Source organism: Barbus barbus (genome assembly GCF_936440315.1).
Source record: "Barbus barbus genome assembly, chromosome: 43".
In the NCBI taxonomy this organism is placed as follows: domain Eukaryota; kingdom Metazoa; phylum Chordata; class Actinopteri; order Cypriniformes; family Cyprinidae; genus Barbus; species Barbus barbus.
In genome coordinates, this window is record NC_136721.1 from 21,005,083 (window position 1) to 21,149,261 (window position 144,179).

Here is a 144,179-nt window from a genome sequence, read left to right on the forward strand (position 1 = left end):
GTCTGTCTTCACTTCCTCCCCTTTTCCTTTCCGGCATCCCCACAGAGGTTTTAATGGCCTGGTCTGGAGCCAGGAGCACTCTGTGCTGCTATGCCCTGTAGGTACAAACCTCCAAAACCCTGGATAGAGAAAGCCTGCTGTCACTCACTGTTAAGTCATGGTGGAACATTTGCAGACATCATAAACAAATAAAATCCAAACAGACAAGGAATCTCCTATTCTCTAAATGCTGAAGGCCTACAAAGAGATAACAAGGGAAGCTGTTAATTTGTATAAAAAAGAACCTTTCTTAGTGGCCTTGATTCTGAAAAGGGCTTTTCACACCGTGTTTAACCACAGGTTATCGTCGTTCTAAACCCCTCTTTTAAAGGTATACGTTTCACACTTATAAATTAAAATCGGGGTTGGCGCTGCTTTTTAGCTGGGGTTATGCTTTTGCACTAACCCCGCATTGTGCTGTCAAACTTGTACAGTGTGAAGCAATGCAATGTTAGTATGTTACGTTTAGATGCAACCAATCGTGTGCCTCACACCGTTGTTTTGGCGTTTGAGAGGAAAATGTCAAATAGTGACGAAAAACATTGAATTGAAGATTAATGACATTTTAACACACTGTTGCATTGTTGTATTGCAATTCCATGCACATCCTGTCCCATATTCCTCATCTAATTCTTTATAATCCTGCTCCTCAGGGCCCTCTTGTTCAGTCTAACCGCCACCTCCTTTTGCCCCACTTTTTGGAGGTGGGCACATCAGGCCTGAAAACAAAAATCTAGTGGTCTGTTTTAAAATAGCACTCATTCTGCTTCTCTCCGGATTCTGTTTTGGAGGAAGAAAATGTCAGTGTTGTAGCACGGTACCTCGGAGTGACATTTGGTTCATCTGTACCCTGCTATTTGTGGCCTGAAATGCCATTTTTCCCCTGTTAGTCATATGAGCGGTGCTAACTCACTGTTTCTCTTGCACACACCCTTTCTTTCCTACAAAAACGAACCATCAGCCATGTTATTCCATTATGTTTGAAAATACTTTTTCATAACTCCGGATTTGTTTTAATGGAATTATTAAAGTAAAATAAATCTAAGCAATATGTTTGCAACAACCTATAACCTATTGCAGGGGTCACATGCAGGCATGTATGGTGATCCCTGCTGCCCCAGGTGAAGTAGGAAGCTCTGCTCAAGTTTAAAGAAAGACTCTTCAGGGTCAATTGCGGTACAAGGTGAGGGAGAGGAGCATGAAGGGAAGGGGATGGGAGGAGGAGGGGTGGAAGTGGAATTCTGTGGTTGGAGTACTAAACTCTCATTCCTCTGTAGCTCTCAGGCAACACATGGCAGACATGACTGACCCAAGAACAGAATTTCAAGCAGAACAAAACACTGTAAGGTGTAACAGCATGAACTCTCAAACAAAACCTGCTCTCTCTTAATGGGTGGTCAGACAGGCATAAAGTATTTAATGATATAATTAATTAGATTTTTCACAATATTATATATAAATATATATATAAAAAAAAAATCCAAAATGACAGCTAAACAAATTAATAATAAACTTTACATTTTTTTATATTTAGATGACCTTTATGCATTAAGATTTCAAAGGCCAAACATCATCATGCTCAGACTGAATACAAGATTTAGTTTCAAAATTAATATAATTAAATAATCCTGTAATTTTAGATTTCATTATCATTAGATTTTTATTTTTAGATTTAAAAAAAAAATGTTTTAGACATTTTGTTGTTTTTGTCATTTTTATTGTATTATTATGTATATGTTATGTTATATGTTATGTATAACATCTATATAGTTTTTATAAAGTTACAGTTTTTAGCTATATTTTTTTTAGTTTGAATAATTTTAGTATTGCCTTGGCAACTAGCTAATATAAAATAAGTTTATACACACCCCCCCACACACACACACACACATATAGTATTAATTTTTGTTATATACATTTTAAGTTACAGTTTTTCAGTTTTTTGTTTAGTTTTAATGATTTTAGTACTGCAACTTGAAACAAAAATGTGAAATATCACTTAGTTGATATAAAATAAGTTTATATATGATAACACACACACATGCACATTTTTTTATGTTTTTATATGCTAAAAGTTAGGAAAAAATGTTTGTTTACATATACAAAAGTGCTTTATTTAAATATTCAGCCTTTTCTGATTTTACAATTAAATAAACCTTTTGACAAACGCGTTTAGATAATAGCTAACTAAACTGATAATCACATAAAAAAAGTAGTGGACATTTTTTTGAAGGGTTTGTATCATATGCACATTTTAAGCTGAAATGATTCATTTTTCCTAATTTATATTGAATGAAATCACTTTTTTTAATTTTTTTATTATGCAAACAAACATGCTATTTACAGGTGACAAATCAGATACAGAGTAACCAGAGTCAACAAAACATACATGACAGCCAACATGGTTTGTGTGAGTATGAGTGTGTGTGTGTGTGTGTGTGTGTGTGTGTGTGTGAGAGAGAGTGACTGGGTGTTGGGTTTGGAAGTATAACTAAACAAAATAATAAATCACATTTTCAACAGATTTGTTGGTATCTGGGTGCGTGGTAATATTAGGCCTGGCCTTATCGCTTAATATGCAAATATGTGGGTATTTAATGAGATTGCATCATATTTCAAAGTTTAAAGGGGTAAGTTTAATGGAAACCTGCACGCAAACACGCAAGTTTCTTCTTCAGAGGTCTGGATGCGTGGTCACCGTGGACTGAGCCTCACTGTAACAACTTTTCGAGTTATTCTCCTCCCAGTTGAGGAGAGTTTCTATAGGGACGCTTCGTGTTGTTGGTGTGACGGTTCCTGCTCCGGTGGAAAGTAACCAATGAGCGGCAGGAGTGTGGGTGTCTGGTTACTCCCTCTCTCCAGCGAGCAGGAGGGCTCACAGACGCAGAGAGAGATCTGAACCTCTCGGGCTGGAAGGGTGACTCGGCTTCCCAAAGGAACCAAAGACGCGCTGTCCGTTTTCAGCCGCGTTAAGATCATCAGTTTACGTGCAGGGTGCACGTTTTTACGCATTATTCTTTAAAGAGAAACCAAGGAGTGCGGGTTACTTTTTTTTTTTTTTTTAAATGGAGATCATGGACCTTACGGTCGAAGTAGTTCTTATGAAGTAAAACCTGTTGCCAGTTCGACTCGAGCTGGTTTTCCATTTCAGGTTTGCTGGTGGATGTGATGCTGGACACTTGTTTGCGCACTGGCTGGTAGTTGGAGCGAAATTTGAAGTTGTAGGCCACTTATTTGAGAGGTAAGTTTATGTTTTAACATCAATGCTTTCTTGAGTTTGATGCTGCTGCTTGCAAAGTTTACCAGCGTTTATATTGGTCTATAAACCGCGCAAGTAGCTTTGCGCTGGCCATGAGGCACCAGGCTTTGGATTAGGAGAGCTTTGTGTATATTCGAGCAAAAATGCGACTTTTATTCGAGATTTATCATCACAGACTACAGAAAATTCCACGAAGGCGTAATGTATGTAAAATATAAGCCCTGCAATTACAAAATTTGTAAAATGTTGCAGTGTTTGGATGGTGGAGCAATTGGAAGAAACCGCAGGTGTTTAACTTGTATCTGATGAAGTACACTTGAGCCATAGATTTGTGCCTTTAACATATAGTTTTAGTCAGTAATATTGAAATGAACGACTTTTGTTTGTTTATTTGGTAGAATTATTGAGGATATGTCACTGTTTTGGCTCCTTTTTGTAGCATGACCATCAAACCATCACATTACAGGTCTAGTGAACCCTTTAATGGGGAATTTTTAGTTATAAAAGTTAAAAAGAACGTGGTCTTAACACAAAAGATTCAAACTAACACTAAAGCGCAATGCATTTGCTGACTTCCCTATACATGTAAACACCATAGTACATGAATGTGGTAATGAAAGAGAGTTTTAAAATATTAATATTGTGATGTCCAGGCCTAGTTTTGTGCTGCTGCTTGTCAGCATTTCAATGGATTATTACCTGACATAAAAATCCCAATCTCAATAAAATCACTTTTATCAAATCCGGTAATCACAAATGACCTGAAAGTAACGTAAAAAGTGCCATTTCAGGACCAAAATACCATTACCAAGCTATGTTACCACCACAGTACCTTTTAGAAGATTGTACTTTGTTTTTTATATCCTAATGACTACATCATCAGTTTGAGAAACCTCTCATCCTCAGATCCACTTCGGCTCGCCAAAGCTGTCATTTGAGAGCTGAAACTTGTCATTTTTAGTCTGTTTATATCTCACGATGCCACTCCTGATCTAATGGCAGGAGAAACGGTCTCTTTCCAGCATAAACATGAGCAGTTCTTATGAAATTGCACCGTGTGGTTTGCAGTTCACAGCATTAGCAGTAAAAGAGAAGCTTCTTGCACAGAGGAATGTGCCTGACAGTGAGGGTGTCTGATTCATCCAGTTATAGGGGCCAATACGAGTTCTTGTTTTCTTTTGTGCGGTGGTCCGAAGGTTTGTTTTATCCTCCACGCCGAGCTCAATGGATCTTTTGTTTCAGGTCTCCATCGCAGTTCATGCATTTTGGGCGCTGCTTACATCTGGGTTGTGCGAATCTTGCTCTGTAATCTTGCCTACAGAAAGGTCTCAAAGTTCATTCGTGCAGGACAGGAGATGGTTCATACTTTGACAGTTCAAGTTTCAGTTTTAGCCTGTGTTTTGAGCACTTTGTTTTAGAGCGAAATTGGATGGATGTGAAAGTAGGCCGACGGTGAAAGTGGTTTACCTAGGTCCAGTGGATGAGGTCACCTTTGGCTGTCTGAATCCAGCTGCTATGTATTTTGGTGAGCTATGAGTCTGTCAGATGGATTATGGTGCTTATTATGTGATGTAACAGCCATTTGGATGGTGCATCTGACAGGTGACTTCAGGGTAAGAAAGGACGCAAGTGCTGGTTTGCCTGCTTATAATACGTTTGTGTGAATGTTTATTCCGTTTCCTAACATTTGGCTGAACGGGAAGCTTCTGTAGGCGACTTTGAGAAAGTGTCACAACAATCTCGTTTGTCATCTGGTTTCACAAAAAGAATAACATAAGTTTCAAGTTATTTTAAGCAGCTTTGTGTCCACTGGTTTTTCCACTTGTGCTCTAAGTAGATCTTTCTCGCTAGATTGCGAAACGAGTTGAACGGAAGTCTCAGTTTTGATGGCTGCCTGGATCAAACCCCACCCTCACACCTTTGATGCTAATTCTGCTCCTTCAGCGTGTTATTTTGTTCTGGCCTGTCTCCACTGAGGAAATTCCATCTCTGCTGAACCGCAGTTCAGTGCACTTTTACACGCCAGGCGCACAGAGCTCAGGTTTTTAGTTTGGCTAAATTCAGTCATCTGTGTGAGGTGTTTTTCTGAACACCACTTTGGAAAGTGCATTTGCACTCTGTTTTGTGCTTATTCTGAGAAAATGCTTTTAAAAGCATTTTCTTCGTTATGTTCTTCCGACAGATTTAGGTTCTGAGTCAGCGCTGATGCATATTTTTAATGATGTCTTGGGATAAATGGATTCTTGAGCACAGAAATAAAGGTTTAAATGTTTTATAGAATGATACACTACTGTTCAAAAGTTTGGGGTCGGTAGTTTAAAAAAAAAAATTCAACAAGGATGCATTAAATTGATCAAAATTTAGATTTTTCTTACAAAATATTTCAATTTCAAATATATGCTGTTCTTTTGAATGTCATATTCATCAAAGAATCCTGAAAAAAGTCAGTTTCCACACAAATATTAAGCAGTACAACTGTTTTCAATATTAGAATGATTTCTGAAGGATCATGTGACACTGAAGACTGGTGTAATGATGCTGAAAATTCAGCTTGCATCACAAGAATAAATTGTTTTAAAATATATTCACATAGAAAATGGTTATTCTAAATTGTAATAATATTTCACAATATTACTGATTTTACTGTATTTTTTAATCAAGTAAATGCAGCCTTGGTGAGCATAGTAGACTTCTTTAAAAAAAAAAAAAATAATAAAAAAAATCTTACAGACTCCAACTTTTTTCAAATGTTTGATTTGACACAAATAGCTAGACTTTTACTTTTGTGTTAACATAATACAAAGGTGATGTGGGTGGTTGCCAGGATGTTCCTCTGTTGTCGCTAGAGTTAATTTTCTTTTCTTGTGTTGCGGTAAACAAGGCGTGCAAAGTAAGCTTTAAAATAAAAACATTCATCCTGTTTTGGGATTGTAGCTTTTTTTCCTCCTGGATGCTTCACATATTTTGGGTTTTTAAAGGATGGAAACTTATTGAAAGCTGGTATAATGTGCATTCTACCAGTATATTCAAGTCAAACCGGGCTGTTGTCCCGGGCACAGTGTGTAGTATCTTTGGCCTAGGCTCAACACATGGCGGACATCAGTGCATCTGACCCAGAGAAACAGCCGCAAGTGGGCAGTTTTATTCCGGAGGCCTCTGGTTTTTCTCTAGAACTCTACTTTAGAGTCTTAATTACTGATCACACCATTGGGAGAAGAAAAAAAGGCTGTAGAAGCCACCCACCCACACTGATCTGGGATCAGAGCCGCCCTATGTGAATTGCAAACCGTACCATTATAAAATGGATTGCAAAACCGACATTAAATCAGAATTATGGGGAGGATCTAGCAAACACTGAACGTAGAAATGGTTTTGGCATTGAAATAGATTGGGAAGGGTGGAAGTATTTTTTTCTTTTTCTTTTTTTGCAATGATTTTGCTAGTGATGGTGAAATTCTCAATGATTTTAAAGTGCTTTAGTCATTGAGTTTCCTGAAAATGGTCATTAGAATTGTTTCCTAATTTAACAGCATCGGATTTAACTTTAAGTGGGTTTTAGAGCTGGATTTAACAGCATCATGTGACACTGAAGACTGGTGTAATGATGCTGAAAATTCAGCTTGCATCACAAGAATAAATTATGTTTTAAAATATATTCAAATAGAAAATGGTTATTCTAAATTGTAATAATATTTCACAATATTACTGATTTTACTGTATTTTTTAATCAAGTAAATGCAGCCTTGGTGAGCATAGTAGACTTCTTAAAAAAAAAAAAAAAAAATAATAAAAAAAATCTTACAGACTCCAACTTTTTTCAAATGTTTGATTTGACACAAATAGCTAGACTTTTACTTTTGTGTTAACATAATACAAAGGTGATGTGGGTGGTTGCCAGGATGTTCCTCTGTTGTCGCTAGAGTTAATTTTCTTTTCTTGTGTTGCGGTAAACAAGGCATGCAAAGTAAGCTTTAAAATGATGTGGGTGGGAACAGGAATGCAAAAATGGAAAAAGTATAAAACAAACATGAATTAAACAACATTTATTATAAACACCAAACTTTAACAAATTTTATGTTGGAAAATAAATAAACTTAGGTTTGCATACTTCACTCATTCGGTACAAATCCAAATGTGTGCGCTTTGCACGTTTCATTTGCTTGCATTATAAGTCGATGCAAATTATGTAAAATGATGCATGTTTCAGATGATAAAAACGTGACATTGCGGTAGATTATTATTTTTACACTGTTATTTTTAACTAATTTTTTACTATTTTACTTCATTTAAAATACTGGTGATGCTCATGAAGGAAAGAAAAAGAGAAAAGGAAGAGTTGTTTGGTGTAATTCTGGTCCCCATAGAAACCTTGTTATTAGTAAAAATGGAAGGAAGTTAAGTAGTAAGGGCCAGGGACGAGGGTAGAAAACTCACTGAGCAACAAACAATTATGATGAACTTGCACAAGCAAAGTGGTGGAATAGGAAGAGAGAAAAGAAGATCAGGGACTGGGTTAATCTTTCAGCCAAGCAGTGACTCATCCAGGGTAAAACGGAGTTCTACCTTGTAAAAGTGTTTTGTTTTTGCTGCTGAAAATATGCACTGATTCATCATGGTGCAGTAATCTGGTCCTTCCAGTCACATGTGCAACTGCTGACAGAAGTCTACTGTTCTCATCTGGCTTTAGAGTAGCATGTTGTCAAAGATTATGGTACAATACAATGGTAAAGTTGACTTTTTAAAGTGGTTCTCGGTTTTGCTCAGATTCCATAGTTTAGTTTTGAAATCAAGTAGCGGCCCAATACATAAAGCATTGGTCTCAAACTCAATTCCTGGAGGGCCACAGGTCTGCACAGCTTTGCTACAACCCTAATCAAACACACCTGATCCAGCTAATCAAGGTCTTCAGGATCACTAGAAACTTCCAAGCAGGTATGAGTTGGAGCTAAACTATTTTGGAGCTGGATTGAGCTGTGGCCCTCTAGGAATTGAGTTTGAGACCACTGACATAAAGGGTTAATTGTTTGGAACTAAAGAACTGTTCCTTAAAGTCAAATGTTATGTAGCTGCATATATATACATATATATATATATATATATATATATATATATATATATATATATATATATATATATATATATATATATATATATATATACACATATATATATATATATATATATATATATATATATATATATATATATATATATATATATATATATATATATATATATATATATATATACACACATATATATATATATATATATATATATATAACATTTTAGTTATTACAGTATATAAATACATATTTTGATAATTATATAATATTTATGTAATATTTTATATAATATATATTAACTAGGGATGTAGCTATTCACTCAACTCAGGATTCGATTTGATTCATGATTTTGATTTCAAGATTCGATTCGATTTTTCTTTTTTTTTAACAAAATGAGATTTTAAGACAAATTCTGAATTAAATGTGTCCTTTTATTATTGCTTGGACAAAATGCTGCACGTTTCTTTGTGAAATTGAAATATAACACTAAGTATTAATTATTTGTTTTATATTTATCATTTATACGTTTATAAGGTCTTATCAGTGATGCATGAATTTATGCTGAAGTATTAGTTTGACTGGATTCACAGTGTTGATGTCAACAAAATGTGCATATTTTAGTCTAATAATTATTAATGGGATTTAATTTATGTGAGATTATTTTTTGGTTGGGTGCATTTTATTGTTTGTTTTTTGACATCGTTTGAGACCTGTGTGCCATTTTTGGGTCGTGACCCACCAGTTGAGAACTACTGTTTTAAAGCTGAAATGTGAAGAATTTAATTGAAGGAAGCATTGTTGCATCCTGTGTTATGTCATATAAGTTTTTAGGTCTCAGTGATCTGCTTTTGGAAACTCTGCATATGAGGCTTGGCTCTAAAGTTTTCCTTATTTTAAAAGAGATTGAGTAAGAGGGAAAGAGAGATGTAACGGGATCCAGCAAAGGATTCTGGGAGTTTGGGTGTTTTTTGCTGGCAAAAGCCTCTCCGAGAATGATTTTCAGCTCAGTTTACTGGCATCTGGCTGTTTTTAGAATCACAGATGATTTAACTGGGTCCAACCACAGTTTAATGTTATGAGAAAATTAAACATCCGTTGAAAACTGTTAGCCCATGCTTCTGTTTTAATTTGACTGCTTCTAGAGTTTTATTCTTGAATCTGCATTCTGCCAAGTTCTGCAACAAAATGGAAAATACTGAGATGATGACTCCCATCTCAGACATTTATGGGAAAAACAGAGTCTCATCTGGAAGATGACTTAAAACAAGTGCCCTTCTTCTATCTCATTAACCCCCTGTCTCTCTGCGCTCTGATCTGTAGGTGGGTGTGCAAGACCAGGAAAGTCTCCTCTGGGTGAAGGGTTTCGCCCTCGTGAAATATCACGTTTCAAAGATTAATCCTGGTTACTCTGACCAGGAAAACCCTGACCACGCTTATTGTTTGTGTTTCCTCAGCTCCCTCGGCACTCTGGGAATAACTTGGCCCGAGTCTACTATCCATTGCAGCTCTTCTTTCAGTACTGTCTAGTTTAAGGTCTTTACGCTTCATGTCTCACCTCATTTCTGCTGCATTGCTTCATATTTTAAAAGATCTATTGACCATTTATGGAAACTAATGAGCAGCTTAGTATATAAACAGAAGCATGTACATAGCAATCATAATACATATTCAATATGGTGGGATGCAGTATTAGTTAAATGAAACCAACATTTATTATTATTATTATAATTGTTATTGTTATTAACTTGACCAAAGTTAATAATGGACATCAGGGAAACATGTTTAAAATGAGGCTTAGTATTACAGAAGTAAGTTGAGGTATTTGGTTGTGTGTCAAACACTGTAAAAACAGGCTTTTCTTCCTTCTCTAGAAACATTTTCCCCAGACATGCAAGATTTCTTCTTAAAGTGATTACATACCGATATAACCCAAATGCAGTCTGAAGCGGTTCAGTGCTGCTTGATGCTTTTTAGCATGTTTAGAAATAAATGTCATCATGCATAATGACTGGGAAAAGAAACATCCAAAATTTGCATAGTGAAATAAACAAACATTCGGATGCGAGAGCTCCCAGGATTGTTGGGAATAGATTTCTAGTGTACTGCATGCTGTGTGGTATATACTGGATGCTGCATGCAGTATGTAAGACATTGTTCACACATGACTAAGTTGCGTGCATAATTTAACACGCACAATACATAGTTAATTCTAATTTTGTGTAAAAATGTATTAATTGTTTGGTCATTAGAGTCAAACTGCACTGTTAAAGGTCGCACGTTAAAGGAATATTCTGCATTCAGTATAAAATAAGTTCAATTGACAGCATTAGTGACAATGTTGAGTAACACAAGAAAATCATTTGAAATCAAAGCTATGGCGAGGCGTTTCGATTGAGAACAATTTTGTGTAGCATTGTGTTATTCATCTGGATTTTTATAGTTAACTAAAACTAAAAACTAATCATAAAAAAACCCTTTTGAAATAAAACATTTTACCTGAAAAATATTCAAAATACATTTAAAAATATATAAAAATGTTCAGGTTGTCGTTAAGGCTACATTTCACATTTTCTTTTCAATTTGATGTACTAAAATAACTAAAACTGAAATAAAACTTCAAACTATATAGACATTACAAACTAATAATAAATGACAAACACACAGGTAAATTACTAAAACTCAAATTAAAATGAAAACAAAATATTAAAACATTATTTCAAACTATAATTGTATGTTAGTGATTTAAAAATAACATTGGTTCACATGAATATTATTTTCATCTTGTGACTATATATTTTGAAACACTGTGTACTTTAATGTTTCTCTTCCATTGTAAGTGCGTCACTGTAGATTTGTATTTTTTGTATTTTTTTTTAAATAAGGGACAAGTGGAAGTTCTTTTTTGTGGTAATCCACATTATGCCACAAGTGTTGTCAATTGAGCTGAACCTGTTCTAAACACGAAGTATTCCTTTAAAGGGAAATCAAATTCAAGTATTCCTTGTCATGGGAGTATTCAATGCAAACTGAAAATTTGCATGCTGTGCAAAGTACTACTTAGGTAGTTTCCTATTCTGAATTTTATGCATTTGGATGAAACCTTTTATCCAGAGTGACTATTGTTGTATTTGATCAGTTCATGCATTCCCTGGGAATCAAACCCATGACCTTGGCTTTGCTCTACTGGATTGAATATAGCCCATATTCTCACACTTGTTCTGTCCTTTTCCCCTGTGTCTGAGCGTACCGGTGGGAATGACCCAGTGCTCCGCAGCACCCTGAGAGACGGGACAAACATTCCACTCGCTGGCTGCGCTGGAATAACAAAAGCTGAGAAAAACAATCTGCATATGACAGCCCCCATAGTAAGGGCTAATGAGGCATACGGGAGGGAGCTCACTTTCCTCCCCTCGTATCCCTCTTTCAGAGAGTCTCTCATCCCTAGTGAGCATTCCTGCATAAATATGTGCTTATCTGTGGCGCTTTCTCTCGTATGTGGAATGACCTGCTCTCGCTGCTGGGGCCTTGAGTATTTTAGATGGACGCTGATTGCCATGTATTTATTTTAGTGCATTCTTGATGGGTTTTGGTTTGCAGAAAAACAAGATTTTTACAGGTTTGGTGGTGGGGGTTAAAATATATAATATTTAATATATAATATTTATGTGAAATTATAATTTTATAATGAAATAAAAACATAATTTATATAAGTATTATAATATAAACTATATGTGTGTGTGTGTGTGTGTATGTATGTATGTATGTGTGTATATATATATATATATATATATATATATATATATATATATATATATATATATATATATATATATATATATATATATATATATATATATATATAACCAATTTATACAATATGTATATACAGTTTATATATTTGTTTAATTTTTAGAATTCAATTATATGCATTTATAATAAAAAAATAATAATATTTTTATTTTCTTATAAAAATATAAATTGTTGTTATTATTTTTATTATTATAAGTAAATAAAAAAAAAAATGGACAAATGTTTATGATCCCCAAACTTGACAGAAGTCACAAATGTGCTCTGATGACAGTCCCCTCTGATGTGCCATACGCTAACTGAAAAGTCTGACTCCACAGTTCAATTGAAATGTGACACATAAGTATTTAGGTAGCCCCACGTAAAAGGTAATCCCTTAAACCCTGAGTTTCCCCTGTCTCTCTTGCCTCACAGTATGCTGGGATTTCCAGGGGTTTACGGCTCTTTGTAACTACAGCTGTGGCAGCAGTGCAGAGGTTTGGACATAATAACGAATAATTTCACTGCAAGGAGTGTAACTGACCCCACCCTGACAATTAGACCTGACGGGACATGAACGGCTTCGCTTGTTTTGTAATGACGTTATGGCAAATGTTGGACAGTTTGAATCAGCTGGACAATTTCAGGAGGAGTTTTTATTTTCAAAATTGTATTTAAAATGAAATGAATCACAGGTTTCTCCTCATCTAAGTTGTGTGGTATTCTGTGGAGATCTCGCAGTGACAAACATATGATTCAGCTTCCTGAGGTTAACAGTATGACATTATGCAAGCTTCAGGAGAGAGGATGAATGAACGGCTCTTCCTGGAAGATCACATGCACACAAGCACGAATCGCAGTACTTTGTTGATTCTTTTTCTACATCAATTTCTGTACTTATGTTTGAAGTATATAATTTCTGCGGCACCAAATGTATATTCATATACCAGTATTTATAGCTTACTTTCATTCAAACAAACCATTAAAATCTTGATGTATAAAATCATGCCTTACCCAAAGCGAGGCATTGCAATTTTTGGAGGATTTAAAAACAGAAATGTTAAGCTTATAATTTTATAAAACCTGTTTAAATCATTTTTACATTCGTTGTGGAGTTTTGTTTTTTGTTTTTTATAATAATGTTGTCTCATTCATTCGTGTTATTATAGTGAAGTAAAACTAAATGCTAAATAAAACAAATTTACCTGAAATGTATTAAAATATAAATAAAAAAAATATATAATAAATATTAAATATATTTCAGCTAGTCACTCAGGTTACATTTATCATCTTCATTTAGTTTAACTTGATGTACTAAAATAACTAAAACTGAAATGAAAATTAATTGACTGTAAGAATAATATCGTTGTGTTTTGTGACCCCACAGGCAGCATGCATGTGTCTCTGGCTGAGGCGCTGCAGGTGAGGGGAGGGCCACTGCAGGAGGAGGAGGTCTGGGCCGTCCTGAACCAGAGCGCAGAGAGTCTGCATGAACTCCTTCGCAGAGGTAAACCGCCGTCCTGACTCGCAGTGCAGTGATAACTCCCACATCTCTCAAGAGTACCCAGCCACGCTGGCTCAGAACATGAGGCCTTGGGATGGCCGAGGCAATCAGAGACCTTGGATAGCAGTCTGATATCTTTGGAGTGCAGAAGAAGATTTGTTGATGAAGCATTTCCAAAGTATTTAGCGATCTGCTCCAAATGAAAGTTTTTGCAACTGAAACCGACTATCTGGCTTCCTTTGGTTACAATGTAAGCCATAAAGTTACATAAATGCGGTGTAAATGCCAGTCGTCCAAAACTGAAGGAGTAAAAGGCTGAAATAAATACAAATAGCTGAAATAAATATTTGTAATAATAATTATAATATTTATTTCTACTTATTTAATAAAAAATCATAAAAGATTGTATATTTGCCATTGAAATCAATGAGTTGTAATTGTGAGTGGAGTCTCCTATAGAGCATGCAGTGTGAATTCTGCAGGTTTGAAGACTTTTTGTGTGTGTGTGTGTGTTTGTAATAAAACAATCATCTATGACCTCTCCAGAACCTGGTAGTTTCAGTTGCCAAGTAACATGCAGCGAATGCTGATTTATTGTGAATATGCTGAAAAATCTGACCTTGTGTGTTCCAAACCACCAGTGCGGTGCCATTCAGATTGGTTTTGTAGTCTTGCAGAGTATTTTTCTTAATAGATTGTGGAATTTTGGAGATTTACATTCCTTTTTTGTCTCTCTAATACATTCCGCTCTCTTTCTGTCTGAATTTTTCCTCGTTCACCTGGTTTCTCTGGTTTGGTCAGCCTGTAGCAGTTTTGGTTTTCTTCAACTTGAATTTTTGTAGTTATTTCCTAATTGTATTCCTTCTTGTCATTAAAACTTGCTAAATGTACAAAATGTCCCAGTTTGACATTTCAGAAGGTAACCAGTATTGTTTTCGTTTGCGCTCTACAGTTAGCCTGTTGACTTCCAATAGAGGAATTTAATGAACTAACCTTGTGCTTGTGTGTGACGAATATAAAAATTTACCACGGTGGCCACATTTTCCACCAAAATGCCTATTATATATTACATGCTTCTACAATAGCTAAAATATGCTATCTGCTTTGATAAGCATTATAGAAGTGCACCAAGAACACCTTAGCATCCACAAATGTGCTAAAACACTCAAGACATTATTAATGTGCTAAAACACAGAAACTGCATAGCAATGGGTTAAAACACTTGGGACATTTTTTTAAGATACATAGCAATGCTCTAAAACCCTCAGGACACATTAGTAACTAAGGACCTTAGCATAACAAGGGGCTAAACACTAAGAATACCACATAGCAATTTGCTAAAAACAATCAACACCCTTTTGCAGCATAGTACTGCATTAAACACAAAAAACACAATAGCAACCTTGCTAGCAACTTGCTAAAAACAGTTGAGACACTTTAGCAACTGCATAGCAATGCGCTAAACACTAAGAACACCTTAACAATCACATAGTAATTTTCTAAACACAATCAACAGACTATAGCAACTGCATAGCACTGTGTTAACACAAAGAACACTTTAGCAACATTGTTAGCAACTTGCTAAAAACAGTTGAGACACTTTAGCAACTGTATAGTGATGTGCTAAACTTTAGGAGAACCTTATCAACCAAATACAAATTCCTTAAACACAACTTCAACCGCATAGACAACAATCACTCATTTTCCCCCCCAAAATGTAAAAATCTAGCCATTTGTAGTTAAATCCTGTCGTAGACCTAATTGTATATCTGTCATTTGTTTTGGGTGACTGTGGCTGATAGGGTTAGCATAGTGTTTTGTAGCAATAACCAGAATACATTTGGCATTTTGGTTGAAACTTTAGTTATCGTGACGATTTTTGAAAAGGAAGCTAAACTGGCAGGGATTGTTTGAAATGAAAAACAAGAAACTGAAGTTATATCTGTCTTTATGTGAATTCCTTGTGACAAAAAAAACAAAAAAAACTTTTCCCTCAGACCACAGCTATGTCACACTTCCCATGCAGTTACCTCACAAAATATTGTTTTTGTTTTGTCCCTTTCTTACAAACAATTCAAAGCCATTACACATTTCCGCTGTGACATTATCAGTACATTCAGAAGGATTCCTTTGTAAGGTGGTTATTCAGTCAGCATGTGCGCGCTTAGCATTGTCTTCCACCAATTCACTCCTGTTTAAGAGTGATTAGAATAAATCTCCGGCCTCCTCAAAAGCTGTCAGTGGACCAAAAATGGCACCTATCAGTCTGATTCAAAGAAGTGAGCTTGTGCGGCTAACACTTTGGTGAAATTTATGAGAAGGCTTACTCAGCCTTATGTCCGTCTGATGTCTCTCTGAATGACTGTGTGGGCTAGTGTTGTGTGTCACCGCTGTGAACAAAAGCTTCTTTATTGTCCCACAGTCCGGTTACCCCAAGAGCAGTTTGGTGGGCAGTTTGCGGCGTTTGAGATGATGCCAGCTCCTCTCGACTGATATCTGCTGCCGTTCACGCACAGATCTTGGGACTCTTGACAAGTCTTTCTCTCAGTCAGGGGACAATTCTGGTTCTGTCAGCATCGCAGACAGTCGTTGCCCCTCTGTATTCTGCAGACCTGGCTAATAGCCAGTAGGGTTTGAAGCGCAATTAGGCCCCTTGTCTTCAGGGTCGAGGAGGACGATGATGATAAAGATGTAGCCACTTCGGCATGCACTCTCAGGGGGAACGAGGACTCTCCTCGTCTCACAGTAGCTTGTTATCTGACCTTGAGTTGCTCTGGGTGAAAACTTGCTGGCAAAGATCCCTCTTGACAAAGTTTGCAGAAATTCTGGGCCCTGGACGGGAGTCATGGGACGTGACTTGAGCAAGTCAGCAAAATTACTTCATTTATTTGGAAACTCTGAGCACTTAGTTGTGAAGTTCTGAGCTTGCTTTTTATAGCATGCGATTTTAATTTAAAGGTGATGCTTGCGTTTTCTTAATTTTCCTATTCCAGTCCAGTGTGCAGAAGGCTGATGCTTGATTTATTAGTAAAGAGATGAGATTTCCAACTTCTGAAATAAAATATACATGCAGTAATGTAGTTAATTAAAACAGATTACTGGATTACCTCTGTTTCAGTTTCATATAATTGTTTATTAATTTGTCAATATTTATATGTTCATAAATTTGATTTTTTTTTTAATATAGAAAAGTATGAGTTTAAAAAAAAAATTCTTGCCACATTTTCAATTTCCTAAATACCAAGATCAAAGATGGGTTTTTTTTTTTTTTTCATCTGTATTGCCCCAGGTGATACAAATCAAAACCATTTATAATTTTTTTTTTTTTTCTTTTTTCTTTTAATACGTAGCCATATTTTTGAAGGTTGTTTAGCATGATATAAATAATGCAAACGTTTCCACTGCTTCTTGCACTTTAAAAATAGGTATTTAGGTCATTGGTTATGCAGTAATCTTAAACATTTAAAATAAAAAGATAGTGACTAAATAAACAGGCGCCCAAGTCAGTAGACACATGTTTGATGCTGTGTTTTCACTTGATCTTATGTAATAAGAAGTTTGCTTATTATTCATGGCATGTGTTCCTATATCTAATTTCATGTTGTTTTCTCCTCCTTAGTAGAATTTGTGATGCTATTTTTGGCTGTGACCTCATTGGGCTCATGAACGGCAGTAGATGACCGGGCTAGTCTCTGATGGGACAGATAAAACCTTATCAGATATGCCCGTTCTGAGATATTTCCAACTGTGTGTCAGCTTCCCTCCATTAACAACTACTGTAGATGATAGTAGAAAAATGGGTATGCTACCTGTATAGGTTAACAGGGAAAGTATTTTAATAAAGATGCTGGAGTAGCTACTGTGCTGGAGGCAAAACATGAGTGTGCACTGCTAGATGTTCACAAAGAGGTCCAACCATGGTCAGACAGTTTCCACAGGAAACGTGTGTTTACTTTGGGAATTCCAGTACTTTATAGCATCGCTGCTTGAACTTTTTTCATTAGTTTTAGTTTAAACACTTTCTGACTTTTAATAACGTTTCTGCTAATTTGTTAATGTGTTTATTTGTATTAGAGGCTTTACTCGTCCTGGCTACTGACGTGAATGTTACCAATGCCAAAAAAGGCATTGAACAGACTTTCATTACTGTTCAAAAGTGTTGGGTTTATTTTATTTATTCATTTTTTTTTCAATGCATTGAAACTTACTTATGCTCACCTAGGCTGCATTTATTTGATCAAAAATACAGTAAAACAGTAATATTGTGAAATATTATTGCGATTTTAAAAGAACTCTTGTTAACACTTTACAATAAGGGTACATGAATAATCATGTACTAATGCCTAAATTAATACTTAATTCATCACATGCTAATGATTATTAAAGGAGTTAATTAATTATGTTTATGACAAAGCTGAAGATGTCAAATGCTCAAATTATGATGGTATTAAATTATTTAAATTAAATTACTTTCAAAGTCAGAGTATTTCTTATTCCTTCTTAAAGAGGCTGTTTGATTTAGTTTACCAATAAATGTTAATTAATACATTAATTATCAAACATGTACTAACATGTAGTGTTGTCACGATACTGGAATTTCTAACTTCGATACGATACCTTGAAAAATATCGATACTCGATACCATTTTCGATACCACGGAGAAAAAAACTGCCACAATATTAAGGGGGTAATTTTTTAAATTTAAAGATAAATGTAACAAGTCGAGAACATGCGGTATATTTTATATGAACAAAAAAATGTCTTGAGGTACTGCATTTGTTGATTTATTTATTAATCTTTTATTAATCTTAGTTAAATGTTAATTGAAACTAACGTTTACTAATACATGTACTAATTAAAATCCAAAGTTCTATTTGTTGATATTCTCATTTGCTTCATAACTAAAATATTTCCAGATATAGGGCCCTATGAAATCCGTTTTATTTTTCCCCAAATTCCATTAAAATGTTTTCTACATTCAATTTTTTCCATTTTAATTTTTCTGGATTCCGTTTTTTTCCGTTTGAATTTTTCTGGACTCTTTTTTTTTTAATGGTCAAATTATATGCTATTAATCTAAAAGCATGTCTAATTGATTAAAATCATGAAAATGATACAATTTAACATTTAATTTATTAAAAGTGTAACAAAAATTACACGTTTAGGGCCGTATGAAATGTTTTATTTTTTTCTCACCTTATGTTTTATTGTTACCAAATTCTGTGTTTTAGCATGTCTATTATTTGAATGCATACAAACCATTTTTATTTATTCTTACAGTAGCCTTATGAAATGTGTTTTCCCCCTCAGAAATTCTGTGTTGTGTATTTAAATTTTACTGGATATCAGATGAAGGCATAAAATTTTAATTCATTTATATTTGAATTAATGAAAATTAAACATTTACATTTTTGGCAAATGAAGGGGATTCACTATTAAAATTTAAATATTTTGTGATTATTTATTTAAAAAAAATTAACAGTAGTAGTAAGTAGTAGTATTATGTACATTCTACTAAATAATAGTAATATAGCCCATTTCTGGCACACGGTCTTTAATAGGCTGTTAAACCAAACTTTTATTTTGACGGGTTGCCGTGAATACTTCTAAAGTTCTGTCTGTGTATGATATGATGCTAGTTTTACTCAAATTAAATGGTAAAATGCTCGTAAAGTGCCTTTCAGATCAGTTCTGGAGATATTGTTGATGTATTTATGTCCTCATTGAGACGGCAGACGCTGAAATCACCGCGAGCGCCACATTAAACAAAACCGCAGGTGCAGCACATTCACACAGAGACGCGCAGAACATGCAGGATTCATATTTAAATCGACTTTTGCAGCTTAATATTTACAGATACTAGTCCATATCGCGATTTGATTTAAGTGTATGACCTACTTTTGATTAATTCATCCAAACGTTGACAAATTCCGTGACATTCCGCGTTAAACTGCAAATTATGTTTTTATGACTGGATTCTGTGGCGTTCTCTGCAGCGCGGAGATCATAGATCCCTACAGATAGCGCTCCTGCTGTGTTCTTTAACAACCAGAGCAGTCATCTTTCTATTCACTTCACTTTTGCTATTTAACCAGAGCGAAGGAGACGAGTGCGGTCACGTGTGGTGCTTGTCCACGCGCCTTTGGAGAGAAGTGAAAGTGACAGCTCGGCTAGTATCGGTGTATCGATACTTCGGGAAATTAATATTGGTACCGTTCAGATATTTCAGTATCGATATTTATCGAAATATCGATATTTTTGACAACACTACTAACATGTAGTTAAGGCTGCCGTTATTCATGCATGAGTCCATATGACTCCAGTCGTAGTTAAGGATAGCTCTTCGTTAGTTCATAATTAGTTAACTCCTTTAATAATCATTAGTATGTAATGAATTAAGCATTAATTTAGGCATTAGTTCATGATTATTCATGTAACCTTATTGTAAATTGTTACCTAACTCTTTTCTATTTGAATATATTTTAAAATGTAATTTGCTGCTCAAGGAACATTTAATGCTATTATCAATTTTGCAAACAGTTGTGCTGCTTAATATTTCTGTGAAAAAAAAATTAATAATACAAAATAATAATTTTTTCCAGGATTTTTTGAGATTGTTCTTGTTTTTGGGTTTACATGACATGAAACAATGAAAAGAAGTTTCTCAAAAGCAATTCCACTTTTCCACTGAATCTTCATTCGGAATAGATTAATTATTTCTGTACAGCTGTTCCATCCATAACCGCAGGGCCATGTTCTGAATGGCAAAGGATCCATTGTTTTCCATCTGCAGCACAAAAGAAGGGAAAAAAACATCAAAAGGAACAATGTCCTGTCATACAGAATCATCTTTTTGAGAGAGATCCCAGGGGCCTCGTATTTCAAGGAAATTGTGCTCATTCACAGAATAATGTAGCTCTTTATTACACATCTTTGTCCGGATGAAAAGAATTTGATTTCCACCACTAAATCTCCATAGATCCTGAAATGTGTGTGCAGTCAGATCGTGCTGTACTCGTGTCGAGGAAATGTTCTTTGGCCAAGGCCTTTAACTTGTCTAGTAACTTGTGTAGTAACTTTCCCACGCTTTAGCATCAGGACTTGCAGTGTCTTAGAATTTCCTCTCTTCACTTTACAAAACAGAGCCTAGCCAATGTTGGAAACTTGGCTGTTTTCATTGCTATGTACTTAAATGCCAAAGGAACATTTTATTTCTGAACTTCATAAGACATTAAACTTAAATTACAAGTATCTTTTTTTTAATTAAATTTTTTATTTTTATTTAATAAATTTTTTCAGAATTTGATTAAGATTCAGGCCATGTTCTAAGAATTGCACTTTGTGGTAATAGTGCATTTTTATAATGTTTTTTTTTACCTAGGTTCGACAGATCCAGCTGCGTTGGGTTTTATCATCTCTCCATGGTCGCTGCTGCTCATGCCTTCTGGAAACATCTCTTTCACGGATGAAAATGTCACACAGAAGGATCTGCGGGCTTTCACTCCTCCAGAGATGCTGGAGGGTCTCAACCTCTCCTCGCTTTCTGATATGGAAAAGGTACCTTTTGGATCGTGAAATGCATGTGTTGGGCTTGTTGTTGTTTTTTTTCCCATGGCTTCTGGTACCAATTTTCATGACAAATAGTGAATGCTTTTATTAAAGCAGGACTTATTTTTGTTTTTTAAAGAACCCTTTTATTAGTGAGTTTCAGAACTGTCTTCCAGATGTTTTTTTTATTTCATTTCTGCAGTCATGTGAATATTAGAGAAAAGTGAAAATTAAAATCACTTTTTCATTGTCGACCAAAAAAGGAAAACGACTATTTCATTTACACTTTACACATGCGTTTAAGTCATTTTGACAGTACGCTTCTGTGTACATATGGCATTCTTATAAAGAAATAGATACACCACCACCGCAGTCTCAAGATATGATTATTTGCAGAGAAGTCAAAGGATCTTGTGCGTTCTTTGGCAGACTCTTGGATATTTTGTTCCCAAAGCTATTCTTTAGCAGGGGGAACAGACAGAAGAACTAGACAGGGAAGAAAAACAAAACTATGCCGATGTACTATATGTGAAGTTTGATACTGATTAACGCCTAAAACATACTCTGGGTAGCAAATGCCTCTGAAGACAAGTTTGTGTGCAGCAATGTGGTTGTCAGTTTTATTATGTGGGCTAAAATGTTCCATTGTTACATGTCGTCTCTGTTTGCTTTTCAACTTTTAGATGCACATGTATTCACTTGGCATGACGTTGTTTTGGGGTGCAGACTATGAGATTCCACAGAGCCAGGTGGTACTTTGATATTTAATTCCTATTAATGTACTTCATTTAATGTAAATAAAAATGATTTAGAATAGTTCAAATTGAATTGAAGATTTTAACCCACTATTGGTATGTACTGTGTATTTTCTACTTCTTGTTAGCAACATACTAACCTCAATCTAAGAGTCTCTAATGTTTCATTCTTCTATCCCATTGCAACATAATTTGAAATTGAGTAAATATTTGTATCCCCTTGTAGCAAATATAGATTCTAGATAATTCATCAACTTCTTGTGTCTTTTTACTGAGCTCTATTTGTGTTTTTTAGCCAATGAAACTAGGAAAACATCTGAACAGCGTACTGCTCAACATGTGTGATGACTCCACGCTCACCCGACTCTCCGTACGATCGGCTCTGGACACCTGCAGCGCTCACATCCGTAACTCCAACTGTGACCCTTCATTTTCATACATCAGGAAGCTGGTGAGGCTCGTTCTTGGCAGTCTCTCTCAGGTACATATCTATGTATTTCTTTCAACATTTTGTTAGCTATTTCAACAATTTTTGGTTCATTTTTATTTATGAGTATAAGAAGAAATGACTTAAGGTTCAGCAACTAAATAAAGAACCACTTTGATTCATTCAGTGAATTAGTGAGTCGTTAGAATGATTTAAACCTGAAAAATAGTACAGTAGTCATGTTATTGTTTTCTGTTGCTAACACAATTTTATATTAGTGACAGTATTTTACTTTTTTTTTAAAGCTCATTATAAGCTTTACAATTTTATATATAATATATATTTTATATTATAAGCATTATATATTTTAAAAAATATATTTAATTTTTTAAATTTATTTATTTTGTTTATTTTATTTTATTTTTTTATTTTGTGTTTTGTTTTTGGTTTGTTTGGTTTTGGAATCAGCTTTAATTCATAACCAGTCCTCGATTCCCACCTCTAACTTTGTTAGTTGATCACTAATGTTTCAAGCACTAATGATTCGGCACTAACAATATGTGTGAACATACTGTTCCTATTAACTGACTTGCCTGCACAGTCCAGCCCTATAAAACAGCTTTCAATTAACAGTCTTTCCTGTGCTTGTTTTCTCGTGTTTGATGTCACATCCTGTTCCTCAGCTGCACACTCCCCAGTAGTTTAATTGCACAGCGATACAGAAAAAGCATATTGCTCGGAACAGACGTGTTTCTGGTCTTATTTTCTGCTCTGTGTGTCTTTTTCCGCACTGGGGAGGTGAATGTGAAGTGGTCCAGTAGGGATGCTGTCTTCTAATTACTGTTGATTTATCCTGTGAGTGGCTGCTTGGGTTTGTTCTCCTGTGAGCAGCCCTCCTGAGATTGTTTTTCTCAGTCTACATGTTTTCCATTATGTTTGTTTTTCTTCCTCTGGCAAACACAATTTAGTTAAAAACTTTATTCAAAATATGTTTTGACTTGGTTTAACAAGCATAGATCAAGCTTTCTTTAAGTCCTTTAATGGTATGTGAAATCCATTTCCCCAACACACCATTTTTATTTTTTCCCAAAGTCTGTTTTAATTTTTCAGCATCTTTCCAGTGTATGATGATGATGATGATAATAATAATAATAATATTAATTAGTAATTAACATTTTATCTTTTTTTTTTTTTTTAGCTTATACCATTTCATAAGTAAACTACCGCCTTAATGGGGGTGAGGATACGTGATGATGATAATAATAATAAAAAAATATTATGATTTAATAATAATAATAATAATAATAGTATTATTATTCAACATTTCTTATTTTTTTGTAGCTTATACGGTTTGGGTGGCTTGTAGAGAGAATTTCATAAAGTAAACTACCGCTCATTAAGGTTGCATTTATCAAAAATACAGTAAAAACTGTAATAATGTGAAATATTATTACAATTTAGAATAACTGTTTTCTATTTGAATATATTTTAAAATGTAATTTATTCCTGTGATGCAAAGCTGAATTTTCAGCATCATTACTCCAGCCTTTAGTGTCACATGATCCTTCAGAAATCAGTCTAATATGCTGATCTGCTGCTCAAGAAATAGATAAAAAAAATTATCAGTTTGGAAACCAGCTGTACGCTTAATGTTTTTGTGGAAATTGATAACTTATTATTATTATTAATATTTATATTGTATTAAATCAAATATAAATATTATAATGAGTAAAAAGTATTACATTCTTTTGGAAAAAAATAAAAATCTCACTGACCCACACTTTTGAGTAGTTACTGCACAAGAGAAAAGAAATTCAGTATAATTTGCTTTCTCTTAATGTCATATTTTGATAAAAGTGAATGGCTGATTTTTTTCTTTCTCATCTTTGTTCATGTGTTTGTTTAGCTGGATGGTCTGTTATCTCAAAGTGAAAGGGAGTCACTTCCAGAGAGAAGCAAAGAGATTCGTGAACGTCTGCGAGGAAAAGGCCTTCCAGCAGGTAATACACACCAAATCCCTTATGAATATAAATGCATCTATTGCTTATTATATAAGAAAATGAAGATGGGGTTCCATCCCCAGGTTATTAAACATGTACACATTTGCTTTCTACTTCTCTATTGCTTTCACCCACACACACATGCACACCCAAACACACAGACATGTCAATACACGCACACGCTCCTGATCTTCCAGTCGTCTTTTGCGTCAACCACACAGTTGGAGTTGCTGTTAATAAATTATGATATTTTTAATCACAGCTCATGCTTTCTCCACTTTCTAATAATCTCTGACTGATTGTTTTAATACCGTGAAGGCCTGTGCTTCACGCTGACTCATCTCACAGCATTTATTATCCAGTTAAGAGGAAGTGATTCAGAAAGTAAACAAAGCAGGGCTTGGTTCTGACATGACGTGGCTTTGGCCCTTCAGGAGCTGCTGCTTATCAGAACAGAAGGATAAAAGATCCTCCCTGCCACAAGAGACAAGCCAGAACAGCACCAGCACTAGAAGTGCCAATCTGAAAGTAAAGATTGGTGGAGAAATGTCCAGATAATCTTGATAGCAGATAGAAAGTTCTGAAGAATTTTGTGGAATTGATATATTTATTTTTAGATAAATAGTGGTTCTGGGGAAATTTGTTTTCCAAAATGATTTTATGATATTGTCACAATGTGCAGATTGTGTGTTATGTTTTAAAAAATACTAGCATACAGCAAAGTGTATGTATATAATATGAGCTTTCTAATTCAAAGAATTATATAGAAATAGATTTAATGAAAGATTAAGAAAGATTTAATAAAAAATGTATTATGGTGATAAGAAATGTTTCTTGAGCATCAAATCATCATATTAGAATGATTTCTGAAGGATCATGTGACACTAAAGGCTGGAGTAATGATGCTGAAAATTCAGCTTTGCATCACAATGAATAAAATGGTAAAATATATTATTAAATAAGAAAATAATAATAAGTAATAATATTTTAAAAATAATATAAATGAATAATAATGTATTAAATAATATTGCACATTTTTGTTATTTTAGTAATATTTTGTAAAATATATAAAAAATTATTAAAGTACTGCCATTTAAAAAATAAATAAATAAAATTTTACCAATTTTGAATGAAACACAGGGAAAAAACAAGGTTTTTCAAAAATAAAATATATATATATTTTTTTTTACAATTGGTTGCTTGTAAATTTCACAGTTTATTACAAAGACAGCATGCAAGTCCTTGACTTAAACTTAAAATTTCATTTCAAAATGGTATGTAGTACATAAGTATGCAGTAAGGCAGTATGTTCTAATTTTGAACATAGTTTCATTGTAGCCTTCACTAACATCTCTTGGCCTTCTCTTTCACTCTCTGTCTGTTTTTCTCGTCTCTCCTTCTGACTTTTTATGCTTTATAGTTTAATGATGTGCCAAATAACTTTTTTCTCCTTTTCTTGTCATCTTTTCTCTCCCCTTCTTCTGTTCCTCTCCCAACTTTCCAAATCCCTCATTGCTTTCACTCTCCATCTATCTTCTGTCTGTCTCTCACTCCTTCTCGTCCTCTCTTTGTGCATAGACAAGAGTTTGAAACTAATCTAGACAAGCACATCACCACAAACCAAAACCAGAGCATTTCATTTTGGAAAATATGACCAAATCTTCCCAGTGGTTTCAGCGGTGCTGCAGCACAAACACGACCGGACGGTTATGTAACTGAGGGTTTTTTTTTACTGTGTGTTCTGTAGGGTGTTGTTTTCATGCTGTTGTCTCTGGCCACACATCAGGGTCATGATGTGAGAAAACAAGCCAGTCTGGATGGTGACTCACTTCACGCTGGTTTATTTTTGGCTTTACAGATGTCATGAAACCTCAGCAGTAAAGTAATAACTGTGGTCTTGGACTGTGTCATTGTTCTCATTTTGCAAATGGAATGTTTGTTGACGTTATCGGAGTATACGTGCTCACACTAGCAGTATCTTCAGGAGAAAAGAACATGCAGCAATGCTAATCTTGCTTAGCTAATACATAACAGCACTGTAGCACAACTGCATTGTATCTGTTTAAGGTTGGTCAAAGAGTATACTAGTTTGAATTTCAGTGTGTGTTTCCTTATATAGCTTTTGAGAGTACTATGCACTGTTTTTGCAAGTAAAAGCACTACTAGCCTGAGGCAGTTAACATTGTGCTATTACTAGCCACAACTGGTTTGGTGGCAATTTTCTGGTTTAGTTTTAGGTAATGTTTAGCCTGTTTGCACCTTAACAGATTAGCGTAATTTCTTTGGCGTATAATGTGCTACAACAGCACTATTTGCAAATAAACGAATATCATTCTTAATTAGCATAACTACTGCCGCATCACATTGAACCATAATGTTTATGCAGGGGATGGTCATTTTATGATCGTTTATCTATCCTGTTAAAGAAAAAAGTGGCAAAAGACAAATAAATAAATAAATAAATAAATAATATTAAATAATATATTTATATATATATATATTATATTATATTTAATATCATGTGTATATATACATTTATTATTATTATTATTATTATTATTATCATTATCATTTATATATTTTATTTTAAGTAGGCATGAAATGAATTCCCCATATTTATCTGTTTTCTAAATACATTTTATAGACCATTTCAAATCCATGCATGTTTCTTTTTGTTTCTCTATTATTATTATTGATGTTGTTGTTTATTTATTTCCTCCCTATTGTTTAATTTACATTTTCAAAACTGGATTTTCTGGTGAAAACGACTGACTTCTTTCTGATGACGTATACAGGACTTCTCCAGCCATTTAGTTTAAATCCTGTCCCTGAAATCTCGCATTCATCTTCTCTTTTGAATGCAACTCCCACGTCTCGACATCCAATCAACAATCGATGGATAGAACAAAGTCCATGTCCTACATTTTTTATTTTTTTGATAATGTGCTATGCTAGAAATACGGAAGTAACAAGACCCACGAGATGTTGAACTAAATAAGACTCTTGTATCTAATTTTCAGACAGTTTTATATTCTGTTTGGTGACTGTTGTCCTTCAGCGGCACGGGTTTTGAAGTGTCTAGGTCAGTGTGTAATGACTTTAGCATGCCTTTCTTCGTTAACCACTTGAAATCACCCCAGCTCCGTCTTTGCTCCTACGATATACTAAGCTTTTTATGAAACATGAGAAAACTCTCGTTGAGTCATTCAAAGCTCAAACAGTTCTTTAAGAGAGAACCATCTGGAACATCCATGTCTTCCTGATTGACAGGGCTGGAATTGGCTAACGAGCGTGTCGCTGGAAGCTCGGGGTGAAATCAGAGAGGAGCTCATAACCACTAGAAGACCACCATTGTTCCTTCTGTTCTTTCAGCCAATTTGGACCCATTTTAATCTTTCATTGACAAATGTGATCCAATAAAAATCCTCAGCAAGACAGCAAGGGTTCCACATTTAATTATGCTCTTCAATAGATTCTTATTTGTCTTTGTAAGTTTATGTATAGTTAACCTTTACAACCAATTAGGTTGTAGTCCTATATAGCCAGACTTTTCATTGTCACAAGTCTGGACATTGTTGATTACTATGGCCAAGAACCACCCAGACATGTAAAATACCAATAACCCCAATAATAAATGTAGGGTGACTCTTACAAAACGGGTCAAATAAAAAATGTTCCAGTCATGTTTCACAAAAATATGTAATTTGCATAAAATAAAGCCAGTTGACTATCAATTGAGCACATTTTTATTTGTCATTACCGTAATGGTAAGAACAATGTATACAGTTTTTATTTATTTATTTATTTTTTTTTATTTTTTTTAAATGTTTAAATTTTTTAAAATATATTTTTGTACTACTTTGATGCTGATTTTAGGTATAGAAGTAAGTGTATAAAATCATTACTGTTTTACATAATGAGAATCATAAAGGTAATTAAAATAGATGTAAAATTCCTGAACACCTAAGGGTAAATTAAAAAAAAAAAAAAATGATTAAATTGATCAAAAGTGACAGTAAAGACATTCATAATGTTACAAAAGATACAATTTTTCAAAACATTTTTCTGAATCCTAAAAATGGTTTCACAAAAATATTTAGCAGCTTCAAGATTGGTCAACATTGATATTAGTAAGAAATGTTTCCTGATCAGCAAATTAACATATTAAAATATTTTCTGAAGGATAATGCATCTTTATTCTTTTGCAAGTTCTTGATATTTAACACTTTTTTTTCTCTCTTCCAATTAGGCCGTAGTGCCGCCCATCGTGTGCTGGAGCGTTACAGAGCCCGAACCCAGGAGCAGGACAACCTGAACCGTGGACTCAGTCGCTCTATGGGCTCTCTTCCCATCCAGGACCTTGTCAGAGCAGACCAGGGTCTCAGTCCATACCCCCCTTCAGAGTACCACGCTGGGTCTGAATCCTCTGCCGAACTCTACCACCAACGCCAACAACAACAGCTGCAACAGCGCAGCCGACCCTTGGAGGTGAACCAGCATTCACACCCCCATCAGAGAAACAAAAATTGGGCCTCCTCAGCAGACCTGGCCTGCCTCGACCCGGATATGCTCCGCTTCGGGGCCCTGGAAGACGCCCGCAGGGGCAGCAGCGCCCTGAGCACGGCCGGTCGACACAAGTCATCTTCCAAGTCCAGGGACTCCCGGTATGCAGACTTTGGCAGCCTAGATGTCAGAAAGGCCCATCACCATTCGAGCCAGTCCGTCAGTTCGGCATTCAACAGTGCTTACGACCGCATCAGAGAGAAGCACAAGAAACTGCAAGCGCTCAAACAGGCCATGGATGGTGAGTACTACTGATACTGAGTTACTTGTATGTTCTCTTAGTGAAGCTGAGGTGATGTAGTCTTATATAACCTTATTTTCTTACAATCGCTGAAGTCTGCACATTGTAGATTAGTATGGAACTGTCCGTTTTCAGGAATGTAATATGACCAGTCACTGTTTGGGGTGAGATTATTTGAAATAGTTGATTCCACAATAATAAACAGTGTGTGAATCTCAAGAAACCTGTCAGTAAAATGTTCCAGTCACACTGTAAAACCGAACAGTGAAATGAGTTAAAGCCGCAGTCCATAACTTTTTTTTGGTTCAAAATGATTTAAAATCAATATTTGAGCAAGTACATAACCTTACCTTATAATAATGTTTTCTAATTTGAGTGGTACGGTTGGTTTTCGCAGGAAATTCGAGCATGGCACTGCGTCATTACGTCACGTCTGTAAACATAAAGAAGTTGTCCCGGTTAGTAGGCTCTCGCATGTGAGGATCTTGCAGGTGGTGGATCCTTTAGTCTTTTCTCACAGCAGCTAGAATAATTAAATGTATCATTTTGATGGCGGATTGTAATCCAGAAGGATTGTGTTTATGAACCACATGTGAATGAAATTAAATTATATTCCAGTTTTTAAATGTGCTTCTGATTACAGATAGCCTGGGATTACACAAGATTTGTATTTTAAAGAAAACCAGTTCAAAGGGAGTATAATTAGCTTTTTGGGTTAAAATAATCTTGTAATATGATTACAAATTAGATTAGACTGTACAAAAATTAAAATCTACACGTTAATACACACTATACTCATAGTCACGCAATGCTGATGCTCTCTGGTACTTCGGCTTGCTCCCTTTATCAGGGGTCACCACAGACGAGTGAGCTGCACAACTGATTTGGCACATGTTTTACGCCGGATGCCCTTCCGGTCACAACCCAGCCCTGAGAGTGCACTAACTCGTGCAACCCCAGTGCTGGGACACACTCACACTCACACACACACTCACACACACACACACACACACAGACACACACACAACAGCCGATTTTTACTTTTTGTCCAATTCACCTATACTGCATGTCTTTGGATTGTGGGAGGAAACGCACGCGGAGACGGGGAGAACATGCAAACTCCACACAGAAAGGCATCCTGGCTCAGCTGGGACTCAGGGACCTTCTTGCTGTGAGGCAACAGTGCTACCCACAACCTTACATAGGTTTCGGTTATGTTGGTTTTGTAGTGTTTCTATTGTGGTGAAGAGTAGAGCTTGTGGTTAGGTTGAGGATGGACAGCAAAACTTAAATGCTATATATACTGCATGTGGTATGACTATGTACATGCAAGTATATAGTGAGAGTCTTTTTTGATAACTACATTAGCATGTGCTAGTGTGATTTTGCTAACTAGCACTTAACTATAAAGATCAGAATGAAGTATTTTTATACTAAACTGCTGATTTTAGGCATTAAAATAATTGTATGACATAAAAATGGAATTTTCACATAATTGGAACAGTAAAAGTAAAGTTTTTGTACACATAACAATAGAGAGAATTAGGACATAAAATATGTCTGAAAATATAAATAAAACATAGATTTTTTTTCTTCTTTCCTCATAAACTACTGTTCAAAATTCCCAAGTCAGTATGTTGTTTTTGTTGTTAAATGTAGGGTTTAAAAAAGAAGAAGAAATTAATACTTTTTGACAAATATATTACGGTTTCCACAAAAATATTAAGCAGAACAGTGGTTTCCAACATTGATTATAAGATTAATATATATTAATATATTATATATTAATGTATATTAGTATATAACTATAAACTTGAGGTTAAATATGACCCAGTCATTTCTTGTCAGGCTTTGTGAGAATCACCTCAATTTGTAAAAAACGCATTGAGGAAAATACAAACAATGTCTGTGGTTCTGTAGATGAGCAGAAACATTTTAGAGATTTTGTGATCATAAAAACCAAATCCAGGATTAGCTGTTCCTCACTCTTTGTTTGTTGTGAGTTGTGGAAAGCTAGTCAGAATGGAACCAAATCAGATGCTCAGTGTGCTGATGTAATTGTGATTGGTGTTTGTAATCAAAAGGTTGCAGCAAAACATTTAACCCTGTGCTGCTCAACACATGGGCATAGTGGTGACGTCACGAGAAGTTACAGAAACCGATTGTACCAGTTTCGGTCATGTGGCAGGCAGTGAGTGTTTAATTCTACAGGCTTCAAGCCTAATGCTATATCTAAGTTGATGAGACAGATTTAAGCAGGCTGGTTAACAGTGGTTCAAACCACTGTAAAAGCTACTGATTGTGACTCAACTAAAATGCAGTTACCGTCAGAAGATACAGCAGCAGGCATGAATCGTGTGTTTCAAATGAACTTCTGGCTCTTCTGATGCTTTGAGTTCCTGTGCAGTAACAGTCACGCATCTTGCGGCATGCAAAGCTGAGGTGTCTGTGTGTGGTGGGAGTGAACGCAGGGTTATGAATCGGTTTTGCATGGCTTTTGCGTGTGCGGCGTGTTGCCTGGTTCTTTATGACTCAGACTGGCTGAGGGCTCCAGATTCCTGGAACTAATTAGAGAAATGGATAATTCTAGGCCTTCAAAGCTCACATACTTATGCAAGCTTTTTACTCTCTCTCTTTCAGTCGTTCACTCTCTTTGGGTCTCTCTCGCCATTTTCCACTAGCTTTTCATTCAAAACTTTCCACTGCTCCCCAGTGTTGGGGAAACTCATTTAAAGTAGTTAAACATCAGTCAAGCTACCCGTTTGAAAATATTCAGTGCAAATAACTAATAAAAAGTAGCTGACTGTGCAACTTTGAGGGTGATTGAAATGTAAAGCTATTTTATTTTATTATATAATATTTTTATTGTATATTTTAATATGACTATATTTAAAAAAATATATTATTTTAATATTTTGTTTTAATTAAAAACAATTTTAAATTTTTATTTTAAGACCTTGAGAATTATCTGTATAGCAATTATTATTTTTCATTGTTTTTATTTTTAATACAAGACAATACATTTTAAAATCTACATTTTTATTTTAATAATTGTGTTGCAGTTTTTTAAATAAATGTTAGATTTTTTTAATAAAAATATTGTTTTAACTAAATATTTTATTTATTGAACTGAATATAGTATATAGAAAAATTACTAATTTAGTATTAAAATGTTTCATACTAGTTAAATAATTTTGATTTTAATAACTATATTATTGTTTTAATAAATAAATAATCTTTTTTTATTTTAATAATTGCTTTTAATACAGATTTTAGATTTTATTTGAATAAAAAAGACTAAAAACAAAAAGCTTGCAAACGAACAAACAAATAACAAGAGAACCAGAAAATTTCTAACAATGCAAAACAGTGAGAAACTTGTTCAGATTCACAAGGCATGGTTTCAAAAGTTAAAAATTTGAGAGTGAAATTGAAGCTGGCGCACATTTAAAACACCAGATGACACTGAAATCCAACACCCAGGTACTGCATTACAAAGATGAAACCTTCATCAACCATGACATTCAAGAAGACAGAAACGACAGAAAGAATGCACAGCGCAGCACTGGGTGATGGATTTTACACTACGGACCACGAGAAAGCAAGCGATAAAGCTGCAAACTACAGAAATGAGGAACACAACATGCAAACAGGCCCCAAACAGCACATTTTTTGTGGCTCAACAAATGATCTGTGCTCCACTGCATTAATTCGCAGCAAATGAAGGCACTAAAACAATCAAAATATGCACTCTTTGTGGACTCTGCTCTAATGGGGCTGGACATTCCTTCTCTTCAGGATTGTGGGTAATGCGGCCCATTATTGTCAGGAAAATGAGTCTGGCTCATGTTTACACAAGCAGCTGGACAGACTGCTCAATACACAATCTTGTTTTCCCTCACAAATGCAATAAGATGGCACAGATTCATCTTACACTCCACTTTAGAGAACATATAATTGAAAACAGGATTCTTCCTGTTTTTTCGTAGTTAAAGAGTTCAGTATAACTGAATATAAGCTGCAAAAATCTAAAAATGTCACCATTATTACAACATGAGTACCTTCACATATTAATTATATGACAGACTCCTTTTAATTAGAATCATGGTGCAAATTTTGATATTTTATTTATTTTTAGTTTATTTTCAGAATTTTTGACAAGACATAAAAAGCTTATATAATGTTCTTTTTTTAATTTAAAGTCAAATAGGACTGACATGTTTTAATTAGATTCACTCATCTATAGAATAACAAAAGCGATGCTGAATTTCATGCATAATTTTTTTTTTTTTTTTTTTTTTTTTTTTTTTGCGTTCTTATTTGATTTTATTCGAGTCAGTTTTGCACTTCCATCTTGTTTATGATCCCTCATTAGGGAAACTCTTCACTAAACGCATGTTTTAAAGTCAAGGTGCGTTGGATATTTTGGAGACAGTAATTGAAGCCATGTGCTTTTGATACGAGAAGCTGTCCACTACTTGTGTGTTTGGTCTGCTTTGTTGTGTTTTATAGGGGACATTTGTGAGTTGAATTACTTAAGATCTTTTGATCAGGATTCTTGAACAGGCAGGGTCAGATTGTCACTACATATATTTCTTGATAACAAGGGGAAGGGATGAGAGCGGAAATAGATTATTTCATGTTAAAGCTCAGTCCATCTGCATGGATTACACTTTATCGGAGATCTCTCACCCTGCAGGTCAAAGATCATTTGGATTTAAAAGCTTTTCAAAGACTTCTTCCACCCTCCACCAAAGCTTCAGGAAGCTCTGAGCTGTGGAGACGCTTCCCAGATCACACGTAAAACTCCACCACTTGGTATAGAGCATTTCTTCTGTTTTGTGACCTGTCACGATCTTATCTGCTTGTAGTTTCACAGAGAGGATCTGATCAGATCTTATCTGTCCAACACCATGCATATCTACAGCTCTCTGTAGAGTTGAACTTTCTCCAGAGATCAAATTGAGAGAGTTCTGCTCACCTACGACGTGACCAACAGTTTATCAGTGTACTGTACGTGTCATTCTGGACACATCAGTTGAGAGAGACCGTTTTAATTCATAAGCAGTTCATGTGAGAGACGCTTACAGAAATATGGCTTCAACTTTAAATTGTAAAGTTTATGTAAGATGTGATGAGCTTTAAATTGAACATGCTATAAATAATCTATTGTTTGTTTTGTTTATTTATTTATATAGCACATTTAAACACAACTAAAAGTTGACCAAAGTGCTTTACATAACAAAGTACAACAAAACAGCAAAGCAAAATTATAAACTAATAATTAAAAATAATAATCCCAATAGATAAATACACAAAACACTTCATTTAACTTGCCACAAATCGGTCAAGAAGATGAGATTTAAGCATAACTTTAAAAATAGATAAAGAAGAAGTTGTTCGGATGGCAACCGGAAGATTATTCCAGAGTGTAGGACCAACAATTTCAAAGGCTCGATCGCCACGGTGTTTTAATCTGGACCTAGGGATTGATAAAGTTCCCAAAAACCTGGATCTGAGTGGCCTCACGGATTTGTGTGTTTGCAACAACTCAGTGAGGTAAATTGGTGCGAGATTGTGAAGTGCTTTAAAAACCAATGTTAAGATTTTATATTCCACTCTAAGTTTAACTGGTAACTACTGTAATGTGTTCAGAATGGGAGTAATGTGCTTGAATTTACGCGTGCCAGTCAATAACCTGGCTGCTGCATTTTGAACCAGTTGCAATCGGTCCATGGAGGACTGATTTATCCCATAATACAACGAATTGCAATAGTCTAGTCTAGATGTCACAAATGCATGAATTACTTTTTCGAATATCTGTGTTGAGAGGAAAGTTTTAACTTTAGCCAAACGTCGAAGGTGAAAAAAACATAACCTGACCACACTATTTATCTGTTTATCAAACTTAAGACTGGAATCAAATAAGACACCCAGATTCCTTACACAGGGAGTAATCCAATGGGCCAAATTACCAATATCGAGTTTATGAGAATTGAAAGATAGAGCATCACTAGGTCCAAACAGAATCACCTCGGTTTTAACTTCATTAAGTGTCAAGAAATTACTTGTGAGTCATGATTTAAGTTCATCAATACATACACCCAACTTTGTTAAAGCATTTTTTTCTCTGGGTTTAAAAGAGAGATATAACTGTGTATCATCAGCATATAAATGAAAAGAAATATCATATTTCTTGAAAATAGAACCCAGCGGCAGCATATAAATCATGAATAAAGTTGGGGCAAGAATGGAACCCTGAGGGACGCCACTATTCATTCAATTAATAGAGCAATAGATATAGTGTTCAAAATTAAAGGGGTAGTTTACCCCAAAATGTAAATTATTTACTTGCCCTTTTGAGTTTCTTTTCTTCTGTTAAACACAGAAGAAGATCATTTGAAGAATGTTGGTAACCAAATAGTTCCTGGTAGCCATTGAGGGAAAAAATACCATAGAAAGTCAATGGCTCCCAGCAACTTTTTGGTTATCAACATTCTTCAAAATATCTTGTGCAGAAGAAATGAACTCATATAGGTTGAGTTGGAACAACTCTAGGGTGAGTAAATGATGGCAAAATTTTCATTTATGGGTGAACTACAAATATTTGGACACTTTCTAATTTCTAGTCAAACAAAGAAATGTCATTAAAGTAAAATGACCTTTTATGTGAAAAAATATGTGCAAAACACTGGTTAGTTACCGTTGTAGCATCATTTCTTTTGCAGATGCCACTTGGTTTAACATTGTAATTTAATGCAGTGAAATTCATGCATTTTAAATGTTATGTAAGTGTGCAAATACTTTTTGGAGTCACTTTGTCTCTCTCATCCTAAAGTCGTCACAGTGTGTAAATATTTATTTTTTGTTTACAATTTGTTTCTAACATTCTAAGCTTGGCATCCTCTATACCATGTTTGTAGGAATTATTATATGCATGTTCTTATGAAACCGTATGTCTGGAGGGGGAAAAGATTAGTAATATATTTAAAAAGCAACTCCGAGTTAGTTTTTGCTACAAAAACACATGCCCTGAGGCTTTCATGTCTTTACGTTTGATCTCGAAAAATACTGTAAAAACATAAGAGGATACGCAAGTCAGAACTTTGACTTGACAGAATGAAAGCTTTTTCCACTTTACTAGTAAAACTCTGACCTTCCTTTTAAAATCAGCGCGAAACAAAGTCACTCGGAGCGAGCCTCTTCAGCTCTAATGAAAACCGCCTCATTCCTGGAACCCTTTTGTGCTTTTTGTCCTCATCAGGCTGTAATCATCCCATTAATCCCTTGTTAATTTTCTCTTGCTTTGTTTTTATGTCTTAAGTTGAAATCCTTTTGCATGTAAGGCATTCAGTGGCAATAATCAGCAGTATATGAGTCCAAACTGCTCCGGGCCTCTAGAACATCAAGATCAGAGGAGAAAAAAAAAAAGACTGGAAACAGGCAAAGGACATGAGGAAGTGATGAAGAGCAAGTAGGATTGGGAAAAGTGAGAGTAGGGAAAAGAGAAAACAATGGAATAAGCCTGTGAGTGTTTTCCTTCCTGAAAAGCGATTTGGCAGAAGATGCTGCGGTGGCGTTGATGTGTGTGTGACCTGTCCACCTGCACGTACTGACCCTCTGAGCTTCTGATGGCCGACTTACAAGATCTGAGGTCATCACAGGCCATCCGCTGCAGGCAGATCCAATAGTTGGGAGCCAGCATCCATTGGGATACCATCTGTTCTGCCCTTCATTTGCAGATGTTTGTCCAATGTTGTCCAATGAAAGTGGACACAGTGTTATTTGTCCACTTTCGAGAACCATGGACCTTTGTCAGGGAGGACACTAGAAATGCACAATATATATGAAGGTTATATTATTTATTTATTTATTTTAATGTAAGGTTATAGGTAATTGGATATTTAATTTTGCATTTTATTTTTCAAAAATTGACAGTGATGCACGATAACTGTTCTATACTGGTTAGTGGATTTATTTATTTATTTAATGTTTTTTTGTTTTGTTTATTGAATGGTATATAGACTATTGGATATCTAATTGTTTTATTTAATGTGCATGTCCCCTATTTTATTTATATTCATAAATGGAATGTTTAATATTTTATATAGTCTTTTCTGTACTTTTTTGACCACTTTTTTTTTTTTTTTTTTTTTTTTTTTTTTATTGACACTAGTACACACAATTTATTCATTCAGTATTGGTTATTGGCTTCTTTGTTTCTTTGTTTGTTTGTTTGTTTGTTTCTTTTTCTGTCTCTCTCTCTGTCTCTCTCTCTCTCTCTCTCTCTTTCTCTCTTTCTCTCTCTCTCTCTCTTTCTTTCTGTGTATAAACTAAATAAATTAGATATTTAACTGTGAATGTACATGTCTTTTATTTTATTTCATATATTGGTCTTGGGTCACAATTAATCAATGTGATCTATTTTTGTAGCTTTTTGAATACTGAATATTATTCATAAATGCATATTTTCATATTTTTTGCCGAACAGATACCAAATTACACAACATTACAACATTAGTCCATTCGTGAAACTTGAGCAGAACAAATCTCCATGTAAATCGTTTTTAACACAATTCTTGCGTATGTTGTCACATTTGAAGGAATCATTTTGCAAAACATTTGCACAATTTTTCATAAGTGAGACATTCCAGATAAATATGACCCGCAATTATGGTCCAGGAGCATATGCAACTGCATAGATCTCTATGACGAGTCATCAACAAAATGATAACACGTTAGTTTGGCAGACCTCGTTCATCACTATCGTTCAGCTTGTGGTTGGCGTCGATCCAGAGGCATTTTCTCTGGACTGATCTCACATCTGCAAAGTGGCATGAAACGCGGCAGAAAATTGATTCGTATGACAGGACGTGATGCGTGCAGCCTGTGGCAGAACATGCTGTCCTGCTTCCTAATGCACTCCTCCTTTTTTCTGTCCATTTCTCAGATTTTCTTTCTACAAAAAGAGTTGTAAAATAAATTATGGGCCGAGAGAAAGTGCACACTCGAGGGAGTTCATGCGACCGCTCCGAACTTGCCTTCAGAGGCTTTTAGCAGACGTGCTGTCATACCTCCAGTGTGGTGGATGTGGTCATGGGCCGCTCTGATGGTACGCTGGGTGTTTATGTACCAGTGACTCACTTCACAACCCACCAAACTCCCACCAGCCACTGATAACTGCATCGTGTGGGCAGCATTTTCCATTGTAGTCAAAGTAGAATGTGTGTGCATGTCTGTTTTTGTGTTTAGTTTAGTGTGCGTCTTGGTTTGTGTTTGTACAGTGGTTTTTAACACCCCTTCCAAGGGGTGCCAGGCCCTTCTGTAGACATGCTTTGCAGAGTGAATCTGATAAGAGAGCACAGTGTTTCCCCTGCCATTTATATTAGGGGGGCGCCAGAAGTCATTTAAGGTTACCTTTCGTATAGAACAGGTCTTTAACATAAGGCTATTTAGTTTGTTTAATAAAAGAACAAGGTATTTATCTTATTTACATGACGGCATGTCATTTCTGTCTCTACATGGTTGTGGGTTTACAATTCTCCTCTGCTCTCTGTATTGCGCACGGCAGAGTTCCGCCCTGAGATGCGCGCACACACACACACACACAAAGGAAAATGTCGCAACAACCACCTGAAAAAAAGACCAATATAATTTTTTTTTAAAGCTGCATACTTTGTGGATAATTGTCATGAAAATAAATGTTCCAATGTTTAGTTCAATGTACAGTTCAAATAATTGTTCAGTTGTTACATTGATTACTGTCATTAAAAAAAAAACCACATGAACATTTGTGCTCTTCATTTAACCCATCCAAGTGTACATACAGTAGTGAACATACACTCGGAGCAGTGGGCAGCCATTGCTGCGGCGCCAGGGAGCAGTTGGGGGTTCGGTGCCTTGCTCAAGGGTCTCACCTCAGTCATGGTATTGAGGGTGGAGGGAGTGTTGGTTATTCACTCCCCCACCGACAATCCCTGCTGGACCTAAGACTCGAACCCACGACCTTCGGTTTACAAGTCCAACTCTCTATCCACTAGGCCTCAATTACTGAAAATGCTTTCCCCATAAATATAGACACACATAATAAAATGTATCTATTTATTGATTGATTTATTTATTTATTTTTAATGAATGACAAATCTGAACATTGCGACTGATTGATTTTATTTATTTTTTTCCTGTCTTCCACTCTACTCATCCATACCTCAAAGTGATGCACTTCAGGTCTCAAAAAATACAAATAAATAAATAATTGTATAAAAATTGCTGTCTTACAATGCAATGAAAATTGTCCACTGGTATTATTTACTTGCATACATAATGCATAATAATGCATAAATGAAGGAATGTAGAGTTTCATTCATTCGCTCAAAAAATAGAAACTTATAGTAACTAACTAAATTTATTTATTTAATAAATTTATTAATAAATACATTTATTTATTTAAATATCTGATGTTTTTTAACTTAAAATTTTTGGAATCCTCACCTATTGCAAAAACAAAATGATGCACTTCAGGCCTCACGAGCACACAGTGATGGTGCGGGTCAAGAATGCTGTTTATTCATCTATATTTCCTCCATGAGCACGTGATTTCATTTAAGTCACTGAATTTCTCCAACTGTTTACGCATCTTTCAACATTTCAAGGTGGTTTCACTGAAAGACGAGTGGTTGCATTTGCACCAGTGTGTTTACGTGAAACTGTTTGATTGCTTTACATTGTCATTGTTTAGAAGTTTCACTCGAGGTTGAACTAATTGTTTACTGAGGAAAGCAGTCAGTCGAGCATGAGACGAAAGCTTCATTGTTCTTGTGAATTTTAAACTCTGACTTTCCGAAACTCCTGTCTTGAGAAATCCTTCAGGAATTCTGGTAATGCTAAATATGCAGCATTGAGTAATTGAAGTGCATGGACTCGATATTCTGGTCCTGACAGACGGGTGTACGTGCATTACATCACTAAGTAAAGCTGAGTCAATGATTCAGAGTTTCCTACCTGAGCTTGGTCTGGAAATGCAAACTTAGAAATAATTTGACTGAGAACAAACAGTCAGGGACTATAGTATTTCTTAAAGGGAAAATGTTAGACTAACAACACACATCATTAAATCGAACAAGCTAATTTAAAAAACAATTTAAAATATAAATTTGACTTTTTATTTCTGAAATTTATAGCAATTTTCATTGCTATTCATTTTATTATATATTATTATACTATAATTCTATTTTATTTGAATTAAAATGAGTGAATTAGTGTATAATAAACACTTTCTAGTAGTATTTTTTCATATTTATGCTTGTATATGTGTGTATAATTTGATAATTGAATATTTGAATTAATAATTGTATTACTTTAAATATTAAAGACAATTTTATAGTTTAGTTTATATTAATGAAAATATTAAATAGATAATAAAATATGAATTATGTATTTAAAAAATATATAAATTATGTATATTAAAAATCTAAATTTTTAAACAAATAAAATTAAATAAAAAAAAGTTATAAGTTAAATAAAAAAGTTAACAATATGTTGGTGATTATTATAATTTTTTTCATTCAGTATTAAACAGATTCCTCAGTTCTGTCACTTGTAAATCCAGAGCCTTGTTAACATTTATTGAGTCAGCCTGAAGTGGTTTTTATCAGGTTTGAGGTCTTGGGTTTTCTTGTTTGAAATCTGAGCACTCCGACAGATGAAAGATTCCATATGGTGTTCATACTATTCTTCAGTGTTTTTGAGGGGCTGCGGTGGACTATTAATAGTACCACTGTAGTCTCACTGTACTTTACTGGATTAGATCATATTGTGTATTGTACAGCTCTCAGTATTTTCCACTCAATCGGCCAATCTCACTTCTAAACCAGTACTACCTTCCAGGTTATTTTGCTAACTCGGTTGTGATTTGCTGATGTTATTTTAATTCCCCCAAAGGCCTAAAACGTCACTGCTGTGCACATACCTTCATTCAAGATCATAAAATGTGACGCGTTAAAGAACCTGATTTGAATGCATGTTCATACCAAAATCGTACATGATTAAATACTGTAAGAATATTTGGAAACTCCCCTGGCACATTTCTAAACTATTAAAAATGATACAATTAGCAGGTTAGCTTGATTATTTGAATGTGCTGTGCTAAATTCTTACATAATGGCATTTACAAGAATTTGCATTTTATGACTGTTGTGTCGTTTTGTGGGAATATTAATTTTCAGATCCCCTGCATACTCACAGAAGATACCACAGCGACTACAGCTCCTCCAGCGAAAGCCCCTCCGTGACATCATCAGACCCCGACTACAGACAAGGTTGTACTAATGACCTCATCCATTTTTTAATAGAACAGGTGCATAGAGTATTTCTAGGTTCAGTGCTGGATAGTAATTGATTACTGGATTACGTAATCCGATTCCAAAAATTATGTAATTAAGATTAGGTTATATTAAATTTGAAAGTGCACATAATCAGATTAGCTATTTTTCTTATAGATTACATGATTACATTGTTTAAAAAAAAAAAAAAAAGGAAAAGTCTTCCAGTTTTAAGGAACAGCACACACCAGCCACTAGTCAGATGACCCACAATTAGTTTATTTTAACTAATTATTAGCTTTTCATCACCTCACAAACCCAACTTTAGGAAACCTTGGCACAATGTAATGTTTAAAGCACTATTTGATGTTAATAACAAAGAATGGAAAACATTTTCTTACAAGTTAGGTCAAAAGTAATCAAAAAGTACTAAATACTTTACCTAATATGTGTAATACAACAGATTTTGTTACAAACTATTATTTCCATTATGCTTGTAATCAGTAATGGATTACAATTTGAAAGTAATATACCTAGCACTGATTGGGTTCCTTTTAAACTTTTTATTAAATTCTGCTGGTTTAAGTTCTCTTAGGAATTTATTTATGAAAGTTTTTATCTAAAGCAGACTTTAGAATTGGTTTTGAATTTTTGAATTGCCCTTTTATACAATGTCAACTTGTTACATAGTTAATAAAAAAAAAAAAAAAAAAACATTTAAAAATGTTACTATGGGAAAAAAAAAATTCTAAAAAAATAAGATTACATTTTTTTTTATATGAAGTTAATCTAAGACCATAACAGCATTTGTGAATGCAGTGAGAGTCATCGTATCTCATAATACTGTGGTCATTTCAACACTTTAGATGAATGTGGGTGGATGTCACTGGAATTCACTCATTTATGACCATCCGGTTTATATAGGGGACATAAAAAATGCTTTTTTATTTGCATATTACTGTGCAAGGCACATACTTTACATGCATTCGTTTCACAACTTTCTTCTGTACTCAAACAGCTAAGAAGCCGGAAGATTTGAGGCGATACAGCTCTCACGTCGGCCTGTCAGAGCACGACGCTGTTTCGCTCAACAGTGCACAGAGACACAGGTATTCTCTCTTTTTCTCTGATGCTTCCTGCTTTGTGTTGATCAATCATGCACGTCCTGTCTGTCTGTACTGACCCCTTCTTGAGCTCTTTTGTGGACCCCATCCCAAGTTAATGATAATCTAAACCCTTCCTGAGTTCATTTCCTCTCATGCTGTTCAAGTTTAGTTCTGGTTACAAGAACCGCAGATGTGTGTGTGGTTTTACTGTGGGGACAAAAATTTCCCCAGAAATGATACAAACAGCACAAAACCTCCCTGTGGGGACATCCTCATAGGTGAAAGTGATGTAAATGTTTTTCTTGCTTTTAAAAGTAAGGTTTGGGTTAGTGTGTAGTATTGGAGATAGTTAAAACTGTGTTCAAGCAATAAAGTTCAAATCTTCACAAATATTGTGAGAAATGTTATTTTGAACACACATGGTTCTCATGATTTGAAAGGCTCGTAAATCAGCCAAACAATGCTTTGCTTGTCAATTAAAGTGTCATCAGGTTTCTGTGGGAGTTAAAGGAAATATGCTATAAATATTAGCGTCTTAATATGAAAATCATTGCGGTTACAGGCTGTCCTTGCTAGGATATCACTTTTAAGGTCTGTCTGTGTGTTATTTAGATTATGGAAAAAGCGTTCTGCTTATAATGTATGTGAAGTTGATTTAAAATAAGAATTTGAATGTCATCACTATTGTCATAATCGTAGGGCCAAGTTTATGTTAGATACTTTGCACTTTGATATCCCACTGTTTTCCCTTGTTCTCTGCCATTAACAGCTTTTCCAGTGATCTCCCAGCAGCTTTAGTTGCATTTTATTCTTATTTTCCCTGGCAACCCCCCAAAAGTCAGTGTGAATACTGTAAAAAAAAAAACTCCCATCTAATGTATTTGTCAGTGATTCTACTCCTCCCCCTGCTGGTTAACCAGCTGAACTACCCAGCACTGCTCTTCCCTGCAGTAGATGTTAGCAGTGATGTGGTCATGACAAGGGTTGCCAGGTGTTCCTGATTTGTAGAGCAGGTTTTGGGGCAGAGTTCAGTAATTGATTCCCTGATGGTGCCCAAGGCGAAGAGCTGCGCCATGAGTAACCCACAGCAACCAGCTGGTTCTGCTATTGGGTGGCATGCCAGAGTGCTTACGTAACACACAATGCTTTGCACTCATTCTGCTAGCAGAGTTAGTTGTCTGATCCTATTTTTTTTATTTTAAGGGATTCGTTTTCACCTTTCCATCTTATGATCTGCAAATGCTTATTTGAACAAAAATAATTGATTTCAAAGTAGTGAAAATGGACAGAATTACTACACTTCCTGGTTTTGCCTTGTTTCCAGACTTTTTGAGGCGGGTCAAGATGAGCTGTCAGGCACAGAACTTCTGATCCAGCGTCAGGAAGAGTTACACAGGCTCCAGGCCCGGCTGTCTAGAGCCTCCATCTATCCTGGCGAAGACCCCCGTGCCTCCATAATGGACCTGGCGGAGCCCCTTCGCAACAGTCCTTTGGAAGCAGGCCTTCATCCACGCAAATCAAAAGTAATGCAGTGTAGCTGAATTCAGATTGAATTTACATTATACAAGTTATAGTGTTAATGACAAAAGATAAAGTAATCCAGTTTAACTGAGTTCAGATTGAATTCACTTTATGTACTGTGTATTGCATTATTAATATTCCAAAGAAAATGTAATCCAGATAATCTGAATTCAGATTGAATTGACTTCAACTTTGTGTCATTCACACTATAACTTTTATGCTGTAATTGCATTTAACTGAATTATTATTTATACAGGTTTTAGCACGATTGATGTAAAGCAAAATAATCAAGATAAACTAAATTCAGATTCAATTCAGTTTATGCAAGTTACTGTGTCAATGACAAAGAATAAAGTAATCCAGTTTAACTGAATTCAGATAGAATATGCCTAAAGTGCATGTAATTCAGATTTAATTAACTTCATGCACATTACATAGTGAATAAAATAACAATCCAGTCCTTCTGAATTCACATTGAATTCACTTTAGTTTTGCACTATTCATACTACAACTGGCATTAAGTAATCCATGCTCAATTGAATTTATAGTTACTTCATGTTTAAACGTGAATGATGCAAAGCTGAATAAATAAATCAACTTAATTCACATTGAATTTAATTTATGCAAGTTAGTGTAAATGATGCAAACACAAAAGAATTCGGTTTGACTTAAAATGTTACATTGTAAATTATATGTACTGTATATGTTTTCTGAATGAAAAAGCAGAATGACTTTGAATTGTTACCAAAGCTAAGTTTAACTCTGTGGGACCTTTAAAAATGTATTTTGTACTTGTAGAGTTTGTTTGGCCCTGAGTTTGTGAGGATGAGGAGCGAGCCAACTGTGGGTTTAACCGTTCCTTCGTCCATAATGGTAAGATAGCTAATCTGCTTTGCTTTATATTGCTACGTATTGTATGCATTTATCGTTTTTGCATGTGTTTCATCAGAACAAACGTGGGAAGGTGGAGGAGAGTCAGAGGAAGGTGGGGGTGGTCTTACTGAACGGACAGAAGTTGGAGCTGTGTTGTGATGTGAAGGCGATCTGTAAGGATGTTTTGGACATGGTCGTAGCTCACATTGGCCTGGTCGAGCACCATCTTTTCAGTCTCGCCTACCTTAAAGGTGCATAAAATATCTTCCTTTAAAACTGCTATTAAACCATGCAAAAAGCCAGCCCCTACCTTTCTGCCCCCATTAGTATTTTGTATACCTCTCTGTCTGATACAAAAAAGTAAATATGTCTTGGTTCGTTTGTGAGAAATTAAATTTCCTACACGGATTGGTGTTTTTTGTATCTTATTACTCCTTCATATTAATTTCCTCTTTTGAATGGCATTTAGGAAGAATTTCCTTGAAATGTCAACAGCATGATTTATTGCAGCTTATGTTATGGGTACCTGTTCAGGTAAACAGAGCTATTTGATCATGAAGTGTGTAAATACAACGGAATAAATGACTCTGTTGTTCTCTTCCTGACGTGCTGCCCCTGCATGACTCCTGTAGTTGAGGCTCTAATTGACATGGGTGGTTTGTGTCCACAGATGGTTCATTAAGTCCTCTGACTCATGCCTCCCAAACCAAAGGCTGATTTACTTGTTATGCTGCATTCAACTCTTTTATCAGAATCTGTTTGTTTGTCTTTCTTCTTTTTTTTTTTTTTTAGATGACGAGTTCTTCTTCGTTGAACCCGATGCCAAACTTTCAAAGGTGGCACCTGACGGTTGGAAGGATGATCCGAGGAAAAAGAAATCGGATGTCAATTTTAATCTGTTTATGCGTATCAAGTTCTTTCAGGATGATGTCAATCTGATACAGTAAGAGAGCTGACAACATAATCAGAGTCCAAAAATATAGTTTCTTTCTCATGAGTCGGTAGTTTTTTTTTTTTATGAATTACAAAATAATGCATTAAACCATTGCAATCTTTACCATCAGAAATATAGCTAGGAAGCCAAATGCTTTTACAACGGTTTTTATTTTATTGTTGCAACTCCAGAACTTTGTGGTAACATGTTCCTCTTGTTAGGCTACCACAAAAATATAAACCAGTTCACAGTGGGTCTCAATTATGTAGCAAAAATATGTTTTCAAGGAAATAGTTTGAAATGGCTAAACAAAAATATATTTGTGGTCGGCACATTTTCTTACTTCATCCACCTTTGGCAGCTTCATGTTAGTTTGCAGTGTTTGCTCAAACATGCTCAAGCATGCGCTGGTGTTCAGTGTTAGGTTTGATTTACTGTTTTGTACTCAAGTGTATTTCATGCGCATAAAGGGCAGTGATATGAATAAATCTATAGAAGCATATATATACACACTATTGTTCAAAAGTTTGGGGTTTGTAAAATTTTTTTAATGTTTGCTACTTTTCTCAGCACTAATTAATATAGTTGTGGAAAATGTAACGTTTTTTCAGCATTCTTTGATTAATAGAAAGATAAAAAGAACATTTATTTGAAACATTGTGACAATGTAACAATTTAAAGTTCTTTAATATCACATTTAATCAATTTAATGTGTCCTTGCTGAATAAAATTGTTACATAAAAAAAAATATTTCTGACACCATACTTTTGAACAATTATTTATATTAGCATGTATGTATATCGATGTATTATTCAGTTAACCCAAAATAATTAATTAACATTGTTTTCTATAGACACACAATGACCAAACACCAGTACTACTTGCAGCTGCGGAAGGATATATTAGAGGAGCGGGTACGCTGTGACCTGGAAAATGCCATGATCTTGGCGTCTCTGGCACTCCAAGCAGAGTTTGGGGACTATCAGACCGAGGTACAAACTACGTAGGAAAAATAGAGGAATATTTTGTTTGAGATTTTTGAAATCTATTATTTTTTTATCATTTTTTTGTTTGTTTTTTTATTTTATTTTATTTATTGTAATTTTAATTGTAATTTAAACTGTAAATTGTAATTTAAATTATTTAAATTGTAATTGTAATTAAAATTTTATATTGTACTCAAAGTGCATTGTATCTAAAATCTATGAAGAATCTTAAATTCTATATCTAGGAGTTTATCTTGACCGTCTGAGCATCATCTTATCTCAGTACATGTTTCTCCTCTTTGTTCCATCAGCTTCATGGAAAGACATATTTTCGAACGGAGCACTACCTCCCTGCTTCGGTACTGGATAAGATCGATCAGACCACCATTAAAGATGAGCTACCCAAACTCCACAGCTCATACTACAACGCTTCAGATCAGGAGGCCGAACTTGAGTTCCTCAAGGTCGGGAACGAAATGCATCAATCCTTCAGTGTGATTCTAGGCGGAGATTCCTGATTGGACAGGCTGCAGCAATCTATGTTTATTCACGTCAATTACGGAAGATTGGCCAATCAGAAATCTCCGCCTTGTGAACAAATGGACTTGAATTATTTTGATTCAGTTCAATTTCCTTTCCTAAAAGCTGTTGTTGTAGACTGCATGTGATTTTTAGATCTGTCTCATCATTTCTCTGTTATGTAAAGGTGTGCCAGAGACTGCCGGAATATGGAGTTCACTTCCATCGTGTGCTTCCAGAGAAAAGATCCCTTACTGGCATCATGCTGGGCATTTACTCGAAGGGTGTCCTCATCTTCGAGGTCCTAAATGGAAATCGAACACCTGTGCTAAGGTTCCCCTGGAGGGATACCAAGAAGATCTCTTTCACGGTAAGATGTTTAAATTTGCATGTTTACATTTAGTGGAAATCACATGACCGTGCTGGAGTTTCCCAGAAAAACCAAAGAGGTTCTGCTTCAGACTGTTTCCACATGGAATCATTTGGAGTGTCAGTAACACCCCGTATGTCTTTTGTGTTTCTGTATGGTAGAAAAAGAAGATTTGCTTGCAGAACACTTCGGACGGGATCAAACATCTGTTTCAGACAGATAGTCAGAAGACCTGCCAGTATCTGCTGCACCAGTGCTCGGCCCAGTACAAATTCCACCTGCACATGAAAGCCAGACAGAACAACCAAGAATTGCAGGACCTGGGTAATAAAAAGAAAGAGCAAACAAAATGGCGACTGAGAAATCAAACATTTGTTTTGCACTTTATGAATGCAAAAGCACAAAAACGCAAATAATTTAAATATAGATTCAAATGGCATTAAAAAAAAGTTTTAATTTTATTTTGCACTTTTACTTTGGAATCTTTTTAAAGAAATCAATACTTTTGTTCATAAAGGATGCGTTCTGATCAAAAGTGTTAAAAATTACAATAAAGACATTTGTAATGTTAGAAAAGATTTTTCTTTCAATTAAATGCTGTTTTAAAAAATTCTGTTCATCAAATAATCCTGGAAAAAAAAAATGATCCCAGTTTCCACAAAAAATAACTTTGATAATAGTAGTAAATGGGAATAAATATTCTACAATACAATAGTTTTACTGTGCTTTTGTTTAAATAAAATATTTTAAAAAGCTTACCGACCTCAAACTTTTGAGCAGCATTTAATGAATTTACTTCTTTTTTTAAATTTTTTTTTTATTTTGCAATATTAAACAAATCACATTTTGTTTTCAAACTTTCTTCTGAGATGAGAGAACAATTTTAAAGACAGAAGAAAGACCACTTGAGGACTTCTGATGTTTAATTTCCATAATTCAGAGATATTTGCATCAAAGAGAAAACAACTCTTGGTTTCAGGCAGAATATAAGAGTTAAACTAATTAGTAAACAAAATGAGAAAAGCTAATTTGAAATAAGAAGCCTTGAGAAAACTGGGAAGTGTTCCAAATGGCCCTTTCTTCTTAGGCTGCTCTTGAAGAATTGGCATTAAACTGAAAGTTTCAGGTTTGAAAATGCACTCTAGGGTCAATACAAGCCATAATGTAAAACTTTCTTTGTTGCGTAAAGGCAGAAATGCCATGCAAACTGAAGTTCTTGGATTTAACGGTTGCTCTTTTCTTGTCCTTTACCATCCTTTTTCACTGCAGAGAACTCTCCTCTGAGCAGTCTGCAGTACTCTGATGGGATGGGTGCAGTTAGTCTGTCCCCCAGCTCTGACCCTGAACTCTACAAGAGGATGTCCTACTCTGAGATCTCCCTCAGCAAGAGTTCAAGTCAGATCTCTGTTCCACCCGAACCGACCTTTCCGGGGTTCAGCAGCAGCTCCAACCCCAGGATGAAGAGTCGTTCCCATCATAACTTGGGTCAGCTGCCTGAGTCGCCAGAGCACAGGATGGTGCCTTTCAGTAGCCAATCACAGAGCAGCATGACACGATCATTAGCGCTTGCATCAACACACCAGCGTGCAAGCTCCGACACGGACTCCATCACTGTTGCCAGACCGCAGGAAGGGTGAGAGACATGTGCAAACATTATTTATAAAACAAATGACATGCTTGTGTTATTCACTGGTTGTCTTGTCGTTTTTGCATTCTCATCTCATCTCTCACCTTTAGTTTGTCTTATACGGTCATTACACCTGTCTCGCTTTCCTCTCTTTGTACCAATCTCCTGCTCTGAGTAATTTTACAAAATCTTTATGCCAGTCTCACTCTCTAACTCTGACATGGTTCCCTTGCTCTTCTCTTTTACAATATTTTTTACATCTTTTTGTGTCTTTTGTAGTTTGTCTGGCAAGTAATGTCTTTACACCTGTCTCGCTCTCCTTTTCTGCTGTAGTTTGTTTTGTGTCTTTGTCCCCGTCTCACTCTCCTAATCCATACAGTTTGTCTTTTTTTCTTTCTGCTTGTTAATCTCTATTTTCATAGTTTCTTTTAGTGTCTTTATACCTGTCTCACTCTAGCTCTGACATGGCCTCTCTTATTTCTTTACAACTGCCTCAATCTCCTGATCTGCTGCTGTTTTTTACATACTCGTCTTGTTCTCTTGCTCTGCTATTTTACAATATTTTTTACAGCTGTCTCACTCTCCTAACCTTGTATAATTTGTTCCGTACTCCCAAATAGAGAATCACTCATTCTGCTTGGCTGCAGTTTGTCTTTTTGTAAATCTTTACGCTCATTTATGCTTATTTTACAATGTCTTTACACCTGTCTCACTATCTTTTTCTGCTGTAGTTAATGACATCTTTGTCCCCGTCTCACTCTCCTGATCCATACAGTTTCTTATTTCTTTCTACTTAATATCCATTTTCAGTTTTTTTAGTGTCTTTATACTTATCTCACTCTCCTGCTCTGAGTGAATTTTTTTCTTTTCTTTACAATGACTTTACAACCGTCTTGCTCTCTAGCTTTGACGTGGCTTGTCTTATATTTCAAACTGTCTCCTGCTCTACAGATGATTTGTCTTATATCTTCACACTTGTATCACTCTCCTTCAGTGATTTGTCTTATATCTTTACACCCGTTGTTTTCTCCTGCTTGGTTGTAGTTTGTCTTGTAATTTCTTTACAGTTCTCTCACTCCTGTAGCTTATCTTATAAGGTTGTCTCACTCTCCTCTTCTGCTGTAGTTTGTTTTTATGTCATTGAATCTCCATCTCTTGATTTAATTCAGTTTGTCTTATTTCTTTATACCTGTCTTACTCTTCTGTCCTGAAGCATTTTTGCTTTACGTTTTTACACCCGTCTCACTCTTTTGCTTTGCTGCAGTTCGTTTTCACTTCACACCCGTCTTTCTCTCACGATTAGCATTGTGTGCCCTGTAATGCCTTTATACCCGTCTCACTCTCCTGTTCTGAGTGATTATTTTTTAAATTTGTTTTACAATATTTTTTACACTCACTCTCGCGTCTCCCTCTCGACCACTGGCATGGTTTCTCTTATGTCTTCATACTTGTCTCACTCTCCTGCTCTGCTGTGCTGTCTCTTTACACCCGTCGTCTTCTCTTGATCAGTTGTAAGTAATGTCTTCATACCTGTCTAATAGATAATAACTAACTTTAGCGTCCTGCTATGTCTTTTTTGTATCTTTGCACACAATTTACACTCATTTCACAGTGTCTTTACACCTGTCTCACTCTCCTAATCTACTGTAGTTTGGTTTATTTCTTCAAAACAATGGCATTGGGTCTACTATCTTACATCTTTATACTCGTCTGACTCTCCTTCTCTGCTACTTTTAGTTTTTTATACCCATCTCACTTTCACGCTCATCTGCAGTTTGTGTTCTAATGTCTTTTACGCCTGTCGCACTCTCCTGTTCTGCATTTCTCTGTTGCTCTGTCGCTTGGCACTGTGCTGCCTGGGGCCAACAGCGTTAATCAGCTCTCATGGGAGACAGACAGCTGCTGTGTATGTGAGAGTGACAGTCTTGAAACTGTGTTTGCAAACATTATGTTCCTGTGAAGATAATTGTAATGTTTTAGACTCCACGATGTAATGCGTGTTCGGTGGGTGAGATCTTGATTTAGCAGATTGTAATCAAGCACGTTTTTATGAATTGAGTATATAATTCCAGCTTGTAAATATGCAGTTTTGCAGAATTCCTCGCTCCAGCGATTATTATGGATTGATCAGAAAATGAAAATAACTGCATTTATTCCGCTCTGCTGCTGCAAGTAATTGCCTCTGTGCTGATTTTCATGACCATTTTCTTTTTTCCCTGCATCATCAGTGTGTTCAGCAGCACGGTCGATGACAGTCCCCACTGGAGCCCCAAAAGCTTGAAGAAAGAGTCTGACTCTTCCTCCTGTGAGGACACGGGACAGGCGTATGTCGTAGGTGAGGACGACGAGACACGACCGGCTGTTTCTTTCTTATCTCCACTCGCACATGGCTCATCACCCTCAAAGACAATGTCTTTCTGCTTTTGAACGTTCTCTAACTTCCTTACTTTGTAGTCTCTCTCTTCTGATAGTCTGTCAGGATAGTGGGCGGAATCTGTCTGTGCGCCTCTCTGTGGTGTCAGCCGCTGTCTGCCTCTTTCGTTTTATCTTTTTAACAGCTCTCTCCCTCTGTTCCCTCACTGATCTTTTCATTTTACCTCTCCATTTCATCCCATCAGCCGCTGTCAGATCAGAGAGAGCAGCAGCCCAAATCCTCTCAACATCTTCCTCCGCATGTAGAGAGATGCCATAAAGAGATTACAGTCTGAATTTATGGGCCTGTACATGCATCACTGCATTTCTATATGTCAGAGAATAATACAACCCTTCATACAATTTAAAAGCCACTGTCGGTGTTTGGCTGATGCTGGTGTTCAGTGGATGTGGTTGATATTGTACTGACAGGCTGTGTGTCACAGTGATTTTACCATGCTAAAGAATTGTATTTGGGTTAAATTGACCCTATTTATCTTCTTCATTCATATTCCAGGTTTCATTGTGCACAGTCTTTTGGTGCATATAAATCCAAAGAAATAATTTTTCTTTTTCGGGTGACATACAAAATTCTTTTACTTTTTAATCTCTTTGTTTTGGTACGTAGCACCAGGATTCAGTTATTTTTTAGTGGAAATTCATTTGGAAATGCATGATGTAAAATGAAAACACTGTTTTGTGTTATCTTTAGCCATGATGCAAACATTATTGATTTAAAATGACAATATAAGACAACAGTTTTCAATAAATATTTGGTATAACATTTTAAAGTTGTATTGAATCTACAGTACAGTTCAAAAGATTTGGGGAATTTAGTTTTTAAAAAAGTATATATATTTAAAAGAAATCTCAATGCTCACTAAGGCTGCATTGTTTGAACAAAAATACTGTGAAATATTATTTCAATTTAAAATAGTTTTCATTTGTATTTGTTTATTTATTTCAGCAGCAGGAAATTTTCATGTATATAAAGATCAAAAGAACAATATTTAGTTAAAATATAAATATTTTATAACATTATGATTGACTTGACTGTTAATTATAAAGACAATTATAAAAACAATAAAGATCAATTTAATATTTTCTTGTTGAACAAAAATATTAATTTCTTACAAAAAAACAAAATAAAAACAACAGTTTTAATAATTAATAATAATACTAATCAGTTTGTTCATTAAAAATAGAAACGTTTGAAATTATCAAAAAATATTTACAAATAATACGGACAAATAAAATGTAATAATTGTATTGATCCAATCAAAGTCAAGCTATCATTTTTATAAAACCAAAAAAAAAAAAAAAGAAACACAATAGCTAAGATTGAGAAGGCATTAATGCATTAAAAAAAAGTGCATTATGCATTAAAATATTGTTTTATATTGAAAATAACTCAAGGAAGGTCATTGTTAGGATATCAGACTTAATTTCCCCTTTTAGACATATACTTAATTTTTGATGTAGTCTAGTGCTTGATTTGTGTTTTTTTTTTTTTCTCCTTTTTTTTCCCCTGATCCTCAGGTGTGAGCATGCACAGCTCTGGAGTGCCCTCTACTCCTGCCTCCTCCATAGGAATCACTGGTACGCTATACAATCTCTGTTTCGTTAAGCACAACGTGCTGTACTTTTCTGCCTGTCATCTGTTTCTTTTCAATGGTCAAATTTAGTAAGTCCTAAACGTTGGTAGGAAATGTCATGTCCTGGTCTGACCCTAAAATACAAACATCTGCTAAAATTGCAGTGAACTTTACGTGAAGCAAAACAGGCCTGTTTTTAATGTCAATAACAGTAGTTTACCTCTCAGTGACACCGACCTCCGCTTAATCAGAGCTCAGGAACCCAAAGTCTGATGAGAACTTGCCAAATCCAACATGCTCCGGATTGCGATGTCTTTTCTGGTGTTTTACATGGCATTGAGAACATCTTTTTCAAAAGCTCTGCTCTCTCGCGCGCACACTTGGCTCAAGTTTCATTGACGTCTGTCTCTGGCTCAGACGCATTCTGCTTCGTTAAGCTGTGTGTTTTTAATCAGCTTTGATATACGGCTGTGTTGTGGGCTAATCTCCCTCATCCTCGAGAATGAGCTGCTGGCCACGGCTGTTAGTATAGCACATCAGAGCTGGGCCAAAAATAATGCCTCAGCACCAAGACACTAGTTATGAAAGATTAGCCCAGTTTATGGAGAGCTGTGCATGTGTTTGATATGTTTAATGCCAGTATAAATACACAGAGCAAGCGTTAGCCTGCTTTCAGTAGCTCTTCCCAGTTCTTCAACTTGTTACATCAGAGATGTATACAGTATTTCCTAACTATTCTTTATTTGATCAATTCAAAAAGAATTTTTTTTCAAGTATACACATTTTTAAGTTTTGTATAATTATAAATTTTTTAGATACACAAATTACTACGTTTTGTGTTCTGTACTAAATGTATATAAAGAATCAGATAATAGCAGTAAGTAAATAGTAGTAAAAAAGTTAGTCAAATTATAGTTAACTGAAGCTAAAATTAAAAAGCATTTTTTATTTTTTTAACAAATCGATAAAAAAAACAATTCAAACATTTAAAAAAAAAAAACTACAAAAAATATAAAAAACAACATTATTTATCTCTATCAAAACCGATTTATTTATTAAAGCTACTTATTTATTTATTTTTATTTATTAAAGCTACTTATTTTTTTATTAAAGCTAATATTTTTTTTTATTAAAGCAATTTTTTTTTTTTTTTATTAAAGCTACTTTATTTATTAAAGCTACTTATTTTTTATTTAAACTACTAAAGCTAAATAATTAAAAAATATTAAATTAAAAGGATTACAAAAATTACATCCTACATGACACCTTTAAAATTAAATGAAAGATAATTGTGGTGCACATTGTGGTCTGTAGAGTTTTTTTTTTTTCTTTTCTTTTTTTTTTCTTTTTTTACATTGTGATGCTTTTTTTTTTTTTTTTTTCATTTTGAAAATATAAATTTATTACTAGGATTTTAATTTTGTAATTGTGTTTGTGGTGGATTGACCTTCTGAAAGTTCTCAAAGTGTGTTTGTATGAATGAACACACTCTGTTTTAAAACCCAGACCTCTTCCCCTTTGGTATTTCCCACCCACAGACTCCTTGAAGAAGAAAGTACATGCCTTACCCTCCCCAGAGCGAGAGATACAGACTGTAAATCTGAAGAAAGACGTCAAGTACGGACTGGGTGAGTAACAAGACCCTCTGCTGCTGGGACGGGGTCACATGTCCAGTCAGAATGGAATTTTACTGACACAGAAATGCTGTTAAACGGCCAGATTATCGACACACACACACACACGCACACACAAACGACTCTGACAGGAATAAAGCGTAGTGTGATATATTGCAGAGGTCTGGCAGTTCTCACAGCTCACACACTGACTAATGAATCCCACTCCAGAAGAGAGAATGTCCTGTTATACATCCGCCTCAGATGGTGACCTGCACTGAAATATCTTATCAGGATTCGGCCTCAATAAGAGGTTCTCTATCACTGATAAGAGAAATACATTTAGTACATGCACAAATGACAGTTTCAGTAAGACATCTTTGACTCTTTGGACATTTGTCTTTTTGTAGCAAGATACAGTAGAGTGAAGTGTGTGGTTTGTGTTGCGCTCAGGCTTTCAGGTGGTAGGTGGAGAGAATTCTGGCCGGCAGGACCTGGGCACCATCATCAGCTCCATCACACCAGGTGGACCAGCAGATATCAACAGATGTCTGAAACCAGGTATGAAAGTGGAGGGGAGTGGTGCTTTCACCCTTGATTCTTTACTTATATGTAGTTCTTTGAATTTTCCAGTTGAAAGCATGATGTTTTAGTGGAGAAATTCACAAAGTTCATGCAAACTTATCCTTAAAGGATTGTAGAATGCTTCAAATCATTATAAAATGCTTTGAAGTGATTTAAACGTGCTTTAAATCAGTGGTTCTCAAAAAGGGACCCTCAACAAACATCCAAGGGGGCAGCAGAATGGCTTAAAAGTATTTAAATTAATAAATTATTGTCAGTGTATTCAAATAATTTAAAACAAAACTAAATTCTAATTCTAAAAACAGTCAAGTTAAAATGTTTTCTTCCCCTTTAATAACTATTGTTTGTAATACTTTAGCTGTGAAATAATTTTAAATGCTTCTAGAATACCTTTTTTTTTATTTTAGAAAATTTAAGGAATGCTTTCCTGTAATCCTTTGAATAATTCCCGAATGATCCAAAAAAATTGTTTTGTTATTGTTGTAGTTTTAGTATAACTGAGCTACTATTATAATTTTTAATTAATATTTTGAAAGTTTTTTTTTTTTTCTATTTTTATTTTAGCTTTGAAGTTTTTTTCTTGTTTTTTTTTTTTAATTAGCCTTTTAATATATTAACAATTTTTATTTAGTTTATTTTATTTCATTAAGATAAACTAAACGAAAATGAGAACTTTTTATATATAAAAAATGTGTGTATAAAAATAATATTTTTTTTTTTTTTTTTTTTTTGTAATCTATAATAACCCTATTGTAGAACACTTTAAACATTTTACATTGTTCAGTGTAAGATTAACTCTACATTTTTGTATTTCCTGAAGGTGACAGGCTGTTGAGCGTGAATGACGTCAGTCTGGAGAGCCTGTCACATGACACTGTGGTGGAGATTCTGCAGAATGCCCCTGATGATGTTACGCTGGTGGTCTCTCAACCTAAAGAGAGACTGTTTCCAGGTAATGGAAATAATTTATTGACTTTGCATGTGGTCATTTTGTAAGGACTATAACACAGTGCAGTAAGATTTCACCAGAATAGACTTTTCTGGAGAAATTTGTATTATCGTGATGACAATACTTATAAACAAGCATGTTTTTGCCTCTAGACTCTCCTTCAGAAATCCATCACTACAAATCAGCCACACAAAATCAGGAAGTAGACGTCAACTCTTCCTCTGAAGATCATACATGCTCCCCTAGCCCTCCTCCTGCTGCCTCCAGCAAAACGTCTCCGCCTCAGTCCATTCGACAGGGGAGCATCAGCTCGCAGGACTCCAGGACCGAGAGCGCCAGCCTCCTGCAAACAAGTCTCAATGGATTCCATCGCAACGTTCCCACCGAGGGTCCTGCACCCGTGCAGTCCATCCCCACTGACAGTAAACTCTCTGTTGAAGCTACACCACCAGCTTTACCCCCTAAAACCAGAAAATCCAAAGTGCCAGACGTTCCTAAAGAGCTGGAATTATACTCAGACAGAGGGGATTCGGACATGGATGAAGACACATACTCAAGTAGCCAAGAGAAACAACAGACTAAAAAGGTAGAATCAGTCTCTGTAGTGATTTAAATGAACTTTGACTCTCACCTCAAGGTTTTTAGTTTCTAGTCAGCGTCTGTTTGATGTGAACTTTGAGATGTGTGCTTTTTAAACTTCTCAGAAAATATTAAATTGCTTTTTTTTTTTGAATATTAGGACAGCTCTTCCTTGCTCATTCCATCCCTCCTTGGAATTCCTCATATGCAATGAGATGCAGAACATAATTTAGGATTTTTCAAATATATTTCACATTTACACTGTGCTCTAACCAGGTGTGATGTTAATTCAACATTGCCAAGAAAAACGATTAGGAGAGGTGTTTTATTACCTTTCTAAGCAGTTTCCGTTTCTAAATGTCTCATAGACTTGTTGAAGGAGGTGCTTAGACCAAGTTTTGGAGTCAGTAAGATTTTTTTTTTTTTTAAATGTTAATGAAAATAAGTTTCTTATGCTCACTAAGGCAACATATATTTAATTAAAAAATGTATTTTGACTGCAAAACATTTAATGCACCCTTGCTGAAAACAAGTGTTAATGTCCTACAAAAATAAATCATAGTGACCCCAAACTCCATAGAAACCACATAAGAATGGTGTTGGACCAATGAAAATTCAGTATGGGCAGTGCTAAACATCACAGCCGAGTGACTGACACAATCTTTTGTCATGAATTGCCATAAAGTCTGTGAAGATCAAAAACCCCTGGTTAGTACATGGTGTATCTCATATTGAACTTTATATTTATCAGTTCCACATTTCTTAGACCTAATATCAGCATTTAGGTTCAATACATACACTTCAGAGTCACACAAATGTCAAATATCAGTGAAAACATTCTAACTGCTTGCGACCGTCCCTCTCCTCCTTTCTGCCCAATTGCATTTCTGAATGTAAATGCAATGCAGTTTTGCATGTCAACACCATTAACCTCTGACCCCTTGACCCTTGCATGTGTACGGCTGTGCACGGCCTTGTATTTACCCAGCTCTTCTCTGTTTACAGGGGGTTTCTCCCAACACCGTCACGGAGTCTTTAAGTGCTAGTAGCCCAGAAGTCAATAGCCTCCAGCCTGGAGATCTATTTGACGTTGAGCTGTCCAAAATAGACAGCAGTCTGGGCATTAGTGTCACGGTACTGTTTGGAAAGGTTTCCGCTCTCTTTTTGTTCTCCTTTGTTTCCCTTTGACTTACTTTTTGTGTGCGTGTGTGTGTGTGTGTTGTTGTTTTTGTGCCCATAGCCCTCACGCCTTTCTGAAGCTCCTCACTTGGCTTCAGTTTTGGGAAAGTAGATTTGGCTCTTTGCATGCAGATTTGTACAGGCATTTGAATTGGCTCCTTCACTAACGGTAAAACTGAAACACAGTAGGTAGAGCAAAATGCTGAAACAGGCGCAGCCAAGACAACATGCCACATTTACAGTTGTGTTGTGTTTGTAACAGAGAAGCACTAATGCCTGCATGGATTTGCATTCGCTTGTCTGCGGTGTGATTTTACAGTGATCTTTCTTGAGATTTATGATCATGTGGTGATATGTAGGTCTTGTGATTTTTGATTTATTTTTATTTTTTTTAATTCAGTATTTCAGAATACTGCGATGAAATGTATTAATCATCAATTCAAGAAATCAAGTGGTTTACTTTTATGATTGTAAGGATGGGTGCTGTTGATTTTATTAGATGGTTCAATCTCGTTCAATCATTATTTGAAAATGGTTCAATCATAATCTAGAAATTATATAGTGAGCATGTCCAATTGATTTCTTAATACACGCGTAGACTCAAAACACAGAGCACAGGCATTATTTGCCATGATGCATTTCTTTATGGGTGTATTAACATGTTTGTCTGTCTCAGGGCGGATCAAACACAACAGTGAGGCATGGAGGAATATATGTCAAAGGTGTCATTCCTAAAGGAGCAGCTGAGCTTGACGGGAGGATAAAGAAAGGTATAAAAATATACAAAAAAAAAAAAAAAAAATATATATAGATATATATATATATATATATATATATATATATATATATATATATATATATATATATATATATATATATATATATATATATATATATATATATATATATATATATCTCCAATACTTTTGGAGGGCACTGTGTATATGTATGTATATATGTATGAATAAATGATATGGTAAATGATCAAATAAACTGTGTGGTGCGAAAATAGGCTACCCTTTCTGTTTTACAAAATATGTAATGTAATTATAATATGTATAAAATGTCCCATGTTGGGTGGCAGGATATTAATATTGCAATCTATTTGAATATAATAGACTGAACAAAATTATAAACGCAACACTTGTTTTTGCCCCCAATTTTCATGAGCTGATCTATTTACACAAAAGGCCTATTTTGAAAACACCTTTGGAGACGGCTTATGGTAGAGAAATGAACATTCAATTCACGGGCAACAGCTCTGGTGGACATTCCTGCAGTCAGCATGCCAATTGCACGCTCCCTCAAAACTTGTGGCATTGTGCTGTGTGATAAAACTGGACATTTTAGAGTGGCCTTTTATTGTGGCCAGCCTAAGGCACACCTGTGCAATAATCATGCTGTCTAATCAGCATCTTGATATTCACACCTGTGAGGTGGATGGATTATATCGGCAAAGGAGAAGTGCTCACTAACACAGATTTAGACAGATTTGTGAACAATATTTGAGAGAAAAAGGGCTTTTGTGTACATAGAAAAAGTCTTAGATCTTTGAGTTCAGCTCAGGAAAAATGGGGGCAAAAACAAGTGTTGCATTTATAATTTTGTATAGTATTAATAAGATTCAATTCTTGTTTTATTGAAGTTTTGAAGTTTTTGGTTTCTGACTCTTGCTTTCAGTGTATATTTTATAATATATAATTTATAAAAAAAAATGCAATATTAATATCCCACAAACCTAAGTAGGACAAGCAGTTTGGAGAAAATGGATAATATGATATATATATGATATGATATATAATTTATAAAATATAATGCAACATTATTCATCCCACAACGCTGCAAAGGACAAGCAGTTCGGACAGTGGATGGATAGTAATATAATATAGTGTAATATATAAATTAAATAATATACAATTTTTTCGACGATCTATATTTTTCAAAATTTCAATAATGCAAGCCTGAGTGTTGATTTTGTCGGACAGGTGATCGTGTGGTGGCTGTGAATGGGAAGAGTCTTGAAGGAGCGACACACCAACAGGCTGTCCAGATCCTCAGAGAGACTGGACAGGTGAGAACTCTGGGTCTGAGGCTGCACTGCGCCCCCTAGAGGACTGTGCTTCTCTGAAAGCTAACTGTGTTTTTTAAAAATAATTCCCGCTGTCTAGGTGGTGCATCTGTTGATGGAGAAAGGTCAGCCCCCAAAAGACAGTATCCATGCCCCTCTGACCCCACAAGACACTTCTGAACCTCAGAACGCAGCTGCAGAGGAGCCGCCACCACCACCTCCAAAGAAAGCAGAATACAGCTTCATTACTCCAGGTATGAGATGGAATCGACACACTTGTTGATGAACATTTGAAAATGTGCTAGAGGTTAAATGTGTGGGATGATTTTTGAACTTTGGAAGAGTAAATCGTCCTCTTTCTTGTTTACCCCCTCTAGATAACACGTTTGAGGTGGGTTTGCTGAAGAACACGTCTGGTCTGGGCTTCAGTTTCAGCCGTGAGGAGAACGTTCCCGGAGAGCCTGTGGGCTCCAGCATGGTCCGGGTCAAGAAGCTGTTTCCAGGGCAACCAGCAGCTGAGAGTGGCCGCATCGAAGTGGGCGACGTCATTCTACGTGTCAATCAGACGTCACTCAAAGGATTGTCACAACATGTGCGTTAACCCTTTACTTTTACTACATTCTAAAAAAACAAAACATAAATAGTATTATTAAAACATGTCTTTTGTTCTTTGGTGTGTTGTCAGGAGGTGATCTCTGCTCTGAGGGGTACAGGACAGGAGGTGACCCTTCACTTGTGTAGACCTGCACCAGGGGTCTTACCTGAGATGGACCCTGCCATTAAAGTAAGGCTTTTAGTTTTCATCTCGTTGATCTGAATTCACATCCGTGCATTACATTCCTTTTATCTAAAGGAATATTCTGCTTGGTTTTCACTCAAGAATATCAGGAAAAGTGCCACCAGAAGAGACAAGTTATTTTTATTAAAGATTATTATTTATTATTTTTACTTTGATAAAGTATTTTGGGACTTGATTTTTTTTTTTTTTTTTTAAATGAGTGTTTTGTTTTATTTAGGGTTAGGGTTTTGTTGTATTTTGAGTCTTAATTTGAGTATTTTATTTTTTATTAAATTGTATTAAATTTAGGTTTTATTATTATTGTATTTTATACTTTTTATCTTATACTATGTTTTTATTTCAGTATTTTATTTTAATGAGTATATTGTTTTATTTATTGCATTTTTGTTTATTATTAATATTGGTTTTTAATATTGGTTTATTTAGCTTTTTTTCTTTAATTTTGAGTCTTAATTTGTTTTATTTCCTTTTGTTTTATAATATTAATCTGAGTTTATTTATTTGTTTGTTTATTTAGTGCTTTTTTATTTATTTATTTATTATTAGTATTTGGGGTTATTGTTGCATTTAATTAAATTTTATTTTGAGTATTTCATTTTATTTTATTCAGTTTTGAGTTGAGTATTTTATTTCATTGAGGGCTGTTAATTTCTTGAGTTTTACTGAGTTTAGAGATCTATTTTGTCTCTTTTTCTTTTATTTTGAGTCTTATTTTGTTTTGATTTGTTTTATGGAGTTTTATTACATTTGATTATTATTTTATTGAGTATTTGTTATTTTATTTATTTATTTATTTTTAATTAGTATTTAGGGTTAGGATTTTGTTGTATTTTAATTTTAGTATTTATATTTAATTAAAAATGTAATGTATTTTATTTTTTCATTTTATTAAGTCTTTTTGCTATCTCAGTAGCTCTCCAGTTTAACAGCCAACCTGTTTTGGGATATTTCACATCTTCAAAATTAAGTCTACAATTGACTTTCCCTAGACTCCTGTACCCTCTCCACGAAAGGAACCCCGTCCTAAGCCCCAGCCTGATGCCAAGACGAGCTCCCCACCTCAGACGGAGCGCCCTTGGGCGGTGGGTCCTGTGGAAGAGGCTCTGGAGAGGCTGCTGGTGAAGTCGCCCAGTCGCAGGGACAGTTACAGCGACAGCACAGACAACGACGAGTTGGAGGAGGCCTTCAGCCCCGCCAACCTGGAGCAGGCCAGTCAAACCTGGGACCGGAGTGTCTACCAGACCCCCATTGGAAGACTCCCATACGAGGCCGATATGGACGACACCATACGATCAGCTTATTACTCACCCAGACAGTCCATGTCTAGACCGGATGTCAGCAGAAGGTCAGAAATGTATTCTTTAAGCATAAGACACTTTTTGTTATGTTAATATATGTTTTCATGTATAAGAGCTTTTCATGTATAACTTGGCTTTGTCAGTCTTTTAGAAATAAACACTGTTCTTGCATAAGCCGACATGATTGTTTAATGTAATTGGGCCCAGGTTACAGAGTTCAGGTGTGACGGCACTAATCTCTCCTGTGGGAGTGTTTTGCTCAGTCTGTATCATGTGACTGAGTCAGACAACATGACAGCCAGCAGCAGTGAAACACTTGTTTGCACTGCTGAATGCAGTGTGACAAAGATCTGCAGCAAAAATGACGTGGCTTCTTTTGACTGGCATTTGCTTTGACATAATCTTTTAGAGTAGAAATGAAAATAATGAAATGACAGAAACGGGTCGATATGCTGTATTAACCTATTAGTCTGTACAAACTGCTAGTTACGCCATTTCCAAGTTAAATTTTTTGTTTCATTTTAATGTCGATCTCAAAGTATTTTCTTTTTTTTTATTTAACATTAGTTTTTTTATGTTCTGTTTCTTAGTTTCAAGGCCGATCTCATAAAGCGTTTTATTTTCTTTATTTTGGTTTTAATTTAAAGTAAGATTTTTTCACATTTTATTTGTTTTTAGTTTCAAAGTCAGTTTCATAAAGCATATTTATAATTAATTTTAACGTTTTATTTTTAGTGCCCATCTCATGGAGTACACTTTTTCTTTTTAATTTTTAATTTAGCATCTTTTTTTTTTTCACTTTATTTATTTCAATTAGCATTTTGGTTTCCGTAAGCATTGATCTCATAACGCATTTTTTATTTAAATGTTTTATTTCATTTTTAATTTAACATAGTTTTTCACATTTTATTAATTAATTTATTTTGTTTTTAGTTTAAATGTCTATAAAATATAAAAATGTAATATTTTAGTTTAAATATTTAAATATCTCAAAGCATTTTATTTTATTTTATTTCACTTTTTTTCCATGTTTCTTAGTTCTTTCAGTTTTCTTTTTCGGGTTCTTAGCTTCAGTGTCGATCTTATGAAGCAATTTATAATTATTTTAATTTTAATATTTTAATTTATTCTTAAATTAAATAAGAAAAAATTACAATTTAATGTAGAAATCTAGAAAATACAATATAATAAGATTTTTTTTCCTTCTTTTAGATGGAGCACCTCACATTTTCTCAATGTATGTCACAGAATGCATGTTTATTAATTATGTTCCATTTCCTGTCTGTGTCCTCCAGTGATTTGGACAGCTCTGCAGTTCGTATGTCATCTTCTCCAGCCCTGCCTGAGATTGGGATCCTGAGCCCCAGTCCAGACCCTCTTCCCCCACCGCTGCCAAACACGGTTAACCTCTGTCTGCCAGATCACGGCCAGGAGGAAGAGTTCATCCCTGTGAGTGACCATTAACTTGACGACAACTTGATCTCTGTGTGTTATTTAATCCAAATGATCTTCTTTTGAGAATTTCTAATAGAATATCCTGCATGTGTTGAGGATCTTCTCTGCTCTGATAAAGACAGGAATGTTTGTCTTTTTAGGAGGTGGAGCTGAAGGTGTCTCTGGTGAAGTCTGATAAAGGAAGTTTAGGTTTCACTCTCACCAAAGGGAATGACAATAATTGCTACATCCATGACATTATCCAGGACCCTGCTAAGGGAGATGGCAGACTGCGTCCAGGGGATCGCATGATAATGGTACAGCATCGCCACTGGGTGATGGGTTTATCTTTCCTGTTGCTTTGCAGAACTATTTGAAACCTTTATATAGCTAGTTAAAGAAAGTCGTATTTATTTAATTTTTGCATACATACATACAAACATACATAGGAAACAATACATCATCAGAAAAAGATAACTTTTTCAATTTTCAACTTCCACTACCAATAAAAATTTTGGGTTGGTAGAATTTGAGGTTTTTGAAAGATTTATTTCATTATTTTCAGTATTTCACTTTTTTTTATTTTTGTTTTTATTTTATTTGTTAACATTGATTTTGTTTCAAATAATGATATTTTTTAAATGGTTTTTTTTAGTTTTAGGTTAGTATAATAACTATGGCAGATAGTATTAATGGGAGGGACCTTCTGATTTTAGAGAGCATTATATTGGACAAATATTTTACATTTGTCAACCTTTGGCCTTTATCAATACACTACCATATAAAACGAACACATGGGCTAAAAGCTGCAAAACTTCAAATTTAATTGTATTTTACACATTGTAATGCATCTTCACTCGTCTTCCTCTGTTTATAGGTGAATAACACAGACGTGTCTGGCATGAATCACACCGAGGTGGTCAACCTGGTTCGTGCCGCCCCCAAAGTCGTGGACCTTGTGGTCGGCCGCATCCTAGAACTTCCCAAACCACCAATAGAAGCCCACCTCCTTCCTGACATCACGTTTCAATGCCACGACGAGTCCTTAGGTAATGGAAACATCAACGTATATATGGTAAACGATCCTCTTTACCACGCAATGCCTTCGGTCTTCTCAGAAATACCCAGAATCCTGCTGAGTGAGTGGATTCTGCAGCATTCTGGCTGTCAGAGGTCAACAGTGCTTTACCGGGTCACACAAAAACACAGATATGCATCAGAATAAACAAAGCCCACCTGCGTTTCACTGGAAAAATGAGCTCATGGGGTTAGACAACATGCCAGATAAAGGGTATCAGGTTTCAGCCCGCTGACAAAAAAGCAAAAGAAAGAAAAACAGAAGGTGGCGTTAGGGTTAGCGCAGCTAAGTGTTTGTTTTCTGGGCGTCTCTTGCAGGGCTTGTTCTCGATGGAGGAAGTGACAGTGGGTTGGGCGTGCTGTTCGTAAAGGACATCATCCCAGGATCCGTAGCCTCTGCGGAAGGCAGTTTGAGACACTTGGATATCATACATTACATCAACGGCGCTCCAACGCAGGATCTGACCTTGATCGAGAGCCGCAGACTCCTGCAGCTGTCACTGAGGAATCTCAGTCTTAAAGCCACCAGGTGAGTTATTCGCTTCACCTTCACAAAAAACACTTTGAAGATCATCCATATTACTTTCAGGTGTTGGAAAGATACTTTTGATGGACTTTTTTTGGCCGTTGTTATGTGATATGTGTAACACTTTTGAACGGATGCCACTATCTAACTATATTTCTGCAGGGATGGGAAGCCTGTTTTTCCGGGTGAGGAGCAGATTTCGTTACTAAACAATAACGTCAGTCCTAAAGTCTCACAGAGTATGAACGGTAAGTGTATAAATTAGCAGTAACTGCATATTTTTATCAAAATGTAACCACTGTTCTGTAGTTTTGGGTCAGGAGGATTTTATTGTTGCCGCTTTTGAAAGAAGTCTCTTATGCTCACCAAGGCTGTATTTATTTGATTAAAAATGCAGCAAAAACAGTAATATTGTGAAATATTATTTCATTTTCAAATTCTATTTGAATGTTTTAAAATGTAATTTACTCCTGCAATGCAAAGCTGAATTTTCTGCATCATTACTCCAGTAACTCTTCAGTGTCACATGATTCGATACAGATTTGAGAAATTCTTTAGAAACTTTGTTTTTTATGTTTTTTTTTATCATCATCAATATTGAAAACATTTGTGGAAACCATCATTTTTGTTCAGCATTTTTTTAGGAGTCTTTGAATGGAAAGTTTAAAAGTTTGCATATAATTGAAATAGAAAACATAAATGCCACTTTTGATCAATTTAATGCATCCTTGCTGAATAAAAGCATTAATTTCCTTTAAAAAAAAAAAAATCATATACTATGCTCAGATTGAGACAAATTAAGAAAACTGATATCAAAACTAAAAAGGCAATACATTTCAAGCAGTTAAAGAAATTATAAATGTAATGTTTCCATTGACTTACACTGATGTGATCTTGGTATAGAATCTTGCTCATATTTGCATACTGAATTCTCATTGGTCATTTACAGTTTAAAACAGGAAATGCTAAGCTAATTGTTATTATATTATATTTTTAGCTAATGTCACCCCTTAACTACAGTTAAGTCACTCTAAGATGTGATCCAAGTGCTTATTGCTTTAATTAATGGTATCAGTTGTTTACTTTTCTTGTGATTTGATGGCATTCTGATGCTCTGGTTAGCAGCGCTGTTACTCTTCTGGCTGTAAGCTGAGTAATATATACAGTGACCTCATTTCTCTCTTTGTATCATAGGTTATCTCCATAGCGACGATCGTAATGAATTGGAGGCCCTATCCGGTATCTGTCCCGCTGAGGTAAGGACCTGTAGAACTTCTGGTAAACGATTACCTAATATTGATCGGTGCAGCTCTGGCTAAATCTTTTATCACTAAATACACTGACTTTAGAAGGTCACACAGACAGGTCAGATTTCTGCAGTCTGTTAGCGACAAGAGGAACAGGTGAGAGGAATTTGAGTTGATTTTTAGGAAGTACCGCAGTGGACGGCAAACGTTGAGTGAGGCTTCCTCCGTCTTTGATTTAATTGCAATTGTTAATGTGCTTTCGTTATCAGTTTATCATCTCATTCACATTCTGTGTTCTTTATTTCACTCGTTTCTGGTCTAATGTGTTTACAGGAGCAGATTGTGAAGCTGCAGTTGGAGAAGCCGCCTGCAGGAGGCCTGGGCTTTTCTGTGATTGGTGGAGAGAGGGGTATTTTCGTGAAGTCCATCACCCCTGGAGGCACCGCAGACACCGCGGGCACATTGCAAGTTGGTGATCGTTTACTGAAGGTCAGTAACCGGTGTTTTTGGAAAAACGCAGTATGTTGTTTAAGTTATGAAAGCTAATTCTGTGGTTGCGTTTATGTACAGGTGAATGAGGATCTGATGATCGGCGTGTCTCACTCTAAAGCCGTCACCACCATCCGTAAAGCTAAAGGCTTGGTGAACCTCATCGTCTCCCGTCCACCTGAACAAATGCCCAACACGTACCTGGGCTTTCTGCCTCTCAAATCCAACGGTGTGAATGGCAACAACGGTATGGCCTGCATGCCAACAATCTCATGTTAATTCATATTTATATTTTAAAAATAAAAAATATAAATATACATTTTAAAAATAATATATAAAAATACAAATTAAAAAAAGTATTTTACTAGATATAATATATTACTAAATATATGTATATTTTAAATTCTAATATTTAAATAATTTTCTTTATTAAGTTATTATTCTTAATTTTTGTTGAATAAAAATATTTATTTAAATTTAATGTTCTTTAAAATATAAATAGAAAAACATAACATTTCATTTAAATAATTTTTATAATTTATGTGTCAATGTATACTATATACTATTTTTGGTATTTTTATTGCGTAAAAAAAATAATAATTTGCAAAAATCTGTTTCAGATGTGAGTGAGGATAGCGGTGTGAAGACAAAAATCCAGACGCCATCGGAGCAAAGCAAGACCAACCCACCTCCCCTCCCTCCAATAGGTACAGTAAAGATCACATGACCAGCCTGATTTTAGTATCATTGAGATACTATTATAGTTTTTATTAAAATGTTTAATTAGTTTAGTTCAATTTTATTATGTATTAATAAAATATTAATAATATTTTATTATTGTTATAATTATTTGTAATTAATATTTTGATGCATTACATTTTTAATTGAATACATTTATTAAAATATTTTATTTTAATAAAATGTTATATTGTTCATTTTAATTTTAGTAATGAATGTTATCAATTTTATTTTCATTTTCATTTTTTATTTCTATATTTCTTTATTTTTTAAGTTTTATTAAATATTTAATTTTTAGTATATTTTATTTTTTATGTATTATATTGTGTGTGTGTGTGTATATATATGTGTACAGTGGTGTGAAAAAGTGCTGTGGCATGTGGGTTTGGATTTTGTTTTCCCTTCATAAAAAACCCTTCATTTAAAAACTGCATGTTGTGTTTATTTGTTATCTTTGATTAATATTTACATTTGTTTGATGATCTGAAACATTAAAGTGTGACAAACATGCAAAAAAAAAAAAAATCAGGAAGGGGGCCAACACTTTTTCGCGTGTGTATGTATGTGTATGTATGTATGTATATATATGTATATATATGTGTGTATATATATATATGTACGTGTGTGTATATATATGCGTGTGTGTGTGTATGTATGTGTATGTGTGTATATATATATATATATATGTGTATGTATATATATGTATATATATGTGTATATATATATATATATATATATATATATATATATATATATATATATATATATATATATATATATATATATATATATATAAGCATTTTTAGTAAGCATATTTTAGGAATTTCACTTAATGTTAATTATTTCATGAAAATGTTTTTAACATTTTATATTAAGCTGTCTTTGTTACACGTTTCATGTACTTACTTTTATTACAACTATAACTTATGCATAATTGCATGTAAGTAACCCTAATCCTAACCATGTAATAAGTACATGTAGTTAATTAATATTACTCAGTATAATCACACTGTAACAAGGACACCTTAAAATAAAGTGTAACCGCACTTTATTTTACAATCCTTTTGCACTTGCATATATTATCATCTTATATCAGTTACAACAACTGAGTAATAACCAGATACTAACCCTGAACCTAAACCTAACCTTAACCTCTGTAGTTACCTTATACTACTAGTACCTTCTTGGTTAAGTACACTGCAAATACACATACTGTAAAATAAAGTGTAACCATGTTTTTTTTTTAATGGTTTTAGTTCTAGTTTCCTATAATAACCCCACATGACACATCATTCTGGCAGATGTCTCATCTGAATGTTACCTGCAGATGGGAGAGTGGAGTATTTACATGATCAGGACTGTGTGTGTTTGTGTTTTAGACTATGACACCGGCTCTCTAGAGAAAGGGAAGGGAACAGAAGGAAGTGGTGACCTATCAGAGGACACGGACTGTGACGGCTCGTCTCTGCCGGAAGACTCCCCAGAGGTACAGCCATCTGTAAACTTTGAATATCTGCAGTTTTACAGCAGACAAACAGAGTTTCTAAGATCCAAGATCTGATCTGATAACAATGGACTTTGAGGTGATTGTATTGACTTGTAAAACAATGCATCTGTTTGTCTGAACTATATGTTATGTTCTTCTGTCTTCAGACGTCTCGGAAGGCTAAGTGGAAGGAAGAAAATATTGAAGTTCCACTGAACGACAGGTGAGGAAATCAGTTCTGCAGTTTTCATATGACCCTTCAAGTAATTTCACTACTGTAGCCTGTATGTTTTTGTTTCCGCAGCTTATATTTTAAATTTAGAAATTAGAGTGAAAATTCAGTTCATATTCCTGTTTATCATCATGATTTTCTCAAAGCAACTTGAGACATAAACCACCCAAACTCTTTCTATTTAGTAAACATGACTGAATCCAGGCTATTTGTATTTAAGCGCTTTATAGTTAGATAGCTATGTGCTCTTAAATTCTGAGAGGGCTAAATCTAGCAGGCTTGCTCTCTTCTTAGTGCCCTGCAGTCATCGTCAGGTCAGCTGGACGAGGATGAGATCACATGGGGGAGTGACGAGCTGCCGATAGAGAACATCAACTCTAAATTTACTGAAGGTCAGTCTGTTGTAGAAACCACTCTAGAGGACTGTTTTCTTATAGTACTTCATTACGAATGGGTTATGAAGCCCAGATCTTATTCATTGAATAGGTTTGTCTTATTGTAAATGTTATACATGTTCTTTTGTCTCTCTGTTTCTCAGATGGCCCCATTGTCACTGAGGAAGAGTTGACGTCTCTGCCGCTGGTTAAAGTGGTTCCTGACGGTCATTATACGTCCGCTAACCTCAACACGATAGTGCGTATGATGAAAGGCCTGCTGGAACAGAAAGTTCCTCTGCAAGAGTTTGAGGTACAGAAAATGTTTTATTGTACTATATATGTATCGATAAAGTCCATTCTTTGATCTTAGAACATTTTCTTCAGTCACAAGAAATGATAAAACCCCCTTAAATTACTGCATAGTTGAACATTTTTTATGTGCACGTTTAATACTACATACATTTTAAAAAAATTAATACTACTTTCAACAAAGATGCATTACTTTGATCAGAAGTGACAGTAAAGACATTTATAATGTTGCAAAAGATTCCTATTTCAAATGTTGTTCTTTTGAACTTTCTATTCATCAAAAATTCTGAAAAAAGTATTTTCATAATATTAAGCACTGCAACTGTTTTCAACGTTGAGAAGAATAATAAATGTTTCGTGAGCAACAGATCAGCATTTAGAATGATTTCTGAAGGATCATGTGACACTGAAGACTGGAGTAACGATGCTGAAAATTCAGCTTTGCATCACAGGAATAAATTACATTTTAATAAATATTACAATAAAAAATTGTTATTTTAAATTATTATAATATTTCACAATATCAATATTTTTTTACTGCATTTTTGATTAAATAAATGCAGCCTTAATGAGCAGTAGAGACTTATTTCAAGAACATTTAAATAATATTGCTGATCCCAGCTTGTTAAACCTTTTATTTTATTTTATTTCATTTTATTTTTATTTTATTGGCATGAATATAGCCTTTGATGCGCATATGGATTTAAAAAAATAAATTTTAATATGCATATTGTTTTTTTTTTTCAAAGAATCTGCAGAATTTGCGCCCCTTGGATGAATGTCTGATTGGTCAGACCAAAGAGAACAAGAAGAAAAACCGATACAAGAACATTGTTCCATGTGAGTTAGGACAAAACATTGATGTATAAACAATGCATGTTTCTCTGGCCTTTTTTGTATATTAATTTCCAGAATTGATTTCAGCTATTTTCCTGATTATCTCTGTGAAGCTGCCGTGACACAATCTGTGTTATATAAAGCGCTACAGAAATGAAGGTTACTTGACTATTAATTCTGTCTTGGTTCAGTCGACACAACCAGGGTCATGCTGGGGAAGGATGGTGGCTACATCAATGCCAACTTCATCAAGATGCCTGTGAAAGACGAGAACTTCCTGTACATCGCGTGCCAGGGGCCGCTGCCCACCACTCTGGGGGACTTCTGGCAGATGGTTTGGGAGCAGAAGTCCAACGTGATCGCTATGATGACGCAGGAAGTGGAGGGGGGGAAGGTGAAATGTCAGAGGTACTGGCCCGACACGCCCCGCTCGCCCGAGATGGTGGACGACCGGCTGCAGATCACACTGGTCAAAGATCAGCACCTGGACAACTTCGTCATCCGCCTCATAGAGGTCAAAGACATCCAGGTTTGTGTATATATCAGTATATTTATTAATACACCTATATGCATAGATGTTTAAATGCATAAATCTGCATGTATATCTTTCTCTCGCAGACTAATGAGATCCAGAGAGTCACTCATCTGAACTACACAGGCTGGCCTGATCATGGAACCCCGACTCAACCAGAACAACTCCTGACATTCATTTCCTTCATGAGACACATCCACCAATCAGGGCCCATTGTCACCCACTGCAGCGCAGGGATTGGCCGATCAGGGACGCTCATCTGCATAGATGTGGTTCTTGGCCTCATCAGCAAAGATGCAGATGTAAGTGTCATATACAAGTTTATTCTTTGAACAATTAACTGGAATTTTTATATTTGTAATGTTTTGTACATTACACATTATTATTTAGATTTTTTTTTAAATTTGATACATTTTCAAGAAACACACATATATATGTGCGTGTGTATAATATATATATACACGTATGTATGTGTGTGTATGTGTATATATACATACACACACACACACACACACACATATATATACATATACACACACACACACATACACACATACATACATACATGTGTGTGTGTATATATATATATATATATATATATATATATATATATATATATATATATATATATATATATATATATATATATATATATATATATATACATACATACGTGTGTGTGTATGTATAATGTGTATATATATAGATATAGATATATACACATATATATATTAAAGTTAACTGACAAAAGTTATTTTTTTTAATAATCACAATTTTTTGTTAGGTTTAAATAGTTTTTTGTTTATTTATGTTTCTGGTAACACTTTAAAATAATTTGTCTAAATTAAATGATAGAATAGATTCTATATATAATAATTGAGATTAAATAACAGAAGTTAATTTTAAAGAATCAATTTTCTCTGTTTATTTAATTTGTATGTTTTTATTAACAAGAAACTTCACTAAATAAATGGTCAAATAAATTATATAAATTATTTTTGAAGTTAAATGGTGAAAATGAATAATTTTTCAATAATCACAATTTTGTCTGGCTAAAGCATGCTACTTTTATTTATGTTTGTTTATAGCAACACCTTATAATGACTAAATAAATGATATAATAAATGGTATAAATAATAATTGAAGTTAAATGGCAAAGGTTCATGAAATGGATGAAAATGCTTACAGCACAATAATCTAATGATAAACAAAATATGGTAATATATATTATATACAGTATTAGCTAATGCGATTATGGAAGTTATATGTAATAATCCTATGTTCTCCACAGTTTGACATATCAGATGTGGTCCGTACCATGAGACTCCAGAGGCAGGGCATGGTGCAGACAGAGGTAACAGCTTCATAATGAACGATGCCTTTAAATGAAGTTTAATTCTGCTGTCTTTTTGCATGTAACATTTGCTGTTTTTCCTCTCCAGGAACAATACATTTTCTGCTACCACGTCATCTTGTATGTGCTCAGATGTCTGCAGGCAGAAGAGAAACTGTCAGGATAATCTGTGGACCCCACGGCCTTTCTGCTCTCCTGACAGACTCGAGAGATCAGCTGAAAATACCAGAACAATTCGGAAGCAGTTTCTTCATTTTCCTGTCGAGGCTTTGACCTCGTCAGAACAAATTTGTCTTAAGATGTTTTGGACGTCAGTGACGTGTACAATCCTCGCAGAATTTTGTGTATTTTTATCGCTTACATTCTTGACCATTGGCTGCTACTTCTTTAAAACCATTTATTTTATAATTTATCATTTTTTGGTAAATACAGTTTTTATAGATTCCTAAAAGATTATGGATCAAATAAATCAGAAATGAATTCATATTTTTTTGTGGTAAAAAATTATTCTTGTGCATTTTAAATGAAATGATGCTGGAAATGTTGCCTTGACAGAATACGAGACAGTATTTGCTTTGTAAATCTTTTAGAAATCACTGAGTGCCAGTGGTGATCGAAGAAATTTAAAGTGTTCTATATAGTGTGATATTTATCTTATGAAATCTGTTGATATGTTTTAAAGCTGTTACATACTGGACAATTTGCAATTTGTAAATAAAAGAATATCATGCCTTTATGGTTTTCCTTAATCATTGTGTTTTTGACATTTCTGTTAGTGTGAAAAAATAAATAAATGCCAGTTAATTTAGTTATTTGGATGCATTCAGGTTTCCTAAGTTTGACAGACATTGTCTATTAACTTCTCCCAATTACAAAAAAAGTGTCCTTTTTATTTATTTTTTACATATTGGGACTATTAAGCATGTATAGTTGTATCAATTGATATGATTGGGGTACAATTGATTGTATTTTCCCCTTACATATGTTTTCCTCGGAAACCTATAAAATACTAGTTCTCTAAATCAGAGGCTGCAGAAACTCATAACTAATCCAACCAGCAGCAAAACAACAGACAATATGTGACCCTGGACCACAAAACCAGTCATAAGGGTCAATTTTGTGAAACTGAGATTTATATATCATCTGAAAGCTGAATAAACAAGCTTTCCATTGATGTATGGTTTGTAAACATATGATATTTGATATTATTGGCTTAGATATTTGAAAATCTGAGGGTGCAAAAAAAAAAATCAAAATATTGAGTAAATTGCCTTTAAATTTGTCCAAATGAAGTCCTTGGCAATTCATATTACTAATCAAAAATTAAGTTTTTATATATTTATGGTAGGAAATTTACCAAATATCTTCATGGAACATGATCTTTGCTTAATATTCTAATGGTTTTTGGTATAAAAGAAAAATAATTTTAACCCATATTGCTACAAATATACCGTGCGACTTATGATTGATTTTGTGGTCCAGGATCACATATTTTTTCAGTTGGACTACTATAGTTAAACAAATTTTTTTTTAACCTAACTCAAAAATACGCAGAATGTAAAATGGGGCTCCTGCCGTACCTCCAATGTCCACAGGGGGCCGCTGAAAACCGCTCATCTAAATGCTATAAACGAACCTCTTTGAATCAAATGATTCACCAAATGATTCATTGTTTCGAAGCGCTCGAAACACCCCAAGCTGGCAACTAGGGCAAAATCCACTGATTCAAATCTAATGATTCGCACAAGTTTCAAATGATTCACAAGTACTGATTCGAACGCACACGCCACCAGCAGTGAAGCTTCTGAAACCCGGAATGTCCTTTCAGACTTTCCGTACTTTGCTGGCAACATGGCGACCTCCTCATGAACCACGCTGGTGCTGGAATAATCAAGTCGCTTAAAAATAAACGTTATTTCTCGACGCTTATTATAAGAAGATAATCAAAAATGTCGGGGCGTCACAATAACAAATTACCGACGAACCTCCCACAGTTGCAAAATTTGATCAAGAGGGATCCAAAGTCCTACACGGAGGAGGTAAATAACTTGCTACTGGATTTGTCAACTAGCCTGGGCTCCGTTTCCCAAAAGCATCGTTAGTTAACTATGGTCGTTAGTTCCACTGAGCTCTGTTGGTAACGACGGAACTCGCTAGCATAGCAGCTAGTTGCTTTTGGGAAACCCACCCTTGGTCGCTAGTATAAGTTAGTTAAATCAACGCTAACATTACGCCAAGCGGTTCATGTATTTATTAAACTCACCCTAACGTAATTAGAACTCATTTATTGTTTAGTATGCTTTTCAGTTTCGCTAGTATTCAAATAGCGAGAAGTAACGTTAACTATTAACTATTACGGGTCGTAACGTTACTATTATTGGGTCATTCTTCAATTGGGATGGCAAATGAGAGGCAGAATTTGTAAAAATGGCATAATCTGTAGTTCATATAATCAGCAATTGATTTCCGACTAGTATTATTAAAATAGATGCTTGTTAATTCTACGGAATAAATGTCTTAACGTTGCTCCACATGAATCTAAATGATCTTAATTTGTTGTTTTTCCAGTTTTTGCAACAGTATCGTCACTATCAGTCAAATGTGGAGATCTTTAAACATCAGCCTGAAAAAACCAACAAAGACCTGGCAGAGCTGGTCATGTTTCTGGCTCAGGTATGGAGGTCCTTTCTCTTAAAATCTAGATATGTATTAGACGTCTTAGAAGATTAGACTCTTGTTGTGTTATCGGCTAAATGTGATTTTTGTCTTCAGGTTGGGCACTGTTACTTAGAGGAGCTGTCAGATTTCCCTCAGCAGCTGACTGATCTGCTCTTAAACCATCATACTGTGCTGGAGCCAGATCTCAGAATGGTGCGAATAACATTCGTTGTTTAGCTGATATATTTATCCTAAATTACAGTACAGTTAGCATGTGTATATGCATAAGCTGTAAACTTCATCAAGATAGTCTGTGTTTCAGGGTAGGAGTTGTTTAACTTTTAAAGATCTGTTTACTAAAGAGAAACTTTCTTTTAGACTTTTTGCAAAGCTCTCATTCTCTTGAGGAACAAAGATCTGATCAGTCCCACCAGTCTCCTGGGGCTGTTCTTTGAGCTGCTGCGCTGTCATGACAAACTTTTGCGGAAGGTCTGTAAATATTGCGGTGCAATTCTGTTTTCAGAATATGAATTATTGCAAAGATTGCTAATGAGAAATTGTCCTCTGTCTCCTCAGACTTTATATACCCATATTGTGACCGATATCAAAAATATCAATGCCAAGCACAAAAACAACAAACTGAACACGGTAAGTCACTTGTACTTGGGCATGATATTCATTTTTCATCAAGCCACATAATTGAAGCACTGCAGCTTTTCATAATTTACCCTCCAAAACGCGATTAATCACTTATTGCTCATTTAGATTTTGGGCTGAAATACACACTGACATGTTCTTGACAAGTTTCACTTTTGTAGTTTTGACTTAAATACTTTTGTATTTACTTCTGTGCTCAGACCTTACAGAACTTCATGTACACCATGCTGAGGGATTCGAACCCCATTGCTGCCAAGATCTCTCTGGATGTGATGGTGGAGCTTTACAAAAGGAACATCTGGTGAGTCCTTGAACAGTGTGCCATGTGTGCCATTTAGTATGATCTACAGTTATTATTGTTTTCCATTCCCACATCAACTAATCAGGAATGACGCCAAAACCGTGAACGTCATCACCACGGCGTGTTTCTCCAAAGTCACAAAGGTAGGATTTTTGCCATTTCTTTGTAATGAATAAGTATGAATCTCAGCATTGAAACATTAGTCTAGTTTATATTAGTTATTGACAATTTATTTACTAATTGTACACTGTTATAACTTTATTTACTAGACTGCTTTTCGAGGGCTATTGAACTCTTCTAACATGTTTCAAATCTAATCTCCTCTCAGATCCTTGTCGCTGGAATGAAGTTCTTCCTGGGAAAAGATGAGGATGAGAAGAAAGACAGTGATTCAGAGTCTGAGGTACGAATAGTATTTCTTTTTTTAAGAAACTAATACTTTTATTCAGCAAGGACACATGAATTTGATCAGAAGTAACAGTAAATATATTTATTATGTTTCTGTTTCAAATAAAACAATGCTATTCTTTTGAACTTTCTATTTGTCAAAAAATCTTTGTGATTTTTTTTTTTTTTTTTTAATATATATATTTTTTTTCCTTCTGCAGGATGATGGGCCAACAGCCAGAGATCTAATGATTCGATATTCCACTGGAAAGAAATCTTCCAAAAACAAGAAAAAAATGGAGAAAGCCATGAAAGTTCTCAAGGTTGAATCTAGTGTTTCATAATCGGTCTTTTGTTAATTTCAGTGATATTTTATATACTCTTTTAGTTTAGTGTTACATCAAGTTAAACTAAATGATAATGAGAAATGGCAACTACATGAACTGTACTTTAATAAAAATACAATAAAATCACCCAGTCTTTTTGATGGGGTTTAATGCACTGTAATGACCGTTGTTAATTCCATTGCTTAACATGCGAATTTCATTTGGGTTTCTCAGAAACATAAAAATAAGAGAAAAGTGGAAGTTTTTAATTTCTCCGCCATCCACTTGATCCATGATCCACAAGGTAAGACTGTCAGACAGAATATAAAAAAATAGTAAAATATTCACAAATATCTGGTAATTAAAAGGTTGCAGGTTCAGACCCACCAGGGTTGATCAATTAACCTTCACTGTGAATCGCTTTCTATAAAAGCATCTAGATTAGTAATTAATATCCGTGTTATTCAGATTTTGCAGAGAAGCTCCTGAAGCAGCTGGAGAGTTCAAACGAGCGCTTTGAGGTGAAGATCATGATGATGGAGCTCATCTCTAGACTCGTGGGAATTCATGAGGTAATTTATAAGGGAACATTTTAATTTTATTCAACTTTCACATTTAAGAATTGATTTTATTCTCACAAGTTACTTTATTTAACCGGTTTTGTTTCTGTTTTCACAGCTTTTCCTCTTTAATTTCTTTCCGTTTGTCCAGCGGTTCCTTCAGCCTCACCAGAGAGGTAAACAACACTGATATACTATAATAATGCGTAATTTACTTCAGTGTTTTTATCTAATACTCATGTCTTCAGAAGCTGTTTATGATCTCTTCGTTATTTATTTCTTTTCTTTCAGAGGTCACCAAAATTATGTTGTGTGCCGCCCAGGCGTCCCATCAGCTGGTCCCTCCCGAGGTGAGAACTGTTCGTGAGGACTTTGTTATAATCATTAATTAAATTTTTCTCTTATTTATTTGGAAAGAAATAATCCTTTTATTCTGCAGAGATGCATTAAATTGAATCAAAAGTGATTTAATGTATATTGTTACAAAAGATTTGTATTTCTTTATTTTGAACTTTGCATTCATCAAAGAATGTTGAAGAATTGCATCGTTTTTTTTCTCCAAAAAATATTAAGCATTTGATAATTAATCAACATTGATAATAAATGTCACTTGAGCAGCAAATCATCTTATTAGAATGATTTTAATTTGAATAATTGCAAATTAAGTTTAAATGGTAACAAATTAATTACTGTTACATCTACAGATCATTGAGCCAGTCATCACGACCATCGCCAATAACTTTGTTACAGACAGAAATTCAGGAGAGGCCATGACAGTTGGGTAGGTGCTGTGTAAAGTCAAATATAATGAAACGTGATTATATGATACAAAATACTGTAATTTACTCCTGATAATTCTCCTGTTCATCCCCATATCACAGAATCAATGCCATAAAAGAAGTGGTCGCCCGCTGTCCTCTCTCAATGTCTGAAGATCTGCTTCAAGATCTCGCACAGTACAAATCTCACAAAGATAAAAGTATGCCGTTTGCTACCATTATTTATCATAGTCTGTTCATTATGTACATCATATTTAGAATAAATGATATTAACAGCATATCTTTATCTTCCAGATGTTACGATGTCTGCTAGAGGTCTTATCCAGCTCTTCAGGGATCTCAATCCACAGATGCTACACAGAAGGGACAGGGTGAGAAGCCTAAAATATTAAGTTACATATAAATATATTAAATAGACTAAATGATTTCATTTTGGATCTTAAGTATTTACTTGAAGTACTCTCAGAGATTTTAAGGTAATATTTCAATAAGTTACATACATTCACATGTTCACGGTTCTCTGATGTATGTTATAGGTCACATGACATGCAGGTAAACAAAGAAAATGTCATGTTTTGTAATTTATTCATTTAAATACATTTTACATCATTAATTTAATGATAAAATTAAATCAACAGATTAAAACCAAACTTGAATAAATGGCAGAAATAAACTTAAGCAAAGAGGCCTGAAAAATATATCATGTTCCACAGAAATATTAAGCAGCACTACTGTTTTCAACATAGATACTAATAAGAAATGTTTCTTGAGCAGCAATTAGCATATTAGAATGATTTCTGAAGGATCATGTGACACTGAAGACTGGAGTATGCTGAAAACACAGTTTTGCATAACAGGAATAAATTACATTTTCAAAGATATTAAAATAGATAATGTATTTTAGACGGTAATATTTCACAATTTTGCTCTATTGCTGACAATAAATAAATGCAGCCATGATGAGAATAAAAGACTTATTTCAAAAAAGAAAAAAGTTACAGACCCTCGAATTTTGTATGGTTGAGTACATTAACATTTTTGCATTTATTGTGTTATCAGGGGAAGCCCACAGAATCCTCCAAGGAGGCCAAAATTCAGAACTATGGGGAATTGGAGGCCAAAGACTACATCCCTGGAGCTGAGGTGCTGGAAGTAGAGGAGAAAGTAGATGAAGAGGAAGATGAAGGTATGTGAAAAAGCAGTAATAGCATTAGAATATTATGTGACTTTATAAGTTTTTCCCAATATAATGCCAGTCAGAAACCTCTCAGACCGATCTCTTCTTCCTCACAGATGGCTGGGAGAACGCCAGCATGAGTGAGGATGATGATGATGGCGAGTGGGTGAACGTCCATCACTCCTCTGATGAAGATCAGACAGAAGTGGTGAGGATCTTATCACTCGCTTTAATGCTTGATTTGATTGTAATGATGGGAAATGATGCATATGAACCTATACTGTTTCTGTATGTCAGACTGAGAAATTACAGAGTATCCCAGAGGACGAGCGCAAAGCTAAAGCTGCTGCGGTCAGCACCAGTCGACTCCTCACACAGGACGACTTCAAAAAGATCCGCGTCGCTCAGATGGCCAAAGAGGTCAGCACTGGACCCGGAAAGGGACAGAAGAGGAAGAACGTGGAGAGTGATGAAGAGGAGGAGAGGTAGAATGTGTTTTAGGCATGGTGTTACTGCAATTATTTTAGAATCTTTGTCAGGAATTTGGGGTTGTAATATAAACAATTAAGCGGTCCTATATATTTTACGTGTGTGTGTGTGTGTGTGTGTGTGTGTATACACAAAATATACACACAGGGCCTAAAACTAACTTTTTCCCTCACCTACCAATATATATAAAAATATTAATTTATTTTATTTTACTGTTTTTCAGAGGCGAGTTAATTAGTCTAAGAGACATTGAACGTCTTCACAAGAAACCCAAATCTGACAAAGAAACACGACTGGCAACAGCCATGGTGAGTGTAAAAACCGTATTATGTTAACATAAAATATTTACATTTTATTTTTACCTGAAACAGGATTTGTTTTGCTCTCAGGCTGGGCGGACAGATAGGAAAGAGTTTGTTAGAAAGAGGAGTAAGCTAAACCCGTTCGCCAGCACCAGTAACAAGGAGAAGAAACGGAAAAAGAACTTCATGATGATGAGACACAGTCAGAATGTGAGGACCAAAGGAAAACGCTCCTTCAGAGATAAACAGGTGAGCCCTGCTGCTCTTTTCACATTTACATTTATTCATTTAGCTGACGCTTTTATCCAAAGCGACTTACAATTGCTATACATGTCAGAGGTCGCACGCCTCTGGAGCAACTAGGGGTTAAGTGTCTTGCTCAGGGACACATTGGTGTCTCACAGTGGATTCGAACCCAGGTCTCTCACACCAAAGGCATGTGTCTTATCCACTGCGCCGTCACCACCCCATGAGACCCCATCTTTAATACCTTTAGATGTGATAAATCTGTGCACACTTAATTTACCATTAAACCTCAGTTTGTGTGTTGTATTTGGGTATTTGCAGTGTTTCTTTTTAATAGTAATTTCCTCTCTTTCTTCTTAGATTGCATTAAGAGATGCACTCCTGAAGAAGAGAAAGTACAAGTAATTCTCACCTGTGACGGACTGGAGCTGATTTAATGGTTCATGTCATGATATGATCTCTGTGGACCATTCTGTGTACAGGAAGACAATATACAGACTTCTTGGCTGTGTGGATTTTCATGTTGTCTTTTAATAAATCATTTAAACAGTTGAAACTTTGTTGCATTATTTTTGTATTTTATCTACAGGTAGCCCTTTGGACAAACTGCACCCTTATAGTTTAACTGAACTGGTAAACTTGAACTAACGATGAACAATACTTCTACAGCATTTGGTTTCATATTTTGTCATCTAATACATTGATGTTCCCAGATATTTTGGGACCACTGTATATGATCAAAAAAAAATTTTTTACCCAATAATATTTGAGAAGAATATACTATCCCTTGCCGTGATATATGGTCCCTCTTATTTGCATATGCAATGTCATGCTGAGCACATACAGACTAGTGACAGCTGTGTAGTCAATCTATAAAGCATTGGCAGAGACTTCATCTGGATAGTTTGGGGATTCAGGTGTCATTGTCTGGTCTTGCTGTTGTAACTTACACAGGGCCTACCTAACAAGACACAGTTGCTTCAGAGTTTCTAAAATTTCATATTTCTGTTTGTGAGATCATTATTACATCTCGGTATTGATATGATTTCCAGAGTGCATATACTGTGATATATGTTCCCACATATTTGCGTCTGGTGGTATAAAAGTGACAGCCGTGTAGTTGGTCTCCAAAACTACAGGTTTCATCTGTGCAGTCTGGAAATACCTTTACAGGTGGAGGACGTGTGCTGTCGTGGTCTGTTCTTGCTTTTGTTTAGTATTTCACATTGCAATCTTAGGTAACTAATTAACTAGACACTGTTTTGACAATGTTTTCAACCAAGGATTTGGAAATGCGTGCCTGCAAAATGATATTACGTTGCTTGCACGTTTCATGATACAGTGAAATGTCCATAAGTGCCGCTAAAAGCGGGTTTAGACCGATGAACGTGACTTTATGTTTTATTACGTTAGGCTATGTATTACGCGAGAAGTTTGCTCTTAATGTCCAGTAATTATCATAAAACGTCAGGTCGTAGTGTTTTGCAAGGAACTGCATCTTATTCGATAATCTTGTGATTGCGATATTTTCTAGTTTATCATGTTCTAGACCTGTTTGTGTTTTTCTTTGAAAGTGAACAGAGATACACTGAGAAGATGGCTGGATATGAGAATTCCTCCATTCCTAATCTGAATCCACATCGCAACGTTACATCACTTGATGACCTTCAAGCGGACATTTTCAGGACATATGTGCTGAGTTTCAGTATCCTGTTTGGGCCTCCAACACACGTCTATGTCCTGTGGCTTATTGTGACAGGAAGAGGAATTGCCTCAGAGTTTCTAAACTTCAACCTTTCTGTTTGTGAGATGATTATTTGTGTGAATTACTTTATCTCTTTATTTGCAAAAAGCTTTCCAGAGGTACATCCATTTATTACATTTACAGCAGGATTTTACATCACTGGCCGTCCTCTGTTTCAGTGTCTGATGTGTGTTGAGCGTTACCTGGCAGTGGTTCATCCTTTAACCTTCCTGAAGTTCAAACCTCTCAGATATAAATTATTCTGTTCTACTGTTTCGTGGTTTACGACTCTAACCTCCTGTTTTTTTAGTATATTTACTGTACTAAAACATGGTTATTTGTTTTATTTTCTGCTTCAGTTTGTACTCTTACTTTCCGTAAACCTCTTCTGCAGTGTGTCTGTTCTCTGGGCTCTGAAGAAACCTGGACCAGGAGAGAGAGGGAAAGAGAGAAAGGAGGAAAACCACATGAAGAAAAGAGCATTTTATCTGATTCTAATAACTACTGTGGCCATGTTCACCATGTTTGTGCCTATTATTATTGGAGGATTTTTATATTTTGTTTCACCACAAAAGTTTTTGAAATTTAAATTCTTCAGCCTTCCATGTTTCATTCTACCTGGTTTTGTGCAGCCTGTTCTGTATCTCAAAAGGGTTGGAAAACTGTCCTATCTTTGCTGCTGAAGCTTCTTAAATGGAATTCTTTATTATTATTATTATTATTGTTGTTGTTTTTTTCTCCCCCAGATAACCCCATCATCTGTTTGATCAGAATGTATGATATGTCTTTTGGTCTTTTACTTCTCAGGTTTCTCAGCGATATTTTCATTTAGTTAGCACTTGGTTTAAAAATGTGTTATTATATAATTATATTAAATTATTGCTTGCAAGTGGATTAAGTAATGTTAAAAATTTGGACCTCAGTTTTATTTTAGAAGAATACTAAACAAGCTTAGTCATTTTAGTTTATGTATATTAGCAGTGAAGTTTTTGTATGTTTTTCAAATAAGAGCAGTTCATCTCTGACACGGCCAGCTGTTTCAGTGCCAGGTGTAGCTATAGATCACTGCAGTGAGTTTTATTTTCCATCAAATGAATAACTGTTTTATCCAATTTTACCAAATTTACCCTTTCTGTATTTATTTCCATAATTTTGCCCCATAACAAATAGAAAAAAAGTTATTTATTTTGGGATTTGTGTGTATGCATATGATTTTCATACTTTTACATTTTATTTTAGATGTTCACAATTTGTTAGAAAGCAAATAAAAAATAAACGGGGACAAAATGTGACAGCAAATTTTCTTTCCTTTTTAAGTACAGAATTTTCTTTTTTTCTTATGCATTTCTATCATCAGCATATCAATATACATGGATATCAATATAAACACAGTTGGATATAAGCGTCAAGGCTAAATTGTGGCCTTGCACAGCAGAAGAGCTGATAAATCCAGTAGCCCCTCACTGCAGAACAAAGATCCAGGGGGTGGGGTTGGATCCACATCTAGGGGGTGGAGATGGGTAGGTTTAGGTATATATAATATTATTATTAAATTTGAATCAAGCTCTGATAATTAATACTTTGTACAGGCCACTTTCCCATTTCAAATAAGACACCCATTTAACAAACTAGACTATTAGTAAATGTAAATAATCACAAATTCTTTTAAAAAGTCAATTTTTATTCTATTCAAATGTTTCAAACCTCACATTTTTAAAATTAAACATTTACAGGACATATGAAGTCATTCACACATTTTTTTTTTTTAAGTCAGTCAACCGAACATTAGTTGTATATGTACAACTAGTGTATGCACTTCTGTTTTCCTATAGATCTTGTTGTATTAATATTTTTGTGAGCTGCTGAACTGAGAAGACAAACATGGAGGAAATTAATAACTCTACAGTGAACTTCACACCTGATGCATCTACAAACTACACAACTTATTTAATTGGTCTAATGGATGGTTTGGAAATCTGTGTGTGCAGCATCAGTTTCCTGTTTGGCTTTCCTACACACTCTGTTCTATGGCTCATCATCACAGGAACAGGAAGTGGGGTTGCATCAGAGTTCTTCATCCTCAATCTGTCTGTTTGTGAAATTGGTAAATGTCTGAATTGTTTCATCAGTCTACTGCCATTTGCTTTTCGTTTCACACCATTATCACACCTTTCTCACATCTCATCTGTTTTCTCAAGTCTTATAATATTGGCCAAGTTTCTATCAGGCCTTGCCATCACTGGTCGACCTCTGTTTCAGTGTCTGATCTGTGTTGAGCGTTACCTGGCAGTGGTTCATCCTGTAACCTTTCTGAAGTACAAACCTCTCGGATATAGAATGATCTGCTGCACCGTAGCCTGGATCATTGTTCTTGGACCATGTTTGTTTTTTAGGTTTATCTTACACCCTCTCAATTTTAAGGCATACTACTGGTTCTTCTCAACACTGTTCTTTTTCTTCTTCTCCTTCCAGTTGTTTTTCCTTGTTCTCAGAGCTCTAAAGCAGTCAGGACCAAGAGAGAGAAGGAGAGAGAGAGAGGAGGAGGAAAACCACATGAAGAGAAGAGCATTTAATATCGTTCTTATTGTAGGGGATCTACACATTCTGACTCATGAATGGACTGAATATAATTTTTCCAGAATTTTTGATATGAACTCTTCAAAATTTGAGCTGAACTGATTGAATCAAACTGATGGTGAATGTATAACTTTTCTGTGTGGTAAAAGAGGAACACTGATTGTTGTTTAAGGTTCAACAGAAACAGTCACAGATTGTTGACATTTTCTTTATTGTTGTCAATATTTGATTTCATTCTGAGCTGAGTTTGAAATACTTTCACTTTTCCAGTGACAAAACAAAAGAAAGAAGTCACAAATCATTTAATTAGTCTCTTAAGACCAATACTTTTCATCTAAATAAATATTTCTGTTTAGTTAAACTGAAACTGTGTACACTCTTAAAAATAAAGGTGCTTCACGATGCTATAGAAGAACCTTTTTGTCTAAATGGTTCCATAAAGAACCTTTAACATCTGAAGGACCTTTCTGTTTCACACAAGGTTATTTGTGGTGAAAGAAGGTTCTTCAGATTATAAAAAGGTAAGGAAGAGATAGTTCTTTAAAGAACCTTTGACTGAATGCTTCTTTGTGGAACCAAAAATGGTTCTTCTATGGCATCGCTTGAAGAACCTTTTGAAGCACCTTTATTTTTAAGAGTGTATGCTAAGTTAAGTCTCTTATACTAAGGAGTGGGGCCTATCCTGTTAGACCTGGGGAGGGTGGGTTGTGCAGTCAAAAGCACTTATCTTCTACGTTATCTGCACACACACACACACGCACTCCATTTACTTTGAATATTTGCATATCTGATGTTTATGTGACGTGTAACAGATGAAGTCATGCACATACAGTATATTGTTGTGGCAGCTGTAAGGTCAGTCTACAAAACACTGCACAGAGATTTACATAGAGTACATACAGAGAGACTGGATATTCACTCTTCAGGTGATAAACTCCTCTTTTAAATTGGACACTGTGGTATTAGTAAAATGTTTTATTTGTTTAATCTATCAGTTTACTTGAAATTAGGGAATTGTGTGAATTTCACAATGATTAGTATTAATATTATCTGGTTTAGTCATGTAATATTTGGATAAAATACAATAAAAAAGACTGAAAACTTATGTTCAGTTTACTTTCATATTTTGCTTATGTTAGACTGTATTCTGAATAATGCAGCATATTTATAATTCTCTCCTCCATTAACAATGTAATTTATGTTTCATGATCTACTGTGCTCAGACAAGCGAGGAAGAAATGAACTCCACCACACCAGGAGATTCCATCAACTCTACAACTCCTTCCATATGGATAGTGGGCGATTTTGAAATTTGTATGCTCTGCATCAATTTGCTGTTTGCTCTTCCTGCACACTCATATGTTATATGGTTCATCATCACAGGAACAGGAAGTGGAGTTGCATCAAATTTCTTTATCCTCAATCTCTCTGTTTGTGAGATTGGTACCTGTCTGGATAGTTTGGTCTTTGTAATGTCATATTGGTTTTTATATCTCATTAAATTATCACAGTTCCTCCAAGGACTTTCCGTCACTGCTCGTCCTCTGTTTCAGTGTCTGATGTGTGTTGAGCGTTACCTGGCAGTGGTTCATCCTGTAACCTTTCTGAAGTACAAACCTCTCAGATATAGAGTGATCTGCTGCACTGTGGTCTGGATACTCACTCTTGGTTCCTGTTTCTTCTGCATGCTCATATTAATGTTATCTACCATTAATGAACACGCATGGTTCTTCTCACTACAGTTCCTCCTCTACTTCTTCATCCAGTTGTTTTGTCTTGTGGCTGTTCTCAGAGCTCTGAAGCAGTCAGGACCAGGAGAGAGAAAGGGAGAGGAGGAAAACCACATGAAGAGAAGAGCATTTTATATAATTCTCATAACTACTATAACTATGCTCATCACATATGTGCCATATACTATCATAACACTCTTAAACATTCTAACTCAACAAATAATTAATGTGTTTTGGTTCCCAGCTGTGATTTGTTATTTGCTGGCTAGTTTTGTTCAGCCTGTTCTTTATCTGCACCGTGCTGGAAAACTCTCTTGCCTCTGTTCCTAATAAAACCTACTATAGTGATATTTTGCTAAACCTTTAGTACTGGATGAGTCAATTTTGCAAAGCACTGGGTGTTTATTTGTTTGTCATAAGTTGTTGATATTTTTTTCCATTAAATCATTTAATCATTCGGTGTAATTTTCTCTCTCGATCTTTCTCAGTCTAAGTCTGTATATATCAGGTTTTCAATGATCAACAGAGTTTTTTTTTTGAATGCATCATATTATAAAGATGACTATATATTTTGCATTGGTGTAAATATAGTACCACTTTAACCATAAAGTTATAATTTTTTCACTCTGATAAGACTCGGTCTTGTTAAACCTGAATATATATATTTTTTTCATTAAAATATTTGCATATCAGATGTTTTACTGTTTGTGAGGCAGATGAAGTCGTGCACATATACTGCCGTAACAGTTGTGAGTCAGTCTATAAAACACAGCACTGAGATTTACACACATCCAGAGAAGACTGGACATTCACTCTTCGGGTAATAAACTCATCTTTTAAATTGGATTAATTTTTATTTTACGCTGCTGAACCATACACACCAATGCCAACTTGGTTATGAGTCATATTAAAGATGTTTTTGTCATATTAGATGGATTCATTGTCAAACATAAAATAATGGCTACATTATCATAACACTTTGCATAATGCTTATCTGTAATATATTAGAAACCCATTATTTTTCTAAATTATGAACTGAAAAAAGCAGTCAGGACCAGGAGACAGAGGGAGAGAAAGAAAATAGGAAAACCACATGAAGAGAAGAGCATTTAATATCATTGTAATAACTACAGTGACCATGACTATTACATATGTGCCAAGTACTATTTCTGGAATCTTTACCTTTCTGAAACAGAAGTTTAGTTTGATATTTTGGGTCCCTTCTATGAGTTGTTATCTACTGGATGATTTTGTTCAGCCCGTTCTTTATCTGCACCAGGCTGGAAATTCTATTGCTTCTGTTTTCTATAAAACCTTTAGAAAACTTATATTAATGAATGGGACCTTTTTTCTTTCTTTATTAATTGTCTTTTAAATAGCTTTTTATTCTGGTCTTAAACTGCCAAATCAATGTCACTAACTTGCAAATAACTTTATTGCTTTATGTCTCAGAGGCCTGGCAAAAAAAGAAAAAAAAGGACTCTTCTAAAATATGAATAGCAGCGAAACAATGAGATTTCAATTGGTGATTTCAGGAAGCTCTTGACAGTTTTGTGTTTAATATAGATCAGACAGGTATTGAATGACCATGAGCGCATGATGAAGTCTTTCATTGTCCTTTTTATTTTAAGTTTATTCTAAGTGTGTTTATAAGTAATTATAAATGGATGCTATTTGCTTGTTTATCCAATAAATCACTTCACCAACCATCCAGTGTCATTTTCTTTCCCATTCTAAGTTTGCAAATCAGGTGTTCGATGACTGCCACCTGCACTGGCCATTTAAAGATATATAAAGATCGTTTGGGGACACTGTACATTCACTGCTCTCTTGATAATTTAATATTTGAAGATCTTATGGAGCTTTTACAGAATAAAAAAAACACCAATACCAGGAGCAAATGTGTTGCGGCACCATGTCTACGATAGCTGTCACTGCTGTATGATATTCAGAAAAGCATCACATTGTGAATGTGATATTACTTTAATACAACAGTTGTATAAACAAGAAATGTATCTAAATTAACTTTTTGTAATAGGCTAATGGAAAGAAGAAGAAAAAAAAGTGTCAGACGAGTATATGTCTTTTTGATCTTTTTTTAATGTTTACTTTTAACATTTGCATATCTGGTGTTTTATATGACATGTAGCAGATGAAGTCAAGCACATATTCTTGTGACAGCTGTGAAGTGAGTCTACAAAACACAGCACAAAGATGTATACACATCCAGAGAGACGAAAATTCACTCTTCAGGTGACAAACCCCTCTTTTAAATTTCATTATTATTTTTTTTCTGTTGAACGATATATGACAATATTGCTGTAGTCATGAGTTATATTAAAGGTTTATGGGCATGTTAATTGAATCACTTAAGCTTGTTTTTAATCAAAGTGAAATAACGATTTACTTGATACCATAGGATATGATGTAGAGACAGACCAAAAGATCAGCATGAAAATTGCCTGTATACATAAGTCATGTAATATTGGTGTGCAATTTTGTCTTTCTTATGTTGAACTGCAGTCTGAATAACCCCGCACTTGTATAATGCTCAGACAGACGAGGAGGAAAATGAACTTACCACACCAGGAGCTTCTACCAACGACACAACTCCTTACAGCTGGACAATGAGCGATGTAGAAGTTTGCATGTTCAGCATCAATGTCTTGTTTGGTCTTCCTACACACTCCTATATCATATGGGTCATCATGACAGGAACAAGAAATGGAGTTGCATCAGAGTTCTTCACTGTCAATCTCTCTGTCAGTGAGATTGGTACCTGTCTAGATTGTTTGGTTTTTGTACTGTCAAACTGTTTTTTACAGCTTGCTCCATTAGCACTGTTTTTACAAGGACTTGCCATTGCTGGCCGTCCTCTGTTTCTGTTACGCGCCCTGGGTTGTGGTAAGGACGAGACGATCCAGGAGTGCACGAAGGTTACTTTTATTGAAAGGCATTAACACAAAAGGCATTACAGGAGCGGCATCAACTCAGTAGGCATTAACGGAACGAGATCAGACCCTGACAGAAAGAACTCAGGGCTATTTAAAGGAACCGGAACAAACTAGCAAACAAGATAATTAATCTAACTCAGGTGCATGGAATCAGCGGAAATTAGTTAATCAAGAACCAGGGCAGGGCAAAACAGAACAAAACAGATACTGACACGTAACATATCGCCCCCCTTCCGGAAGGTGCGTCCCGCACCGTAACAGACACATCGGGGAGGGGGGGGGGGGCACCCTGGAGGCTGGTGCAGGCCCAGGACAGGGAGGAGACAAGGGGAGCCTCCAGGGTGGATCAGGAGACTCGGGAGACCAAGGCGGATCTGGAGACTCGGGAGACCATGGCGGGACTGGAGACTCGGAAGACCATGGCGGGACTGGAGACTCGGGAGGCCTTGGCGGGACTGGAGACTCGGGAGGCCATGGTGGATCAGGAGACTCGGCATGCCATGGTGGATCAGGAGACTTGGCATGCCATGGTGGATCAGGAGACTCGGCATGCCATGGTGGATCAGGAGACTCGGCATGCCATGGTGGATCGGGAGACTCGGCATGCCATGGTGGATCGGGAGACTCGGCATGCCATGGTGGATCGGGAGACTCGGGATGCCATGGCGGATCGGGATCCTCGGGCGGCCTTGGTGGGTCGGGGTCCTCGGGCGGCCTTGGCAGATCGGGATCCTCGGGCGGCCTTGGCAGATCGGGATCCTTTGTGGCCTTGGCCCTTGGCCTGGCCACACAAACTGCGGCTATATGGCCCCCCCCCAAAATTTCTTTGGGAAAGTTCCCCTCAGGCGGCCATATTGGAGGAGAGGACTCTTGGGGGCGCTCTGGAGGAGCGGGCACTTGAGGGCGCTCTGGAGGAGCGGGCACTTGAGGGCGCTCTGGAGGAGCGGGCACTTGGGGGCGCTCTGGAGGAGCGGGCACTTGAGGGCGCTCTGGAGGAGTGGGCACTTGAGGGCGCTCTGGAGGAGCGGGCACTTGAGGGCACATGGGAGGCGCGAAGCTGGATAGAACCAGCGGAGCCGAAGGAGAGCTGGATGGGACCAGCGGAGACGCAGGAGGGTGCTCTGGCAGCACGGACACTTGGGGGCGCTCTTGTAGCGCGGACCTTAGAGGGCGCTCTTGCAGCGCGGACACTAGAGGGCGCTCTTGCAGCGCGGACATTAGAGGGCGCACGGGAGGCGCGGGGCTGGACGGGACCAGCGGGAACTCAGGTGGGCTGGACGGGACCAGCGGGAACTCAGGTGGGCTGGACGGGACCAGCGGGAACTCAGGTGGGCTGGACGGGACCAGCGGGAACTCAGGTGGGCTGGACGGGACCAGCGGGAACTCAGGTGGGCTGGACGGGACCAGCGGGAACTCAGGTGGGCTGGACGGAACCAGCGGGAACTCAGGTGGGCTGGACATACTCTCAGGCGAAGGGCTTGGACGATGGGGAAAGGATCTCAGCGCTGACTGATATTATAGATGGGTCCAAAACTCTCGCCCCCAGGTCAGCGCTGTTGGAAACACTCTTTCGTGCTCGTGGACACCTAGAGATCTCCTTTGTCGTCTCGGGCGGTGGAATGTTCCTCGCCACAGATGGCGGACTAGCTCCGACTTGGGTCCGGTAACTCCCCAGACACTGGAAAATCCCCCGTCTCCAACACAAGCCAGAGGTGTCTGGGAGGTCCATAGAGTAGAGATGACGGATCCCAAGTCGGAACAGCTCGAGGATGGCCACATCATGCAGATCCACCGTTGCGGCGAGCTTGCAGAACTCCTCAGTGAATTTATAAAATGTGGGGTTCTGCTGGATTAAGGCGTCGAGGCGGACGATAAACTCCATTGTGATGAGTGCGTCGTCCGCGTCCTCGGTAATGGTCTGATCTTCTGTTACGCGCCCTGGGTTGTGGTAAGGACGAGACGATCCAGGAGTGCACGAAGGTTACTTTTATTGAAAGGCATTAACACAAAAGGCATTACAGGAGCGGCATCAACTCAGTAGGCATTAACGGAACGAGATCAGACCCTGACAGAAAGAACTCAGGGCTATTTAAAGGAACCGGAAACAAACTTGCAAACAAGATAATTAATCTAACTCAGGTGCATGGAATCAGCGGAAATTAGTTAATCAAGAACCAGGGCAGGGCAAAATAGAACAAAACAGATACTGACACGTAACAGTTTCAGTGTCTCATGTGTGTTGAGCGTTGCCTGGCAGTGGTTCATCCTCTAACCTTTCTGAAGTTCAAACCTCTCAGATATAGAGTAATCTGCTGCACTGTGGCCTGGATCATTAATCTTGGTTCCTGTTTGGTCTGCATGTACAATTTAGACAATGATCATGCACATGCATGGTTCTTGACAGTGGAGCTAACACTAGTCATCTCCATCCAGTTGTATTGTCTCGTGGCTGTTCTCAGAGTTCTGAAGCAGTCAGGACCAGGAGAGAGAGGGAGAAAAAGAGAGCTGGATAACCCCATGAAAAGAAGGGCATTTTTTTATTCTAATAACCACAGTGACCATGTTTATCCTATTTTTCCCCTTTGTAATCACAACATTATTTATCATTGTGACTGCTGATGCTTCTCCACCAGTCTGGTTCACTGGTTTGACTTGTTGGTTTTGTAAGCCTCTTCTTTATCTACACCGCACTGGAAAACTCTCCTTTGTGCCTCATAAAATTTGCAATTGTCAGATTGTACTAGATTAATCAATGAATTGTAGTAAATTATTGATTAAATCTGCAATTGTAATTTTAACTTCAAATACTAAATCTTACTTATTGAAAACTTTTGTTACTGTAATCAAATGTATTACGTGTAGGATAGGATTGTTGTATTATATCATAACATATATGATTAAAGAGTTTTTTCCCTCTCGTTTTTAAAAGCTTGGTAGAACAATTTGCATATTTGGTGTTGACTGAGCTGTAGGTGTGCTGTTGGTGTCAGAAATATAGACCATTTTTTTAACCCTTTGATAGACTACATGGGCCTAAAGGGACCGACTGAGTTTATTTTTTCTATATCTTTGCAAGAAATTAATTTCATCATTCAGAATTCCAGGAATTCCTCAATTAAAGATCTATAGACCATTTGATTTTTGGACTGTATGTTTGCTTAGGTACAGCAAAATAAATGCTGCACTTGACTTGTTTAAAGTTAGTCATAATGTGTGGCATGTGTTCAACTAGGAGAATTAGTGATGGAGCAGGTGCCACAATCTAATATATTATTATGTTTTCATATGCTCAGGTGAGTGATCACTGTATAATCACTCTTGGCTCGTGTGTGTGCTGCATGTTTGCAGGCCAATTTAAATGTCATATTTACATATACTTATACTCGATTCAGTTTCTCCTCTTTTTCTCCATCCAGTTGTTTTGTCTTGTAACTGTTCTCAGAGCTCTGAAGCAGTCAGGACCAGGAGAGAGAGGGAGAGAGAGAGAAAACATGAAAACCACATGAAGAGAAGAGCGTTTCTCATTCTAATAACTACTGTGACAATGTCTATTATATATATCCCATATATTGTCTCAGGCTTCTCTTTTATTCTCATGCGATGGTTTTATCGTGGACCTTTTTCCTTTGGTTTGTTATGTTTTATTCTGGCTGGTTTTGTGCAGCCTGTTCTTTATCTGCACAGAGTTGGAAAGCTTTCCTATCTTTGTTCTCCTTAAAAAAACATTCTGTTGTTTAATTTTACTAAGTTCAGTTACTGAATGTGTTCTTTTAAATATTTAGTACTGTTAAGTTACAAATGAATATGCTTATTTCTTTGTGACACTGATGCACAGTAATGTGATTCAATGTCATTTAATTTTCTGTTATTTACAGAGATCAGATCCTCCACCACAAAAATCAACATCTCAGGAAAACGTTATTTCATACATGTCCAATATTACATATTATTATGAAAATCTGGTTAATTATTACTCCCATTATTACACTTCTTTTTTCAACATGTCTTCCCAACGGCACATTAATATGAAAATTAGATACAGTGTATAGATAGATAACATATAGATATAGTTTAGATATAGATAACATATAGATAGTGTTTAATGGGAAACAAGTTCATGGAAATTTTACGCACATAGTGCATAAAGCAAAATGGTATATCAAATCATTGTGTTATATCATAATTTAGAATCATCCTTATATAGAGTCATCCTTATAAAGAGTTTTCAGCAGAGTTTTGTATAAAAAAAAATCCTGAAGCCTAAAAATTGACCGGAGATTAAAAAAAACAAACAAAAAAAACATTTTTTTTGCCTTTTCATGTTTATTCATGTCATTTTTTTTATTTTTTAGAAAGAGTCCTGGTGTCCTCTACAGAAGACATAGCACAACGTATGAATAAAATATAATTTTTCAAAAATGTTTTCTTTTTTTTTTCTTATGCTCTAAACAATATAATGACATGAAATATATAAATACATTTATTTTTTTATTTGTTTATTTTTTTCTCTGGGTCTTAGGAGGATAAATCTTTTTCATTTGCATAGCAGGTGTTAGATGTGTTGCACCTTTGCAGGCTAGATTTAGATTTATGAAAGCCATTTAAGTAGACTGATGTTTTTAGTTAACTAATATCATTTACATTTAATCATTTAGCAGATACTTTTATCATTTTTAATTGAATATCTAATAAGATACAATAATTAAGTAATATACTCCAGCCTAATGCTAAGCTAATGGGTTTATTCTTTCAGAAATCAGATCACATCATCATAAAACCGTTGTCATCCTTACTTATGTTGTATGTTAAATATGTATATTAAATGTTGTATATGTGTCTGTGAGTCAATAAGTGGTCCGTCACTTCAATTTAATCAGATACTGTCTTACTGAACCTTCTATACAGGTAGGTTTAAATATTTGCATTTTTTTTTTTTTTTGATGGAGTCACATGGAGTCGAACACATGTATTCATGTGACAGCTGTGAAGTCAGTCTACAAAACACAGCACAGATTTATGCACATCCAGAGAGACATTCACTCTACACATGAGATTTTTTTTATATGAATGTAAAAGCTGTTATTATTAATAGAATCTCAATGTTTATGCATTCAAGGAATGTGTTGAGAATTACTCATCCTGTAACCTTTCTGAAGTACAAGCATGTGACAGCTGTGAAGTCAGTCTACAAAACACTGAACAGAGATTTATATACACCCAGAGAGACTGAATATTCACTCAGGTGACACATTTTCCATAAATGTAGACTGTAAATACAAAGACTGTAATTATTGATTGAATAAATACTTGAGTGCTCTGGTTATTTATAATGGAATGCATGGAAACTTGTACTTCAAATCTTACTTTTTGAATTCTTGTTTTGACTTGTTTCATTCAGTCTGAATTCTGTTAAGTTTGATACCCTGCTTGAGAGTCAGAGATGGCTATCAAAGTGAGCATTTTATATTGCATTTGTCATTAGCATTGTCATAAGCTTGTCCTAATAAACCCGGACAGCTGCTCAAATCAGATCATTTACTATATGTTGAGAACAGATTTGGAAAAAGGTGATCATTAAGTTTAAAGGGATTGTTAAAGGGATAAAATTCTGTGATCATACTATTCTGTGAATGAACACAATGAAGACATTTTGAAGGATGTATGAGTCCAAAGAAAATTGACCCATTTGACTTTAATTGCATGAACAAATAAAACACAGAGACATTTCTAAAAATATATTTTATTTCACAGAAGAAAGAAATTCATACAGCTTTGGAATGACATAAGGCTGATAATTTTTATTTTTGATTAAACTATCAGTTAAAACTATTGTATAAACAAGGATTATTAAATTCAAATCTTATCTTATTTTTTTTTTTCCATAGAGCGGTTTCATTTTCTGTGAGATTTTGAAACTGAGGAACAGTTAAGAAGATGAATAACTTTACAGGGAACTCCACCATATCTGGATCGTCTACAAACTCCACAACTTATTTATTTGGGCTAATGGACATTCTGGACATTTTCAATTTCCTGTTTGGTCTTCCTACACACTCCTATGTTCTATGGCTCATCATCACAGCATCAGGCAGTGGAGTTGCATCAGAGTGCTTCAACCTCAATCTCTCTATTTGTGAGATTGTTTACAGTCTTCATGCTGTGCACACTATATATAATTGGGACCTAGGTCTCAAAATATTATTACGTTTTTTAATAGGACTTGCCATTACTGGTCGTCCTCTGTTTCAGTGTCTGATCTGTGTTGAGCGTTACCTGGCAGTGGTTCATCCTGTAACCTTTCTAAAGTACAAACCTCTCAGATACAGAGTGATCTGCTGCACTGTGGCCTGGATAATCACCCTTGGCTCCAGTTTAGGATGCATGTTTACTTTAGGCTTGTTTTATACTTATTCATGGTTCTTCTCGCTGCAGTTCCTCCTCTTCTTCTCCATCCAGTTGTTTTGTCTTGTGGCTGCTCTCAGAGCGCTGAAGCAGTCAGGACCAGGAGAGAGAAAGAGTGTGGAGAAAAACCACATGAAGAGAAGAGCTTTTTATCTTATTCTAATAACGACTGTTAGCATGACTATTATCTATGTGCCATTTATTATCTCAGGACTGTTTTTCATTCTAACACAAGAGTATATTGACGAAATCTTTACCGTCGGATTATTTTGTTTTATTTTGGCTGGTTTTGTTCAACCTGTTCTTTATCTGAACCGGGTTGGAAAACTCTCCTGTCTTTGCTTTCGATAAAACCTTACGTTGTTTAGATTTTCGATCTTAAATTACTAAGTCTTGTTTTCTTTTTTCCATTTCAATCAAATCGCTTCGTTTTTATTTATTTGAGAACTGGCACGTCTTTTTTTCCACTTCAAGCACTGCTTACAGTATGAATGCTTTATAATACCGCAGGTTATTACACCCTTATTCCGCAAACGTTGCATATTGTTCCCTTATAGCTACCTATGAGTAGGTACTGTGAAGGTACTCTATAGTTAAGAAATAGGTACGCTGTAAATTCTGTTTAATTACGCGATACATTGCAGGCAATAATCTAAAGCATTACCCAGTTCATTAATAGGAACAAGAAAACTGATTATTTGTCAAATTCAAATGATGTTGTGATTTTTTTTCGTCAGTATGAGCAGGTCTAAATTTTATTTTGATAGCTAATCTAGTTAATGAAGTAATGAAACATTGCTATAGTTTATAGCAACATTCTCCATGAAGAATGTCACTATTTGTAAGAAATTCCTAGTCGAATTTGTATTATATTTTACTGTTATCAACAACGCATATAACCTGTGATTGCATTTCTAAAGGTTAGGATGTGCAGTCTACCAATTACTTTAGAGCGGCAGATTAGGAACATCTAAGATATTTTAAAATCATGTCAGCCAGTGTCAGCCCATTCAAATGTTTAGTAAGATATATGCCATATATTTGAATATGTGATATAAATGTTATGAGGCAGATGAAGTCATGCACATATATGCTTGTGACAGTCGTGAAGTCAGTCTACGAAACAGCACAGACTTATACAAATCTAGAGAGATTGGACATTCACTCTTCAGGTCTTCTGACTGTATAAGTAAACTCTAAATACTTTTTTATTTGAGTGTGTTGTTAAACTGGATTTAAATTGGGGATTTATCATATAATATATTTTAAATTTACATTGAAATCCAACATCTTTGACTTTGTTTCACACTGAATTATGTAAAGTTTGCTATAATAATGATGAAATGAAAGATATAATAGGACCCGTTCCAAAGAATAGTCCATTTACTTAACTATTGTCTTAACAACTTCATTTTACAATTTACATTTACTTTTGAGCATCCTGTCTAAACCTGAGGCTGTGTGTTCTTCAGACAGAGATAAGTATCATGCTGAGCATTTTACATCTTGCATGCTTGAACGGAATGTGCCCCAGTTAACTAATATGTTCTGTTAAAATGGGACAGTGGCTAAATAGGCAAAATCAGGTGCTTTGCAAATCTGAAGCAGATCATGATTTTTCACAATATTTTACTTTATGATGTTGAGTTGTTTCTATTAAACATTTATATGATACTCTTTGGACCCAAATAATGCACCCTGCATTTCCATGAGACTTGATGTTACTACACAAATTATATTATATTAAATATTTCCCTGAAACTATATTCATAGAAATACATTAAGAGCATGGGGATATCAAAAAGTAAATATTACGTAAAAAAAGCATGCAGTAAAACCTTTCGAAACAGCTTTGAAACATTACAATTTAGGTTAATGTGCATTTCTTGTTTTCCCCACAGAACACTTACATTATCTGTTATATTTTGAGCTGAGGTACAAACAAGAAGGAGATGAACTGTACAGTGACCATCATACCTGAAACATCTACATTCGCCACAACTCACCTTGGGCCGCTGAAAATTTTGGATTTTTGTCTGCACAGCTTCAATTTCTTATTTGGTTTTCCTACACACTTCTATGTTGTGTGGCTCATCATCACAGGATCAGGAAGTGGTGTTGCATCAGAGTTCTTCATCCTCAATCTCTCTGTTTGTGAGATGGTCAATGGTCTGAACATTTTCCTCCATGTACTTGATTGCTGGTTTTCAAGTCTCAAGACATTAAAATATTTTACATTAGGGCTAGGCATCACTGGTCGACCTCTGTTTCAGTGTCTGATGTGTGTTGAGCGTTACCTGGCAGTGGTTCATCCTGTAACCTTTCTGAAGTACAAACCTCTCAGATATAGAGTGATCTGCTGTACTGCTGTCTGGATAATTGTTCTTGGCTCCTGTTTGTGCTGCTTGTTTACTATAGTCTCATGTAACTTTTATTTTTATGTATGCTGCTTCTCACTGCAGTTCCTCCTCTTCTTCTCCATCCAGTTGCTTTGTCTTATGGCTGTTCTGAGAGCTCTGAAGCAGTCAGGACCAGGCGAGAGACGGAGAGAGAGAGAGGAGGAAAACCACATGAAGAGAAGAGCATTTTATATTATTCTTATAAATACTGTGAGCATGTTTATTATATATATTCCTTTTACTATCACAGGATTGTATTTCATTCTGACCCTACATTATATTCAGGAACCTTTTAGTTTGGGGTTTTTTTGTTATGTACTGGCTGGTTTTGTTCAGCCTGTTCTTTATCTGAAGTGGGTTGGAAAACTCTGTTTTCAATAAAGCATTTAGTTGTTAATTTTTAGAAGTTAAATTACTACAACTTTTTCTTTTTAACAACATTTATTTATTGAGGGGTATTGTAAATTACATTGTTTTTGTTTGTCTTTTTTTTCTTAAAATGAATTGTATTACGTTATATTAGTGACACCAGCACATGCTAGTATATTGAGTAAGGCTTCACATGTGGCTTTTGCGTTGTATTTACAGTTTCAAGTGGTTCAGAAAATGTTAGTGTGACTCTGCCATTTGATGTTTATTTAAAGAGGTACGCAACCATGCTGACTTATAGTTTTACATATGAATGCCCCCCCCCATAAAGAATACATTTATCCTGAGCACAGTACACTGTAAAAAGTGATGTTGACTTAACTTAAACATTTTTTTAGGAAACCCATTGTTTTAAAATAAAGTAAATAATAATAATAAAAAAAGTTATGTGAACTGGACAATTCACTTAACATATTTTTTATTATTAATTACTTAATAATTTTAAGGCAACGGATTTCCTTAATTTTTTTAAGTTAAGTCAACTTATTACTTTTTACAGTGAAGAAGCCTATTTATGAAATATTGTGTCATCAAGTAGCACGCAGACTCAACCAGAGTAAAACAAGCAAAGTTTCACAAAAGTAAAATATTTCATTGTATTTGGGGCAAATTATCTGCACTCCTTGAATGCCGAATTTGGGGGCTGTAGCCCCAATAATTTGTTACCCCACTGACTTAAAATTTTTAGTTTAGTAAACTAAAATATTCCAGTTGTCCATTAAATTAACATTGAGTAACTTAAAATTTCAAGTTGACTAAACAAAAAAAATTAAGTCAGCGGGGTAACAAATTAGTTGAAATAACTTTTTTAAACAATTTCTTTTTACAGTGTATGTTTATCAGATATTATGGTTGCTATAGTTTATGGATTGTTTATGCAATAAAAGCTTCATCAATAATCCAGTGTCACTTTTTTCATATTGAGGATTGCCACTGTGATTTTTGGCTTTTAATTTTGACACTATGGGACAAATGTGGCACAGAGATTTATACACAATCGGTGATAAACAACTCTTATAAACTTAATATTTTCTGTACGTGGCTATAAAAGTAAACACTTGGCTGTTATTATTAAAGGGCACCTATAATGCCCCTATTTACAAGATGTAGCTAATATTGGTCTTGGGTGTCCCCAGAATGTGTCTGTGAAGTTTCAGCTCAAAATATCCCACAGATAGATTGGATACAGATAAATAGCCAACAGTTAGAAGTAACACGACTGAGAGCGAGAGAACCGGTGTTCAGCCACACATATGGGAAGTCAAACAAACCGAAAGTGGTACGAAATTATGTTTTATTAAAAAGCCTCGAGAGGAGCGCGTCAGATACTTAGCCTAATTAACACAGGAGGTTCGCACTCAAGTTAATCAACGCACGGATATAAATACAGCTGACATACTTCTGTTCATTTGACGGTTTATCAGCATCCCTCCACCACCCCTTCTCCACTAAAGAGGTATCACTAGAGTTCTCACCACACTATGGGGGGTACTCTGGGTTCGAGCCATTCCTGAGCCCGGAGCCCTTCCCCAGGACAGCACGCCAACTACGCATTACCATGCTCGCCAAATACGCATTACCTTACTCGTGCTAAATATATGTAAGTGTGAACTCGTGAAACAGCGCGATGTTACAGAGCTTGCGTTGCGCTGACCTGCCATCTGTGCGGCTCAATGGACCAAGCCTCACGACCGACTTGACAGCAGCCCTGATCAATTAAAATACTTCGATAATGTACGCACACAAACATGATTAGAAAGTTAGCCAAGCACTATAATGACATGATATTCACAAAGCAGTCTGGAGTCAAATGGTGATTTGCTCAAAAATCATACATAAACAGTAGGTTATGACACTCACTTGTTCTGGAGGTGAAGCTGGATCCATCTTTCAGGAACAACATTTTAGCAAAACCTGCCTTGAATTGTCCCTCATTCGGAAAGCAGTCTGGAGTAAAACGATTCGCGCAAACACAGACACATTTAAGTAGATCGGGGGGCCATTCCCTTTGAAACAAAAGTAGCCTAATCCACTGCATCTTCAGCGGCTCAGATGTTGGGAGTAAATGACGACTGCTATGTTCATTATTACATCTAACAATTAAACTCCTCAATCAACTTGCCATATGTAATCATAGTATTCTTTTCTGTTTTGACTCAGCAGTTTATTAAGGACCTCTTTTCTTTTAGTTATGTTTGTTATGTACTGGGGGGTTTTGCTTTATCTACAACGAGCTGAAAAACTGCCCTGCCTCTGATCCTCAGTTAGCCTAAATCAAAGGGAAAATGTGTAAAATCCTTGACTGTTCCATTCTAAATCTTTTATGTGCGTGTTTAAATGTAGTTTTTCAGTGCATTATAACCCATAGTTATATACACAGTGAAATTATTATTATTATGTAAATGAGGTATTGTAAGCATTACATACACTTTTCCAAACAAAATAAAATGCTTTTTTTTTTTTTTTCCCCGGTTCCTGTTTACTCAGACAAGACTGTGCTATTTTTTTATCTTTTAAAGTTAATCTTTTACCTTTAGTATTTGCTGGTGCTTTATGTGACGTAGCAGATGAAATCATGCGCATATTGTTGTGACAGCTGTGAAGTCAGTCTACAAAACACAGCACAGAGATTTATGTACACCCAGAGAGACTGGACATTCACTCTCCAGGTGACAAACTTTAGATTAATTTTCTTGTTTCAGCATTTTTGTTGTGATTATTGGCTAAAATCTATGAGTATTTAAAATGTTTTAATTTTTCAATCTACTAGATTTAAATTTGTGGTAACAACTGTGAAAGGCAGTTAAGGGAAACAGAACAGAATATATTTTAAATACTTTATTTGAATTAATAGAGCCATTTCATGTTCTGAATTAATTTAATATTGGATTACGTATTTATGTTATTTTGATGTATCAAAGTGACTTATTAAAACTACCTGACTGTAAATGTTTTTTTATTTTTTTATTGATGTTCCCATAATTTAAAGTTTTGTGGAATTTCACTCAGTTTGAAAATCCAAGTTTTAAGTAACATTGGTTGGTTTACTGCAGGCTGAATTTTATGTTTTTGTTTCCTACTGATCACAGCAATATATGTTTTGAGTTTTTGAGCTGAGAAGACAAAAATAGAGAAGATGAATAACTCTACAGTGAACTTCACCACATCTGTAGACTCCAGAACTCAGTCCATCAGGCTTGAGGACATTCTGCACATTTCTGTGTATAGCATCAGTGTCCTGTTTGGTCTTCCTACACACTCCTATGTTATATGGCTCATCATCATCAGAGGATCAGGAAGTGGATTTGTGTCAGGGTTCTTCATCCTCAATCTCTCTATTTGTGAGATTTGTAACTGTCTGAATAGTTTGATCTGTATATTTGACAGATTTATTTCATTTAAACATCTTCTAGCATTTTTGTCAGGTCTAGCCATCACTGGTTGTCCTCTGTTTCAGTGTCTGGTGTGTGTTGAGCGTTACCTGGCAGTGGTTCATCCTGTAACCTTTCTGAAGTACAAACCTCTCAGATATAGAGTGATCTGCTGCACCGTGGCCTGGATAATTACTCTTTGCTCCTGCTTAGGCTGCACATTTATTTTTGGCTTCTTTTATGTTTATGTATGTTTCTTTTCACTGCAGTACCTGCTCTTCATCTTCTTTCAGTTGTTTTGTCTTGTGGCTGTTCTCAGAGCTCTGAAGCAGTCAGGACCAGGGAACAGAGCAAGAGAGAGAGAGGAGGAAAACCACATGAAGAGAAGAGCATTTTATGTCATTCTAATAACTGCTGCGAGCATGGTTATTATATATATGCCATTTACTACAACAGGATTCTCTTTCATTCTAACACACCATTACATTAAGGAACTTTTCTCTTTTAGTATTATCTGTAATGTGTTGGCTGGTTTTGTTCAACCTGTTCTTTATCTGCACCGGTTGGGAAAACTTTTGTGATTTTTATTTTCATAAAACATTCAATTTTTTCAAATGTCTTTCTTTGCAACCCCCCCCCCCCCCTACACACACACTCAAAATATGTTGGTGTGTGCCTATGTCTATATATATATATATATATATATATATATATATATATATATATATATATATATAGTATTAGAGATTCACTGTCAGCTCTATTTACTCATTTTTCCAACAAACAGTTCCATCTAATTTCTTTATTGTTAATGTTTGCATATTTGATGTTCATGTGGTGTGTAGCAGATGAAGTCATGCGCATATATTCTTGTGGCAGCTGTGAAGAATGAGATGATAAGCATAGATATTTATACACATGCAGAGAGACTGGACATTCACTCTTCTTACTTTCAGCTTAATAATATTCAGCATAATATTCAGCAATTTGTTGTTTAGATTAATAGATTTATATTGATTTGCATTTTTCTTATGTTATTTGGATGCATCAAAGTGACTTGCATTAAAAAAAATAGCCTGGCTGTACATGTTAAACTTGTTTTTTGTATGCTTTCTACTGATCACAGCTGCTATATTTATTTATATATTTATTGATTTTGTGAGCTGGGAAGACAGAAAAAAGAGGAGATGAAGAACTCTACAGTGAACTTCATCACACCTGAAGTATCTGCAAACTCCACAACTGATCTAAACCTGATACTGGACAGTCTGAACATTTGTGTGAACAGCGTTAGTTTCCTGTTTGGTTTTCCTACACACTCCTATGTTTTATGGCTCATCATCACAGGAACAGGAAGTGAAGTTGCATCAGAATTCTTCATCCTCAGTCTCTCTGTTTGTGAAATTGGTAACTCTCTGCACAGTTGGTTCTGCATACTTAATAGTTTTATTTAATTTTCACATCTCACAACATTTTTGTCAGATCTAGGCATCACTGGTCGTCCTCTGTTTCAGTGTCTGATCAGTGTTGAGCGTTACCTGGCAGTGGTTCATCATGTAACCTTTCTAAAGTACAAACCTCTCAGCTACAGAATGATCTGCTGCACTGCTGTCTGGATACGCACTCTTGGCTCATGTTTCTGCTGCATGTTTACTATGGTCTTCTTTTATAATTATGTATGTTTATTCTTTCTGCAGTTCTCTCTCTTCCTCTCCATTCAGTTATTTAGTCTTGTGGCTGTTCTCAGAGCTCTGAAACAGTCAGGACCAGGAGAGAGAGAAATGAGGAAAACTACACAAAGAGAAGAGCATTTCATCTCATTCTAATAACTTCTGTAAGCTTGTCTATTATTTATGTGACATTTAATATCTCAGGATTCTCTTTTATTTTGACACAACATTATATTAAGGAACATTTTTCTTTTAGTTTTATTTGTACTGTGCTGGCTGGTTTTATTCATCCTGGTCTTTATCTGCACCGGGTTGGAAAAATTTCCTGTCTTTACTTTCCATAACACATTCTTTTTTTTTTTTTTCAAATGTTGAAAATTTTTCCTGTTTTCAATGATCTTAAAACATGTTATTGTGAGCCAACTTCCTGATCAATGTTGTATATTATTACCCGGCTGTTGAGCGTTTCCATTAGGCTGCTGTTGTTGCTGCGCAGCTGCTGAGGCTGGAGCTCGAGGACTCGCTTCAGCAGCCGGAAATATAGATTCACCATCAACTCTATTCTGTGTGTTGTTTTATAGTTGTTGTTTTTTTCCCAATAAACAGCTCCGTTTATATATATATATATATATATATATATATATATATATATATATATATATATATATATATAGTGCCCTCCAAAAGTATCGGAACAGTAAGGCCAATACCTTTATTTTTGCTGTAGACTGAAAACATTTGGGTTTGTCATCAAAAGATGAATATGAGATGAGAGATTAACATTTCAGCTTTTATTTACAGGTATTTTCATCTGGATCTGATACACAACTTAGAAGAACTACAGCAAAAATAAAGGAATTGACCTTACTGTTCCGATACTTTTGCAGGGCACTATATATATATATATATATATATTTACCATTTAGTGCAAGAGAATATTTCTTTAAACTTGAAATTCTGTCACAACCATTTACTGGATATCTTTAGTTAAAAATAAATAAATAAATGTGTTGCAGGTAATAAATGTTGCACCTTTGTCTGGTTTTAGATTGATGAGAAGACTGACCATGTTTCAGCATTTCAAAATAAGATTATTAATAACTATTTTTTTTTAATGATTCATTAGACAAAGTCTCTCCTTGCTCTTCCGTGGTGTTATTTTGTGTGTTGTGTCACATTTACAATGGGCTGGAAAAGTCTTCTGCCTCTGTTGAACACAAAACATGAATTTGCAGCGTTTTACACTCAGAAACTAATAAAGCAATAAGCCCCAAGAAGCTGTGGTTTACAGTGAATTTATAACAGCTAAGGGGTGTTGTTAGGCATGACGTGTTAGCCATGACTATCCACACCTACCCCTATCCGTCCATACCTACCCTTACCCTTTAAACAATGCAAATATATTTTTGGTAGCATAATCTGATAGATAGGATATTTTGTCAGCACATCAGAACTATCCGTTTTATAAACTTTATTTTATCCTTTTGTAGCATAACTTACACATTGATGTGCTCATTTTACTCCAGTTCATCTGTCTATCTGTGCATTCGTGGTGTGGAGCCTTTCAGGAGACTTTTCTTTTATGTTACATTGCGAGTCTTTGAACCATTCTGTCATTCAATTGGTTCAAACGTACTGATTCATTCAGCAAAGGAACACATCACAATGTTTTGTTTAGAAATGATTTTGATCCTTCTTTGACCTTTAATGGAAATAATTTTGTTGGTAGTGTAAACTACTATATAATGGTGTGTCTAAAACAGAAGTTACTCAATATTAAAATCACAAATGTCATGATCTAAATTTCAAAATTGTACCCTGCGTCTTTAAGAGTTTTGTGGTAAAATGTTATATTAACCAAGCAAACAGCGAGAAGAGAGACACACAAACTGCAAAAAAAGGTCTATAGTATTTGATGAGAAAATAAAATGTGTAATGCTAGAAAATGTCATTGGAGACAAAATTGCTTGGTTTATTTAGTGGCTGGATGTCGTATTTGATTTTAAGAATTTGCTCAATACGGGACATTGACTAGACTTCCATCGCATGACTGCTACTACTGCAATTTATCTTCATGCTTTTCATAAACGATTAAACAATTTTTTCCCCTCTGTATTATTGTTTAGGATACCACAACATTTTAGTATTTTGCTTTTGCGGTTTTCAGTTTATTTAAAGGGATAAACCACACCTCACTTTTTTGCATACACATCACTGTTTTGTGAATATATATGTGGTTGTTATAAATAGTTTAAATATTTGTTTGTTTTTTCAATGTCCATCATTACTATATTACATTCTGAGCATTGCCGTAGAGAACAATTGAACTTGAAACCCTGTCATAACACATACTCCCTACATTTTAAACAATTTGCATGTCAGGTGTTCAGTGTGTCACACCTGTATACACTGATTTCAGGTGTATGAAGACTGCCTGTATGTGAAGTCTAAACATTATTGTCCAGAATATTTTCATCAGTGATTAGACGGACTATATTGTAGCCTAAAGAGAAAAAAATAAAAATAAAATAATAATAAATAAATAAAGAAATTCTATTTTTATTATTTTATCAATATTGCATTTTATTTAGCTTCAGCACTGAAGATAAAATACTTTATCCGTAACTCACTGTCACAGAGGTTATTAAATTAAATCTGACATTATGCTTGTGTGAGTATTGAGTATAATGTAATTTGAACATGGCATGAAGATGAATGTTGCATGAAATGTTGCTTAGTGACATTTTTATCAAATATATTCACCTGATCCTTCTGGGACCCAGAAACGAATGTTTGTACTCTGTATTTCTGAGCGACTTTTAAGTTGAATACAATTTTTTGTATTACAGTAAATGTTTCCAAAAGAAAAAAAAAAATGCATATAAAAATACATTACAGCATTAGAGCAAAGGGACATGCCGTTTTCGCAATGTTTACTTACAACCAAATGCTTTGGAACATTTACTTACAACCAAATTTCTCTTTTGGAACATTAAATCTTCTGTAAGTTTTGATCTAAAAACAAACACAGTGTCACGTGTTGATATCTGTTTAGTTCCTGTTTGTCCTTATTTAGTCGGTTCCTGTCATTGTTTTGTATTCATCATCTCGTTTATTCCTTTGTTCCAGTCCCCTTATAAGTCCTCAGTTCTCCCTTAGTCTTTGTCTTGGTTTAATGTTTACAATGGTATAGTGTGTTGATGCCTATTAAATACTCCTTTACGTCTACTTCTGCGATTCTCCACAACCACAAAACCGTTACACACCGAGTACATGCATAATTTTATAGTGAACGTCACCACACCTGAAACATGTACAAACTCCATAATTCAATCCACTGGACTTTGGAAGTTTCTAGTGATCCTGAAAACCTTGATTAGCTGGATCAGGTGTGTTTGATTAGGGTTGGAGCAAAACTGTGCAGAGCTGTGGCCCTCAAGGAATTGATTTTGAGACCAATGGCCTAGGGCAAGGGTGTCAAACTCAGTTCCTGGAGGGCCGGAGCCCTGCAGAGTTTAGATGCAACCCTAATTAAACACACCTGATCCAGCTAATCATGTCATTTAGGCTTATTTGTAAACTACATGGCTTGCGTGTTGAGTAGGGTTGGAACAAAACTCTGCAGGGCTGCGGCCCTCCAGGAACTGAGTTTGACACCCCTGGCCTAGGGGTTCTGTAATATATTGATATTAATTCTGCTTTTTATGATAGAAATTTGCATTAATTCAAGTCAGTGGGTATCAATTCAAATGTTGAGTCTCATACATGTCTGATTTTTTTTTGAGTGTTTTGTTTACATTATATATTTGCCTATATGGTGACATGCAGCACATCTTTCACATATATTCTTGTGACAGCTGTGAAGTCAGTCTACAGAGTACAAAGATTTATATCCATCCAGAGAGAATTTTTTATTGGAATCTATAAGTGTAGAATGTTTTGAAAATATAAAATTGTGCTTAAAATTGAACTTTTGTTGACTTGTTTGGATTTGTTTAAATTGTTATCCAAAGTATGGTACGTTTATTCATTTGAGAATTAAACAACTGATATAAAGGGACCTTTTTTTTCCTAAGAATGACCAGTATGTGTGAACTGGAGGCTGTGTGTTTTGAGAGAAGATGATTGTGAAGTTCAGCATTTTGCACAGACAGAGATATACTTTACAGACAGATGGGAAAATTTGCCCTTTGGATTTAAATGAGCAAATACGTAAGAGTCTAGGATTGGATCATTATTGCAGTAATTAATATGTTTCTGACATTTTGACATTATGTTTGGCAACAATTCTTTAAACCCTAACTAAAGCAGTGTGTATCTTAAACAACCATGTCAGAAGATGTACCCATACGCACTCCAGGATGACGATGTCAACATCATTACAATATGGAGTGTAGCAGGAGCTGTTACTATCATAGCATGAAACTCAAAATAATTTTTATTGCATAGGGAAGAGTGGGTTGAGAATTTCCAATTAGAAGAAATGAGAAGACCAGTACCCTTCCAACCTGACGGGGGTTGTGAGAGAAAGGGAAGTTGTTAGAGAGAACAGCAGGGGTTGTGGAGTCTTCTGGATGAATCCAGGTCTCAATCAAGCCCAAGATACTAAGAGTAGACTGAGAAGCAATGGCCAGAATGAAGTTTGTTGACAGCTGACTGACAATTCCAGAGACCCACAGAAAATGACAGAGGTGCAGCAGAAGAGGTGCAGATAGGACGCAGCTTAGCAAGATTGCGTTGCCGTCTGCGTGTGATGTTAGAGCATTGTTGAAAGAGAGCAAGAATGTATTGGAAATACCTGACTCTGCCTGAGATGTATGGAAAAATGACACAAAATACATAATTTGGTTATGGTGGAAAGTGAAATGATCGCCATGGCAACCACGAGGTGTTTTTGCAATGGCTCCATTTCTGAAACTGTTCAGGGATCTAAATTGTACAATTGTGCCAAGTTGCCAAGTGAACATATCACCTCAAATTGTGAGGACCCAGTGAGGACCCCGCCACTTAGACAGCCATCGGGAAAGACCACTGGAATCAGTTGAGCCCTTACAATCTGACTTTGCTGCAGTTGGAATTGAACTACTGGTTCGTTTGGCCAGAGGAGAACTGGCCCCCCAGCTGAGCCTGGTTTCTCCCAAGGTTTTTTTCTCCAATCTGAACCAGAACACACACACACACCTAATTTCAAGACGAGACATTCCTGAGCAGGAATCAAAGCCCCGCTCTCAGCATGTAACTGGCTGGCCGATCTCCTGCCCTGAACCTTCTTATCTCCTGAGACCATAAAAACCAGGATATATTGGAGAGGAACATCTGGTCGTTAAAGAAGAGCACAGTCAATGTTCGCGATCGGTTTACTATAAATAAAGTCGAACAGGGCAAAAGACCTTGTCATTTGGAAAGACCCCAGAACAAACCCTCCCTGATTTCCTGACCATTAACGCAGTAATTCAACTGATGGCATCACCAGAGAGACAGATTTACAATCGACATCCAAGCTAAGAAAGTCTCCAGGTCTTTCCAAACTGGTGTTCTCATGACCTCGAACAACCCTCGTCTGCGCGCTTTACATTCCAAGCCAAACGCGCCTTGTTGCTCTCTAACAGACAAAGAGAAGCAATGTTTTAAAAGTATCAAAGTATTTTAAAAGGGACAAATTATACTAGTTTCTGCTATTGAAGCAATATATTCAAAAAACAATATATACAATATATTTGCAACATATATTAAGGTTGTTTTCGTGTGATTTATAAGCTTGCTGTGTTATTGGAACTTATGGTATTGTTGTAATCTTTTGATGTATGATTTTCCTGATCAATATTTGTTCAGGTCCACATGCGTGGTGTGATTATTTGGAATTAAGGATTGTTTCATTTAGGGCTTAACCGCGTAATGGCTACAATTGATATATGTACTTTGGTTATGCAAAAATACGTGGTGTTTGATTTCAGATGAAAGCTGATTTCATTAGCAGTAATCTGGTGTGGATGAAAATGATCTGTTCTCATCAATGTATGATTACAATACGAATAGAAATTTGCTGTCAATAATTTCTTCATGTGATAAAATAAGTGAAAGAAGCTGTGCAGGGCGGGGCTCCACCCCACAGTAAGAATCCGTTTGGGTCAGTCGCCCGTGGGTGGATCCCAAATCGGCCCGTTAAAAACAGATACCCAACTGTGTCTCAGTGGGGAGAAAGGTTTTAAGGTCAAGCTTAAGCTTGCTCGTCGCTCTCAGTCATTTAACATCATGATAGAGCAATGAACAGAGATCAAGACTCAAACTTCCAAAGAACTTTAACATCTAAAGCCTCAGAAACTGAAACCAACTTCCTGGGAGCTTCCAGAATGAAGCCAACCAACCACTGAAGAGTATTCTCGTGACGACGATCTACCAAGCCGCCAATCCGCGACCTTTCCTGAACCGGAAAAGAACTGAATTCAACTGAAAGCAAAGAAAGTAAGACAATATTTCCTAAATCTGCTGGAAACTGGTTGTATTCATGGCTAAGAGTAAAGATAGAAGAGTTCATGCGTGTGATTTCTCTCAGGTTGAAGTTAGAGCAATTCTTGAAAACTCTCTTCAGATCAAAACAATTCATTGCAACGAATGTGTGTGTTTGTTTACGTCTTCTGTTTGTGTCATTTAGTTAAGTATTGTGTTAGAGTAGTGAAATAAACTGTGATTATATTAAGAAATCTCTTGTCTTGATCTGCATGTGTGCATGATGCAATATTTCATTGTCCTATATATTTCAAGTTTATTCTGAGTGTCTTTATATGATATAGTTTGCTTATCCAATAAATCATTTCATCAGTATCAGTTTCTCCCCCATTCTTTCTAAATATCTAAGTTTGCATATGAGGTGTTCAATGACTGGCACCTGTACTGATTGTTTAGGGACCTTGCACATTCACTGTTCTCTTGCTAAATTCTACTTTAAATATTTCATGGAGAATTTATCATATAAAAAGAGATATAAGCAAGTGTGTTACAGCATCGTTTATATGATGGATAACAACTGTGTAGATATTCAGATATTTTGTTTAAACTTTTTTTTTTTTACTTTAGTATTTGCATATCTGATGTTTTATGTGACGTGTAGCAGATTAAGTCATGCACATATATATTCTTGTGACAGCTGTGAAAATAATCTAAGCACAGCACTGAGATTTATATGCATCCTGTACATTCACTCTTCGGGTAATAAAGTCCTTTTTTCCTGCTAAACAATATATGACAGTTATATTAAAAGGGTCATGGGCATGTAAAAAATTATCACAGTAAACCAGATGTGATCTCTGTTTGTTGTTATATGTCAATTAACAATTTACCTAACACCATTAGGGTTTTGTGTAGATTTACTACAGTAAATCAGCATGAAAATGTCTTTCATTTTAATTGAGAAATATGTAGAATTATTAGGGTGGACTGAAAAGTCTGAATAACTCTAAATGTGTACAATTATGTTTTCCTACAGCAATATTATTTATTGTGAGCTACTGTGCTCAAACAGAAGAGGAGGAAATGAACTCCACCACAACAGGAGGTTCCAAAAACACCATAAGTTCTTACATACCAGGCCATTTAGATATTTGTACATTCAGCATTAATGTCTTGTTTGGTCTTCCTACACACTCCTATGTTATATGGCTCATCGTTAAAGGAACAGGAAGTGGAGTTGCATCAGAGTTCTTCAACCTCAATCTCTCTGTTTGCGAGATGGGTGTCTGTCTGGACTGTTTGCTTTTTGTCCTGGGGACCTGGATTTTTTTTTTTCTTCCGTTAGCACTGTTTTTGCAAGGTTTTGCGATCACTGGTCGTGCTCTGTTTCAGTGTCTGATGTGTGTTGAGCGTTACCTGGCGGTGGTTCATCCTGTAACCTTTCTGAAGTACAAACCTCTCAGATATAGAGTGATCTGCTGCACTGTGGTCTGGATAATTATTTTTGGTTCCTGTTTGGTCTGCATGTTCACATTAATGTCAAATAATATTAATGCACATACATGGTGCTTCTCAACACAGTTCATTCTCTTCCTCTCCGTCCAGTTGTTTTGTCTTGTGGCTGTTCTCAGAGCTCTGAAGCAATCAGGACCAGGAGAGAGAGGGAGAGAGAGAAAAGAAGAAAACCACACGAAGAGAAGAGCATTTCATCTCATTTTAATAACTACTGTGAACATGTTTATCACATATGTGCCAATTATCATCTCAGGAGTATTTATAATTCTGAAAAACCAATATCATTTAGAATATTGGGCCCCTGGTTTGGTTTGTTATGTGCTGGCTGGTTTTGTTCAGCCTGTTCTTTATCTGCACAGGTCTGGAAAACTCTCCTGCTTCTGTTACCCATAAGCTGACAAAAAATAAATGCACATTGTTTTGCAATTTATTTTTATTTATTTTGAGGATTGGGCAATGTATTTCTTTATTCTACTTATTTTGTTTATTTTTTGCACTAAATTTAATTGGTTTTCACTCTGGACTTTACTGTTAAATCATATATCAAGGACTTGATGTCAAATATCTGCAAATTTAGCAATTAATTCAAATCAGTTTTGTGTTCATGGTATACATAAACACAGTCAATAATCAATGTAAATTCACAGAGACTAAGTTTATCATGACTGTGTTTATTTGATGTGGTTGTAAGGGTTTGTTATCAGTTGATCCAATAAATCACTTAAACAATGACCCATTGTCACCTTTTCCATATTTTTCTTTAAATCTATTTCTCTTTCATTCTCTCATGCTCCTTTAATTTCTCTGTCTAAAAATTTGCATATTACATGAAGAATGAGATGCACCTGTGTTGGCCAGTTTAGATGAACAAAGATTGTTCAGTCTACAAAAATAATATTCAGGTGATCAATTTGAATTGGTCTTTTATTGTCTAGAAGCAACATGATATAACATTATGTGCTCTGGATTACTTGATTTTCATTGGTCAAGCATGGTCACGTTTCACATTTTTCAAACAAATATAAATAATCACAGATTTTTAGAGTAACATTCTGTTCCAATGTTTACTCATTCTTTCAATATTTATAAATTGATTTAATAAGTTTTATGGCATGAAGTCTAACAGATGAAGTCATCATTGTGAGGACTGTGATCTGTGACTGCAACATTTGCGCTTCAGGTAACAAGAAAAACCTTGTTTTTATCCTCATTAATAAGCAAAAAATGTCACACTGTTCATATAAAAATGTCCGTAAAAAGTTCAGAGAGTGCTACAGAGATTGAGGTCTTTTTTGGTTCATTGAACAGAGATCATTTAAATCTAGAGACATGATCCAACATTATATTTGGCATATGGAAGGAGTTGTTATGCTGCAAAGGATTTTGTAATACAGATTATTTAAGAATTATTATTGTAAAAGTGACATGATGATTCAAATGCAACATGTGCTTAACACTTATTACAAAGTTATAAAAGATCCAGAACACAACCTAAACACATAAAAACACATTTTTTTTGCAGTGTGATATGGTAAATGCCCTTAAAAAAATTGAACATGGCTTTACTACAAATAAAACCAAGAACATGGTTAATATAGTTAAACCACAAATTAACCATGGTTTTGCTACACTAACCATAGTTTAACCATTGTATTTGTAGTAAAACTGTTGTTGTACAAATGGTAGTCAATAATATAATAAAACCATGGTTAATTTTTGGAAGGTTTACGATTGAACAAAACAAATCTTCTCAGAGGGCTGATAATTGTTTCAGTCAACTCGGTGTTCACATTTAAAGCTGATCCTAAAACACAAGGGAAAAAGAGATAGGAGGAAAACCACATGAAGAGAAGAGCATATCATCTCATTCTAATAACTACTGTAAACTCAGTGATCCTATATGTCCCATTTGCAATCACAGCATTATTTACCATTCTTTCAGGAAAGAATATTAAGGCACTCTGGATAACCTGTTTGATTTTTTATGTCGTGGGTGGTTTTGTGCAGCCTGTTGTATATTTGCAGCGCACTGCAAAACTGTCCTGCCTCTCTCATCTGTAAAATAACAGCTTTTTTTTTCCTTTTTTTTTTTTTAATTGTGGGTTAGAATTAGCAATTAGGATTGTTTTCGTGATTGGGAATCCATCTATTTATGACATGTCTGTGCTGCATTAAAAAGCCTAATTTGTGTGGTATATTGCTGCATCAGAAGCAGCTTCTATCCTGTAAGTTCTGTTTTGTACTATAGTTGTTGTAAGTGGTTGCTATTAGCTTGTTATACCAATAAAACTACTCATCAGTGACTTACAAATATTGTTGTGTCAAACCTGACAAACCTATATCATAACACAGAAATGTATTATTTTCACTCATAATTTTAAATGATCGGTGTAAAAATGGGCATATCAGTTGTTCAGTGAGTGACATCTGTGCTGGCCAGTGAACACTGGATATTACTGTTGAAGGGATGATTTCCACTTTTAATAACTGATATAAGCCTATACGTATAGTTATATTCATAATTTAACCAAAGCTCTAGGAATATCAAACTGTTAAGAATTGAAGACTTTGTGATGTGCATTGAATTTAGTTTTTTTAGGTCTTTAAATTTATAACTTTATAGTTAGACATTAGCATTTGGTAAATATATGTAAATATGTAAAGGATATTTCATGTTGTGTTAAAAATTTGTTAAATTCACATGTAACTTGTTCAAAACATTAGGCCTACCTCGGTTATAAAAATAAATTGTGGATAGCTAACACCAGGGTTATTCAAAGTCAACTTAATTTGAGGGCCGGGTTGTTGAAGGGGGGCATTTGGGCATTAAAATTAGAAATTTAATTAAAATGCATATTCAGCAGTAAAATGAACCAAAACGGTTAACGTGAGTGCGGTTTGCCAACTGATTAAAATAAATAAATAAATAACCACACAATTTTCTGTAATTAATCATGATTAATCACATATTAATACATTTAAATTGTCATAATTTCACATTTAACCTTCAAATTAATGTAGAAACAACATAAATTGTATATTTTAAATATGTTTAATGGCATCTTTTTTTATATAATTAATATATTTAACTTGTCAAAATTTCACATTGAACCTTCAAATTAATTTAGAAACAACGTAACAATGGTATATTTTAAATATGTGTTTAATGGTGTATATATATATGTGTATATAATTTAGACCAATAGGCTATCATTAATACCATTTTACTGATGTCTCTATGCATTTAATTATAGCCATTCAACTTATAATTAAAGTATAACAGTATAATTGAAAGCCATTATTTTTAATTGAATAGGCTTTAAAAATATATTTTAATTTAAGTGCACTTAAAACTATCTTCACATAAACTATAAATTGTAGCTTAATGCATAAACTACATAGATTAGCTTTTATTCAAGCTACAAATGTTAATCAGCAAAGCAGTGAGTGATTTTTCGCTTTCTTTTGTTCTGTGTTTACTTTAATGCCAAACTTCAGCAGATTTCACTTTACAAGCAGTTCTGCCTCTTTAAAACCTAATGTAGGCCTAAATGAAGCAGATCAGATACATATCTGATTTTCTTCCAGTCATTTAGGACTTTATAACTCATCTGTAGATTGCTGTTGTTCCATCCCTTACAAAAAATCCTGCAGGATTCCTGCACAGAAAGCAGCATTCCTTGAGGAATTCCTGCAGGATATTTTTGTAAGGGTTCTCTTCTTTTTCGGCTGTGAAACAACGGCCTGGGTGAGTTGCCACCTTTGGGGACAAACTTAATGCAAAAACAATTCTAGTCGTATGTGCGACCTGCTCATACTCTTCCCTCAGCCAGATGAAGATAGCTAAACTAAAATCATTGGCAGAAAAAATAAGTCACTTAATAATTGTCATTTATTTAGGCCTACCTCAGGTGAGAACTATGAGACTGCATGTGGGAAAGAAAGCGCACGAGATGAGACCAATATGTTAATAGTCTTAACACATATGCCTATACATTTTTACTGTATTTATTAGATACATAGTTATATATGTATTTTATATGTACTTAAATTTGCAAGTAAAAAAAAAAAAAAAGATATTTATTTTTATGTTATATTATAATCTGAGTGACACCGCCATCGCCTTTCTTTGATGAAGTTCCAGGTCAAATGGGCTATTATTGTCAGCGAGGTCTTCAACGGATATTCCGTGCTTAGAGAGTAGGGAACAGTGGACGCATAGGGACCCTGTCAATCGGAACACACCTTTAGGTTAGTATTGAGAACGGCTGAGCTGGCTGTTAACTGACGCAATGCAGGCTCTATCTGCATCTTTTCACTGGTGAGTTTACAACTTTACCTTTTGCTCTGAGACCATTATTAATAAATTAGAGGTATAACAGTTAGCTAGTAAAAGAACTATTGGCCTAATAAGACTTAATAGATGTCGATTCCAAACCTTTCGCCACGGCCCTTCACGGATCAGCTGCAACAGATTTGGACCATTTTTAGAATGGTTATTCAGTATCTTGTCAGTGCAATTTAAATGAACTTAATTCAAGGGAAAAACAATAGAAAATGTTATTTTTGACAGAAAAAAAGGCTGGTCTGGACCAGGAGAGAGAGGGAGAGACAGAGAGGAGGAAAACCATATAAAGAGAAGAGCAATTCATCTCATTCTATTAACTACCGTGACCATGGTTATCACATATCCCATTTAGTATTGCAGGTTTTTTTTTTTTACTATTTGATAAAAGAGTTTATTCTGGCACATTGGATGCCTGGTTTGATTTGTTACATGATGGCTGGGTTAATGCAACCTATTCTTTATCAACAATGTGCTAGAATACTGTTCTGTCTCTGTTCCTTATACCAACTATTGTAATATTTAATTAACAAACTCCAGCTGGTTCAAAATGCAGCAGCTAGTGTTCTTACTAGAACCAGGAAGTATGACCACATTAGCCTGGTTCTATCAACACTGCACTGGCCCCCTATTAAACATCGTACACATTTTAAGATCTTTCTAATTACCTATATGGCCCTGAATGGTTTGGCACCTCAGTATTTGAGTGAGCTCTTATCACACTATAGTCCTCCATGTCCGCTGTGATCTCAAAACTCTGGCCATTTGATAATGCCTAGAATATCAAAATCAGCTGCTGGCGGGAGATCGTTTTCCTATTTACATTTATGCATTTAGCAGACGCTTTTATCCAAAGCGACTTACACTGCATTCAAGTTACAGTTTTTAAATTTTATCAGCTCTTGCTTTCCCTGGGAATCAAATCCATGATCTTAGCGTTGCTAGTGCAATGCTCTACTATTTGAGCTACAGGAAAGCTGCAGCTCACAAATTTAGCGCCCAAACTCTGGAACAATCTACCTAAAGCTGTTCGGGAAGCAGACACACTCTGTCAGTTTAAATCTACATTAAATACCCATCTCTTTAACCTGGCTTACACATAATACACTAGCGCATTTCTATAATTCAAATCTGTTAAAGGATTGTTAGGCTGCATTAATTAGGCCAACCGGAACAGGGAACACTTCCCAAAACACCTGATGTACTTGTTACATCGTTAGAAGAATGGCATCTATGCTAATATTAGTCTGTTACTTTCTTTAACAACAAACATTATCCTTTTACTTGTATAGCGTATCGTGAAGTTTGAGTTGATAACAATTCTATATTCCCACGAGGAACCTTTCTATCGGTCTAATTCTAATACAATACTATAGTTAACTAATCTGTTGTTATAATATCATTTTTTGTCCTCTCACAGATAAGATTAAGTCTTGTCATATATATACACTGCAGATCTTTGGGACAATTACTTCATTGTTTTGTATAAAATGTGCCTTGCTGAACAACCCAGCAAGTCATTAGGTAAACCTTTAATTGGTTTACCTAAAATATTTGCATATCTGATGTGACGTGTAGCAAATGTCTTGCAGATATTATTGTCACAGCTGTGAATTCAATCTACTAAACACAGCACAGAGATGTATACATCCAGAGAGACTGGACATTCACTCCTCAGGTGATAAACTCCTCTTTTTGGTTCAATGTCTTGTTTTCACAATTCAAAAGAAGAAATATTTTCACTGTATTATTACTGGATTTATTTTATTTAAAATTGATTTGCTCTGGTTATTTCAGTTTTATTTAAGTATGTATGAATTGCCTGGCTCAAATGCACTTCTTATTTCCCATGGATCACAGCTAGATAATAATGTTTCGTGAGCTGCTAAAACAAGAAGACGAAAACAGAGGAGATGAATAACTCTACAGTGAACTTCACCACATCTGAGCTATCTACAAACTCTATAACTCATTCCATTGGGCTTGTGGAAAGTGTGAACATATGTGTGCACAGCTTTAGTTTCCTTGTTGGTCTTCCTACACACATATATGTTGCATGGCTCATCATGAGAGGAGCAGAAAGTGGAGTTACATTAGAGTTCTTCACCCTCAATCTCTCTGTTGTAGAGATTGGTTTCAGCGTGAATTCTTTGACCTTTGTACTGTCAGAATGGTTTGCATTTATAGTGGATTTTAAGTTATTTTTAGTAGGACTAATTGTTAGTGGCCGTCCTCTGTTTCAGAGTCTGATGTGTGTTGAGCGTTACCTGGCAGTGGTTCATCCTGTAACCTTTCTGAAGTACAAACCTCTCAGATATAGAGTGATCTGCTGCACTGTGGCCTGGATATTAACTCTTGGCTCTTGTTTGTGCTGCATGTTTACTATACTGCCACACAACACTGCACATTTGTGGTTCTTGTCAGTTCAGTTCCTCCTCTTTTTCTTCATTCAGTTGTTTTGTCTTGTGGCTGTTCTCAAAGCTTTGAAGCAGTCAGGGCCAGGAGAGAGAGGGAGAGAAAGAAGGGAGGAAAACCATATGAAGAGAAGAGCGTTTTATCTCATTCTCATAACAACTGTGACCATGGTTATCACATATGTCCCATATTGTATTGCAGGATTCTTTACCATTGTCACAGAAAAACGTATTGATGCACATTGGGTCCCTGGTTTGGTTTTTTACGTGCTGGCTGGTTTTGTTCAGCCTGTTCTTTATCTGCACCGGGCTGGAAAACTCTCCTGTCTCTTGTAAGACCTGTTATTGTTATATATTATGAATGAATAGGAAAATAAATCACTTGTGTGTCCTTGTAGCTGATTTTCCCCTCTAAATTAAGGTTTTGTTTTTATGCAATACAGAGCCTCCATAAACTTTTTTTTTCCATTAATCTATGCAATACATTATATTTAAAAATGACAAATGTGGCAATTCAAATTTACCTTTTTGTGGCATATATGCCATTTCTGCTTTTGTGTGCCTTTGCAGTTTTGCGACTCTGTCATTCACTGTTTATTTAGAGAGATGCAGCTGTATTTTTGATTGTTGAATTTATTACACAGATTTATTTTGAATGTGTTTAACAAAGAAGAATGAGTGGCTGTTTTTAGTTTGTGGTTTGTTTTTCTAGCTTCATCAATGGCTCAATGTCACCTTTTAATGATGGTTGCCTCAGAGATTATTACATCAAACTTGCCATCCTCTGATAGCACACACACACACACACACACACATATACATATATATATATATATATATATATATATATATAATTTATTTATTTTTATTTTGTTTTTAGTTGTTTTTTATTTTATATATTTGTTTATTTATTTTCTAAATATCGGGTGTTGAATGAGTGGCACCTGCAGGCCGGTCTCAGATGTATACAGATTGAATCTTTATTGATCTTATCTGTGCATAATACTAGAGGTTACTGAAATTACTTAATATTCTGTGCGAAAATAAAGTTGTGAGTGAAGAGTGAAGTGACATACTGCCAAGTATGGTGACCCATACTCGGAATTCGTGCTCTGCATTTAACCCATCCAACGTGCACAGACACAGCAGTGAACACACACACACACCGTGAACACACACCCGGAGCAGTGGGCAGCCATTTTATGCTGCAGCGCCCGGGGAGCAGTTGGGGGTTCGGTGCCTTGCTCAAGGGCACATCAGTCGTGGTATTGAGGGTGGAGAGAGCGCTGGACATTCACTCCCCCCACCTACAATTCCTGCCGGCCGGAGACTCGAACCCGCAACCTTCGGATTACAAGTCCGACGCTCTAACCATTAGGCCACGACTTCCCCCAGTTATGTACATTGTCAAGTTAACCTTCTATATAGAATTGCATTTTTTTCAAATGTTTAGTCAGTTCAAAAGTTGTTCAATTTTTTATTTATTAAAATTTTTTTAGATTTTACTTTAAATATTTGCATATCAAAATTTGTGTTTTTAAGTGGTGAGTAGCAGATAAGGCTGTGAGCATTATTGTGAATGCTTTAAGTCAGTCTACAAAACATGTTTATACACATTCTGGACATTCAGGTGATTCAGGTAATACATTCCTTGTATGTGTGTGTGTGTGTGTGTGTGTGTGTGTGTGTGTGTGTGTGTGAATGTATTGTTTTTACCCTCAGTAATTTATTTTGTTTCATTTAACATTTAAATGAAATCCATCTGAAGGAAATACAATAGAAAAATAGATTTCACATAAGAGACTAAATTTAAATTTGACTGAATTCATAGAACCATATGTTAAGCAATTTAATAGTGTACTCTGGGTATTTAGATTGATGTGAGAACTTTGTAGAATGTTTATGGAATTTTTACTGGTGTTCTGTTGATTCAGTCTGAACTACCTCATTAATTTACACTTCTCTCTTTCCATAATTAGTTAATATACTAGTACACATAATTATATGTGTTTTGTGAGCTGCTGAACTGAGAAGACAAACACAAAGGAGGTGAACTTCACCACACCTGAAACATCTACAAACTCCACAACTCTATCTGCTGGGCTAATAGACTAGGAAATCTGTGTGTACAGCATCAATTTCATGGTTGGTTTTCCTACACACTGCTATGTTCTATGGCTCATCATCACAGGAACAGGAAGTGGAGTTGCACGGGAGTTCTTCATCCTCAATCTCTCTGTCTGTGAGATTGGTAACTGTCGGAATTGGTTTTTGTTTTTATTTTATAAAAAAAAAATATATATTTTTTTAATTATCACAGAATTACCATTGTTTTTACTAGGACTTGTCTTCATTGCCCGTCCTCTGTTTCAATATTTATTCTGTTTATTTTGAGTGTGCTGAACAGATGTACGAGTGTTTGCTTCAAGTTTGTGGTTGCTTTTTCCAATAAAATCAGTGGCCCAGTGTCACCGTTTCCATATAATGAGGGCTGCCACAGAGACTAATACATCAAACTTGACATCCTATCATATCTGATATGTTTTTTTTTTTTTTGTCAGAATTTATAAATGCTCAGTTTAACTATTTGAATATCAGGTGCTGAATGAGTTGCACCTGTTGGCCAGTGTCAGATGTATAAAGACTGAGGCCGTTTCTCAATACCAAGTTCGCAGAGTCTGGACTTCCGTCCTTTCGAGTTTGGACTTGCCAAGTTCGACTCAGAAGAACGAACTCTCGAGGACGGGAGGACGAACTAAATTCTGGGCCCATATCAAGTCCGCACAAGTCACCTCTCGATGCATCCTCGGTAAAAGGGGCGGATCAAGAACACATCCGGGGATTTGAACTGGACTTGGCTAGATGTGAACTTTGAATTGGAACAGTACTTGGGCAGCGACTGATGACGTTTCACAAGTCCACAAGAACATAAGTACAGACAAGTACGCATATTGAGAAACGGCCTGAATCTTTACTAATTTTATCACACACACACACACACACACACACACACACACACACACACACACACACACACACACACACACACACATGTTGGTTTCTGTGGTTTATGGGGACTCTCCATAGGCGTAATGGTTTTTATACTGAACAAACTGTGTGTGCTATTGCCCTACACCAACCCTACACCTAAACTTAGCCCTCACAGGAGACTTTGTGCATTTTTAGATTTTCAAAAAAAACACCATTTAGTATGTTTTTTAAGCCTTTTGAATTACGGGGACATAGGCAGTGTCCTCATAAACCACCTTCATATTGTAATACCTCTGTCATAACCATGTCATTATACAAATTTCTGTCCTCATAAACCACATAAACATGCACACACACACACACACACACACAAAACATGGTTATTGAAGAAATGTTTGCAAAGTAATGTTTTATAAATTTTTCAAGTTAATATATTCTATATAGAACAGGAGTTTTTTATTCAAATATTGAGTCAATCGTTTTGAACCTTTTTTGTAGATATATTTGCATATCAAAATCTGTGTTTTCATGCAATGAGTAGCAGATAAGTCTGTGAGCATTATTGTGAGCGTATTGTTTGAAGTCAGTCTACAAAACAGCAGCGATGTATATAAATCCTGGACATTCAGGTGAGTCAGGTAATAAACTCCTTTTGTGTATGTGTGTGTGTGTGTGTGTGAATGTATTGTTTTTACCACCAGTAAGCTAGTTTGTTTAATTTAACATTTAAATGAAATCTATCCAAAGGAAATACAAAATTAGATTTCACGTGATTTTTTTTTCTTTTTTTTTCAAAATTATACTGAATTTTAACATATTTTAAGTAATGTAATGGTACACTCTGGAGTTATTTAAGAACTTTGTAGATTGTTTATGGAATGTTTACTCGTGTTCCGGTGATTCAGTCCGAACTACCTCATTCATTTACACTTCTGTCTGTCCATAATTAGTTTCAATTGTATATGCGTTTTATGAGCTGCTGAACTGAGAACACAAACACAAAGGAGATGAATAACTCTACAGTGAACTTCACCACACCTGAAACATCAAACTCCACAATTCAGTCCATTGGACTACTGGAAACTCTGGAAATCTGTGTGTACAGCATCAATTTCATGGTTGGTTTTCCTACACACTGCTATGTTCTATGGCTCATCATCACAGGAACAGGAAGTGGATTTGCATCAGAGTTCTTCATCCTCAATCTCTCTGTCTGTGAGATTGGTAACTGTCTGATTTGTTTGTTTTATATTGCTAAATTGTTCATTTCAAGTATCACAATATTACCACTGTTTTTACTAGGACTAGTCTTCACTGGTCGTCCTCTGTTTCAGTGTCTGATCTGTGTTGAGCGTTACCTGGCAGTGGTTCATCCTGTAACCTTTCTGAAGTACAAACCTCTCAGATATAGAGTAATCTGCTGCACTGTGGTCTGGATAATCACTCTTGGATCCTGTTTGTGCAGCATGTTTAGTTCAATCTCAAATATCTCTTATGTATATACATGGTCTTTCTCACTGCAGTTCCTTCTCCTCTTCTCCGTCCAGTTGTTTTGTCTTGTAGCTGTTCTCAGAGTTCTGAAGCAGTCAGGACCAGGAGAGAGAAAGAGAGAGAGAAAAGAGGAAAACCCAGTGAAGAGAAGAGCATTTAATCTCATTCTAATAACTTCTGTTAGCATGTTTATCATACATGTTTCATATATACTCGCAGGATTCTTTAGCATTCTAAATCACAATATTCAAGCACTTTGGTTCATTTCTTTGGTTTGTTATGTACTTGCTGGTCTTGTTCAGCCTGTTCTTTATCTGAACCGAGCTGGAAAACTTCCCTGTCTCTGTTCTTCATAAAACACCCTATTGTGATAGTTTAGCTTTCTATTTAAACATTTCTATTTTTACATATTGTTAACTTTTATTATAACCTGGAAAAGTTGTGATTTAAGTTTATAGAATATGATTCATTGTTTCTTTTCAACATTACATGTCTGCCATTAACTTTAACTTTTTCTTTTTTTTTTTTTTTTATTATGTAAACCGATATTGTTTATAAGCTTTTTTTTTATTGCTGATATTCATCAGTTCATCAAAGTGCGATCTTGCATATAATTTGACATCCCATTATAACAAAGATGTGTAGAGTATTATCTTTCATTTTGACATGTTTGGTCATAAAATGTCCATATCATGTGTTGAATGAGTGTGGTACCTGTGTTGACCAGTTTCAGAATAAAGAATGCTTGGATAGACAGAACATTCTCTTTTCCAGTGGTCGTTTCTGCTTCAATTGGCCATTGATTTTTTAACCCTGTAAATTTACATACAAATTTTTATATCTGGTGTTTTATGTGATATGTAACAAATTAAGTCATGTACATACTGTATATTATTGTCACAGCTGTGAATTCAGTCTACAAAATACAGCACAGAGATGTATATACATCCAGAGAGACTGGACATTCACTCTTCAGATGATAAACACCTTTTTAATTCAATGTATTGTTGTTAAAATTAAAATAATAATAACAAATAAGTTAAAAAGACTGGGCTATTTTAGTTTTATTGAAAAGAAGTAACAATTTAAATACATTTTTTGACTACCCATATGATTATGCATATGAATGTAGGCTACAAATTGAAATATTTTTGAATTTATGAAGCCATATTTTGAAATAATTTAATAATAATGTGCTCAGGCTATTTTATTGTAAATAGGACATTTTTGTAGAATTAACGACTAGATCTAAACTCTATGTATTAAAAAAGTATTCATTCAAATTATTAATGTTGAGTTAATTGACTTGGTCTGAATTACCTCATTTACACTTCTGTAAATCCCAGCTGTGGAATACTTGTGTGAGCTGTTGAGCTGAGAAGACAAATACAGAGGAGATGAATAACTCTACAGTGAACTTCACCACACCTGAAACATCAAACTGCACAATTCAGTCCACTGGCCTTGTGGACAACATTGTGTGTTCAGCATCAATCTGTTGTTTGGTTTTACACACCCCTATGTTGTATGGCTCATCATTACAGGAGCAAGAAGTGGAGTTGCATCAGAGTTCTTCAATCTCAATCTTTCTGTTTGTGAGAATGGTAACTCTTTGAATTGTGTGTTTTATATTGTGTCAATCTGCTTGCCAAGTATCACAGTATTACCACTGTTTTTACTAGGACTAGTCTTCACTGGTCGTCCTCTGTTTCAGTGTCTGATCTGTGTTGAGCGTTACCTGGCAGTGGTTCATCCTGTAAGCTTTCTAAAGTACAAACCTCTCAGATATAGAGTGTTCTGCTGCACTGTGGCCTGGACAATCGCTCTTTGGTCCTGTTTATTTTGCTTATATCTTAGTCAAACACCATCAGTCTTATCTCTGTTGTTCTTTCTGGTCCTCTTCATCCAGTTGTTTTGTCTTGTGGCTGTTCTCAGAGCTCTGAAGCAGTCAGGACCAGGAGAGAGAGGGAGAGAGACAGAGGAGGAAAACCACATGAAGAGAAGAGCATTTCTAATTATTCTAATAAATACTGTGACCATAACTATCATATATGTCCCGTTTGCTATCGCAGGATTAGTTACCATTCTAACAAAGCAGAATATTTCTGCAATTTGGATCACTGGTTTGATTTGTTATGTTCTGGCTGGTTTTGTTCATCCTGTTCTTTATCGGCATCGTACTGGCAAACTACCCTGCATTTGAGCCTTACACATGCAATGGTTACATTTTAATAAATTAACAAGTAATAAATTATTTTACTTATTTTGCATTATGATTCCTGTGTAAATACACACAACAGTCTGCATAAATGTGCGTTTAGTAGTAAAAGTGTAAAAGTGTATCTGTTACGACTCTCTCTCATTTTACATTTGGTTTTGTTATATTTTGTGTTGGTTATGGTCATTGTGATCTCAGTAAAACACAGTCCTACATAAAATATGTTTCTAGCACACATATATTTTCATGTACAAATTGTGTCATGATTTGTTTAATATTAATAATTTAACTTTTATTTAGTTTGCTAAGCATGACAAATATTACACACATTTTGGTTCATCCTGTAAGCTGTTCATCCTGTTCATTCTTTATTTAGAGAGGTACACAACCACAAACTGTCTTATATTTGTACATTTATATGAAGTTCTAAACGTAGGTTTGGTCGGAACCTAATCATTCAGTCCTGTCAATCATCATTACTAGCCTATATAAGCAGCACTCATTGCACCGTCCCATTGTCAATTTTTCCGGCATCCCTCCATCTCCCCATCTTCTCCCGAATTTCTGTTATTCTCCCTCTAGTTAGTACCACAATGGGGCAGGGGGTTGTTTATCCAATAAAAACATTTCATCAATGAGCCATTGTCACATTGCTTCAAGTTTCCATTCCAAAAATAACAAAGAGGTGTATAGGATTTTTTCTCGTTTATTTTGACATTATTGGTCATAAAATTTCCATATCTTGTGTTGAATGAGAGGCACGTGTGTTGACCAGTGTCACAATATCTCTTGTTTTATGTGACACGTAGCAAATTAAGTCATGCACATACTGTATATTCTTGTGGCAGCTGTGAAGTCAGTCTACAAAACACAGCACAAAGTTTTATACACAGCCAGAGACACTGGAAATTCACTTTTCAGGTGATAAACTAATTTTTATTAAATTTATTGTTTTTAATCTCAACAATATGCAACACTGTCACTGTGTTTATCTGACCAAGGGTTTTGGGGCGAGTTCAATACGAACAATATATAGCTATTAATCTTTAGCTTAAAAGAGTGAGCTCATTTTGTTATACTAAACAGAAGAAACTATTTAAATAAATTTGCTCATGGGAGATTATATAAGTATTTGTTTCTACACTTATAAAAGGAATCATTACTGAATTTTTGAAAACATGTTTTGAAATATTTTAATAATGGTGTGCGCTGGCTGTGACTGCAAATAGGAAATTTTGACGAGATGAATAACTCTACAGTGAACTTCACCTCAACTGAATCATCAAACTCCACAACTCAGTCCATTGGCCTGGTGGAAAGTCTTAACATTTTTGTGTTCAGCATCAATCCATTGTTTGGTCTTCCTGCACACTCCTATGTTATATGGCTCATCATTAAAGGAACAGGAAGTGGAGTTGCATCAGAGTTCTTCAACCTCAATCTCTCTGTCTGTGAGATTGGTTTCTCTCTGAATTGTGTGTTTTATATTGTGTCAATTTGCTTGCAAAATATCACAGTATTACCACTGTTCTTACTAGGACTAGTCTTCACTGGTCGTCCTCTGTTTCAGTGTCTGATCTGTGTTGAGCGTTACCTGGCAGTGGTTCATCCTGTAACCTTTCTAAAGTACAAACCTCTCAGATATAGAGTGATCTGCTGCACTGTGGCCTGGATAATCACTCTTGGGTCCTGTTTATTTTGCTTATATCTTACTCAAACACCATCAGTCTTATCTCTGCTTTTCTTTCTGGTCCTCTTCATCCAGTTGTTTTGTCTTGTAACTGTTCTCAGAGCTCTGAAGCAGTCAGGACCAGGAGAGAGAGTGAGAGAGAGAGAGGAGGAAAACCACATGAAGAGAAGAGCATTTCTAATTATTCTAATAAATACTGTGACCACGACTATCACATATGCCCCATTTGCTATCGCAGGATTAGTTACCATTCTAACAAAGCAGAATATTTCTGCAATTTGGATCACTGGTTTGATTTGTTATGTTCTGGCTGGTTTTGTTCATCCTGTTCTTTATCTGCATCGTGTTGGGAAACTACCCTGCATTTGAGCCTTACACATGCAATGGTGACATTTTGATGAATTAACAAGTAATCAATTATTTGACTTATTTTGCATTATGATTCCTGTGTAAATACACACAACAGTCTGCATAAATGTGCCTTTTAGTAGTAAAAATGTGAAAGTGTTTCTGTTACCAGTCTCTCTCATTTTACATTTGTTTGGTTTTGTTATATTTTGTGTTGATCGTGGTCATAGTGATCTCAGTAAAACACAGTCCTACATAAAATGTGTTTCTAGCATTATATATTTTCATGTACAAATTGTGTCATCATTTGTTTAATATTAATCATTTAAATTTTATTTAGTTTGCTGTTTGGCAGCTGCGGCTAAGCATGACAAATATTACACACATTTTGGTTCATCCTGTAAGCTTTCTGAAGTTCAAACCTCTCAGATATAGAGTGATCTGCTGTACTGCTATCTGGATAATCACTGTTGGCTCCTGTTTGATCTGATGTGTAGTTTAATTTCAAATAATGAGCATGCATATGGGTAGTCGACAAATAAAAATCGGACTGTGTCCTATGGTGTGACAGCAAAAATGTAGAAAAAACCAAAACAATCTTAACATACAAATAACATGATAACAATGTATCTTCATTCTTATACTTTGTAATAGTTTATCTTCAATGTTGTCTTTTTACATTTTTGCTGTCACACCAAAAGACACATTCATATGTCTACTACCCATATACATGTTCCTCCTCTTTCTCTTCTTTCAGTTGTTTTGTCTTGAAACTCTCCTGCCTCTGTTCTCTTTGAAACATGCTATTTGACATTTTACTAAGTTCTTTATCTTCTAAATACTAATTTAACTAACCCATTTAAGCCCACTGGCAACTATAGTTGCCACGGTTGATAGTTGTCATTCTCCTTTTGTAAGTATTTTTCTAGATGTTATCCATGTTTGATGTCTCAATGACATGCAAGCTAACAACCAAATAAAGGATTTCAAGGGGGAAAAAAAGGTATTCACTTGCTTCCTGTCACATAAGGCTGTCAACTTCCTACTCCTATTTTCGGGAAGCATGGAAAAGGCAAAAAGGTCATTTTCATGTTACTAATAAGTATTTTTTGTCGCCATACATCCATGTATGTATCGCCATACATAATCATGAAGGTCTCTAGAATCATCCAAACAAAACAAATCTTACAAGAGATCTATAGTTGTTTTGTATACTTAGTCAAAATCCAAGCGGCAACTATAGTTGCCAGTGGGCAAATGACTTGTACGCACATACTGTATAACATACAGTATATCATAGGGAAATGGGGTTTTACTGTTGCTAACATCATGCTACTCATGTTACCTTCTTGTTAAAAACAGCTTGTAAGCATCATGCTAGCAACATGCTAATCATACTAACTTAATGCTAACATGTTAATCATGTTAGTATGTTGCTAGCATCATGCAAATTACATTAACAGCTTGTTTAAAACATGTTAACATCATGCTAGCAGCATGCTAATCATGCTAATTTTGTTTGAACATTTACTTGTTAAAATGTTGTTAGCATAATGCTAACACAATTAACATGTTGTTAGCATGTTGGTAACATGATGCTAACACGAGTTACTATTAGTGCCTAGTGCCAAGTTTTCCCACGGCAAGCACCACGCACATTTTCTTCAGAAAATGTATAGTGCCCTCCACTAATATTGGTACCCTTGGTAAATAGGAGCAAAGGCGGCTTTGAAAGCAAATCTGCATCATTTATGCTTTTGATCTTTTATTCAAAAAACTATTGAAGTAAAACAATTGAAAGTCGGGAGAAAATCTCATGATCGGCCTGTAAGTTCTTGTCCGCTCTAACGGCCAAGGCTTACAGTGCTGCTGGACAGGCCGCTTCCGCCCTGTACGCCGTGGCCCTCCTGCAAGTCCACCAGGCCAAGGTTTTAAAGTTGCACGAGGGTGGTGCTGACCCAGGTGTGTTGCAGGAACTGCACACAGCGACAGACCTCGCCCTAAGGGTCTAACCTTGGCGGATATGAGGGAGGCTGACAAGCATTGCTTCTTGGACTCCCCGATCTCCCAGGCCGGCCTATTCGGTGAAGCGGTGGAGGGCTTTGATCAACAGTTCTCTGCCACACAGAAGCAGACGGTGGTGTTTCGACATATCCTGCCCTGGCGGTCCGCTGCTGTCTCCACCCCACCACCAGGTGCAGCCCATCCGTCTGCTTGTTGCCGAGGGAGCCCTCCTGCACAGAAGAAGCCTTCACAACAGCCGCAGTGTGGAGCTGGCCGCAGGAAAGCGGCGCAGCCCGCTTCCGCAGGAAAGCGGCGCAGCCCGCTTCCGCCCCTGCCAAGCCCGTGAAGCGCCAGGGCAGGCGGCGTCCCTGAGACGGGAGACCCAGAGTCTTTGGATCCTGCTCTTCATGAGCACTGTATGTACCATTTGCTATCGCAGGATTAGTTACCATTCTAAAAAACCGGAGTATTTATGAAATTTGTATCAATGGTATGATTTGTTATGTTCTGGCTGGTTTTGTTCATCCTGTTCTTTATCTGCATCATGCTGGGAAATTCTCCTGTCTTCGAGCCTTTTACATGGTGATATTTCAATGCCTGTGTAAATACAACAGTCTGTGTAAACGTAACTCTGATAAAAGTGTAAAATTGTCTCTGTTAGTACTGTCTCTCATTCACTTTACATTAGGCCTATTTGGTTTTTTTTGTTTTGTGTTCATCATTCTCATATGTTTGCATGGCTATTCACAGAATCTAAAATGCATTGTAGCCTTATGTAGGCTACAAACCTATGTAGCTACAAATCATTTGAGCATGTTATTAGGAAATATTACACTGATTTACTTGTAAATAATCAGATATATAATTAAATATGCCACCACATTTTATTCTGCTCTGATCTGTGCTGCATTCATAGTCTCAGAAATATTCCATGCCTTTAAAATGGTAAACTGACTCAAAATTGTGTCATCACTTGTTCAGTATTAATAATTAAACATTAATTTTGTTAGCTATGTGGCAAATGTGGCTTAACATGACAAATATTAGGCCTACGCATTTAAAAATTGCCACTTATGACCATATGTATCTATACATATCTATAATGACAGTTTAATGTCTTTGATATCAGATGTCATTGGCTTTGGTGTGTTTTGTGACCAAATGCAACATTTTGATACAGTAATACAACAGTAATACAATTTGATACAATAACTGAAACAGCTCAGAATGACAATACAATCCTTATTATTATCATTAATTTAACAAGATGCTTACATACGATGCCGTGATATCCTAATTACCTGATGACATCTAAAGAACCCCTCCTTCTGTTCTTAAAGGAAAAATAAATAAGCCTTCCTTTTTTTTTTTTTTTTTTTTTTTGCACATCACGTGTTTAATGAGTGGCACCTGCTCTAGCCTGAAAAGATTGTTTAGAAAGACTGGATATTTACTGTTCAAGTGATATTCAAGTGATAGAAGAAAAGTGTTTGTGTGTGATTATGTTGTTTTTAACTCCTTTTCATTTTTACTTTAAATATTTGCATTTATGGTGTTTTATGTGACATGTTACAGATGTCATGCACATATATTTTCTGTGACAGCTGGGAAGTCAGTCTACAAAACACGGCACAGAGATGTATACATCCAGAGAGACTCAACATTCACTCTTCAGGTGACAATTTTTAATAATTTGTGATATTTTCTTCTTTTTCATTTAATATATATATATATATATATATATATATATATATATTGCCATAGCATTTATCTGATGTTTCGGGTCAAATTCAGTGTTATTATGTAAAATTAATTTGAGCTATTTTTATTTCACTAAAAGGAAGTAACAGTTTAATTGAAATAAATTAAACTGGAACACACACATGCATGCACACACACATTGATATTTGTGGATTATTTGGATATGGATGTATTATATTGGATGTATAACTATTATACAAAGTAAAAAAAATATGTATATATACATCTATAGAACCATCATTTGAAGTAATTTAATAATTGTGTGGTTTGGTTGTTTGGGTTTAATGCTGTATTTTTATATTTTAATTTTACATATTGGACTTGACTTAGTTTGAATGGGCTATAGTTTATTTACTCTTCTCTTTTCCCATAGATTTGACATTCCATTTCCATTTGACACTTTCAATTTTATATGTTTATGAGCTGCTGAACTGAGAAGACAAACACAGAAGAGATGAATAACTCTACAGTGAACTTCACTAAACCTGAAATATCTACAAACTACACAACTCAATCTATTGGGCTAATGGACCGTGTGGAAATTGGTGTGTACAGCATCAGTTTTCTGTTTGGTTTTCCTACACACTCCTATGTTATATGGCTCATCGTAGCAGAATCGGGAGTTGCATCAGAGTTCTTCAACCTCAATCTGTCTATTTGTGAGTTTATTAATTGTCTGAATAGTTTGGTCTTTATACTATCAATTTGCTTTTCGAATCTAACAATAATACCATTGGTTTTACAAGGACTTGTCTTCACTGGTTGTTCGTTGTTTCAGTGTCTGATCTGTGTTGAGCGTTACCTGGCAGTGGTTCATCCTGTAACCTTTCTTATGTACAAACCTCTCAGATATAGAGTGATCTGCTGCACTGCGGCCTGGATAATAACTCTTGGCTCCTGTTTGTGCTGCAGATTCATTATAGTATCACTAAACATGCATGCATATACATTGTTCTTCTCGCAGCAGTTCCTTCTCTTCTTCTCCATCCAGTTGTTTTGTCTTGTGGCTGTTCTCAGAGCTCTGAAGCAGTCAGGACCAGGCGAGAGAGGGAGAGAGAGAGAGGAGGAAAACCACATGAAGAGAAGAGCTTTTTATATCATTCTAATAACTACTTTGAGCATGACTATTATGCATGTCCCATTTACTATCACAGGATTTCTGACCTTTCTGACACAACAGAACATTCATGCGCTTTGGAACACAGGTTTAACTTTTTATGTACTGGCTAGTTTTGTTCAGCCTGTTCTTTATCTGCAACGGACTGGAAAACTCTCCCGCCTTTGTTACTCATAAATCCTGCAATTGCAATAATATGTAAATTAATGTTTTATTATTTATGTAACTTTTTCTACATTGAGCGATTGCTAGTACATATATGTGTTGTACCGAATTGTGAAATGATTTATAAACATTGAGAAATAAACATGGACTCCTAATAATAATGATTTAATAAGCTGCCCCTGTGTTTCCAAGCTCTGAAACATGCGTGTAATCAGTCCAATGGAATGGCGAAACGTCACGGGCGGGGTGACGTAGAGACCAGAGAGCTTAAAAGCACATCAGGAACAAGCAACAACAGCTTCTGTGTTTTCAGCAAGCGCTCTGTGTGAAATGTGTCAGTCTTATTTACTGTTGTTTGTCTATCAGCCAAAATCACCTCTCATGGCGAGCTACAGACAGCACTTTAGACCGTGTGTTCTCCCTGCCCGTGCTAACTTTACGGTGTGAATACACGCTGTCGTTGTGTTCGTTGTTTGGGAGCGGAGCACGCACAGTCAGCTCTCGAGGAGTGTGTCCGTGTTTGCAGTCTTTGCGCTTCCTGTCGGGATTCACTCAATTCCAGGGGTTTTAATACCACGACGTAAAATGGGCGTTTCTGGAGGTGTTGGGAAAATGCCACTTTTCCAAAAAAAAAATAATAATTTAAGAGGTCACCAATCATGCATAGCATGCTATCTTTTTTTTTTTTTTTTTTTTTGCGCGGGCATTTCCAATCCCAGGATCAGTTCGGATGGATAATTATTTTTTTTACATTTTTTTTTATTATTATTGCAGAACAAGGTAACATACAGATAAAACACACACAAAAAAAAAATAAACGAACAAGACAAAATAAAAAGTAAATAATAAATAAAAGCATAGCTCATATTAAATTTTCACAAATAAGGATATTACAAAATACCAGGGGGATTGAAGAGTGTATCAGTGTATTTTAGAGTGTATTTTAACAGTCTTATTGACGAAATATACAATTCAAAGTCAGAACAAAACAAATTTAACATAGGAGATGAATTAAGAAATTTTAGTTTATGTATGTGAAATTTTGCTAATAAAATAATAAGGTTAACAATAAATTCTAGATCCTTATTGCTTTTATTTTCATAATACAAAGTAACATCCTTTAAAGTAAAACAATAATTAATATTAATTAAATTAAATATAAAATCTGCCAAATCAATCCAAAACATGTTTACGACATTACAGTCAAAAAATGAGTCAGTATTTCTTTCTCATTATTACAAAAACAGCATATATCATCAATATCAGAGAATCTTGATATTAAAGATTTAGAAGGGTAAATAGTATGAAGAATTTTGAAGTGTATTTCTTTTATTTTATTATTAATACAATATTTAAAAGGAATTAACCAAGCTCTTCTCCAGTCAATATTCTCAATCTTAGAGTTCCAGAAAAATTTCCCTCTAGGAAATATTTTATTTTGTTTTTGGAAAATATTACAAATATGTTTGTTATTGCATTTTTTCTCAGTTAGCTCAAAACCTTCTAAAATTAAATTTGGGATTGTCGCAGATAAAGAATTGTAACAAATATGGCAAGTTGACGAAGTGTTACAAGAATAGCTTTAATAACGGAATTAAATTCCCTAAACTGTACGGGAAAATTGTAAGTTGACATGAATTGTTCGTAAGTTAAAAGATTCCCAGAATTGTCAAACATTTTTATAAGATGATTAATGTCTCTGTTGAACCAATTTGTTAAAAATAGGGATTTATTTGAAACAGTTATATTTCCATTATTCCAAATGAAAGAGCTGTGAGGAGAGAAATTGTGACAGTAACAAATTCTCCAAGCGAGAAGAGCTTTCTGATGAAATTTGGATAATTTGAAGGGGATTTTAATATTATAAATCACATGTTAACAAAAATTTCAAGCCACCAATTTGATTAAAGAGACTATGAGGAATATGGTTCATAAGAGAATTAGGGGTGATCAAACATCTCTTAAGCCAGTTAATCTTAAAGGTCTTTACATCCTCAAAATAAAGCATCTCCAGAACTCCTTTTTTTAAGTCTTTGGGATTTATTTTTACAAATAAAAGAGAAGAATAAATTATTAATATTCTTGCAGTTAGAATCTTTAACATGCAGTGATAAAGCGGGATAGACAAATCGAGATAAGCCTTCTGCTTTGGATAATAAGGCACGACCATGGAAAGATCACGCTGTAACCGGCAGTTTAACACGGCTTTTGTCTTCTTTATTCTAGAGGAATTATTAAGGTTTTGCCTTTCAAGAACATTTTTTGTAACAAAAATTCCTAAGTATTTGACAGAGGATTTTGAATGTTCATTATATGTTTATCATTTAAACTGTGTAAAGGGAAGGTTTTCACATTTAGATAAATTTAACGTTAAACCAGAAGCCCTTGAAAAATTATTGATGAAGGAAATAGCACAAGGAATAAAAGATACGTTCTTTAAAAATAATATATTTTCACATATGACCAGTTTGCTGTGATTAAAACAAGCTCTAGGACTGAAAAACAAGCAGCCATTAAGGGTGTTCTGGAGTCATTAAAAGGAAACACCACGTCACTTCAGAAATTATCCATGTCACCTTTGGCAGAAGCACACAAAAACCACAACACTTCACAAAAGTGTCATTTATCAAATAACATCCATTACATGGTGCGTGGCAAAATACAGGAATATGTGTCACTTGGAATAACCTCAGTCCCTTTCCTGAAGAAGGTATTGAAAAGCTTTGTCCAGAAAGAGCTTTCAGAGATGGGAAGCGTTGTACCACATTTACAAGACCCATCATACTACCCTTCAAGCCATGTTATCCAAAACCATGTGCATCACGCCTTAGTTTCTGGAAAATATTCTGGCTTTGATCAACTGCAGGTAGAAAGAAAATTGAATGGAAATGATCAGATCCAAGTGCCAAGTTTTTCTTTCAGAAATGCACAGAGAGCAACGTCAAGAAGACAGTTGTGAAGTTTAAAGTGAAAGCAGAAGAACAAGGATTTCCAGACTCAGAGGACTCTGATTTGGAGTGTAACGACACACAGGAGATAACATCTTCACAAGAAACTTTCTTGTTTATTCATCAGAATGCACAACAACAGGAGTTACTTAAGTGCTATGGAGATATGGTCCTTCTTGATGCTAAGTACAGAACAACCAAATAAGCATTGCCCTTATTTCTTCTTGTCATTCGGACAAATGTTGTATACAAACCCATCGCCGAGTTTATTTGTGAAAATGAGACAACTGCTGCAATAGCCGAAGCCCTTAAAATCTTGAAACAGTGGAATTAGCATTGGAAACCAAAATATTTCATGCTTGATTACTCACAACAAGAATACCAAGCTTTGGAACATGCATTTCCAAATTCTTTAGAAGTATCTATGCTCATTCCATCGTGAGCAAGCTTGGATGCGATGGACAAGGCAAGTTATGAATGAAGTAAACTTGCATTTATAATAAATAAAATATTTCATTGCATTTAAAATATACTCCTCTGAATATATAGCCCAAAGTCTTGTTTCATGATAACAATCCAATTTTAATTTTGACATTGGTTGCCATTTTTACTCATGATTAGCAGTACACCAGTATAGACTTAAGTGCTTGTTTTATAAATTCCAAAATTGCCATAGCCTTTCACAGCTTATTTCTCTTTTATGGCTTTTTTTGGGGGGGTTATTTTATACTATTCTATTGATTTCTTTTTATTATTTTTTTATTTATAACAAATATAAGATACCGTAACACACATTATTTGGCCCAAAGTATGTGGGCAGTCCCATCTAATTAACAGGTTTGGCTATACTAGTAATTTCTTTGTGTACAAATCTTGATTCTGCACTTCACAGTGGCTTTGTTGGAATAGCCAATCCTGTATATTAAAAGGAGGTGTCAAAGTACATTTGCATTATTTTATTTATGTTTTCTGGTAAATTAAATTCAGGTAAAGTAAATTAGAAAATACAAGTTGTACCACTTTTCCAAAGACTTTTAATCTCCCCTGTACTCTCCCTGACAGCCAAGATCAAGTTGTCCCACTCTGAGCAAAAATAAGTACTCGACCACCTTTGTGAAATAGCTAGCGCCCCAAGTGAATCAGCTTGTGATAGGGAGGTTGAAAGACTGAAGGAGAGCAAATTTGTAAATAATAGGTTGATAGAAGGTGGTTATGTGTTCGGGAGGTGAGGTACTGCACTGGACATGTTCTATATTCTACATTTTCATATTCGATTTTTGTACATTTAGACAGGTAGAAGGTAAAAGGACAAGGCAGGCATTTAGAGCACTTCCATTCTCTTTGTGCTTGTTCCATTCTTTCTGCAGAACCTACTTGTATCAAGGAAATGTTTTTGTTGTTGTTTTCCAGAGGTGGTGTAGGAGCTATGCACCGCATGGATTCTCTGTGGCAGTTACCACCAATAGTGGAGTTGAGGCGCTCAATAAATTACTGAAGAGCTTCTACCTCAAATTTTCTGGCACAGGAAGTCTTTCATCTGTGCTTGAAACTCTAATATGTGAGTATGTCCCAGAGCAGTTGCTGTCATACAGCAGACTCAACTTCATCTACAGTAGTGAATGCACTACTTACAATCCAGCTGTTCCAGCATTCCTGAAAGATAGACCCAGAAGTTTTGGCAAACATTGCTTGAACAGTATCAAGGCAGCTTCCAGCTATTCCAAAGAGCACATAGAGGTGCTTGGAAAGGAATCGTTTAAGGTCAAGAGTGAGACAACTTCTGCATCGTACAAAGTAGAACTTATTAACTGCCATGCCAGATCCTTCTGTGGGCCCAGGGGAAATTGTTCATCCGTGGGCACCTCAATCAGGGAACAGACATCCTGTTGAGACCCGGGGAATGATGCTCCACACTGAGGTGATGGAGCAGATTTGGAAGAAGTTCGGTTGAGCCCAGGTGGACTTGTTTGCGTCTCGAGATACCTCACAATGTCCCCTCTGGTTCTCTGCTTCAGTGCACCGAGCTAGCCGCTCTAGTACACCAGAAGGACCCCAACTCACATGGCACATCAACTGCCTGGAGATACTGGAGATACTTCATCTGTACGCCTTACCCCCGATTGCTCTGCTCCCGGGAGTTCTGGTGAGAGTTTGCCGGGACGGGGTTCGTCTCTTGTTAGTAGCCCCGTACTGGCTGGGCTACATTACACACATGTTTCAGAGCGTGGGAACACAGGGGCATTCCCAAAGCATTTCCGGCACAGCGTCTCGTTCCCTCTGGGAACCATGGTTACATATGTAACCTGGGATGTTCTTGCCTATGAAATTATATCAAAGTATGAACTTGTGAAATAAATATGCTTGATATATACATGAGACTAAATCAAAGAAAAGATGTGCTGTCCCGATCACCAAAGGATTTTAGCTCAGTTTTCATAAAAGTGTATGTCACACATAATTTCATTATAATATAACATTGTTTCCTCATAGGATAGATCAGGGCTGCGTTCAGCCCCGAAAAAACGGTGCAAAACCTTTATTAAATGGAAACGATTGTGCGTTGAACACCCTGTTCTGATGACGCAAGTGTTGGAACTATGGCAGCTGAGAAGGCCACTCTGTGTTCTTTTTGAAGAATTTTCTGAGCCTGTTAAAATCGGTATAAATACATTTTTAATACTGCAAAATACGCTCCATGTTACAGTCACTGCCCTTGCCGTCCAGTATAAAAGAGAACATCCCAATCGAGTGAAGGGATTTGCGGAAACTGCGGTTCTTAATTATTGTGATCCAACATTTGCCTCGTATTTCAGGATGAAAAGACAAACATTTCAGGTGAAGGATAATCCACTTCTTACCTTCGAGACTGTGTTATGATCTATATGACCTTATTATTTTTATTGTGAGTATTAGGCTTATCCTTATTACTGATCACTGTTGTTGTGCTATTATATTGTAATATTTACCATTATATAATCAGAGGAGCATAGAAAAGTTTATGAAAGTGTCACTTCACAATACAATAGCAATGTATACTATTTTTATGGTACATTAATCAGTGTCTAGCACACCTTCCTGAGGAAAGGATATGGACCAGAAGACATTGCAATTACTACATATTTAGACAGACTTAAATAAGTTCCAAATCTATACTTGTGCTCTTATTATTTCAGTTAGTTTGCCTTTAATGTAAATAAACGTGCAAACAATATACTTGCTCTTGTGAATTTATTTAGATGTTAATTACATTTACTTACAAATTCGTCATCATCATCATCATCATGTTGATATGCTATGTTACTATAAAACTCAACTTGTCTTCTAATATCTTCAATTGTTGTGTGAGCTGCAGTGGATACATATTAAATGACTTAACTTGGGCCCATTGTGCGATCTGTCTCTTTAATACCGCATGGTTTATATACACGTTGCTGCTGATTGGGCTGACATTTTTGATACACCCACCAAACAAGAGAAAACGTATCTCAAACCCTCCTGTTGCACACCGTCGCACACCGTTTCCAGGAAACATGTCGTTAAACCCGGAAACCGGAGCAAAGCGTTGGGCACCGGTGTGAGCCTGAGCATGCCCCAGAGTTCCTCAAATCTTACCCTGGAGGGCCAATCCACTGCGGAGTTTAGCTCCAACCCTGATCAAACTCACCTGTCTGTGATTTTTCTAATGATCCTGAAGACATTGATTAGCACGCTCAGGTGTGTTTGATTAGGGTTACAGCTAAACTCTGCAGGAAAGTGGATCTCGTGGGCCAGATTTGAGGATCCCTGGGATAGAACATCTATTGCTGATGTTATTAATGCTAATATTTTTAATTTATGGCAAGAAGACTTGTACAAAGTGGAAATTCAAAAACTGTCCCAATCATGCTGTAACTGTCCCAATTTTTTAATTAACCTGAGTAAGTGTTCTTAACCAATAAATGAATATGCATATTTTCTGTTGGGCATTTTACTTTTACATGCATCATTTCTCAGGCTTACGACATGTTAATTTATAGTTTTCAGGTATGTAAGCTGTGTTTAAAAAACAAAAAAAATCACAATCACGATCATTGATAATTTTATTGGATAGAAGAAAGACTAGTATCAACAAACTAATGTGATAACATATTTTATTCATGTAAGTTATTAATGTAATAAAATCAGTGTATTCATTCCAGATTAAAATGAAATGATTCACAAGCATTTCCAAGTAAAATGCATTTTAGATACATGTTGTCAATAACTAACTAACATATAATACATGTTTACTAGAATCAAATTTTACATACAAATACGACTTTTTAATGAGATCACATTGACTATAGATAGACAAAATATAGCAGAACAAAAACAACCAAATGTAGCTGTAACAAAGTCTGTCAAATAATTATATAATTTATTTAAAAAAATTATTTTATTACACACAAATGCAGGAGAGTTTTCCAGCCCGGTGCAGATAAAGAACAGGCTGCACAAAACCAGCCAGCACATAACAAACCAAACCAGTGATCCAAAGAATATAATTATACTGGTTTGTTAGAATGTTAATTATTCCTGTGATAGCAAATGGCAGATAAATGATAGTCATGCTCACAGTAGTTATTAGAATGATATGAAATGCTCTTCTCTTCATGGGGTTTTCCTCTTCTCTCTCTCTCCCTCTCTTTCCTGGTCCTGACTGCTTCAGAGCTCTGAGAACAGGCACAAGACAAAACAACTGGATGAAGAGGGCAAGCAGGAACTGCAGCGAGAAGAATTGTGATTGTAGTTGGCTGTTTTTACTGAGGTCTATAAATGAGCAAAACAAACAGGAGCCAAGAATAATTATCCAAGCCAAAGTCGAAAAAATGACTCTATATTTGAGAGGTTTGTACTTCGGAAAGATTACAGGATGAACCACTGCCAGGTAACGCTCAACACACATCAGTAACTGAAACAGAGGACGACCAGTGAAGACTAGTCCTTGTAAAAACAGTGGCAATTTTGAGATACTTGGAAAGTAAACTGACACAATATAAAACAAACAATTCAGACAGGTTCCAGTCTCACAAACAGAGAGATTGAGGATGAAGAACTCAAATGCAACTCCACTTCCTTTTCCTGTGATGATGAGCCATAGAACAGAAAAGTGTGTAGGAAGACCAAACAGAAAATTTATGCTGAGTACACAGATTCCCAGACTTTTTAATAACCAGAAAGAATCAGCTGTACAGTCTGCAGACGTTTCAGGTGTGGCGAAGTTCACTGTAGAGTTATTCATCTCCTCTGTGTTTGTCTTCAGCAGCTCACACAACTTAGGTATTCTGCAACTGTGATTTAGGCCTACTGGAAAAGAGATGTATATGAATCAGGGAATTCAAGTTGCGTCACCCTTTTTATTAAAATATAAACTTATTTAAATTCGTTAAGATTTTCTTTCATAGCCTACTACATTGGCACAAAATTACATTTTATATAAAGTTTCAGGGACATCGCTAGATGCATTTTACTCGAAGCCCAGTGGAAAATAGCTGTGCACCAGTTAAATATTACTAATGAAACCTTATGTGTTAATGAGATTGACGAATACTGTCTTGAGATGAATCTATCTATCTATCTATCTATCTATCTATCTATCTATCTATCTATCTATCTATCTATCTATCTATCTATCTATCTATCTATCTATCTATCTATCTATCTATAACAGTAGCATATTTATAGTATCAAAATATGAATTTTATCTGCTGATTAAACCAAAAATAGTCTCTAAACAAATTCACTTGACAGATAAACACAGTGACACAGTTGGTTATTATTGAAAAACATCAACAGAAATTGAATTGAAAAGATTAGTGTGTCACCTGAAGAGTGAATGTCCAGTCTCTCAGTATAGATAAATATCTGTCCTGTTTTGTACTGACTTTTCTGCTGTCACAAGAATGTATTCAACTTCATCTGCTACACCTCACATATAACACCAGATATAAAAAATACATCAGGTAAAAACTGAGGTTTAGGTATTTTCTGACAGGAGATAGATCAAGTAAAGTGACAGATATGGAAAACGCTCCTTAAAAAAAGCTTTATTTTCAATATTAATAATAATTGCAAAACATTTCAATATTGCAGAATACATTTTGATTACCACCTTTGACATTTCTGAGGTGAAGAACATGAAATTGTATTATATGATAAAATCATGCCATGGTTTTATTTAGCAGTTTACTTACTGTATACTTATACTGTATATAATTGATATTATTATCAGACTGATCAACTGGACATTTTTCCACTGATCTCAAGTTTAATACTGAGCTGACACTAAAACAAACAATTCTGATATTATTTACAAGTTAAAAATGCACCAATTATTAAAATCTTTGAAAAATAAATCATCACTGGAACAGTGACTGATCAGTCTTGCCAAACACTCTTTATTCTGAAACTGGCCAGCACAGGTGCCACTCATTTAAAACATGATATGTCAATTTTAAGATCAAGCATTTAAAATGAGAAAGAAAAAGTGCTCTGCACATCTGTGTTATGGAATGACATATTTAATGATTGGCACCTATTCCGGCCAGTATGTTTCTTTAAAGATAGAAAAGACTTGATGTTCACTGCTCTGGTAATAATTTCTTAAATCTTTAAATATCCGATAGACTGCCTTCACCTTAGCAATTGTATTAGTGTGCATAACACAATGGTGGTTATCAAAATGTACATTTTCTGCATTACTGTAATTAACCTTTCTCTTCTATTTATTTATTTTTTGTTAATGGTACCCAGATCTAACAAAAAGTTACTGAACACTCAGTAATTATTTGATGATCAATTCACCTAACATCAACCTACCTTTTACTTTTATCCCTGCATAGATGACAATTTTACAGTATTGTTTATGCTTTATGACCCTTTGGGCCTGAGAAGACAACTAAGGAGAAGATGAGTTACTCTACAATGAACTTAACCACACCCGAAACATCTACAAACTCCACAATCCATTCCATTGGACTACTGGACAGTCTAGACATTTGTGTGTACAGCATCAATTTCCTGTTTGCTTTTACACACTCCTATGTTCTATGGCTCATCATTACAGGAACAGGAAGTAGAGTTGCATCAGACTTCTTTAACCTCAATCTGTCTGTTTGTGAGATTGATGTCTGCCTAAATTCTTTGTTCACTCTACATAGTTTTACTTGGTTTTTAAATTTCACACTATTAACATGCGTTAATTGGCAGTGGTTCATCCTGTAACCTTTCTGAAGTACAAACCCCTCAGATATAGAGTGATCTGCTGCACTGTGGCCTGGATGATCACTCTCGGATCCTGTTTGTTCAGCATGTTTAGGAGAGAGGAGGGAGAGACAGAAATTATAAAAACCCAGTAAAGAGAAGAGTTTTTTTTATATGAGCTTTTTATATTTAGTTCAACTAACTAATGTCAGCATGACCATCACATATTGGCCATTTACTATCACTGGATTCTTTTTATTCTGACAAAAAAGAATATGGAGCAACCCTTTTCTGCTTGTTTCATTTGTTTTGTGCTGGCTGGTTTTCTTCAGCCTGTTCTTTCTTTGTGCTGGCTGGTTTTCTTCAGCCTGTTCTGCCGCTTACAACAAGGCTCTTGACCGGGAATATGAGCGAGTACAAAGCATCGTGCTATGCTCTCCGACGCGCAGTAAGAGCCGCCCAACACCGATACAGAGAGAGAATTGAGTCTCATTTCCAGCTCAATGACTCTCGACGGATGTGGCAGGGACTGAGGACCATCTGTGCCTTCGGAAACAAATCCTCCGTGGAGGTAAGAGCAGATCCGTTGCTGGTCGACAAGTTAAACATCTTCTACGGCCGCTTCGATTGCAACGGTCGCTGGTTTGTTGAAGGTTTTTGAAAGACTTGTAAAGAGCCACATCTGCTCCTCCATACCCATTACTTTGGACCCTCTTCAGTTTGCCTATCGCCCAAACAGATCTACAGACGATGCCATCTCTCACGTCCTCCACTCTTCCCTCACACACATGGACAGCAACAATGGGAATTATGTAAGGCTGCTATACATATGCTATTCATTGACTATAGCTCAGCTTCAATACTATAGTTCCCATCAAGCTTGCTTCTAAACTCACAGATCTCGGCCTAACCTCCTCACTCTGTGACTGGATTCAAGACTTCCTCACCGGCAGACCTCAAGTGGTGAAAGTTGGCCAGTTCACCTCAAACTCCATCACTCTGAACGTAGGAGCCCCACAGGGCTGTGTCCTGAGTCCCCTGCTCTACTCTCTCTACACGCATGACCACGTGTCCTCTCACAGCTCCACATCTATTATCAAATTCGCTGATGATACTGTGGTTCTGGGCCTCATTTCCAACAATGATGAGACTCACATCATGGTGCCAGGACAACTGTCTCTCTCTGA

The 144,179-nt window shown here is 35.7% G+C and overlaps 8 protein-coding genes across 8 annotated transcripts; 7 read left to right on the forward strand and 1 right to left on the reverse strand.

Annotated features, from left to right (window-relative positions):
* The first annotated feature begins 2,918 nt into the window (after positions 1-2,918).
* Positions 2,919-73,907, forward strand: LOC306862368 (tyrosine-protein phosphatase non-receptor type 13-like). The gene is made up of 49 exons (XM_079405137.1): positions 2,919-3,280; positions 13,538-13,657; positions 21,036-21,211; positions 21,886-21,951; positions 22,253-22,438; positions 24,291-24,384; positions 28,634-29,188; positions 41,413-41,505; positions 42,527-42,617; positions 43,939-44,137; positions 44,934-45,008; positions 45,085-45,259; positions 45,801-45,951; positions 46,796-46,934; positions 47,240-47,392; positions 47,635-47,817; positions 47,979-48,141; positions 49,087-49,450; positions 51,673-51,779; positions 53,396-53,455; positions 54,990-55,079; positions 55,518-55,625; positions 56,470-56,601; positions 56,751-57,184; positions 58,183-58,311; positions 59,033-59,126; positions 60,342-60,427; positions 60,525-60,678; positions 60,802-61,016; positions 61,110-61,208; positions 62,213-62,568; positions 63,817-63,970; positions 64,117-64,272; positions 64,833-65,004; positions 65,351-65,561; positions 65,721-65,806; positions 66,753-66,814; positions 67,139-67,294; positions 67,376-67,541; positions 67,915-68,001; positions 69,412-69,518; positions 69,686-69,741; positions 70,045-70,142; positions 70,289-70,437; positions 71,186-71,276; positions 71,465-71,802; positions 71,892-72,107; positions 73,097-73,159; positions 73,248-73,907. Exons 2-49 carry the CDS (start codon positions 13,543-13,545, stop codon positions 73,323-73,325), a joined length of 7,488 nt encoding a protein of 2,495 aa, XP_079261263.1. The 5' UTR covers positions 2,919-3,280; positions 13,538-13,542; the 3' UTR covers positions 73,326-73,907.
* Positions 73,908-74,801: 894 nt separating this feature from the next.
* Positions 74,802-81,594, forward strand: LOC306862416 (protein SDA1 homolog). Its single transcript, XM_079405213.1, has 22 exons — positions 74,802-75,198; positions 75,728-75,832; positions 75,932-76,030; positions 76,196-76,306; positions 76,394-76,465; positions 76,675-76,775; positions 76,861-76,918; positions 77,104-77,178; positions 77,384-77,485; positions 77,723-77,792; positions 77,957-78,060; positions 78,167-78,224; positions 78,340-78,398; positions 78,753-78,829; positions 78,930-79,027; positions 79,122-79,198; positions 79,887-80,013; positions 80,121-80,212; positions 80,302-80,489; positions 80,717-80,801; positions 80,883-81,044; positions 81,402-81,594. The coding sequence occupies exons 1-22, from the start codon at positions 75,109-75,111 to the stop codon at positions 81,444-81,446; spliced, it is 2,055 nt and encodes a 684-aa protein (XP_079261339.1). The 5' UTR covers positions 74,802-75,108; the 3' UTR covers positions 81,447-81,594.
* A 14,386-nt stretch (positions 81,595-95,980) lies between these two features.
* Positions 95,981-98,623, forward strand: LOC306862684 (chemokine XC receptor 1-like; the record flags this gene model as incomplete). The annotated part of the gene is made up of 2 exons (XM_079405604.1): positions 95,981-96,619; positions 98,552-98,623. The coding sequence occupies 2 exons, from the start codon at positions 95,981-95,983 to the stop codon at positions 98,621-98,623; spliced, it is 711 nt and encodes a 236-aa protein (XP_079261730.1).
* Positions 98,624-103,834: 5,211 nt separating this feature from the next.
* Positions 103,835-112,672, forward strand: LOC306862685 (chemokine XC receptor 1-like; the record flags this gene model as incomplete). The annotated part of the gene is made up of 2 exons (XM_079405605.1): positions 103,835-104,003; positions 111,993-112,672. The coding sequence occupies 2 exons, from the start codon at positions 103,835-103,837 to the stop codon at positions 112,670-112,672; spliced, it is 849 nt and encodes a 282-aa protein (XP_079261731.1).
* A 5,865-nt stretch (positions 112,673-118,537) lies between these two features.
* On the forward strand, positions 118,538-119,374 carry LOC306862686 (chemokine XC receptor 1-like; the record flags this gene model as incomplete). Its single annotated transcript, XM_079405606.1, has 1 exon — positions 118,538-119,374. The coding sequence occupies one exon, from the start codon at positions 118,538-118,540 to the stop codon at positions 119,372-119,374; it is 837 nt and encodes a 278-aa protein (XP_079261732.1).
* Positions 119,375-123,036: 3,662 nt separating this feature from the next.
* LOC306862687 (uncharacterized protein) lies at positions 123,037-129,788 on the forward strand (the record flags this gene model as incomplete). Its single annotated transcript, XM_079405607.1, has 3 exons — positions 123,037-123,707; positions 125,009-125,525; positions 129,633-129,788. 3 exons carry the CDS (start codon positions 123,037-123,039, stop codon positions 129,786-129,788), a joined length of 1,344 nt encoding a protein of 447 aa, XP_079261733.1.
* Positions 129,789-131,995: 2,207 nt separating this feature from the next.
* LOC306862688 (C-C chemokine receptor type 8-like) lies at positions 131,996-133,152 on the forward strand (the record flags this gene model as incomplete). Its single annotated transcript, XM_079405608.1, has 2 exons — positions 131,996-132,746; positions 133,016-133,152. The coding sequence occupies 2 exons, from the start codon at positions 131,996-131,998 to the stop codon at positions 133,150-133,152; spliced, it is 888 nt and encodes a 295-aa protein (XP_079261734.1).
* A 4,482-nt stretch (positions 133,153-137,634) lies between these two features.
* On the reverse strand, positions 137,635-141,031 carry LOC306862689 (uncharacterized protein; the record flags this gene model as incomplete). The annotated part of the gene is made up of 3 exons (XM_079405609.1): positions 137,635-137,804; positions 137,886-137,970; positions 140,366-141,031. The coding sequence occupies 3 exons, from the start codon at positions 141,029-141,031 to the stop codon at positions 137,635-137,637; spliced, it is 921 nt and encodes a 306-aa protein (XP_079261735.1).
* Between the last annotated feature and the right edge of the window lie 3,148 nt (positions 141,032-144,179).

Excerpts from the sequence above, each read along its gene's own strand:
- LOC306862368 (XM_079405137.1), top strand. The coding sequence starts at position 13,543 with ATGCATGTGTCTCTGGCTGAGGCGCTGCAGGTGAGGGGAGGGCCACTG. Across the intron at positions 65,005-65,350 it reads ATGCCACGACGAGTCCTTAG|GGCTTGTTCTCGATGGAGGA; the intron begins GTAATGGAAACA and ends CGTCTCTTGCAG. Across the intron at positions 65,562-65,720 it reads CTCAGTCTTAAAGCCACCAG|GGATGGGAAGCCTGTTTTTC; the intron begins GTGAGTTATTCG and ends ATATTTCTGCAG.
- LOC306862416 (XM_079405213.1), top strand. The coding sequence starts at position 75,109 with ATGTCGGGGCGTCACAATAACAAATTACCGACGAACCTCCCACAGTTG. Across the intron at positions 76,776-76,860 it reads CTTTACAAAAGGAACATCTG|GAATGACGCCAAAACCGTGA; the intron begins GTGAGTCCTTGA and ends TCAACTAATCAG. Across the intron at positions 79,028-79,121 it reads CAAATCTCACAAAGATAAAA|ATGTTACGATGTCTGCTAGA; the intron begins GTATGCCGTTTG and ends TTTATCTTCCAG.